A 144,179-nucleotide genomic window follows, 5' to 3' on the forward strand; every position below is an offset into this window, starting at 1 on the left:
GCTTTCTGGTTGAAGAATGAACAATTTGTTACCCAAATACCTTTGGGTTATAGATTAAAAATGAGGTTTGGCTAAGTATCAGTGGATGGTTTCTAAATGCTGGGGAACTGAAAGGTGACAACCAGAGGGAAGAGAACAAATCTCACGATTCTGAATCTGTTCAGAAACAAAGACAGAGAAAAAAGAAAACCCTTAAAAGGGGAAAATTAGGAGTTACAGCAACTACTTATTAGAGCTAATTGCCCGGACACTTTACGAAATTTGATTTCAGTGTGGGGGAACTTAATTTGCTCTTGGCAACAGGGTAGAATGCTTAATTCAATTTAACAAAAATACGTTTTTTGAAAGAGGAAACAAGACTGACAGAGTTTTGGCATGTCAACAAAAGGCAAGAATACAAAAAGAAAAGGATTAGTGAAAATGAAGATCAAGAAAGGATCAAAAATAAATTGGCTGGAGTCCAGGAAACATTTGTTACATTTTATAAGCAAAGCTATTCTTCCGAAGTGTGTAGAACAGAGGAACTAGCTGATCTTTACCTAAAGCGATATTGGCCACCCTGCGTGCTAATGAACAGATGTCCCCATAGGAATCAGAAAAGCGTTGATCTCCGTACTGTAACTGAAATGGCGTAAACTGCCAGGTCTACATGCATTAAAAACAAATGGAAAATTCAGTAAAGACTTGCAAATTTATACTGATCTATAACTAAACAATAAGGCCTTATAGATTAAATATGATACAATAAACTGATTTCACATTTAGTAAAAGCTTTCTTGTCTTTTGCTTCTATTTCTTGCTACATAAGGACTTGAGTCACTCCATAAAACGATCAGACAGCAGGTTTAAGAAAAGGGGAATATTTTTTTCATGTGATGCCCAAGCATATTGTGGCAAAAACAGTGACATAGGATAGCAAGAAAGCCAGAATGTAGATTAATTAAAAGAGATCAGTCGAATCAGCACAGGATGGATCCCTCAAGAGGTTTCAAACTGAGAGACCTCCAAACTTCTGATTGTTGACTGCTGATGCATATCAGCATCACTAAGTACTTGGCCTTGTTCCTTATATGTTCCCTCAGCAGTTTTGCTAGTGGTCAATGCAGATATTGAACACTGTTAGGTCTCACCCAGAATGAGTATTTTTACAGTCTACTCCTGCACTCCTAAGGCCTGATTTTATTTCTGCCATATTTTTCTAACAAAGAACTTCAGAGAAATTTGCTCTTAGCTGCTATTCACGGTGAGGCTTGGTAACTAAATATGTCAGCATTCTTTTACAAAGTGAAACAGACTAGCTCAAGTCAGGCTCAGATTGGTTTAGTAAGTAGTTAACCTCTTCAATATTGCACTGAAATGGATTAGGAGTGTTCACAGGATCAGCAATGATAAGAGCAACAAATAACCCCAAACCAGTTGGGTTTTTTTCATGGAGTTGAAGTCATTGATGTATGCCTTGGAGGAGAATTATTGGAAGAATTACTTGACTTTCCCATCCAAAATTTTCATATTACCTGTATGCAATGAACAGGCTGAAGAAATTCTTTCTGTGGTCTAAACTAGGAAGGCTATAATTTATTCTATTCAAATAATTTATCTGCAAAGCAGTCTAAACTTAAATGAATTTCCAAAGCTATTCCAAAACTGTTTTGTGTCAGTTTTCAAAACTGTTGCCTGAAAAATTTGTCTAAATACCTTGATATTGCTAGGAAACATTTTTACCTTACCTAAATTTAGATCAGCTGGGGATAAAGCCTTTAGGACAGAAGACTGTGGGAATGGTCAAGAGGATTAGTAATTATAGACCGGAGTCTTTCACTACTAAACTCCTTCCACATGGACACTGCTGAATGTGTCAAGTTACTTTGATTTAGCTGAACTCAAACAACCCATAACTGTCTCTTTCTGATACAGAAAAACTTTTTTTTTTTTTTTTCAGTTTATATTACATCATTTGGAAAGGGATTCATGCTTGACTGGGAGAAACCTTCTCATTCCTCACAGAAAGTTCAAGCTATTTTTATTTGAGCAATGATACCGGTGTAAGCAAGCAATTAAACTTTCCTGCACAAGTAAGGCAGAAGCCACTACTCAAAGGCCACGTTAGTAGCCAGGAGACATAATCTGGTGGCATTCCAATGGTTTGCTATCATGAGGTCTGTTCCCTTGGTTCTGGGAGATGGCCATCACCACCAGAATTACAAGTAATTTCCAGTCTGAGATACAGCAGTCAAGATCTTGATTCTCTGTACTAGAAATGGCCTTTCATGATACAAGGAGCAAGAAATGTAAGCAAACTTAGCTACTACAACCCACTAGTAGTGCTGTTTAGAGGTTTAAAAAGAAGAAAACTAAATCATAGGCTTTGGATATGAAAACTGCCCAAAATCATTTATTTTTAATTAAAAAAAATGTTTTGAAACAACCGGAGATTGTTGTCAGAGTTTTAAAAGATGGTAGTGAATCATCAGAAGTCACTTGCAGTGACTCATACTGTGGTCAGAGTTTTCATATGTCAGACAGGTATTTTTCTCAAAGAATACCTTCTGATGTTTCTTTGTTTATTTTCAGTTATTCAGGATATTTCTTCGCACCGAGTCTTCTACATGAGTCCATACTACGAACACAAACACTTCAGTCTGTCAGACTAGCTAATTGTGCAACATTATGTTCTGTACCTCTTTTGGTTCAGCCACTGCAGGCTTTGAATAGTCAAAGACATCTCAACTCACCTTTGGATCACAGTGTTTTGAGTCATAAATCTAAGTATAAGTACCCAAGAAGAACTCTCTTGCTGAGTGCTATGGGATGGGATGTGTGGGCTTCCTCTCTTCCCGGGCACTGAGGGCAGATTCTCTGCCTCATGTAATCTGGCCCTATTTCAGGGCCCACTGAAGCCCTCTTGCATTTGACTTCACTGAGCTTTGGACCTGGATACTCATGTAGAGCGTAGCAGGCATATTGTTGTTTGACATTGCCCTCTATAACATTGCCAGGATGATTTTAGTTGTCTGCTGGAGCAATGCCAAAACACTTTTAAGAAGAAGGATGTAGTTGTGCTCCAGAACTTCCTTCTTAGCTCCTGCCTTACTAACCACCTGTGCAATGGCAGTTCTTAGAGGTTCAACAGCAGCTAGGTGGGTAGAATTTCATTTTCCTGTAATGCACTATTTAGTATGGTACCCTGCTCATGCTACTTCCTTCAGGATATACGCCTAAAACCACTTCACCCCGTTTTCAATAACACCTGTTAATTATTCAGTAGAATTTTTTATTTTGACTGTACTCAGTCTCTGGGGAAGGGTCTTGCTTTGATTTAAAAGACAACTTTCCATTCAACTTGTTTTTTAGTATTTTTTTCTGTGTTGTACATGGCATGCCTATCTTTGGAATTTTTCATTATTTTTACAGTTAGTGAAGAATTGGACCTAATAAATGTGATCTATCAATGTTATTCCTTATACCTGCAGTCACATTTAGAAAATTTGAATGTATATATAATAAGGGCCAGAGAATTTATCTGAATATTTCCTTAGAAATGAAAATATTTTTTAAAAAGTATTTTTAAAAGTTTTTGTAGATATTTTCAAAGAAATTAATAATTGGTTAATTTTAAGGTAATTACTTAATTCTGGAGTAATTAATTGCTGGTTTGTTGGTCTAGGGAGGAATAATCTTGACCAGTATAACAGAGTCTTTTACATAGAGGTCCTGATCCTTTATACAGGTTCAATTTTAAATCAATAAAATTAAAGCTGTAATGTAGTTTTGGCAGTACTTGCCCCTACACTTCCCTCTCCTGGTATTTTTGGTGTGAAATCAAGGGTTTGCCATAGCTGGAATAAGCATATCTTTGGAACAGCTACTGAGGCACCCCAGTGTTTGTGCTGGGCAGAGGGGTCAGGAGCACAGGGTAATCTACAGCAGTGACCAAGCTGACCACCATAGCTCTCGGTAATGTTAATGTTGTTTACAGACAGTTTTGTTCTTTGTTCAACTCACCAAAGCTTGCACAGAGTAGCACTTGAAGAAGTGTCTGGACTTGAAGAAGAAGTCATTTTGAATCTTCTCTTCTGGCATATTAGAATAAAGTTGTGGAGACACGTATGAAACAGTGCGGTCTATGGATATGTTATCACTGTTCTGTTGTTTGACAGACTTTTGATCCTGTGATGACTCATAAAAAAGAAGAGTTGGCAGAGAAGCCACGATGGACCATGTGCCCCACTGGTGATAGCAATGAAAAAACAATGTCTTGAACTAAAAGTTTGTCTCAACTTTTGTTTCGGAAGATACTTTTTCTTATCAGTCTTCACTTTGAAACATATTCTTACAATTAATTATGCTCAATTTTGGTCTGGTATTAGTTTTGAAAGTCTTTGGTAAATATATAAATACACAATATACTAAAATGCTTCTGGGATAGTTATTATTTTTCAATTGGACTTGAGATTTTGTCAGGAGTCTGGAGAAACTAGATAATGCTAATCCAACTGCAATGATAATCAAATTTGCTTTGTGCTTATATTGCAAGTGCTGTCATTGTATTTGTATTGTACTGTATTTGTATTCGTTTATGCAAGTCAACATCTGAATGTTTATAATTGATGCATAAACATATCAACATATTCCTTAGATATTTTTTACACATATGCATTTGGGGTACTTCTTCATGCATATGCTTCTTGGATAGTATAGTGCATTCTTAATATTTCTGATTGCAGGAAGGTTTTGCATGTGTAATTAATAGGTGGTTCTAGAAGCAAAAGAACTGATGGCTTCCTACAGACTTGAATCCTTTGTTCTTTAACCATTTCAACCACGATAGCCCCTTTCAGTAATAATTCCTTCAACAGCTCCAGCGTGAAGGAGATGTTGATATCGTGGCTGACCTGGAGAGGCTGATGTGCTTTGTGGCCAGCAACTATGAGGAGCTTCATTGGCCAACAAGGTAAATATTTTTTGTAGCTGCTGAGTTCTTCTTCCTGTTTCTCTACTGCAGTATTAATGTAGGATGCTTGAAGGAATGGAATTCCAAGAAACACTTAGGACCATAATTATCTTTGAGATACTTGCCACATTTTGAAAGTTCTAGAAACTGGCCGGTGAAATCAGAAGGTATGGGGCAGGAGATGTACAAAAGAGATAGACCTCTGGACATACAGCACAACCAAATGCTCATTTCCTTAGGAATTAAAATTTTAAAAAGAAGAGGTAAATTTATTATGTTTGACTTACAGTATCTCCTGTAACTTTTCAACAGCTCTAAGACTGAGTTTGCCCCAGATCCTATGGTTGCCCTGGAATCCATGTCCTGAAACTAAGTTCACTGAAAAAGCAACAACTAAACCAACAGACAGTGTTGTATGGCTTTACCATTGCCAGCAAAACCTTCAAAATAAAGAGCAGTAATCAATTTTTTTTCTATTTACTCCTAGAGAAAGACTGATGTAATAGAGCATGGAAATCTTACAATCACATGACAATATGGGCTATAAATACATTGTTCTCACACAGTGTTTCCTCTGATCCAGCCAGAATGACCTATAATTCTCTTGACTTGCCTTATTTTTACCTTGAAAAAAAATTTCATAATTTTTGGTGCTTTTGTATCTCCTTAGCCTAACTTTAGTCTTTTTTTTTCTTTTTTTTTCTTGCTTCTAGTATTCAAGGTCTGTTAGCACCTGTTGACTGTCTCATTTCCCACACTTTGTGTCATCATGTGATAACACCAGCTGAAGGGCTGCTTCTGAAACAACAACCACAAAGGCAGACTGTGGTTTTGAGAAAGGCACATCTTGCAGAGGGTGACATCCAACACTACCATGATGCCACCTGCATCTGTATTTGAAGTAGTCTCAAAAGTAATATGAATCATGTCTGACTTTGTATAAAGTGTCAGAGGTCCACTGTTGAACCTTGAAAAGAAAATTAGCTGTATTCATAAAGAAGTTAGATACTAGCTAGCAAAAAGGAACACGTTTTCAGCACGGAAGCCAATTATCTCCATTAGGGTAATTTGAGGCCCTAGCCATATCAACACATGCCATGACCCTTACTCCTTGGCTCTTTCCCAAATGCTACGGTCACTGTGTACCACATTCCCATCCTACCTTGTGATCCCAGTATCAGCTGGATGCTCAGAAGGCCTTTTTCTCAGATCTTCCTCTTATTCAAGTACTGTGAACATCTTCTTTCCTAAGACCTCATTACCTGCCTGCAGACATTGAGTGAATAAGGAAGTGGTACCTCCTGCCTACCTGAGGACAAAACTCACCCCATTAATGACAGAATTATGATTGGGCAACAACAGTCAAAAACTCCCTCTTTCCTGATATCACCCCAGCCCTAACAGTCCAGAAATAAGCCTGATTTTAGGACAGCTTCAGAAGACAACTGTAGAGAGTTGTGACCAGATTTTCTCATTCAGAAAAATTAATCTTCCTGTAAATGTTCAGGCTTTTCAATTCTGAAAATGCTACTTTGTCACATCATTACAACTACCATGATCTCACAACCAATTGCAACAATTGCAACTGTTTGCTCACATGTTGCTTTCATTGCAATGGACAACATCTGCCCATTTCCTCAGCACCTACGGTCAGCCCACCTAGCTGTTAGCCTGCTTTCAGGGATAGCTACCACACTACATATTTACTTGGGAGAATAAACAAGAAACAAAATACACAAGAACTGTGATGCAGGTTGAAACTGTAGGAGCACACATCTTGGAGATCCTGAGGCCCCCAGATTGTGGTAGGGTGTGTGATACACAGTAGTCAAGACAAATAGACAGAGTAGTGGAGTATGTAAAGAGGGAGTGTTACATAAACGACAGAGAAGTAAGTTGTAGATGGAGAAACCTAAGAGACTGGCTGCAAGCTTAGATAAAGGTCACTGAGTTTTTCTTACATGTGCAAGTAAAACAGGGTCATAGCTCATACATATGTACCCTTCTGCAGTTTCTGATACTTCTACAGTTTTAGCATACTTCCAAGCATAAATTTTGGCCCTCGACAACTAGCAAGCACTACTGTACTTGAAAACGTGTAGGTTTTGCTAAATAGACAACATGTTACACAAACGCTTCCCATTAGGAGGTCTGAATAAAGTGAATCGAGTTGGGATGGGGTGGTGCGGATTTTCAGATCTGGATTCAAGCCATGTCATATGGTTTCTGGGTCAGTGTGCAGCCTCCAGTCTGGTTTACTTAGAAGTATAAATGTAGTCCAAAAGGCCTATTGTAGAAAGGGAGGCAGAACAGAGTGGTCAGGGGTTGTTGGATGCAGGCCTCAATTTTTTTTTTTTTCTCTCTTTGAAGCATTTACTCAAGAGATAAGGATAAAAAACCAAAATACATCTAAAAGCCATGCATCAATTCAAATAAGACCTGCTTTAAATAGTTTATGCAGGACACCAGATTAAGGGATAACATTAGACAACTTCTTGATTTATAATCTGTAAAATGATCAGTATTCCAGGACAAGACCAAAATGAATGTTTACCTGAAAAGAATAAAAAGCTTGCACGGAAAAAGGTAAGTAATATGTGTGAAGATGATAGCTGTCTCAAGGATAAAGGCAGTTCCACTATTACTGAATGTGGGAGCTAAGCAGCAAATCAGGAACCTGTGTGTGGGTTATAAGTGAACACTGTCTTCCAGCTCTTACTGCTGATAGCAGGAAAACTCTTACTGTTTTCACTGCAGTATTTCTAGTTAAACAAATCACACATATTATTCCTCATAGATTACTCACTGTCTTTTGCACACAGACCAGAGGTTTCATTCACTTTTTTGTAAATTTTTTCTTGCTTTTGTGGAAATCATTGTTTCATTTTGTGAACTTTTTTTTTGAAGGGAGACATTTTGATTTTTCAGGATCAGGTTGGTTTTGAGAGCAGAGATGGAAATACTGAAATCAATGCACTTTTGTTTCTTAGTGGGAGGCCCACAGGAAGGAGCAAAAACAAGTTTCCTCAGCCCAGACAAGTTTAGCAAGACAGTGTGAGCTGAGAGCTGCAACATAGTCTCTGATCATCAGTAGGCCATGTATTTGATAAGCACAGAGCCCTTATTGTTGGTGATGTACAAATCCCCCAGGAACTGCCACACTAAAATTGCGTAACCAATCACTCAGTGTTCAGTAGAACAAAGTTACAGTAGCGAACGGGGACACTCTTTGGGAAATATTGTTATATGAATTCTCATGTCCATGAATCAAACAATGAAAAACAAAAGTTTATTGCATATAGTGCTTTTTAAATTTTATTTATTGATGGTGGCTTAGCTAAAATCCTTCACCAGAAGGGGCTGTCAAAAGTCATGATTGCACCACTAAGATGATGGTCCTACACAGCTGCCTGCAGATCACCCACATCTGTGTGGGTGTGTGTGTCCCAGACAGATACCTGAAGGCCACACTTGCTTCTTTCCACAATCCCATCTGACTCTCCTGTCACTGAGACATGGCAACATTGTCATTCTACCTCCAACCATCTTGCCGCTTGAAAGGCTGGGTGCTGGCTTCACTTCTGGCTTTTCTGGGCTAAATTTAGTTCATGTGAGGGTGCTGAACTACAAACAGTTAACACAGAGATGGAGCTCACTGCATTCGTTGAGGGTGAAGCCAAGGTCACTGACAAATGGCAGGAAATTGACAGCTGAAGGCACAAACACCATTAATAGAAGAGCTTCACAACATATGGGAATATGGTTATAGCTGGTTATACTCACAGAAGATGATGGATGGATGGATGGAAGGATGGTCGGATGGACAGAGGGATGAATAAATGTATAACACAATCCCCCAGAATAAGCATGGCACTCTGGCTTTCCTTGCCACTCATGACTTCCCAGTTCAGGCCTTTCCTAGTTTCTACCATCAGGAAGCCCAATAAAGAGTAGTTATAACCTAGTATTTGCATGCTCTGACAACTGAGATCTACATTTTTAAGCACAAGCCTACTTTTCTTCACTGATCTGCTGAGCTGTGGTCATACAAGTCTCTCCAGACTTTGTTTCTACTAGACATTTATCCCTCAACTAAAGAAAGGAAACAGTAAATAGTAAACAACTATATATGTACTGCACAGAACTGTAGAAATTACTGATTTTTTAAAGTAATGAATGAATAAGTTGGCTTTTAAAAGATTCTTGCAGATTTGGAATTTTTATTATTACAATTGCCCCTTTTCCTTGAAGTTTTGGTCATGGGGAAAATGGGTATAGAATAATCCATTATTCCCTTCTTGCCTGGGGCTGTAATTATGTTAGGCCAGATAGTACCTATTACCTGCCTGCTTCCTGTTATTTTTGGAATGATCTTAAACTACATGAAAGTGCTTATTCAGGGTATGGGAATAGGAAGGTTTTATTTCACTTCTCCAAATATAAACTTTGTTTTTAGCCAGTATTTTACATGACAAGATAAGGACGAAAAAAATTTCAATTTTATGTGAATCTTACAATAATGTCAAATAAATTGGATGAGATCCTGAAATAACATGAATTACACATCCTGTGGGAATCTGGAGGAGATGTTTCATTGTCATTCTCAGCAAATGCTGTATATCATGTGGCAGTGCCTACAACAGCTCTTTTTTCACTTTTAGCCCTCACAAAATATTTACTATTCACTCAGTTAAGTGATCAATTAAGTACTATTCACTAAGTTAAGTGTATTATGGTTGTATTAGACTATAAATAGTCACACTGTTTATAACTTGAACAGATTGTTTGAGCATTCTTATGAAATGAAACTAATTTCATCAAAGCAACATGTTCACTCATTTACTATGAAAACTTTCTCCTCAATAAAGCACTGTAAGAGACAAATTTGGCTTCCCAGTCAGAGAGATGGGATAGCACAGAGACTAGCAACTTGGGTAAACCTGAATCTAGACTCAGTTTTACAGATTTTACCCTTACTGATGGAAAGATATGCAACCATGTTGACTTCCCTCAATTATTATCTTCCTTGTATAAATATTTCTTATGGTTATATGTTTGCCCTCCCTTTTAAATTGATTGATTTCTCCCTGTTATTTACAATAGAAAAACATCCCAACAAGATTTCAACAGCTCATTTTGTGCCTTGGAAGCTCAGAACCAGCGTTATGGATTCTTTAACTTACATTGGTAAGTAATACAGTTTTCTACAATTTCACACATAGCTTAGGATCTTTTACAGAATGAGTGTATGATGTAAAAGTCAGGAAAATCAGTTCCTCTGTCTCTATACCTGAATAGAAATTTCTTTAAAGTCATGGTAGTTTCATCCAGGTTATGAAGTGAAAGTTTTAAATCCTGCAAATTTAATGTGCAGTGACAATAAAGGTGTCTGCAGACCCTAGGAATGATGCTCATTTGAACAACAGTAACTTGTACAAATGCAACTCTGCTGTAAGACTTACAAGTGGACTTCAAATATATTGGCAGTCTGGTCATAAATACATATGTGTTCATATCCATCTGTGAGATACCAATATTTTACTGCTCTTACTCTTGTGTGCCAGTCCTGGAGAAGAATTGTGCTGTACTCAGCAGGTTAAAAATACAGAAAAAAATACAGATGATCCCTTTTCCAAAGAGCTTACAACCTGAGACAAGCTGCTTTTTTTTTTTTTTTCCTGATTGAAAAATAGTTAATTTTCAACAATCAAGAAGTTTTTTGAAAAATTTCAAATCAATGGATCACAAAACATCTCTTTTTCCTCTTCTTTTTGGGAGGCGACAATTTTTCTTGATACATACTCAAAGATAATGTGTCAAGTCTGCTTTAAAATACTGGAAAGTGTCATGTCTTTGTTGCAAGGTGAAGGAAGTCTCATATAAGCACACAGTTCTTGCTAAGGCCCTGTATTTTGTAAACTGGAAGGCTGCCTCACCAGCAGACAATGGACCCAGCTGAATTTCTTGGTTCTTAGCAGGACTCACTTCATGCCTTTCTTTTTGGTCAAATAATGGCTCAGGACTGGCTCCTGCCAGTGCTTCTCTCCCAGCTCCTCAGGTTTAAAGGGGCCCTTGGTTATTTGCGTTCACTATATTTCACTTTTTTTTCCTCTTGATCTTGTGTTTCCACAGATAACATCCATTGACATTTTCTCACTGCCTGAGAACACAGATAAGAAATTTGCTATACCTATTATTATCTTTTGTTCCTCAGCTAATGGTTTCTCTAGCAGTAATAGGGTGTCTCTTTAAAACAACTTACTCCACTGGAATCCAATGTACAATTTTGTAGTTTTGCTCTACCAAAATCCTCTTCTTTATATATTTTATTGGTCTGATTAGTGTCAAATTGATTCATGAAAGCAAATGCAATTTGCATATTGACTTTCACAAGGTTTGGAGCAGGCTCCAAATGCATTTCTATAAAAAGATGAACAGAAGCTTTTGGTTGGACAGTACTATTAGAATTCTACTGTAGATTTTATTGGGAATGAAATGTGGATTTTCTCATGAGCATAATGGAATTCAATGAAGTAGGAATATTTTTTGTTTCTACTGCAAATAATGCCCTTACTCATCCTGCTTGTAACATTTCCAATCATTCTAAACTCTCCTTTAACAGAGTTACATGACCAATACAGAGTACTGGTATTGCATCATAGTTGCAAATTATGACCTTAAATTTATGAAATCCAGCAAGCTACTGATGCACCTATCTAATGGTTTGCCAAAATAAGGTTTGTGAATAGCAGCTAAACGTTTTATTATTAGATTTTATTATTAGATGCTATGGAGTTAAATTAATTTCTGATTAAATTTCACTGAACACACTTTTATGTGCCTTGCCAAATAGATTATTCTGACTTAATTCACCCACTCTAAATCCCGCAGTGTCTATTATTAAACACTGAATAGAAGTAATTTTGTTAAGTCCTGAATGTCCTACCATTGACTGAAATAGCGTGGATAGTGTGTGACAAATTCTATTAAATACTTCAGACTCCAGTAATAGTTTATGTCAAATAAAACAAGCTATTCCCAGAGCAGTGAAGGGATGAAACACAGATTCTTCTGCACTGTATCTGCACTGTATCTGCACTGTATCTGCGCTGCACTGTTGTCCCCCAGCTACCCTTCACAGCAGTAACCAGAGTTGTCTCTATATCTCTATGACACCGTCACTGGGCCCATACTATGACTAATGTGAAACTACAATTACACAGCCTGTAACAGCTAGTTTTTACATGTTTTTCCATCTGAGGGAGTACTAATTTGAGTGACTCTCTTGCATCTTGCTACTGAATTTTATGAAGCTCCTGTTTCATAAACTTTGTTTCTATAAAAGTTTGCAAAAAGCCTACCACACAGATTACTAATGTAGAAGGAAAAGTAGGTTAATTCTTGATTTTCATAAGTGTAGAGCAAAGAGAGACTTTGTTGCTGCAGAAATCTGATCCATTCAGAGACAGTGTAGGTGTTATTTTAAGTCAGATATATTAGCCTCTAAAGAGGTTATCTGCAGGAATCCTTGGTTCAAGGTGCACCTGATTTGGTATGAAGTATTGTGGGAAATTATTTTATCCAAACCAGAGGGACAGAAAGGACAATTTCTTACCATTGTGTCTGTGCATTATATGGGGAAAAAAAAAGACTTTATGTTAACTGTATTTGGCTTACACTGCAAAGCTGTTGTGTCTTTCAGGCAATTCATTGCATGGATACAAACATAAAACACATGTGGACTTCAAGACAAAGTTTAAAGCTCACCACACTTGCAATCAACAATACTGAAAAATCACATAAAAATTATAATTTTAAACACATAAAGAAAAATTTTATGTAGTTAACCTGTCTAGAAAGTGAGACAATAATCTTTTCAAAACTGGATATTTTGGAGGTAGCATGATGTTTAAATAGAACAGTCACATCTGTTCAGCTTTTGATACCAGTATTAAAATATTGATTCATAAGGCCTAAGCCATGTTTGTTTTTATAAAAAGTGCAGATATGAAAATTGGGGAGATGAGTAAGATATCTCCAGTTAAACTGAAATGATGCCATCACCCACAAGGTAGCCACTGCAGCACCCTAAGATCGAAAGCTTACACGTTCCTTTTCGTAATATGTGGTGTACAAACTCGGGAATTCAGACTGGTTTTTTTTTTTTTTTTTTTAATTGGTGTTTCTCCTTTACACTTTGTGGCTAATGTTTTCCTATTATCGAGGTCTTGCATATTTTCAGCACCCACCCAACTCTGTGGTATTATTTTTTAAAGGTCTGAGTGACAAGTACATTGATATAAGTGAATCATCATTTTGCAGGCATAAAATTTTATCAGATTGGTTTTCTCATAGATTTATACATTTAAGACAGTGCATCTGCCATACAAGATTAGCTTTTGGAAGATAGGACATTTGTTCTAGTAGCAAGTGATAGAATTTTATACTTTAAACATGTGAAGCAAACTAGATAGTAAATAAGCATCTTGTTAAGTAGTTTCTGGTTATCAGATAAAGAGAAAAAAACAAATTAAGGATATTATTGTGCAAGATTGGGCCAAGTTTCCATTCCCTGATAGTGTTACTGTTTTATGCTGCAGGACTACATTTGACTCTAGGATACACAAAATATAACCAGATGACAAAGAAAGAAAAGCAAAATAAGAGTATTTGAAGTGCATTATATCCTGTGATTGCAATATCTGCTATGGGATTCTTAAGTCTGCAGTACATCAGAATTGATTTTAAGAGGGGCTTGATAATTTCATGAAGAATCACCCCTTAAAGGGAATTGTTTATGAGGGAGAGAAACAAAGACTTTAGTCAAAGACCAAAGTACAGTATCAGTCCTAACAAAGCCCCACGTTTTATTCATCTAATGATGCTCCCTGACACACTTAATAATACCATGTGAAACTTTTCAGCCTGATGTATTCCAGTTTTACAGATCCAGTTTTGAGTCTTATGTGCAAAGGAACGTGATTCAGGAAAACCACAGAGGTAGTGGATTTCTGAGAGACATGAGTACAGAGGGTTTCCTTGACTCAGTGGCCATGCCATCCCTGCCATTAGGATGCCTGTAGTTTGCCTCTTCTGCATCCCATGAAGGTGACCAGTTCTCAGTTTGCCTACAGACTACAGACAGCTGTACAGCCTTGCAACACAGAGGCATGGCAATGCTCCATGGTACATATGGAGGGCTGCAGCTTGTGGACATCACCACTCAGGCTGTACTCAAAGTGGGCCTAATGAACACTGTGTAGTTGAGATTTTTCTTTCAGGATACCCCATGGCTTGTCCAAACCCCATGTATGAGTCTGCATTTCAAATAAAACTGGTACATATTCACCGAGTTTGCCACAGCCCCAATTAAAATATGAATATGTAATGATAATTCTTCTGTATGTCTTCTGGAAGTCTGAACGCATGCTGGAAGTTTGTGCTGAATTTTCCACATGTTTGGCAATTCTCCTCTGCATCCCTCTAAGGCACCTTTTTTTCAGGCAACAAATAACTCTGAGGGAGTAGCACATGCAGTTTTCTTGACAGCATATTCACTCTGTTTGGGTTTGCCAAAGGCAGGTACCAAAAATGTAGAAGTGCAGAATACAGAAAACAAAATCAGAGTAATACTAAGATAATGCTTAGAATTTAACAAGCTGCCTTCCCAACAACACAAATATAATTATGGCTCCCACAACCATACATGTGTCAGTATTTGTTTTTAATTTAAGCCCTAAATGAAGAGATAAGTAATGGAAGGTCCCAGTCAGACTTGTATCATGAATTACTTTATCCAGAAAAGTGAGGGACTTTTCAAACTATATTCACCCTGCTTTGATTTGCAGCTGTGGATGCTTGTGTAATGTTTCTTAAAAGATATTTTCCAGAATCTGAGTTTCTTTTTTTTTTTTTCCCCCTACAGAGGCAGTAGAAAAAAGTCTCACTGGTGTTACCGGAAGCTTGACTACATCCCTAGGTTCAACAAATATACGTCATCATAGGCGTATTGTGAAGTAACAAGCCAGGAGCCATGACAAAAATTTTAAAGTGCTTGATAAATTGATGTGTATAATCACACACAACAGAATACTGCCAGTACATATGTATGTGTCATTATAATTTGCTTTAGCACAGACACATGAATCATATTATTCAAGCCAGTCATAATGACAGCCTTCTGTTTTGCCTCTTCCTTAGGTCTGTAGCTCCCTTAATTTATCCTGTCACCTGTAACAACAAAAGTAGGTTGAATCACTAACATGAAGATTTTCATACCTTGCAGAACTTTTATATAAACTTTGAATATTTAGTGATCTTGTGTAAGTATTCTTGTCATTTACACAATGATCTAAACTGTTTGACTCCTGCTAGTTTTTTGGCAATGACCACTTCTTTTGACCATGAATTTTATAGTCTAATTCAATGCTGAATGAAAATTGATTACTTTTACCAGTTTTAAATTCACCTTCTTTCAATCTCAAGGAAATTGAGAAATGGCTTTTACTATGGGAAAAAACCCTAAAGGTTATTTCTGAGTATATGCCAAAGTATATACTTTGGTCATGTTTCATTTTATATATCTTCTCTGTAAGACAAATTCATAATACTTTTAATTTTCTTTGTATAAGAAATTTCCCATGCCCATGATGATTCTCATTACTTATCTCTCCTTGTATCAACAAGATACTTTGTAGACCAACTAGAAGTAAATGCCACTCTTTTGTAGGAATATATTTTTTGCATTCAGAGGTAAACATAATTGATCATAGATTTGCAGTGAGTGCTTCACAGTTGCTCTTGGTGACCATGCTTGAACTCCTTCTTTCCCAGATGTGTGGTTCAAGGTGATTTCCCTCCTTGCAGAGACTGAACTTCCCCTTCTGGGCTGATATTTGTGTCACTACAGATGAGAAGCAGTCTGGTAGCCAGATGGGGGACAGCAGGGGAATTTGGGATGGAGACCAAAGTATTTCAGGAAGTACAGACATAGCTAAAGTAATTGAAATATTTTATTCCTTATTAACAGAAAGTTTACATACTTACGAGGAACAAAAATGTGGTGGACTTGGCAGTGTTAGGTTTATGATTGGACTTGATAATCTTAAAGGTCTTTTCCAATCTAAATGAATCTCTGATTATATATTAAACTATCCAAACAGGCCACTTTTCCAGATCAAATTGTCAGTACATTACCATTTGCCATCAGTTGCCATCTGACTTAGCTAGATTCTGTTGAAATTTTGTAAGGTCTTGACTTAACATAAATCACTAACTCACATGTGAAACTTGTTGTTCTGCACTGATCCATTATCAAATAAATAATAAATATATTTAACAAGCTCATTCATACTGTGGAAAATTGGAGACGCTGTTTACCATATGTACAAAATAATAATTTATTAATACTCTTTGTTTTTTGACTTCTAAATCATCTTCTGACTACATGGCATCATTTTAGACAAAAACAGACATGTTCTTATTGGCTGCAGTTCTTTTGAGCTAGTCAGATCATTTATCAGCTGGAAAAGTGTTTAGTGACATTGCTAATATCTATATTTTAGAACTTAACACCCACACCTGGTAGTGTGGTAAAACATCTGGAATTATGCTGTTTTTTTCCCAGACAAGGCCTTGCTTGACTTTGGTTTAAAAGGACAAAATATTGAAATAGACTGAATAATTGGTGACTAAGAAAACTACTAAAAATCTCGGTACCTTCACTTTAAGAAGAAATAATATCATTTGAAAGACCTTCCCTTTATCTAAAAAGACATTATTAAATATTTTATTAATTGATTCTTACTCTTAAGAAAAAAAACCAGTGGTGCTGGGATTGGGGATGTCCAAGAGACTGCTGAATAAAAGAGGATTACCACCTGGATTGAGACTGGTGATCTTAGTTGACTTCTTAATGCACATACCTTAAAGCAACATATAATCCCAGTGGGCAGGAAGGAAATGAATGCCAACAATGTTTACTGGAACTAACCTAAATAGTTTTTCCTCAGTCAGAGCTGCTGGAACCAGACGAGGTTCTCTGATGGTGCTTTAATTGCTGCTGAAGAAATAATATTTAGTTATAGATTGCTTTGCTATCAGATGAATACCTTTCATGAACCTTGTATTCACATACAAGTATCACTAACTGAGATATATCTAGGGCTTGAGGACTAAAGCTTATTATTCTTGAACACCTTCCATAAAACATTTATAGGTCTCATAATTAAGGAAAGGCAAGGAGCGATCACGGTGAATTTATGACTCTTTGAAGATACTACTGTAATATGAAATAATTGTGCTTCTGTATGAAATTGTTGTCCTTGGAGTTTCTTTCCTTAGGTCTCGTATGATATAACCTACTACACTTGAAATGAAGAAAAAGAGTAACCTTTCAAGTTCACTGTTAATGCTGTGGAAAGACTACATAGTGATGATGTTTATATTTTTACAACTATTATTTGTTTTCCAGTTTTGAATACATTCTGGAACCAGGGTTTGAATTTAGAAGTGTGCTACACTGGCTGTGTAATATTAAATCGTGATGTCTGATAGCAATTCTTCACTTTTGTACTTTTGACTCATATAAACATATTGGGACTGATAAGGATCAGCACTGTCAAATCTCTGCTGTAGAGAATATTTGGGTCACTAAAGGTCAACAGGACTCTGGTATTAAATAGAAATCTTTGGTTCTGTTTTAATCTTAGCATCATATGAAAGATACTATATAGAACCTAAGCCTGTGCAGCTGCATGTGCTGCTCTGTACAAATTAGTTAGAAATATGCAAATAACATAAGGAAATGATCTGCAGCTTTGCATACAATTTGTATATGAACACAAACTTTGGCTTATGGTTAACACACCCTGCCTCTAATGGTGACCAGGAAGGATGTGGAGTAAAAGATAGTGACAGTTTTGGTATGTGGGCCAGGATGAGACAATAGTTAGGTGGCAGTTACAAAACCAGGGTATGTGTATTTGTAGGGATGTGTGGCTGTGTGGTGGGGTATCAGAGGACACCTGGGGCATGCAGGTGGCTGGAGGAGGCTGGATTTCTGGTATTGTCAAGACTGGATAAAAGATGGTAAATAAATTATTAAAGGTCTCAAAGATGAAGACATGTGACTTGAGAAATATCAATGGGATTGTCTGCATAACAGCTCCTGAGCATGTAGGTGAATGCAGGTACCTGGGGAACAACTTGGCTGGCAGATATAGAAGCAGATTCTGACAGAATTGGAGGTTATGTGAACCGGGATCTCTCTTCCAAGTCTCTCTCTGGCCAAGGCTTAAAGTCTTGTCTGCTTGCTCTTCTCTCTCTAACCCAACAAGAGGAGTAGCTGCAGGGACATTCCTTGATTATCTAATCCCTTGGCACTGCAAGTGAACTTGCAGCAGGATGAAACTTGGCATTAGATCGTGCCACAGTAATATACCAATGAAGTCAGATCAAGGCCTCCATGGAGCCTAATGTTTTGACATTTTGCTGCTTAACACTACCAAAGGTAATGCCAATTATTACAGCTTGCATTTACCTACAGCAGTTTATTTAATCCAGGCCACTAGTCAGTCACTGGATTGTAATAGCTACTTGTCACCAACAAGCCAGGTCAATTTGAGATGATTCTGTTTCAGAACTGAAAACACCCTGTAGTTAATTTCAAAGCCTTTCAAACTCCACTCCTGTGGTGGTGCACACATACAGACACATTATTTTGAGTGTATATAAATGAGCATACCCTTAGTGAACTTAGGCCAATCCAGAATGTTCCCATGACTTCAGTGATGCAACTGTTTTGAATAAGCTTAAAAACACTTCCTTGCATAGATGCACATGTACACTTCCCATTTCTTGCTTGAATCAAACTTGCAATTGATAGAGAGTGGTCATCTTATGTCTAGTTTTTCCTTGTAATTCACTTAAGTTACCACACAGACAGCTACCACAGATAGACTCTGTGTTACTAGTTTCCTTGGAGAGACCAGAGACTGCTGAGAAAACTTGAAATCATCCTTGTTATTAGGGATGAATTTTCAGCCTCTTGCTTTTAGCATATAGCTTGGCACATCTTGCAATGCTGCTTGCTATTGTATATTAGTTTATTTTGGGTTCTTGGTCATCAGTTCTTGGTGCAGTTATTCAGGTGCTGGAGTGTGTCTAGCGAAGGGCAGGAAGGCTCATGAAAGGACTAGAGAACATGTTTTATGAGGAATGGCTGAAGGAGCTGAGTTTGTTCACTCTCAAGGCTCGGGGGGGACCTCATCACTCTGTACAACTATCTGAAAGGAGCTTGTAGTGATATAAGGGCTGGTTTCTTCTATTGTGCATGCAGTGAGCGAACAAGAGGAAATGGCTTTGAGCTGAGACACAGAAGGTTCAGATTAGGTATTAGAAGAAACTTCTTCACAGTTAGAGTGGTCAGGCATTGGAATAGGTTGGTGGAGTCACCACCCCTGGAGGTGTTTAAGAGGCATCTGCATCTGGCTCTGGGTGATATGGTTTAGTGGTTACAGTGTAGTGCTGGGTTGACAGTTGGACTGGGTGATTTTGAAGGCCTCTTCCAGCCCTGATGATTCTATGCTTGTCAGAAAGAGATCAGTTCTGGCAAGGCCATTTATCTCGTATGGAGTTTGAGGTGTGAAAAACAATGTGGTGGTGAGATGCACCTGGCTGCGGGCAGCCTCATCTCCTCCAGGGTGGGAGGCTGGATTCCAGCATTCCGTGTCGGCTACGGCACCCTGAGGGCTGGGATGCACTTTTTTCAGAAAGTGCAGGTGAGATAAAGAATTTAGCATAGTGCTGACCAACAAGTGGGTTTTTCTGTACAACACATCTTTCCGAAGCCAGACATAGTATCTGGTTTTGTACAGCTATACCAGTCAGAGGGAAAGTAACAAGCAGAATGATAGACTAGCCTGGCAACCTCTTACTGAGCTCAGGGCTAGTGTCTTTACATGGCACTGTGCCGTGCCATTAGAGAGCATTTGTCTTTAGCCCACAAACCGAACCTGCACCCCGACGAACAACGCAACCCGCAGCCTCGGGAAACACCCCAGCAAAATCACCGCATCGTTTATTTGGGCTGGAAAAGATCTCCGAGCTCACGGAGCCCAAACTTTGACCGCTCTCCACCTCGAAAACCGGACCGCGGCACCACACGCCGCTCCAGCCGCGCCCCGAGCTCCCCCGGCACCGGCGACCAAAACCGGACCCTCACAACCCCCGCGCGAGGGCGGAGCGCGAGCCGCGCCCCGGCCCCGCCCCGCCGGCCCGAGGAAGCTCCCGAGCCACGAGAGACGCGCCGTGCGCATGCGCGGCGGCGAACGCTGGCGGAAAGGTGCCCGGCGCGCCTGCGCGGGGGGGGATCCCGCCGGGCCTCGCCGGACACCAACATGGCGCCCTAGGCCTGCCGCGCCGGCGCCACTGCGGGCGGGATAGGGAGGCCGCCGCCGCCGTCATGTCGCGGCACAGGAACGTCCGCGGCTACAACTACGACGAAGGTAGCGGTTATAGCGAGCAGGTGCTGGCGGCAGAGCTGTGGGGCCGCCCTGGCTGCCGGTCCCTCCTTGCTCCTTTCCCCCGGCCCGAGCCCCTGCTCCCGGCCGGGCCGCCCGCCCCGGTGGCCGCGGGCAGGAGGGTGTGGCGGGGACGGCGCGGGGGTAGGGGAGGGCCTGGGGGGGCTGTCAGGGGCGGTCGGAGGGGAAAAGCCGCCCCCTCATCTTCGCTCGGTGGGGGTTGGACGGTGCTCCGTGCGAAGCCTCTCCCCGCCCCGGCCCCGGCCCGCTGCCCGCCCCAGCGGAGGGTCGCGCACACGTGGCCGTGCTGCCGCTGACAGTCAGGGCCTCCTCCCGCCGCCCGGGCCTGCCGGGAGCTTCCACACGGCACCCAAGCTGCAGCTGGGTGCCCCTGGGCTGCCTTGAGATGCCCGGGTTGACTCTGTTTCTGAGGAGCAGCAGCGGCTTGAAAATAAGCCGCGATACAATTTAACCCACCCACCTTTAGTCTTGTAAAACTTAAAAAGTTGTGTTCACTGCCCAATGCAAGCAAATTATTGCTGATGGGTCAGCCATAATAACAGATAATAAGCAACAGCTGTTAGCTGCGAAAGAAATGTAATTTTTAAAGATGAAATTTTGCATTTAAGACACCTGTCCTGCTTTATTTAAGCTTGCATGGAATGAACGAGTTCTTCTGTAAGAACTTGGCTCCTACTTACACTCTTGCAGCTTTCTTTGTGCCCCGGCCCATTAACTTAGGCAAACTGTCAATCACGCTTTTTTTTTCCTCAAAGGTGGTTTGTTTTTTTTTTCCTGTTGAATTGGGCTGTGGAAAAATGGACAGGTTTCCAGTTGATACTGGTATTTTATAGAATCCTTGGTTAAGAGAGCAGCAATTTTGTTGCCTTACTTTGTCAGATTATTAAAAAAATTGTAGAAGTGCCTTTGCCTGCCTCTAGTCTTTTGCTGTTGAGTGAACAGATGCACAATGTGTATGTATTATAGGTGCACAAATTACATTTAATATGTTGATCTTGGAATTTTTGCACAAGTCATGTAAATTTATAAGAGCTGTGGCATCTTTGTGTCCCACCTTGCAGACTTTGTTAGTGTAAATTTAGATAATACAGGAAAACTCTTGGGCTGCATTGGGAATTTTACTGTTTGATTTTTCATCCTTTAGAGATTTTTTTTCATCACAGGTTGGTTGAAATGTTGATTTCAGCTGAGACTGTGGCATCTGTGAAGTTGAGTCCCAGTTCATAGAATTCATTTCCTTGTTCACACACGTATTAGAATCTCTTTGAATGAGGTTGTTGAGATGGACAGTAGTTTGCTGTAGCCATTAAGTTGCAGTTGCTGTTGGAAACATTACTGTTGGGTTACATGTCAGGTCTCATCCTTGCACCGTATACTGCTTCTGTAGTCACATACAATCGTTTATGGCCTGAATGAAGTAGATTTTGTGTCTTCTTGGTTGCTTTATTTTAATGCCATATGTTCTTTTTATACCACTTATGATTCTGTTATGCTTTATCTGGCCGAATTAAGTGCCTCATTCCTAAAGCAAATATTTATAGTATTTTTTGGTTTCCTTTCATAGGAAGACTTCTGAGGCCTTAGATTTTGTGGCCTTTACTTGACCATGTTCTGTTTTTTTTCCTCTCATTTTTGAGATTTTGTGATCATAACTGAATGTGGTATCTGTGAGTATGTTGGTGATACAGCTGGAATGCTTCAGTGGCTTCTACTCTGCTCTCTGATTTCTGTCATTTTTAAATAATTATTTTTATGGTCAGTGCATGCTGTGGTCTGTAAGTCTTTTAAAACAGTAAACAATATGTATCACTTGTGAAACTGCCAAATGTATGCAAAAAAATGCACTACTTTAACAGTAGTTTATTACTTTTTTTGTGTATTTCATTATTACTTGGTGAAAATTACAAATTTATTTTCAAGATTTACATAATAGTAGGATTATTTTATTGGAGGACAGGGCATAATTTACTTTCTCTTTGTGCTTCTTGATGCCTTTTTTTAATGAGGAAAGTATATGGTTATGTTGAAGTAACTATGAGATTCATACTTTTTGCTTGAAAAAATTTTGCATATTCAAAGGGAATTGTGAATTGGGTTTTTTGCCTTGCTGAACCTCATTTGGAAGGTGGATGAGCGTGAGGATAAAAGGAGAGGAAAGGTGAGAAGTACATAGGAATGGAGTAGAAATACTGATTCTGAGTTTTTGGAGTAAAGATTGTAATTGAACTGTCTGTGGTTAAGACTGAGAGGTGAAGCAGAATTATCAAGAGAAGTGCCACGGGTAAAGATTTGTGTAGCTGTGGAAAGTTGGATTTGGTCTGAGAGGGCAGCTTTCCAAAGGGGATGCTGAAGGAGGTGGTGTGAAGCATGGTAGCTCTTGAGAATTTTCAACTTTTCTAATGAGTATTAACTGTTACATTCTATTACTGTAACAAAATTCTATTATTGTAACTTAGAAAATCTTACCTAGGTAAATAAGAAGAACTTAACTGCGCTTCTGAAATACTGGAGATGCATAATTTCATAAAACCTTGTGCAAAAGCTACACTTTGAGTTATAGTATTATTTAGAAATTGTGCACATGAATCTTGCTGGTTTTTGCCTTATAGATTTTGAAGATGATGATGTGTATGGCCAGTCTGTAGAAGATGATTATTGCATTTCTCCTTCAACAGGTTAGTTCATATAATTATATTTAAGTATCACCAATTGATTCCTACTCCCATATTTATAGATTAAAACAATATCTAAAAGCTAGTGATGCTTTTGAAAACTGCGTAGTAGCTACAATCCTGTTAAAGTCAGTTATGTAGTGTTGTTCTTTTGAAAATCACATTAGACAACTGGCTACATCTTGACTCTTACAAGCATGTTATATTATCTTAGATGGTCAGAATATACTTGGTAGTGGAGAAAAGAATGTGTTGATAATCATGAAACATTTGCCATCTGTTCAAATTGTTAGTATAATCTATGTGGGGTTAACAGTTGTGATTCTGCACCTGGTAGCTGATGTCTTTTACACAACTTTGAATAAATGTGGGGCAAGGAGTCTTATTGTGGGATGTAGTTCTGATCCTCAGTGGCTTCTCCTCTCATGCAAGGTCACATGGAGATAACCAGCCTCCCAATATTTATAATGTTGCAAAGTAGGTTTAAAAATAGTGATGCTGTGTGCTCAGGTGAGACCTAATTGAAGCAGCTCAGCCCAGAGGAATTTAACCCCACTGTAGAACCATTAGAGGGTGGGCTCAGTTCCACGCACACTGTGTCTCACCTAAAAAAATCCAATGCGCAGGCTGGAAGGTGTAAAGACCTTCCCCGGATCTTCGCTCGCGAAGACTGGCCATTATTATATTATTATTAGAACCATTAGATTGTGTTCTCCAGTCAAGTCTCTTGCAAGTTATCAGTTCAGGGTTTGCCCAGATTGGGTGGCAGTGTTTCTAGGGCTGAGTAGGCCCTGGAAATAGTACAGCTAGTGTTGATATGACGCTGTGCTACTGCAGGTAACTAGTTGGATCTGAATCCGTTGTGACTGTGATGTAGTGTGTGACCTCTGGCCACAGGAACTTGAAATAATTGTCTTTAAAAGTCTTATTCTCTCTTATGCCGTGAATTTTAGATAAGGGAATCTAGGTGTGTAATTTTTGTATTTGTAGACACATTTTCCAACATCCTGTCTTGTATTCAATTTCTAAGTTTAATTGCTAGCTTTTTTTCAGTCATTCTCTAAGAATAGTCTTGTTTATTTTGTGGTGAAAATGTTGAACATATATACATTTTGCTCAAGTATAGACTAATTCCTGCCTGTGCGCAGTAATTTTCCTAAAAACTCTTTGTGTGTAAGCTTCATTTATAAAATAATTGGATCTGGAATGTCTAATGATGTTTTAATAGTTACTTCAGTTATGGTGACTGAATATGGAACAGTATGTGTGCATTTGGGAAACAGTTTCTAAGGCTGTACTGCTTAACTTCAGGATATATGTATTCTTTCAGTATGTATTTCAGAGCTGGGGGAATATTACGTAATGTAGGGCAATTTGTTTACATTATACTTTGCACATTTTTGAGAGAATGTAGTGACTGAGGCTCTTATTCAGCAAGTTTTATATATATATGCCTTAATGTGTTCCTAAATGAGAGCGAAACTGTACACTTGTTTAAAGTTTTGTGTGATTATACGTTTTAACTCATGAGCTGTATTTCTAATGAAATTCTGGGAAGGGAAGTATGTGTTCAACTCTATTAAAGTCTTATCAGTAGTTTGACAGTGACATACTGTAAAAGCAATGTTAATTTCATGATGACTTTTTTTAACTTGAAACTGAGGTAAAAAAAATTCTGGAGTAAGGTTCTTAGGACATTAGGCCAGAGATGGTGATTTGCATAAAAAATACTGGTTTTCAAACCATGAGTATATTCTTTTCTTTGAATACTGAACTTTGCAGAATTGTTGCATTACATGGATAAAAGGATATTGGCCAGCCTGTACTTTCACTGTGATGACAACTTACTTATATTCTGGTATGATCTGTTGTATGCTCTGTGTAGTTCTCAGGTAGTAGTGATTATACAGTAGTGTCCCAGCATCCCCTTGAAACTGCTGCAACAATTCTGTCTCCTAATTTATTTTACGTTTACATATGTTTTGTTTTTAAAGGAAAAAAAAATTTGACTTTTTTTAATACTTCCATTTTTTACCTAATGCAGCAGCTCAATTTATCTACTCCAGACGTGACAAACCAGCCGCATTTGCTGAGCCTTTAGAAGAAGAATATGGCTATGAAGGTACCGATGATACTGCTGATTATTTTACATCCAGTCATCAGTTGACTGAAGTTGATAGAGGTAATTATAGAAGATAAATAACTATTAGAATAATCTTATATATGAATTAAGGATTTACTAGAATAGTCTTAAATGAATGTTTCTTGATCAACATTGCTTACAGTTTTGTAACCTTATGGTAGAAGAACACCTTTCACAAAAATAGTCTCAGTGGTGACTTCAAATTTTTAACTGCCTTTTGTGAATTACTTGTAACTTGGTTGCATACACTGAAATGTGTTCTTACTTTCTTACTAGATATAATGAAATTTCATGTGAAATTCAGACATAAGAACAGCTGTACTGACAGCTCAAGTCTTGACTCTTGAATACTGAGTATTTGTAGAATGATTTTTTGCTTGTTTTGCATTCCAAAGTATAGCAATTAGCAGCATTTGAGGGGTTTTCAAAGTATCTCATTTCCTTGAAACAGTAGCCAATATTCTCTATAATCTTTTCTTACTCTGTTTTGAATTCATAAGACTTTTGTTTCCATTCAGTCTTCCAGCCATGATCAAGCTGAGTTCTGAGCTAAGTGGTGAGGGAAAAAATACTTGCTTTTGTTTTTTAAACCTGCTACCTGATTGCTTAATTACTTGCTTTGTGAAAAAGATTCACAAGTCTCTTTTGTAAGTATTAATGGTTAATATAGTTTTTAATGTTTTGGAAATAATTATAGTTATTTTTAATATGTTGATAAGCTCAGAGTAAAGTGCGTTGAAATGTGTTACTTAAAAAAAGTTGCAGAAAATTCAGAGCAATAGATAGAATAGAAAAGTTTCGATTCCATGTCAATTACATTGGTAGAAGTGTTGCTAATGCTTAGCGATATGGTTAAATATGGTACATTAGGGAGTATCCTGGGTTCACAGCAGGAAATAATGCTGTAGGGGGCAATTTGAAAGAACAAGCCAGTGCAGTGGTGTAGATGATCTAGACCATATGGTCTTCCGGCTTTTCACAATGCTTTTGACAGACTCAATCGGTTAAGAACTGTATTGGAACAAGAAGGAAACTAACATTCTGGACTGAAAAAGAGGAGGAAAGGAAACTTCAGAATAACTATTTCTACTGTGAAAACAGCGGTGGTCTCAGAAGACTTGTTATCTTTGATTCAGCGTCCAGTGTTGACCATTAATACAAAATTATTGATGCAGTCAATGGCTGCAAAGAGTTTGGCAAGATTGTCCTTGTTCAGTATTAGTTAGTAAAATGGTAACCAGACATTGCATAGGGCTCTGCCCATACTTGTTTTGCATGGCGAATGTGTGGGCAACATTGACTTACTATTTGAATTACAGGTAGAAGGTGCTAATTTAAGTAATCAGGAGGAGGTTGGAATTCTGTGGTGTGGAATTCCTGTAGCACAGTTTTTTAAAAGTCTTTCAGGTGTTCTAGATTAAAAATATGTAGTTGTCTTCCTGTTCTTCAGTTCCTGCTTTCTAAAACCTGAACTGGCAGAAACTGGGATATTCAGGAAGATTTTCTTGTATGTTTGTATGGCTGATCAGCACCCTACTTCCAGTGAATGGCAGACTGGTGAATTTTCAGTCTTTTGATGTGCAGCAGATGTCTTAGTCAAGGCTTATACTAGTTGCAAAGGTATGCTCCAAAGAAAATTGATTTTATCAGCCAAAAAATATATTACTTTGCATTTTAGAAAAGGTGAAGATTGCAGGTGGTTTGAAACCTGGCATGTTGATCAAGAGTTTTCAGTTGTTAGGGCCTGAGGACTTCAAAAATGCTGTTTTACTTCAGGTGTTAATTGAAACATCTGTAAATACTTAAAATATGCTGTTCACTGGGGTTCCATGTTGACTTACTAAATTAATTTGGATAATTTTAAGGTGATTATTTGTATTTCTTCTCTGCAGTTAAGGTAGTTATTTTACAACATCAAAATATTCCAATATTGAGACTTTCTAGATTAATAAATAGTAGTCAGTTCCTTATAGCAATGTCTGAAATAGGTCAGATATTCTGCGGGGTGTGGAAACAAAGTTTATCAGGGCAGTGAGATTGAAATTAATTTCTGAAGGTTTTAACTTACTGTAATATTTTTCTCTTCTGTTTTTTTGTTAGAGGTGTGGTACTAGTGGTTAGGCCATCTAAGACACATTTTTGTGCAGCTTATAACAGTATTATATTTCTTTCAGCCCGTCTTAATTCATGCCTTGATCAAATGAGAGAAGTTTTGGCAGAGTCCATACCGGAACAAGCGATGGTGCAAGCAATACTGGATAGTAACTTTGATGTACAGAAGGCTTTGGATCTTGTGCTTTCACAAGGCAGTAAGCAAAGTGTGAAGACCAAGAATAAGGATGCTGTGAATTTAGCAAAGACTACAAAAGGTATACTTATATTTAATTGTTTACGTTCAAGGTGATTAATTTCTATCTGCAGTTTAATTCTGGCTTTACAAACTGAAAATGGTTATTATTGCAATAGTAATTTCTTAGAAAATTAAAGAAGATCAACTTACTATATCTGTGTTCTAAAACGTTTACAGGAAACTGTAGCTGTTCTTGAGCTAGAAGTCAAAATAACACCTTAGTGTCAGTTCAAATGCAAGCTGCAAACAGGTGCAGTTCATGATAGATTTCTGATTTATAATATATGATGACTGAATTAATGCATGTCCCTTTAAGATGGACAACGTCTTTAAATTTTATGTGCTTCCATTATTTGTTAGGTGAACTGACATCTCCCATCCCCACTTTTTTGGTAGTGTCTATACAGTAACTTTTCTTATTTTGATTTGTGTTTAGATATTTTCAGTCTTTACTGGCATTCTTTGCTTAAAGTTTCTTAGATATTTCAGTAGATGCATGTAATTTAATTGTAGAACATTCCTTACCTTTGGATAACACTTAGTAATTAAATGCCTTTTCATGTTTCTTGATTTTTTTTTTTTTTGCTGCTGTCAACTCTAAAAAAATCGGATATTTCATTGTGATTGCACTTCCATCTGAAAATTATTGGCTATTGTAAGGTAAGGAGACTTACATTGTTGTCCAGAAATGTGTATTGATACAGACAGTTTCTCTTGTGCAGTAGAAAATTCTGCTGACAACACCAACACACCTGGGTTTGGAAACTTGACAGCAAAAAGTGACTCAGCTCTTTATTCTTTAAAGAATATTACAAATGACAAAGTACTCCTTAATGCTGAAAAATCCAATATACCTTCATGTGAAAGGAAAGGATTGAAATCCTCTTCACTTGTTCTGTCATCTTCGTTCAGTGATGATTTGTGTAAAGGATCATCACTTTGTGAACTTGTGAATAAACAGGCAGAGAAACAACTACCAGAAAGTGCTAATGCAGTAAGTCTGGTTCCTGGCAGTGACGATGTTTACTTTAGCATAGGAAGTAACCCCTCGAAATGCAAGGAAACACAGGACTTGAAATCCTTGCTGATGCAGAATGTGATTTGTGATTCTCTGAGTCCTGAAGACAACATTCCTCTTGTTTCCTCAAATACTTCTGATTGTAGTAGTAATGCAAATTTTTACAGTCCTCCGTGTTTAACAAGTGCTTTAGGAAAATTGGCTCTTGATAATGAAGTCAGTCATACTGTAAATAAAAAGAATGAACTTCTTGAAAATTTTTCTTCACTTGCGCAAAGTAGGAAACAAGAAAACCCCTCTTCAGACATGGCTGCTTTGCCAGTGTTAAGACTTGGAAGTACATCACTGGCTGACTTACTTCAGGAGCACCAGGAAAGCAGTGATAGCCACTGTTACTCTTTGGCTGATCTTTATACCCAGTCAACAGCAAGTCTCACTGATAGGAAATTGGGAACCTCGTCATTATTACAACTAGTAAGTCAACCCCAAACTTCAGTTGGGATGCCAGAGCTGACAGGATCTTTGTCTTCTCTAGCCCTCTCTAAAGTTTCTCCCATAAAGGAGGTTGAGAATTTATCACTCTCGGATTTAATAGCAGAGACTATTGAAATAGATAAAACTCAGCAAAGGATGGACTTGCCCATGAACAGTGTAATGGAATTCAAGCCTTCCCAAGGAACCAGCATTGATTTAAGTGTCCTTGTAAAAGGTGCAGATGTATCTACAGACCAAAATGTGGTAGGACAGTCAAGTATCTTAAGCCCTGAAACTAAACCTCTAAAAGAAAAACAAGGAAGATGTTCTGGTTTTGCCAAAACAAGCAAAAAATCCAAAAAAGGGCATGGTCTTAAGAGGCAGGATTTGTCCCTTTCATGGATGAAGGCGCTGCGTGCAAGACCTTCATCTTTTGCTTTAACCTTGTGCCTCCGTTATCCTCCAAAAGGATATAAGCGGCACACCGTTGGTGTACATAAAACTTTCCTATACAGTAGACAAATACAGGATGTAAAACCCAAGGAAACTGGTCCCATAATAGCCATAACACCATTTGATTTCAAATCAGCATCTCCTGATGATATTGTGAAAGCTAACCAAAAAAAAGCTTTTACAAGACAGTAATGAGGAAAAAAACCAAGTCTCACTGTTTATACCACCTTATATTAAAAAAAAAAATCATATAGGATGTATTTATAATTCAGAATTGATTTTTTAAAAATTTTTTAAAAACGTGTTACAGTTCTTAATGATTGGTAGCAAATTTGTATGTGAACTTTTAAATTGTTGCACTGAATGTCTTAATTTTTGTGTAATTTTCACTGACAGTTTAACATTTTTAACTTTCGCAGAGTCTTGATCTTCAGTATATAGATATTGCATGTACAAAATTCTGTGAATACCATTAGACTTCTTGAAATATCTCTTTAGGTGTTGAAGATACAGTTCATTGGGAAGAACACTGAATTATTATTTTGTAAAATAATATACTTTTGCTATATGGTGTATAGTTTGGGGAGCAGGAACCTCAGTTTATATTACAAGTGTTTTATTAAATGTTCTTAAAGTTAGATTTTTCTGATAAAGATATGTTATTAAACTGCCAGTCTTGTAATTGATGTTTCCAATCACTGTCATTCTCTTTCTATCTTTATACTGATGACACTATTACAGCAGAAATACCTTTAGTTTTTAAAAACCTCAGTGACCTCAGGTTTTACAGTTCTGGTTGTGGTAGGACAAGTATAGTTTTTGATAGGACCAAATTTGTAGGGGAGCAAGCAGTGAAAATTGTTATGCCTCCCCTCCAATCAGCTGTCAAAATATGATATTCAGAATGTTAAAATAGCAATTTTATAGGTATATACATGCTGCATATATTTTGTGAGAAGTTTCCCCAGGATTCTATGGTTTATTCTCAAGTCTTTCAGAGAAGTATTGGAGTAACAGTTCTTTCAACTGTAGCATGAGAGTCTTTGCTCAGTGGAAAAAAAATTGGGCAAAGCGTAAGTGCTATTTGTGTCTGCCTCTTGTCTGTTTTGAAGAAAACTTTCTTTAGAAATGGAAAGACATTCTATTCTACTGTTTGCACCCATTACTGTTACTTTGAATCTTCAGGTGAAAGATCCATATCAGAACATTCTGGACTTTTTCAAGTACCCTGTTGGTCAGATTAGCAACTGTATATATGTTTTAACTTGCCTCTTAATGCACATTATGACTTCTAATATATTTCCAATGTCATTGTCAGTATTTTAAATTCTGAACAGCAATAAGTTCAATAAAGATACTGCTGCAACTAGAAAAATACATTTGTTCATATATTGCCATACACATATCAATGCTAAACTTGGCAGCTAGTATGAAACAGTAGATATAACTTTGTTAGTTTTAATATTAATTTTTATTGAGCATATTACATCAAAAAGAAGACAAAAACTTAAGGTTTATTCTTGACTTCAGGTTGCACTACAATTTTGTTTCTGAATAAAAATAAAACACGTTCCAGTTCTCTCAGGTACAAATTTAATGGTCTGTATATTTTGCTTGTTTGCTTAGTTGATGAAATTGTCATTTAGGACTATGAGCAGTGTGACCTTTGACCTCATGAATGAAATGAATGTTTCTTACCCTTATTAATAAAAGTTTTATATAATGACAGTGCTGCAGTGTTTATGTTCTAGTTGATGTGTTAATCTAGCTGTCTGTATCTTAACCTATTTTGAGTGCCTTAGAGGATTAAATAATACAATATGTTGTACATACTATGATCTGATAAGTTCATTAGCGGGAACATGATTGATTTCCTCAGAAGACTTTCTATAGAAGTCTGGTTGATACTGGTTGTAATACTGGAAGTTTTATTATATCAAATACTTCTGTGTGAAAAATATGAAATGTTTTCCAGTGATCTGTTTCTCTGTAGTTAGTCCAAACATTAACTTTCTCCTGCTTAAAAATCCAAGTCTCTTATTCCTACTGAGGCAAAAGGCCCTATTTGGAGAGTTTATAAAGTTCAGCTTTCCCACTGTATGTTTTCTAGAATAGAAATTCCAATTTTCAAACATAGGACATCAGGGCAAAGTTTTGGCATTGTCATGCCTGGTGTGTTTTTAGGTGGTTTTACTTTCTTGTGTTCCAAGTACTCTTGAGACCCTAATTAATGTTGGTAGAGATTTCTAATGCATGTGAGGTTTTAAAATTTTCATTGCTTTGCTTTTCCATCTAAATAATTTCTTATTCTTGTCTAGCTTCTCTCTGGTTTTGATCTGTTCTCTCATTCCCCTGGCTACCCTTATTTGCATAAAACTTCTTAGCATTTTAATAATTTTAGAGCCTGATCCGGACAACTAAATGTATATTATATGAATCCCATTGGAAAGTATATGCAAGTAGTAGGGGGCAATGTGTAGTGCTTGGAGCTCAGTTTTGCCATACTTTTCATGCAGATTAAAGTTTGAACAAGTGACTGAAACATTACATGTTTATCACAGATCTTACTGTGGGTTTACTACCTTAGTAAACAACTTTTAATCTTGTTAGGTAGCTCGATTTTCATATATAATTACTTTCTCATTTGCATTTGACTGTGGTGTTAGTGGTCATGAAGGAGCCATATGTGCTGTTCAGTGCATGAGTGGTAGGGGAGGGATTTTTCTTTAGTTTGCAATCCTGAATCCTGAAGTGAACGTTGAATGAGTAAAAACCTGCAGGCTGAACACCACAGAAGGTGCCTAAGTGGTGGATAAACCTTAATTCAAATTAATATTTAGCAGAAATTACTTATTTTCATGCTTGGACAGTTTTATGGTTTTGTTTTTCTAAACAAAAGGTATTGTGTCCCTATATTTGCTTTTTAAATGAAACAGGTATTTTATTAATTTCCCTAATTATTCTTTAATTTCTTTACTGAGAACCAGATTTATGGTATCAGGGAGAGGTTTGTCTTAGAATACTGCATGATACTGTAGTATGTGGCATTTTTGTATAACAAGTCTGTGTTTGGCCTTTGCACTGAAGGATTTGTGCCTGATGAATGTTAGAATTCTTGTTAACTAGATCTGCCTGTTTAATGCTTGACACCGGGAGCTTATTTTCTTGATATATGTATATAATTTTCCCCTCCTTGTTTTGCAACTACTGTGTATCTTTGCTTAATATGAGTTAATTGTGTTAGTTGTTTTGGAATTCACATATTAACATTGCAAGATACTTGTCTGTGTTTGCATATAAACAGAAAAAGATAATACTAAACTACATAGACATACTACTTCCAATATTCAGACTGAATACTCCTAAGGCTTTTTGTACATTAGATTTATTTTGTGCATAATTTTTAAGTGGCTGCTGAATATTTTTAATACAAAATTGATGTTGCTTTATGTATGTAAATAAAATGCGTATTCCTGAAGGACTGATTTAATTACAATTTCTTATTAACTTACCTGATAAAAATAGAGTTGTGACTGAATGGGCATTCTTCTTTGCATGGAAGATTCCTGTGGAGAAAGTAAGGCAAAATCTATTTGGTCAGTTCTCAAGATCTTAAGTTTCAGATGCAGCAAGCTACTTAAATTTCTGGAACTATTGCACAATAATATTTCAAAATCATATTTCTTAGAGACTAGTTGGTGCAGTGAGGTAGTCTTTGCAATCTTGTGTTTTGCCCTATTTCATCTTAACATGTCGTTCAAATAACAGTTTTCAGTAATCAGCAATTTCTGAAAATCCACACTTAAGGAAGAAATTTAAACAGCAGCTACTACTACTGCAAGAATAAATAGCTGTACAAAAGAGTGGCATGAAGATACAACTTGTCACTGTGAAGGGTATATAGTTTATTGCAATTCCTTTTTACAAGTAGTAGTAGTCATTTAGGGTTATATACATAATTATTTACATCTTTTTCAAATCTAAAGTACTCAACTTCTCTAATGTTTAAAATGTTTTTGTATCAAATACTGATTATGAATCAATATTTCAAGCAAACGTTTTATCACATTGTAATTCATGCAGTAAAAGTAAACTTCCTAAAGTGCTGACAGGGAATGCTTCACTATTTTTTTTCTTTTTTTGTGTTGTGTGTTTTTGTTTGTTGTTTTGTTGTGGTTTTTGTTTGGGTTTTGTTTGTTTTGTGATTTTTGTTTGTTTTGTTTTGTTTTTTTTTAAATTGAGTCGAATTTTTATGGATAACTTACATGTTGGTTTTTTTGTTTCTGTGAAGTGTGGATAGCTGATAAACTCTTAAGTATATTTGATGTTCAATTCACTGTGTCTAGACTACTAATTAGATTATAAGGAAATTCCATTATCTGTACTTCTGTGTGTGGTTTTAATGCATTTTGACTGTGGATTTTCTTTGGAGAAGTAGGAGAAGTTTTTGTTGTTTTTTTTTTTGTGGAACTGGTATGTTTATTCTGCACTAGAAAACAATGTGATGAAATAAGTCAGAGCCAGTGGCAGCCAGGAGGGCCAACCGTGTCTGGGGGGGCATCAGGTGAAGCATCAAAGCATTGAGAGAGGAGGGGATCGTCCCACTTTGCTCTGCCCTGATGTGGCCTCACCTGAAATATTGTGTGCAGTTTTGGGCACTGCAATTTAAAAAAAGATGTTCAGCTCTTAGAGAGTGTCTAAAGGAGGGCAATGGAGATGGTGAAGGGCCTTTAGGGTAAGCTGTATGAGGAGCAGCTGAGGTCACTTGGTCTGTTCAGCCTGGAGGAGACTGAGGGTAGACCTCATTGTAGTCTACAACTTCCTCATGAGGGGAAGAGGAGGGGCAGGCACGCTGTGATCTCATGTCTTCTCTGTGGTGACCTGAGGGAATGGCCTGAAGTTGTGTCAGGGGAGGTTTAGGTTAGATACTAAAAAAATGTTCTTCACCCAGAGTGTGGTTGGGCACTGGAACAGGCTCACTAGGGAAGTGGTCACAACAAGCCTGACAGAGTTCAAGATGCATTTGGACAATACTCTTGGGTGCATGTTGTGACTCGTAGGGATGGTCCTGTGCAGGGCTAAGGGTTGGACTTGGTGAACCTTGTTGGTTCCTTTCAACTCAGCATAATCTGTGATTCTGTGATCTTGTTAATGTTTGGAGGTAATAGCTAGATAAAGATGGACATTATTTTAATATTTTGATTGACTATTTTGAATATTTTTGTCCATAACATGAAAGAATGAAGTCGTAATATAGACTTCTCTTTTTTATCTTGTGGCATATATTCTTGACATGTAACATTTCTCAGGTGTCCTTTACTAAGGTATAATTAGTGATATTCAGAGATTGTAATTTGAAACACACTGTTGTAATAACCTTGCTTTCACTATGGTCAAGATAAGCAAAGATTTTTGTTCTGTGATATTGATGCCTTAGGGTTTTTGATTTTTAGGCAACATATGTAGCTGATATTTTTGGGTTCTCTGAGAAACCTTTCTTAAAATTCAAATTTCTACAAAATATTTATGTAAAAATGGTATCCTCTTAGTCAAAAAGATCTGCATTCTCTGCGTTTTCATTTCATTTCTGCTTGATTTTTTCTGGCTAAACTGCATTTTCATTTGGTTTTGCCTATGTTAGTGTTGCAGAACAGATAGATACTGGTGACTGAGCAAGGTTCTATTCCATTTCAGGCACCATTAACGGAATTGTTAACCACTTTATGACACTAAGATTTTTGATTTTAGTGATGCTTGAGCAAGAAGGAGGTCAGATGTCTGTAAATGTGCAGTTCTTGCAGGAAATAAAAACTACTGTGAACTGAGTAAGTTAAGTTTTATTGTTGTTGGGGTGGCAAGGAATCTAGAGTTGAGCTGTCTTTGTGGTAACACTGGCTATTTTGTTTTATGGTAATTTCTCAGGAATAACACTGTGAACAAGGGCTTTTAGAAGGCTATTTTTATGAATATTTAATAAGAAACTTCACACTAAAGAGTCAGAATTGAAAGTAAGGCACAGGAAACTGAAAAGCCTTACTCATGATAATGCCAGATAATCTCATATCTAAGTCTAGTTTTCTAGATATTGGGCTTTACTAATTTGTTAATGGAGAAGCAGTTAATAGATGTTAATAGAGAAGCGGGTTTTTTTTCCACTGGCATGTATTTTTGATTTATATTTATATTTGATTTATATTTTTATTAATTCTGCATGTATTCAGGTTTTTTGATGTAACTATTAATACAGTGTTGACAATTTCTAGAAGAAAAGGCACAAATAAAATTGAGAGGTGCTTAGCTTACATTTTGTTAATGTTTCTTTTTGCTTTCTGAAATTCTTTTTCTTCTTCTGTATAAGTATCTTCTTTCATTTTTGTTTTACACCAGTAGCAGATAAAAAAAGGAAAAAATCATGCAAACATCACCACAATGTGACGTTGTAATTAGCTTTTTTTTTTTTACTCAGTTGAATGCAGCAAGGTTAGGTTTTGCTTCAGAATGGTGGGTGTTTCTATTTTCATGGACAAATACTTATTTGTCTTCTGTCTTTTTATGCTGCAGATGGACACTGATAGCGGTTGCTTCCTAGTGCAGTGTCAGAATGCAGATTATTGTACTTTAACATATAACTTCTGTCACTTCTGCTTTATGGTTAATGGAAAAGTGAAGTTTGGAATCTTAAATGAAAAAATCAAAACCAAGCAAACTGATACTTTTGGGTTTTATTTATAGGCAGAATTCCAAAGAAACCCTGGAGGAGCGAATATTCTGAAGTTTAACGGTGATGTACGATATATTTTCATTAGCTTTAGAATCCCTCAGGTTTTACTTCCATTTATCATACTAGGTTTTGATGGTTTGATTTTTTGCTCATTTGAAAATCCACCATTTATAAACAGGTAGCTCAAAATAATTTTTTTACCCAACTTCACTTGGCTGTGCTAACTTTTCTGTAACATGACAGTTCTCAAATGCCTGCTACAGGGATGAGGACCTATTGTACTTAATTATACTCAGAGATGGGATGTATTCAGTCTGTGACAAAGAAAATATGTTCTTTTCTCAATGGAAATGTTTGAATCTGTCATGATATATCTTAAATCATGGAAAATAAATCAGAATTTAAGACTTCCGTGTTTTGGGTAAGAAAAATATATACACAGACTTTGAGAAGTTACTGAATCTTGAGACTGAGGTACTGTGTGGGTTTTAGAAAGGAAGTGGCTTATTTCAGGGAAAAATGTGTCACCAGCAATGAAAAGCTTTTCAAAATCCTTTGAGATGTCTTTTTGAGATTCTCCTCATACATACTGTACACCTACACTGGAAAAAGTGACACTCCAGGCTTTTTCTGAGTTATCCTTTATACTCTTCTAACACTAGTTTGGTTTACTTTTGTTAGGATGAAGTGTAAATAATACAAAGTCAATCATTTTGGTAGTTGACTCTATCAGGTATGAAAATTGGGTGTTTTGCATAGAAACTAAGAGAGCTTAGATAAAACTAAAAATGATTGTGTCCTTTTAAGAACTTTGGCATTCCAGAAGAAACAGAGATCCTGGGGAAACTGTAGCTCTGCTAGTTCCTACAGTGGCCTTCTCTCTCAGTCACTTCAGGTCACGGTCAAAATCAGTTGGTTTTCTCAGTGTCTCTAGAAGGTAAAGTGAAGAATTTACTAAGTTCTTGGACAGGATTGCTGGAATATCAGGAAAGTTGGAGTCACATTTTTTAAAAATCCTGTCAAGTCTTAAGGGTGAATGAGTCACTGCTATTATAGTACCATAGTATATCAGTTTAAACATTGTAAGTCCCACCTGAAGTTTGCACTTGAGTACTTAAAGCAAGGTTGCTGAGAAGGCTGACACAGGAGTGTTTTGCAGTTGAAAACTAATGCATTTCAGCTCTAGAAACTAGTAAGACATCTAAATGTTAGAAGTATAGGCATATCAAATCCAAAATAGGGTGAGGAAAAGGAACAGTTTAAAATACATTACTTACTGATAAAAAGGAGTTTGAATGTTAACAGGAAATGTGTGAAAATTCAGAAATTAAATTAAAGAGTAAAAGCCAGGAAGGTGGTATAAAAATTCAAGCTTAAAATACAAAATTACTTCACAATGTCTGTTTATGCTTGGTGTCTTTCACTAGAAATACTTCCTTCCCTAGAAAATTCGTGTTATCAATACATACTTTGTGCTGTCTTCTGCATGTGTTTCTGCAGTTTTCTGTATGATTCAGTATTGTTATAAAGCATATTAGTGGCATAGTCTAGTGTATTATGGCATAGTCTAGTGCTGCATAGTTTAGTGTACATGAATATCAACAGAAATGCCACCCACCTACTACTTGTGTGGCTAATTACAGCTGAACTGTTTTGTTCTTGGGTGACAAAACATTACCCACTTTTCATCTCAGCTTCTGTGTTCGTTCATAAAACTAGTGTTTTGGTCTTCAGAGTGGACAGTTACAAATGCATGAAGTACCAGGCCTCTCGCTTCTGTTATACCTGTGATTGAAATGGCCATTAAAATTAAAACTCCTGAGTCTACTGTCAGAATCTCTATAAGAAAGTAGAAATTCATGCTTAAAATGCCAAAAGCTTGGAAAACTAGGTAACTTTTTTATGGAAAATACCTGCATCTGCAGAAGTTGTAATGCCCTATTAGCAAAGACATGGAAGGGCTTTGACTGGTTGCTGCTTCAGTTCTTTTTCCATATTTTTACTGCATTTAGAAGCTTACCCTAAGTGGAAATTTTATATCTAATTAATTCCAAAATATGAGTTGATGTTATTTTGGGTACTCCTTGTTCAAACCCTTGTTAGCCCTTTTTGTGGTTTTAGAATCACATTTTCCTATTTTTCATGTTTTTCTCTTCCCTATAGCTGACCCACATAAACAGGAAAATGACTAACTTTGCTTGTCCACTAGGTAAGATGGTGTAACTGTGTATACACCAAGTGCTCTGCTTAAGTTGAAAAAAGGAAGAGAAGTGCTACTCAAAGCTATTTTTCTGATAACGTATGGAAACAAACTATTACAGGGTTGTGGATGCAATCTGTGTGCTTAAGGGTGTTACTGTAAACGTGTAAAAGTGTAGAGAAAAACATTAAGCAATGAACTTAAGTCCATGCAAGTTCCCTTCTAAAGTCATAGTAGGGTGAAATGCACTGCTTCAGACTGGCAAATCAAATTGTTCTGGCGTTCTGCATCTGATAAATCGTGCAAAGCTTATTTAAAACTACAGGTTATATTTTATTGTATTCAATTTTGATTCTAAACTCAGGTGTGCAGCTTCTTATAAATCAGTTTGTGTCTTTGAATTTGGCAATGAGGAATAGAGCCCCTAGTGTTATGTTTCATATCACGTCTATATATAGGTTGTTATTTTCCAAAATAAAGGTCTCCTTTATTCAGATTATGGTAATGTTTGGTCTCCATTTTTTCTAGACTTAATTAAACAAGTTCATCTTTGATAACGCTGGAATTAGATAACTTTTGGCTGTTGCCAGATGAATTAATAGGAAAATTTGGAATACATTTTTCAGAATGATAATATATATAAATATTTCAAGTGTAGATAAATAATGCAGATAACATAAATCATGCTGCAATTAAAAAGGGAAAACTGAACTATGTATGTGAATACACTTCTTGTGCTGAAGGATGGTGCAATTTTTATCAACTTTTCCTATTCAGTCCAGAACAGTTAATTTTTTAAAATGCATTTTGTGCTTCTCAAATGTGTGCTGTTGTGTATGTCAAGTGGCTTACTTGTACCTTGCTTACTTCAGCTTGGCCACTATCTCTACTCTTCCTTGCAGTGGTTTCCTTGCTAAATACAGTTAGAGCTTAATTCTAGGATTTTGTATCAATTAGCTATGGAAAGCCCTACTGTCAGCTTAATCATCAAATTAATGGTAGATTCACTAAATCCCTAGTAATATCCATTGTTGGTGGTAGCATTCATAATGTGTTCCTTAGGGAATTATGTCTTTCTGGTATGTAATCCATTGTAACTAAGTGTTCGCACAAACAGCGTGGTGCACAGGAAAACTGTCTTTGTAGCTTTTCAGATACCTTAAAAATTGTCTCTAAAATTATAGTAATAGTTGTGTGAACTTGTTTTCAGGGGTTTTATTTGGTGGGTTTGTTTGTTTTTTCTGCTAGTACGTTGTTTTTAATACTGTGGAAGTTCTGGACTGCAGATAAACTAAAGTAGGTACCACATTGATGCAGCTTGAGTTTGTTTTGCAAGTCAGATTCAGAGATCTTTTAACAGTTTCGCACCTAACACTCAAATATTCTTTGTCTCTAAATGTGTTGCCACTAGGATATTTAAATAAGAAAGAATGCTAAAGCTTTTCTTTATCTTTGCATTTTTAGTAACTGTTACTTCTTCCTAATTTTTGCCCTTCCTCAAATGTACTGTATTTATGAACAGGACAAGATGACAGAGTGGCAAACTAATTCTGTTTATTTAGGAAATGGACCTTCCATTAGAATTAAAGGAGGCACTAAAAGTAGATGTTGAATGAAGCCTGTTGCTATTACAGTAAAGAAAAACAGAAGATTTCACAAGAATGAACTAGAAGAAAATGTGACAGTAAAGTATACTTTAGTAGTCTCAAACTGCTTCATCTACCAGTTTCCATCTCAAGCTGTGCTTTGAGAATATGGTCACCCTGTCCTACGGATGTATTTACTTATTGCTTTGTCTTTTTGTTAAAGATAGCTGATGATGAGTAGGTTTGTGTGTAATTTATTGAACTTTCATCTTTGTAGCTCTGAGGACAAAACTGAGATTGCGGCTTTTCCTTTCAAATGGCAGAAGTTGCTTGCCTTTAGGAGGTGCATGCAGAAAAAGGTCCTTTACAGCACAAGAATATCTGGAAAGTCTGCCAGCAAGAGCTGCTAGTGGGAATGTATCTAGTTATATTGGAAAAACTGAGCTTCGAATGCCAGCATTAAGGTAGAATAAAGTGCTGGTTCACTAGAATGATTATGACCAGTCAAGGTCTCTTCCCATAGAGAGCAGTCATGTGTGGATAATACATCTTCATGTACCCCGTTGTTAAGCACGTAGTACCAAAAACTAGTAGATAAGAATGTGACTGGACTTGAAGCCTCATCTCCCTTTGTTTCTCTTCTGATGTTCCACTGTGAGTGCAAAATAGCATTAAGGAGAGGAATAAGACTGGATGATGATGGGAAGATGTTCTAATTTTAAGTGGTATCTATTATTAAAAATAGGGAGAGCACCCTACTAAATAATAGCACATTGTAAAGTTTAATCCTTAGATTGAATTGTAGGTAGTGAGCATGTTGTAGAAACACTTGATGGTGCACCTACAACCTTTGGTTTCATGCTGTAAGAACACTGAAAACATGAGAACGAGGAAATCATAGAATGAGGAAATCTTAACTCTTTTCTCCTGGTGTTATATTTTTAAAATTGAATGCCTCCAGAGTAGTTTAACTGTCCCATCTACATAGAAATAATTTATAAATCTAATTTTTTTAAAATTATCTTAGACTCATGTAAGAAAAAGTATTAAAACTTTAATTAGCATTTTTGAAATTTCTGTTGAAGAACTGTGATGCTGCAATTACTTTTTTTTTTTTTTTAAATACCAACTTCATTTTTTGTCGTTGAGTAATAATGCAAAATTGAACTAATAGTGTAAAACATCGCCCCTTAATCTGAAATCTTGGAACAATTAAGGAGGGGAAGAGCAGGTTTATCAGTATTAGTCTCTAATTTGGAGAAAAAAACACAAAGGAAAAATGTCACCTTGTTAATTATTTTGCTTGGTTTTGTTTAGCATGTATGTTTTGCTTCATTATTTTACATTCAGTCCTAGTAAAACAAGTACTATAAAAGGTGTATATTCACTCAGCATATTTCCTTTGAACAGATTGTGTGAAATGTTTAACTTGACCTAATTTATATGTGCAGAGAACAATGTATATTTAATTCCTTTTGTTTCCAGTTTGTCCTTTTAACATTTATTCTTTCTGATTGGTAAAAATCTGAACCTTCAACATTTTTCTCTTCAAAGTAATTTGTCAGGTGGCTCTTAAATGCATGTATTTAACTATTAAAGATTCACAGTTTTTTTAAAATAAACTCAGTTACGTATCATTTAACTTTTTACAAGGTTATATGTTTTCAGTAGCTGCTTAAGTTTTGGTTATTAAGAGACTAGTTGGAACAGCAAAGGAGGTAGGATTTTCAAGTTGCAGTTCCTTTGAGCTATTCTGTGTTGCAAAACTGTAAACACCATCTCTCCTACTCTATCCTCCATCTTTGATTACAAGGCTGGTAATTAGGGGGTTACCATCTCCTAGGTCTGGGAGTTCTTCTGAACTGGGACTTGACACCTATCTGAGGTACCTTTTCCATCATTCAACTGTATTGTTAGTTCATGTGAGCTTTTTTCTTTACAAATTTTATTTATAATGGTTAGCTACTTATCTTACATAAAGTCTTTGTGTGCATAGCTACAAATCCTTGCTCTGAAAAAAATTCCCATTGTCTTGGGGGCATGTGGGCAGACCCTGTCCTGATTGATTGCCTTAAAAAGTGAGAGCATCTATTAGGTGTAACATGTTAGTTCCTGTTTCACTTCTTATTCTTGTTCCCTTTGAAGTTGTTTTTTTTTTCTTCCAGAGTAAAAGATGTTGCTTATTCACTGAGCTGGAGGCCTTGCAAAAAACACAGTTGTTTCTGCAAAGCAGGCAAGCGTGTTAGCATGTTAGTCTTATGTTTTACTGGTTTCATCCTCATTGGAACCTGCCTTCCGGCATCATTTCCATTCTGGTTAATGGTCTTTTTCCTTGTCAGTTTCCTCAATTTATTAAAATTACTCAAGTTCAAGAAACACAAACACGAAACATTGTTCTGTAATGTTTTGGGAAATGACTGTGTCTAATTTATTTCGTCAAAATAATATCTTTTAATGATTTTTATTTTGGGATTTGATATAGCACACTTGTTGGCACCATATTAGAGAGTGGTTTTTTTGTCAGCAATGTTTTTTTGTGTGTGTTCATTTATGTAATTGTAGTTTTCAATATGGAGAGTTATAATACTCTTTGGTATGTTACCTTTAAACTATGAATATTTAGAGTCTTTTTAAGTTTCAGAAGAAAAAGTTCTGTAGCTTTATTCATCTTTGTACCTTAGTATCTTTTTCTTCAGTAGCAGTTTTCTGTCTTAATGAAAGCAGCGCAATGTCCTGAAGTGATGCGTTTTGAGTTCCAATCTCCACTGTGGCTGTGGACTGTAGAATTTAACTGGCATTGAAGTATTTATAGCAAAAACGCCTGCTAGATCTTTGAGTTCTGTATATGAGCAAATACTGAACACAAAGATAGTTGATTTTGAACTGAGGCTCACACCCAAAGCTGATTAGTAGTCTATAGTGAAGTGCTTTTTAATTGGAAGGTTGTGGCTTGTCTAAGTGCAAAGAAAAAAAAAGCACTCAAAAAATCACAAGAGTTTGAACATTTACTGTGGTGTGAATCATATACATATCATCCGCAATTTCTGTCAGTTATAGTGAGGACTTTGTACTTAGTTTTACCAGATCCCAGAGAAGTGCCCTAACTTGTTGAGTAGGAGATGGTGAGCATGGCAAGGATGATCAAGAAGTCAGTTTTATAACAACCAGAGTAAAACCCCTTGAAATATGAACTATTCCACATCATGCATTTCCATCTTTCTGGTTCCGTTTCTGTTAGCAGTCCCATACCACCACTCCTACCGTTTTTACCTTTAATGAAATTCTAATAAATACTGTCATTTCCTTTCATCTTCATTATAGGTAAGGCTTTCAAAATGGGAGTATTTGGCAAAATTTGACTTTTTGTAAAATATGCAAGTAGAGTACATCTATTTTTTTGTGTTTTTAAGGGAAAACCCCACAAACTAAAAGGGGACATCTCTGAAGATTTGCTATTTAATTACCATAACCTTGCAAGCAGAAATGCAAAAGTCAATTCAGTTAGTGAGTTTCTCCCTTGTACTCATGAATTCAATTTACAGTAAGGGGTGTTTGTGTATATCTGATATTATTAGTAGCTGCTGTACTACTGGACCTTCTTTTTTTGTTTTTGTTTTCAACAGCTGATAAATTTTCGATATATGATTAGGTTTTTGGTGCTCTGAAGCCACAAATCTTCCACTCTGAAATGTGGCTTATGCTGTGGCATTGCAATTTCCACTGAAATGCCCCTGAAGTCATGGAAGGCCATTGAGTAGATCTACTTTTCTTATACAGGACTAGCTTTGCAGGGAACCAAAAAAAGTGGATAAGCGGAGACTTTCAAATTTGACTGGATTTTAAGACAAAAACTGATTAATTATCCTGCAGATATGTCAGCTCTCTGGCCTAATAATAATCTAGTATGATTGTAATGTCACCAGCAGAGTGGGAGGGTTGAGAATTCAGAGAACCTAAATTCGAATAAAATAAAGTTTTAGCTAGTCTTACCTACAAGTTCTCACTACACTAAAATTTTGCAAAATACACTTTTATGGAACTTAAAAATGCAAAAAATATTTGTAGCTTCAACATTCTTAATCATGTGTGATTAATAAATACATATTTTTCTATCAGTTTGGTATGTTTTTCATGTTCACAGTTCTTATATTTAAACTTCTGTTTCATACTGATGTAATTTTGGTGCATAAATAGAAGTTCTGGATCAGGAAAGCCTGTACAATGCCTTGCACTCCTCAATGCAGTCAATAGGAATATAATTGCATAGATACTGTTAATATGTAAAGGGCATGATGTTGTTTCTGAATTACTTGGATGATGGGCAGGCAAATAGCACCATCCTCTGGCATTATAGCATTAGTTAAGAATTCAGCCTGAAATTGCTGTCTGGTATTTTTGGAAATTCGATATAATTGTAATAGAATGTACATATTGTACTTTCAGTTTTACATACTCATTTTGGGCCAAGTTTTTAACAGAAATTCTGGTAATTTGCATGGACTCTGTTTTCTGTTTAATTAAGGGGATATCTTTTTAGGGTTATCCTGCCCGTTGTGCTGACTCTGCTCTTTACGTGACCATTTATGGAAGGAAGTTGCACTTCAGAAATATCAGACCGAGCTTTTTCTAAATCTCAGTGAAAGAGAATTTACAGTCATTTAAGAAAAATCGTTGAGTTAGAAAACACCACCAACGACTTATGGTTGTTTATGTGGGGGAGAGTAAAGGTGCTGTAACAGAACAACTGCAGAAGTGTAATTAAATTTTTACAGGAGGTTTTACCTTCAGTTATGGATTTAGATGGGGTATTGTTGGCCTTGCTAGAGTGCAAAGCAATACGCCTCCCACAATAAGGTTTCAGTAGTTACAGGATGAGTTGTGCTGAGTTACAGTTGTGTGAGGGACTGGATTTTAGTCCATTTAACTATTAGCAGTAGCGTGGGAAATACCACGTGGACATTTTTGAAAAACTTGTTGGATGAGAAAGTCACTGTTTTGATTGTTGTGAATTCCTATTGGACCTCTAAGCATTTACGTATTAGAAACATCAGAAGGAGACAGCTGATGTTTGGGTAATCTCTAGAAGAAAACAGTCACCACCTCTCCAGTCCGTCTTTCTGTACTGCAGGTCTCCGATCTTTTACATGGGAGGTGGTGGTTTAGTGAAACTGGAAATCTTGAGAGTTCTACTATAGTGACAGTGCCTTTTTTTCCTCTAATAGATTAACTGTGAATGTAAACCAGACCAATTATCTCTGTTTCTGGAAAGACCCTACCAATGGTCTACATGCAGAACTGGTCTGTGCATCCCTTTATTGACATGTATTGCTTAAACGTAATTTCATAAAGACATACATGTCCTATTAAGCATACAAATATTGAGACATACAAGTTTAAGTCATGAAAACACTGAAGGCTCACAATTGCAACAGGGATCAGCAAAATCTTTTTATATAAAAATTTATATTATATATATACACTGTCCTATGAGACACTGAGTTTCTGTGGCAGCACTAGGTATTCTAAATTACATGTACACCATGCAATGGAATGATTGCAGTAAGGAGTTACAGAAAAAAATAGCTTTTGATAGGTGAAATTAATTTTGTGCTACTTGCAGGTTTGACTCTGTGTAATTTGAATAAGTCCTAATGGCCAGAAAATGCCTATAGGAAGGGGTTTGTTTCAGGTAAGACCAAGAGCACAGAGCAGTAACTGAGTGCTGTATTCTGTATCATTTGGCTTCAGCTGGGGATGTAGTATTGATGGCAAGAGACGTGGTGAAGCTCCAGAAATATTGTTTCAGGCAGGAAGAAAATGTGTTGCCTTGTTATAACACATTCCACTCCGTCCACTTCAGCCTGATCTAATGTCAGTACCCGTGTCCTCCTTACCCTACAACTTAATAAGTCATGTTCAATTTTTTTTTGTTGAATTCCTGTTTGTGTCCTAAACACAATATTTCATCATATCATTCCAATTTTTTTATTGCAATTCCATTTTCTTTACTTTGTAATTTTAAACTCCTTATCTAACCATTCCCAATTTCCTACCTATTTTCCAGTCATTGGCCATTATTATTTTCCATGTTTACTCTTTTCCACTCATAATTTGCATTCACTTTCAGTTCCGATCCTCTTTTGCTTCCTTTGTTCATGGTTAGCTCTGCATGTAATTTGTCACTGAGTATATGACCTCTTACTTTCCCTCTGTCTTTACATGCTTTTTTTTCCCAGGTTAGGTTGTTCACTAATATTGTCTTTTTTTTTAATTATTATTTTCATGATAGCTCTCATTTCAACTTCTCTGCTTTATTGATTTTCATTCGTGTAGTCCTTGTGTGTCCTTGCTAATCTGCGTCTCTTGCTGTTTGCCAGTGCTCACCATATGGTTGTTTTTCTTCTCTTGCTCCCCAGTTTTGTTTATTTTTGTGATTTATCCAAGGCAAATTTACACCTCCAGTTTGCTGATGGGGTAGGAAACTATGGAGACCACATGAGTGGCAGAATTTTCACTCAGGTGATGCAGTTGTGTCCAGTTGTGACAAAATTAGTCACAGCAGCTACACATTGAATGTTGATGAAGTACTTCTGGGATTTAGACTTTCAAACTATAAGAGCATGTGCAAACTTATCTAAGGCCAAATGGAGTGCGTTTTCAGAATGTAGAAAGATCACTTGAAGGATTTCATTTATGCAAATAATACTTTCTTTAGGTGACATTTTTGAAAATTTGCTCTCTTTTGTCTTCCAGTTTCCTTGTTCTCCCTGTCTGGAAGGATAATAAGGCTCCAGGCAGGAACCTCACTTGAGCAAATTAATGTTTGGACTAGAGATTTCAACTTGCTGAAAGTTGCAAGCATTGAAAGTAAAGTCAGAGAAGTGAGAAGTGCAAGCTGGGTATAACAGGCGAGGCTGCCAGGCCCTTCTGACTGTGCCTACCACACATCCAGTTGTTGCAGCTGCATGTAGTGAAGCGAACTGTTTCTGGAACTTCCGTCTTGGGGTAACAAGTTGGTGCTGTTGTTGTGTTGTGGGTCACAGGAAACTGGCTCATGATGGAGATACTCAGGAGTGTCACCACTCAAGAGCCTGCAGCGTCCTTCTTCCCTCCTGCTGTATCAAATCTTAGGAGCAAAACAAAAAATTCTTTTAGTTAGGTGCAAGTAGACATTTATTTTTTTTCAACATTTTTCAGTGAAAATGCCTACTCCCAGTTTCGTGGAAAAAAAAAAGTCATATTCATCATCTGAAACTTTGCAGAGAAGGTAATAGTTATAACAACAGGACAAAGGTACCTGGAAAGCCCCTGACTGTGGTTTCTATTAGGAAATAACCTTTCTTTTAAAAAGAAAAAGTTCAGTGTTCTTGTTTGGAGAATTGTTTTCAGTAGTATCTTTATAATGGTTGTGGCTCATCACTGGGGGGTGACTTAGCAAGTTGCCTTTTCTGTTATTTTGGACTGTTGCATTATTTTCATAAGGTCTGTGGATATTCAGTTGCATCCATTTGTATATTGTGGTTCATAGTAGTATAATGTCATACATTTTCCTAAAAATAGATATTTTGAACCAGTATATTTTAAATACTAAAGGTTACATATGGAAGGAATTCTCTATGTTGAAGTTCTCACACATGCAGCAGACTTTGTCTCTGCTGTTACATCCAAAGAAATTTAATTGATGGTCTACAGGGATGATGTACAACAAGTTATGTGCAGGCAGAATGTTTTAAACATTAGCAAACTGTAAATTTAGAAAATCTGGAATGTTCTAAGTTCCATAGTCTCTTATGTACTGGTAGTACATAGTTGAGAGTCCTGGACTTCTGATATTCTTGGCACTGTGATGTGATGATAATACTAATACCCAGTACCGCTGCCACTGATGATCCAGTGTGCTGCATACCAGTGCAAACTTAACTAAACTGCAAGTTGCCACTTTATTTTGTATAATTTGTAGAATTCATGAGTGTCAAATAATTCATTTGAATTATAAAACCAAAATAAATTCTTTTCAGTAGCATATCTCTCTAATTGGACAAATTTCAGTATTTCCTTATGTTATTTTTTTCCTATGTGCTGTGAAATTTAAAGAGAAAAAAATAAATTCTACTGTTTTTAAGGCATATTAAAGGTTTTAATTAAAGGCTAGAAACTTATGAGTTTTATGACAGTTTGAAATTTTTCAGGTGGATTATGTTGTATGATGGATGTATTAGATGTTAATATGAACCCCGATGTATGTAGGCAAACAGGTGATACATGCTTCTGAGTGTGAAATTGTGTGTTATCAGGCAGGCATCTACATCTGGTTGACTCACTCATGTGAGTTCATATTTGAAATATTTTCACAATTGTAGGGCCTTAAAATTAGTTTAAAATAATACTGCAGCATATAGGAAGGGAAGTGTGATCTTGTGAGGCACCTCAGTTATTAACTCTGCTTTTCAGACAGAACTGTGTCTTCTGTTGTTCCACTCAGTAGTTGGACTGCCAGTACTGCATGCAAAAAATATTTTTTTTTTAAACAGTGACTCATTAAACATACTTGGAACAAACTCATGACATGGTGCACAAAACCAGTACAAAACAAGTGCACTGTCTGTTTTATGCAGTTGGTGGCTGTTGCTTTATAATCAGTAGACAGAGGTGTTAAGTGGCTTGCTTGTGGTTATATAGAAAGTCTGTAGCAGAGGAAGGGATGCAAACCATATCTTCTAGATTAGAAAGCATGGTATTGCATGTATTTTTTTTTCAATGCAGTGCTGGTTTAGACAGCATTAGGAGAACCTGCTTAAGTAAGTTGATTCTGTCTATTCAGAGTCAATAGAATCTAGGATCCTCAGCTCCATTCAAAATATGCCTTCAGGTATGCATGCCACTTTTGAGAACAGAAGAACAACATAAACCAAGTAAAAATGTCAAAAGCATGTAAGGGACTTCAGACTCTAAAGAGAAACTAACTGCCATCTGGCCACAGCTAATTAGAACATAATTCCTTTGAAGGTTTGATCCTTTGCCATTGCTGATACACCATTAGTAGTTGTTTTATGAGTAGGCATGGATTTATTTAAATGGGAGTGCCATCTGAAAAAGCAGGGACTTGAGACATACCTGACTTGTTGACATTCGTCCTTGCTTTTCAAGCTGAATTCAGGCACATGAAAAATTCTGATTCATGTTAGCAGAAACAGGCTTCTCTGTGCAGCAGAGCTGAATTTCAAGTTTCAGTGCCAATTTACAATTTGATGAAGGGAAGACAAGTTGGGAGCAGAAGCCTCTGTGTATAGGAATTGAAAACTGTGGCATTTTGATTCTGTTGTGGAAAGGTATAGTCATCTGAACAAAACCAGCGTGGATTTAAATACCCAGTGTTAGCATGCATTTCTCCAGGGATATGCTAATATCCATGTTTCATCTGGTATCAACATGTCTTTCTTGAGAGAGTGGCTTATTCATCTTTAAACTACATGGAAACAGACTAGACCATCAGACAACTCTTTCAGGTACTGAAACCTTCCGTACCTCCAACAGAATTAGAGAAAAGATCAATTTTTATCTTCCAGTTACTTCCAATGTTAAGTATATATATGCACAAAACTGAAAAAAAAAATGTATCAAACCTGTTATGTTTGATAAAGTAGCCATAATAATTTTTGGTTTGTTTGTATAGATTTTTTACAGGTACTCCTCATGACTGACTTTACAAAAGAAATCCAAAAGTAGTTGCTTACAATAAAGGAAGATGGCTGACTATATCTAGATACTTTACTCTTAGGACTTGAACATCCAGGGAGACTCTTAAACATAGAGACAGTCTTTAAAAATTTACTTCCTTCCTGCATGTGTCTGTGTCCTGTTTATCAGTCTGCAGATACTTTATTATGCCATCAGATTTCAGGGTTGTACTTTTAATAATTTTGAAGATACAGCAAGTGGCATTAGTAATACTTTTTGACTAAGTCAAAAGGCTATTAAGTCAGAAGACCCAGCTGGCAGTCACAGGAGAGGTAAAAGCAAAGAGAAAAATAATAAAGAGAAGAGAACTTTGTTAAGGTACTGCACTCCAGTTGTATTGGAGTAATGGCATTGCAGGTCTTGTCTGTTCCTTTTGATGTTAGGCTTTTCCTAATTTAAAACTGAGGCAAAGTTCATCAGTGTATATTTTGTTTTGTAATAGTGTTTAACTTGTAGCTGCAGTACGCTTTAGTCTAGGTACTCTGATGTCAGTGCAGCTAAATATCAAATACCTGTCTGAAAGCTGCTTTGCTTGAAATAGGCTAGAAGTTTGGGGTTTTAAACATTCTGAATTGTGAGAACTATTATGCTGACAAGCCTTTAAGTTTTTACATTTCTATAATTTATAAATATATCCAATGTGTTTTCATGAAAGGAAACTTTTTAAATTTTCATAATGTTAAGTTAGGGAATTGCCAGGGTTTTTATGGTGTATCCTCCTCAGTTAAGTCTCTTGCTCTGCAATTTGACACCAGTGGTCATTCCATGCATTTACTTGTGGGGTCTACACATATATTTACTTTTTGCAATACTAGAGTAATGAAATGTACCAAGGAGGCACTGGGGCTTCTTTTGGAGTTTATGAAGATGTATCTGTCTTTGTTTTAATTTTATGTGTACTTTTGATTTACGTAATGTATTGCCATTGAATTACTTAGGTATGTGTTTGAGAATGTCCAAATGGCAGTAGGTATGAAGGACTTCATAAAGTCCTTCTTGGCAAAAGTTTAACCCATGTTATCCTTTCCCTTCAAAGGTTAATTTTCCTCAGAGTTGCTCTTGTGCTAATCAGATTGGGATTACTCCGTCTACACTTTTTCTAGGCTTGTAGTGCACTTCACTTGCCATAGGATACCCTACTTGTTGATTAAGAAGTGTTTTAAGAATTATATCAGCTTTGTGCATTGACTTCCTTTTAGTTCCTAGGTGCAGTTTAAGGATTTGCATGCAGTCTGTTAAGTGCCGAATGGCTTTTGCTTTGCCTGCTAAAGCAGATAAGAATTTATCATACAGTTTTCTCCGGTTCCCTATAGATTAGATAGTAAAATATATTCCTTTCTCAGCCTCCTGTCCTTTGTAATGAAGCCTGTAATTACTAATCTTTAATGGCGCCTGTAGTGCATAAAATACAGACTTGGTTGTTATCTCTAATGTGCTGCTTGATTTTACTGTGCTTGGTTATAAAATCATCTAAGTCAGAAAATTGTATTTGACGCTTATATCAGCAGTGTTGCTAATAATTCTTGCTTTGTCTTTGCATCTGTTTGAATGTCCATTGTAGGATTATCTTATTATGGTTTGGTTTGTCTTTGTATGATCCCAGTCTGTTTCCTCATTCCACCTATGCTTTAGTATTTAATTACTTGATTAATTACCATTGCTATTGTTACTTATAAAACTAAATAAAACACCCACCCATATTGTCAGTGTCAATGGACAATTATTTTACTTTCTCTTACTCTTTTTAACTTTAGTTTTGTATCTTCTTTCAACTTGTAGTGTTTCCTAAATTATAGTTTTAAATTTATTTTCTATGTCAAATACTCCATTAGTAGAATGTATTTTGTCTCCATGTACAATTTAGCTTTGAGTCAGTATCAAACACTCCGACATTATTTGTACAGAGTGAAGCTTAATTTTGAAATTGATTATTTTGTAAAACTTTTGGTATTTGGATCAACAGATTACAGGTTATTTTGAGGTAATATAATATGAATTGTTATTTTGGTTTCTTTTAACTGATCTCATTTCAGTTTAGTTGTGTTTTTTGTAATCATTATTTTCTTGCAAGCCAGATCTCAAACATGGTATTTTTTGAGAAGTAACTGTAATTCAACTTTCAAATGAAAAGTAAAGCTTTCATGTATACCTGTTAGTTGAAAGTAATTTGCTTGAAAATTGTTAGAATTGAAGTGGGAAAAAACCATACCAAATTGGCAACAAGAGTAATGTAATTTTTACTGTAACTGAAGTGTTTAACTACTTATTAAAAAAATGCCGTAGGTGAACTGTTTAGCAGCTTGAAGATGAAACAAAATCTTTGTGCTTAACTAGCAGTCCCTGTCCAGTGAAAATTTTGTATTCTGAATATTTATATTTGTTTGTCAGTTACATAATTTGTGATTCTTGTAAGTTGTGCTTTGTGCTGTTGCCTTTATTTCTCTTGTTCCTTATTTATAGTGTAATTTGTATGGACCTGTTAATAAAACACATAATTACTTCTTTCAGAGATCTACAGATGGCATATAAATATCAGCAGATAAGAGAAATGAGGCAGATGAAGACCAAGTCATCAGATAAATAAAAATGTCTTCTCCATCTGTAGTGTGATTGTTTTGAAAAGTTGCACAAGATCTTTTTTGGTTTGGTGTTGTAGACATGTCTGTGGTATTCTGTTTCCTTACCTGAAATCTCCAGCAACTTTGACCGCAACTTTCTATGTAACCTGCAAACCAGTATGATTTTGTGGTTTAAAGGTGTAGCTGTCATACTTTAAGAATGCAGTACCTAACTGAGTAGGACCAAATAACTCTGAGCAGTTCATCCTAATATAGTATATCTTAAAATATAGTATCAAAAGTAACTTGATATTCACTTGGTTCTTGAGTATCTGAACTGGTCTACTACTGGAAGAGTAGTGGCATCTTCCTAGTTCTCAGATACATCTGTAGTTGAAACTTGTTTAAAACTTGCTTCTGAATTCAGGTTATTGTTTTGCTTTCTCATGTGTGTAACATCCTTCAGACAAGGTGCAGCTGCTGGCGCTCACACTGAAATCTGAAAGTCTTTTTCCTTGAAGGGGAAGGGATCCTAATACTAAAGAGGGAATTGTGGAAAGAAAAGACCTAGTTTACTTCTTTTACATAAACAACTCCTTTACAGAGTAAATAATTTATTGTTTTTTTTACAGCTTGATAAGAAACTAATGGCACTGTAGTGCTATTAGTTGTGAAACTGTAGTTTCATAAAATTAAGAATGAACCTTACTGTAATTGTGTTTTCATTTAAGTTATGGTAAAAGTTAATACCTTTAAAGTAATTAAGTTACTCAATTCTTGTAATTATTTCTAAATAACTTATAAATTACCTAGCTTTGGAGTATTGCTTGGTTTCTTCAGTGTAATTTAGTACAAGACAAGTCTGTTTCTAGGTTTCAGGGAAGGTCTTGTAGCCCACACATAGCTGAGATAGACATATTTTTTTGTTTTGCAATAGCCTTGAGGCTTAACAATGTTAAGGCAAAAGAAAAACTATAAATAAAAATTAACCTAATCATCTAGTGAGCAACTGCAAAGTATTTTTTCATCCTCATGTTGCATGAAATGCTTCTGGCACCCTGCAGAACTGCTGCAGGTAAAGCTCTTGAATGGTGTAGGTGTTATGTGAATCCCTAGAGATAGAGATGAGATTTTCACAATGGATATAACTGTAGATAATTTTGAATAATTATGTGATATATGTAAGTAAGACACTGAAATGTGAGAGTTGATAATGAAAGACTGGTATCTTTGGGTTGGAGAGAAGTAATGTGAGTTGTTTGACTTACTTATTAACACCTGTTAGTCACAACCTTAAGGTCAAACTTACTTTTTGTCTATTACTAGGGAAAACGAGGGATTCCGAGTCAGCCAGAATGGAATCTGAAATTGTGCCAAAAATTACCAAAATGACAGTGTCTGGAAAGAAACAATCTATGGGATTTGAAGTTCCATGGTAAGCCAAGCCCTCGTACATCAAGGTACATCAGCAACTCTTCTTTCAGACTGATGCACCTGTAGCAAGTTTTCTTCTTTTTTTTTTTTTTTTTTTTTCTATTTTCACAGCAGTTTTAGTGTCACTCTCTGGAACTAACCATCTCAGCTTCTTGTTTGACTCAGAATTACTTTCAGAAGATGGTACCTCACGTTTTGAGTTTAACAAATCCTTTCACTATGAATAGTGCATAGAGATATCAGGTAGTCAGATTATTTAAACATCCGCTTCATAGAATACTGAACTTTCTTGGGGCTCGTTTATTTTAAATTTAGTTCTCTAAGTGGAATTATGAAATCAATAAATCTTAACTGTAATTGCTTGTTCTTCAAAGGAAGTTGTACATTTAAGAATAGTTACTGGGGAAAACAATCACTTATGGCTAAACTATGCCTTCCTCTGCAGCTTTTATTAACTTTAACAGGTGTCCAGGGTACAACTGTTGTAGCAATCGGTCCTACTTGTGCTATAGCTAAATCAGAGTGGTTGAGCAGTAGTTCTAATTTTATCCTGAGTTGGAACTGTCGGGGAGGATGTCTCGTGAGAGCATGAAGACAGACATCTGGATCTACAACAGTAGCCAGCAGTGAATAGTTAAAGAAATATATAAGGACAGGGTGTGTGTGTTGGGAATACAGTCCATGAAATATCATCATGTGTAGCGTTCTGTGGCTCCCCACAATTTTTATTTAGTTTTTGGTTTAGTCTGTTTCTATTAAGAATGGTTCCTTACTTTGGTGTCATTATTCTGTTTTTGAACCCAGTCTAACCACCCAGTCTGTGGCAAGAAATTCTGTAGTTCCTCCTGGGGTCAAAAAATTCTCAAATGTAAGTGCCAACATCCCAGCCTCATCCCACAGTGTTTGTAGTTCTGATCTGGAAAGCATTTTTTAGAGTAAGAGGGCAGCATGGTCTTTATATTTTTATATTGTGCATGTTTGATAACTGAGTGGAAAGCAAGCAGTTTCATCTACACTTAATGTAAGGTGTGAAAATGCTGTCGTTATTCCCTTTGTGCTGCTAAATGTCACTGCTAAAAGACATCATTTTCATTCAGCTCCTTAGAAGGAATAAGCTCCAAATGAAAAATTTCTGGGACATCAAAATCTTTCTATACTGTTTGAGCTTTGCAGTATATTAAAGAGAGAATATTTTTCCCCCTTGCTGTCTACTAATCAGTGCTCTGGGTTTGACAGCTGGACTTGATAATGAAATTCCTATTAATTTCATGGCACCTTCATCTCATGTGTTCTTACTAAACTTCTTGGAAGTTGGAGTTTTTCATGGGGACTTCAGTAAATTAATTTGAATAAAAGTTTATAAAAAGAAAGGAATATTAAGTGAGTGAAAAGATCTTCCAGCTAGTCTTTAGTAGTGATTATTTTTTTTTTTTAGCTATAATAATGACTATATAAAATGTTGGTTTATAAAAAAGAGCAAATGTAGAATTTTGTGTCTCTGGTGCTTATTAAGCACATGTGCATGCTCCACAGGGAAGGAGGAGATAAGAAGAATGCTTCCTTACCTATAGACTGAAGTAATTCATGGATAAGCTAGTAATGACTTGGTCTCTGAGGAAAGATGATTGGCTCCAGCATGCTTCTCAGTCACTCAGCTTCTCTTCAGGACCTCTAAAATAGTTTGTATCATACTTGCTTCCAGTTTAGTAGAATACTATTTTTTGTGACAGAGAAGAATTAAACCTTTAGGACCTGTGGGTAAATCCTTTAGATAAATCCTTAATATTGCTGTTGTGAGACCCCCACCTGGAGTACTGCATCCAGCTCTGGGGTTTTCAGCCCAGGAAAGACATGGAGCTGTTGAAGCGGGCCCAGAAGAGGACCACCTCTTATTAGATTAGAGGGATGGAGCACCTCTCCTATCAAGACAGGCTGAAAGAGATGGGTTTGTTCAACCTGTAGAAGAGAAGGCTTCAGGGTGACATTATTGCAGCCTTTCAGTACCTGAAGGGGGTCTAAAAGATGGGGACAGACTTTAGGAGGGCCTGTTGAGGTAGGACAAGGGGAATGGCTTTAAACTAAAGGAGGATCGGTTTAGATTAGATAATTAAGGATTTTACAATGAGGGTGTTAAAGTGCTGGAACAGGTTGCCCGAAGAGGTGGTGGATGTGTGACTCGGAAACATTCAAATTCATACTGGACCAGGCACTGAGCAACTTGATCTAGTTGAAAATGTCCCTGTTCAGTGCAGGGGGCTTGGACTAGATGACCTTTAAAGACCCCTTCCAAACCAAATTATTCTGTCATTCTATGATTGTAAGGAGCCCCTGGTGGTCTAGTGGTAAAGGCGCGGCACTATCACCGCTGAGACACAGGTTCGATTCCCGGTCAGGGCCACTCCCGGGCAGGTGGAGCTCGTTAGCCCTTAAAGGCAACCCACCTACGTCCTAAGGACCTCACTGCCACCGTCCAAGCTCGCTTGGCCCCGGCAGATGAACCTTAGGATTAAAGGGTGGGCTCAGTTCCGTGCACACTGTGTCTCATCTAAAAAATCCAATGCGCAGGCTGGAAGGTGTAAAGACCTTCCCCGGATCTTCACTCGTGAAGACTGGCCATTATATGATTGTAAAGAAGTTTTTTAATTCACCTCACTTATTCAGTGGTACTGCTGAAATACTAATCAAAACAAAACCTTTTTACTGTAGAAATTGGATATACATTCAGCATTTAGACACATTTTAAATAGTAAAGTTACCTGCATGTCTAAAGACCTCTTCTTCAAGGCGTCTGTGATGGTCCCCTTTTTCTTTGTCCTATAGGCCACTGTGGAGGCTCTGCCAAGGCACTAGAACCTTGACTTTGTATTTTTAAACTTGAAAAACAAAGCAAAACATGAACCCCCACCTCGATTCAATGAGTTTCAGTGTTGGGTTTTTTCTTCTGCAGTTATCTTCTGGATTATTGGCAGCATAAGGACAGCCTGTCAGGGAACAGAATGAATCTCTGTTTAACACCTAAGAGCTTTTTCACTCCTCTTATACCTTTTTTTTGTTACTGTTTCATTGATGAATTTACTGCAGAGTGTTTATAATTATGTGGACTTTTAAGTACATAGTTTATATCACTGACCAAAAGCACAGGTATAGATTACTCATAGCAGTTTGGATTCTAAAACATCTCTAACTGTGCCCCTTACTTTCATCCCAGATACTTTTACGGTGCTGGTGCAGACACTATTCGAAGGTGATTGTATAGTATGTACAAACCAGGGGTTTTTGTCACCTTTTATGGAGTCTTAAAGGTATTCTATGGATCATGCTGTTAAAACCAGTGGCCTTGCATTAGAGGGAGTGTTATTTGTCTACTCAGTCTTTATGATTCAGTCTTGTTATGAGATATATGACCTTACAATAATAAATAAATCCTATTTTAAATGCATGGATTATTAGAGGTCATGAATTGCTTTGAGCATTGATTGCCTTTATTGCTTGGTATTCTTAGTGAAGATGTCTACAAAAAATGGAGTTAACTGACACACTGATGCATTAGCAAAACTGTTTACTGGGCTTTTTCTTCCTGTTAAGTTATGAAGGAAGCCAGGAGAAGTTGTGACCAAAAAAGGGTAACTGTTTTAACTAGCCTGACCAATATTTTCTAATTAATAATTTTGAAAGGGGAAATAAATATAGACATTTCTGTAATGACTGTAAGTACTCCGAAAGAGTCGGTTGTGTAAAAATAATTCACCGAACGTCCAGACTAAAAGATTGAAAATAATGTTTAAAAGCTAAATTCTGAAGAGTTAATCTTCAGCAAATAAGCTTTCAGATTCTTCTTTGAATGCATGGTAGTGTGAATCTTTCAACACTTGTGTGAATGTCTTCTAGCATATCTTATAACAATATAGGTTGTATTATTTAATTTTCCTCAGAAAACAGTGATGTACCCATAACATTGTACTCAGTTTACTCCTATGGTCCTTGTTAGCAAGACAGTATAGGAAGTTTCTGGATGGTGGTTTTAATTTTGATGAAAAGTTGGTCTTTGCCAGGCTTCTGTGTGTCTGCTGATTTCCAAAAGAGGTATGGTAATCTCGTGACATTTATGCCTGAATTGCTGGTGGTCAAGCTTTCTTGAGTACATGACCTCAGTGCATATACAAGGTTCATAATCTGTCCTTTCAAAGAAACTGAGTTGCATAATCAGTGGCTCCATGTTATCAGCTAGCAGTGGTGTGGCAGACAGGAACAGATGTTGGCAAACTAGGACTGCTTTTGATAGTTCCATCAAGTTCTCATACAAAGATGCAAGCAATTGGTTAGGAAGTGGTCTTCCTCCAATAAAAATTTTTCTTGATATGGTAGTTCATGGTGTCTCAGACCAAGTTGGAACTTTCCAGTGCAATCAACTTGTTTTTACCCTCAGTTGCCTGTTCTAGTGTCACACTAGGTTCTGTCTTCTGACAAAAGTTTTCAATTCAATATTTTATAAAAAAACTCAGGGGAAAAGGTTTACTGGAAAGCATTTTCAATATAATTCATTTTTGTTCCACTGACTATCAGAGATAAAGCTCCTTAACATTTTTCCGAGCTGTTGTCAAGTTTTCAGTAAACTACTCATCTGGTTGCCATGGGTCATAACTAACTGTCAGGGTCCCACTGTTGCATTTCTCTTCATGTACTTCCATGAGACTGGAATTGTACATTTCATCTGCCTACCTGCATGTTTGGCTACCTAGCAATAAACTTGCTATCCCTTTCCCTGACACCAGTCAGCAAAAAGCTGAATTATCTTGTTAGAGGTGTTCTGTAAGTAGATCATCTGTCCATTCTGATGTTTCTTTTCTGAAATGGCAGGTCTTGATTTATCATGGCACAAGATGTTTGCAGGTTTCCAAAACATGGTAATATCTGAAACCTGTAAAACTCTAAATGGAGCAGTGTACTGACTTCAAATACTGCACCCTTGAAAAAGTGTTAGGCCTAATGATGGCTGGAGTCACATTGCACTCGTTATTTCATTTGTATCTAGCACTTTTTCTTTGTACCACCCAAAATAAAAGCTATTTGGCAGTCTTAAGCAGCGTTAGTTGCCATGAAAGCTACTTAGAAGTGAAAGAGTACTGTCTGTATCTGGCAGTAATGATGATTCTTTCAGGTCCTATAATTAGTTTGAATTCTATCACTCAAAATCCATCCTGTTTTTGGGAATGCTTACTGACATAAGCTTTGTCCTGCAAGAAGATCTTAGCATCTGGGAATAGACAGAGTCATTATCTATCTTAACAAAATAAAATTTAGAAGCTTACAAATAACCTGTGTCTATATGAAAATACATTCTTGTCTCTTAATAGACTGATGTGACAATCTTTGAATATATTTTGGAAAGCTGTAGAAAAACATGAGAGTTATGTTTTTGGGTCACATTACTTACAGCTTCATCTAAGTAAGTGCCTTTTAAATTTTTTTCACTTTTGAAAATTTCATTTGGGAAGAAATGCAGACATTGAAAAGAAAAAATTATTGCCAACTGTAAAGGCAGCTTTGATGTGATTTCTTATGCAAATACTTTTCTCCAGAACTTCAAATATTAGACTTTCAAGGAAGAAAACTTGATACCAATGTAAAGCACCATATTTGCATTACGGTGTGACCTTTGCATATTGGCACTAGTCCTAGTACGTCAATGTGAACATGCTGGATGTTATGCTGAGACTGAAGTTTACCTGAAAAAAAGAGAAGATGGAAGAGAGTCTTAACCTTGATGAAAGTCATCTAATGCAAATTAATTGTAAATATATTAGACTCTCCTAAATGATTCAAATAAAAATTATTTGGTGTGCTTTACATTACTCAGATGATTTTAAATACCTTGTTAAATTATATAGAAAACTTTGTTACCACAATTCTCTGCACAATTACCCTCTATCAGCTTGATTGTTTCCAGTCCATTTTTATAAAGTAACATTTCCATGAAGAGTCATTGGAGAAAATAATTGTTTTGCCATTCCAAAGTAGATTTTCAGCTAGAACTTACTCTACTATTTAAGGACTTTTAAAAAACAGAGCCTTCTGTTAAGCCTTATAGAAATGCACTTATCTTTTCCAGTAAAAGAAAGCATGAATAATTGTAGTGACTTTTTTTTCTGTGGAATAATTCCTGTGTAATCAGCATTCTTCATATGCACATCTAAAACAACGATGACCAACTAGTTTTTTGGTTTAGAGAATCAATTGTATCTTCTTATGAAGGATATTCAGCTTGCCAAGATGCAGGGTTACCTGCTGGAGCTATACTTGGTGATACAGAACAGCCAGCTTTGTAGTGTAAATTCTAGAATGTCATGCTTCTATGACCTAAGGCAGTAGTTTGATATAAACATGTCCTTCTCCTTTAAGTAGTTTAGAGTATTTTGATAGGGTAAATTCTTTTGAATAAACCTTATACAGGATTGTCTATCCATGATGCAGAAGCATCAGGGGAGTACCTTTGGTACCCCTTCAACCAACAGGGCTGGTACAAACCAGGCTGTTTGCTTAGACAATTTAAGAAGCATGCTTCTGTATCTAACCTCGAGACAAGACCCTGACCTTGGGTTTTGGAACTGTAGCCAAAAAAATGAGTTCTCACATTTCTGCTTTGGTGTCTCACAATCAAGAGAAAAACTTGGCTTAGGGCCTTTTGAAAAAAGGTGTCAAAATCAATCAGTCTACTGTTATACTGATAACATAGGTGGGTTCTGAAACTGAGGGGAAAAGGGAGACCCAGAAAATGTCCCATGTTACTTAGTAACCACCTTTGGAAGCCACGTTTGCATTCAATCTGAACATTAACAATGTTTAATTTTTTAGATCAAACTGTTTGAATGGCTTTGTTCAGTAGATTAACATTCTTAGATTGTATTATTCCATGAGATATATGCAATGGAAAGGGACTAATACAATGCAAATACACAGGCAGAAAATGAGAAGTAATGTCAAGTAAAAGCAGAGATGTCACAATGTGCCATTCTAAAGCACCAAAAGAAAAACTGGTTTATAGAAGTTGAAAAGATTAAAACTGGGAAGTCAAGTATGGTATGTAAACAGAAAGCAGAGAGTTAAAATGTCACTGTGGATGTGGAAATACCTGAGTCTGAACATGAACCCATTCAGAGAAAGCAGCCTGCAGCATGGTGGTACTGAATTGGAAGGGATTTCCAGTTTTCCAGGGGAGGAAGCCTCTTTCCCTTGGGTAAGGTTTTAAAAACAGTATTTTGTAGGGATTTTTGTTATACTGTAATTATCATTGGTTTGTATATTAAAGTTTGCTGTCAGACAGTAAGAAAGCTTTTGATCTCTGAAAGATGCCTTTTAGTGTTTGTTTTTAGTGGTCATCTTTGCCATAATAGGTGAAGAATAATATTGTATATTCTCAGAAAGTTTGTGTAAATTAGGAAAATATACTAATTTACAAAATGGAGAGAAAAAGAGTGTAAGAAAATAATATATTTAGGATTATTTGCTGTTAAGATTAGTATTAGTATGGTTAGTATGGGGACCTGTGGGAGAACAGGGTGTTAGAAAAAGGGAGTTGAAGAATCCAAATCTTGGTCCTATATCTCTTGCATTATGCATAAAACAAATTTTCTCAGTATTGATAAGTCTTAACTTGCCTGTTATGGTTCTATATAATCATTGCATCTTAAATTGCAGCTCACATATGCTTACTGTGAATTCTTTATGCTATATTACTGTTCTCACAGTAGAACATCACTATGTTCAGCTGCAGTAATTGTAGTGTATGTGGAAGCTGTTTTAGTATCTGTGCTTCAAACTTGACTTGGGCTCTTAGATCAGAAACAACCATCTCTCTCTTCTACACAATTGTCTTTTCCCTTCCTGTTAAAGGAAGAGGCTATGGGAAGCTTTTGTTTATCTGTTTCATGTATTTTACAAGACTACTTCTTATCTTGCTTTTGTAAATAGTGCTTTTCAGACAAGATGTTGATATCTATGAAGTTTGTATCCAGGTGCTTATCGCTTCCACTTTAATGGGCTTATCACATACTCTTTGTGTGGGGTTTATATGATAGTGAAGGGAAAACTCAATTTCTTTTCTGTATTTCTGTGTTGTCTTTATCATTTGCATTCTTTGTGTTTTCTTTTTTTCCCTAGTGCGATTGCTGAAGAAAATGGCCATACTAACACACCTCAGAAAGGACTGTTACCTGAAGATGCCAATGTAGCTTCTGGGGTACCTGAGACTGTCTCAAAATCTACTCTTTCACCCCAAGTAGTACGGGTTTCAGAAGAGCAGAATACAGTACCTACTCCAGCAAAAAAGTCAAGCAAGGCAAAACCACAAATAGATGTGAAAGCAGAGTTGGAGAAGAGACAAGGAGGAAAGCAACTGCTTAATTTGGTGGTAATAGGTAAATCTGTTAAATTACATTTTTGACAAACATGAAGTTTAAAAAGTGTGTTGGTTGAATCTGGATGTGATACAGAAGCAAAACTCTCTCTAGGGAAGGCAAATCTTGTACTGTTTTCTGTTACATCTTCTTGATAGTTACTCTTTGGAGGGAGTACATTCAGATGTCTTTGACTGGGTCAGTGAGGTTGACCTGGCTTCCTTTTGACCACAGAGAATGTGATTTGGTTTGGTTTCATTGTTGCATCATGTTCTTTTTGGTAGGAATTTGGAGGTGCTCTGTGGCTGTCATGTTAACTGACTTACAATAAACTGTCTTTCTGTGTCTCTGTCTTACAGAATTATGAAGTTCTATGGGTTGTAGTGTGTGTGATGTTCATATATTTCTTCTTGTGCTATACCAAAATTACCTAAATGAATAAAATTGATGCAGTATCTGTTTCCCTCCATAGGACATGTTGATGCAGGTAAAAGTACTTTAATGGGTCATTTGCTCTACCTTTTGGGAAATGTGAACAAAAGAACTATGCACAAATATGAACAGGAATCCAAGAAGGCCGGTAAAGCTTCGTTTGCCTATGCATGGGTGTTGGATGAAACTGGTGAAGAGAGAGAAAGGTAGAAATATATTTTAATTGAAATTACCTTTTTTCCCTGAAAGGACAGCATTTGTTGGAAAATATTATTCTAGTAAACCGAGCATTGAAATGGCAGTTCATCACATGTGACTTACATTACTTTTAAAATAAAATCTCCAAATTAATTAAATTAACAATTTTATTTATATTCGTTATAAACTGCCTTCATTAATTTTAAATAAGAAATTTTAGATTACATTTTTTCGTATCAAAGAAGTGTGTAATGGGGAAGCAGTGAAGCAATTTACAAAAAATTTATGTGTAAGTTCTTTTAAGAACACTATATGGGAAGCTGGACATGATATTCTGTGTTCACAAAGTAATAAAGGCATTTTCATATGTGTTTGTTTTTGCAATCACTTGTCACCCATGGTTTCATAGCATATAAACTCTTCTGGTTGGGAAGATAACCTTCACAGTGTAAACTGATGCTGAGGAACATGAAGTAAGGCAGTCTCTATCAAGTGTGTAGGTGTTGTTTTCAAAGGCAGATGCATTTTTGCAGTGTCCCTGTATATAGCTAAACTTACCTATGAGAGTCCTTTCATTTACAAAGGCCTTTCATTACAAGCCTGAGGGGGTGTGTGTGCGTGTTGGTGCAGGTGCAGATATGGGGGAGAAGGGGACGATCCCAAAGTGACCAAACACAAATTTTAAAAGTAGCTTTCTGTCAGTAAAGCCTGATGATATTGCAGTGGTATTGTTGTCATGACATTAAAGTCTAAGGTTGTAATGGAGGAAAAGCTAATAGGGGAAAGGTCTTAACCCCCATAGATGTAGATGGGTGTAAACCAACCAAACTTTAAAGATAATTCCTTTCACAGAACTGTAACAGAATAATTAAACACTATATTAGGTCTGTTATTTTATTAATACAAGCTACCTTTGGTAGGATGTAATTAACGTGAGAAACCAGAAATAGAGGCAAGTGTTTTTTGCCTGCAAAGAGTAAAATATTAATACTGAGTGAAGTTGGGAGAATAATTACCATGAGCCTCAAAAGTGATGTTTCTTGGTCTATGATTTTTTATTTAGTATCTTAACACTTGTGCATTTAGGTACCAGATTTCTCTTCAGAAGAAAAATTCTAGTTATTAAGGGAAAAGTTTTCTGAATTGTATTTTTGATTGATTCTCTTTTCTCTATACTTCAAATTTTGTATTTTTAAAGAGAAACTTTCTGGAGTCATGTGTAAATGTTGGGGGTTTTGGGGTACTTATTTTGTTGTTGGAGCGTTTTGGTCATTTGAAGTAGCATACTAAAGGTGTCTGCTATTGTGAGAAGTTTTGTCCCTTGGAAGTGCCTGTCTGTCTTGGTCATCTGTAAAGAGAGATGCAGGTGACTAACTCAGATACAGACACATATGATAGGTGTTTGCATTTGATCAGATGAATCCTGTCCTACGTGCCATGCAGAACGTGGTGGTTAGTGAGATGTGAAGCTGAGTCAAAGTGTGTTGTGATCCCTTCTTGCTAATCAGTAGTTCTGCCTATGGATTTCTGCAAATGTATAACTATATTCCTATAGTCCCGTATCACCTATTTTTTTTTTAAACTTGGCTGTGTTTCTCTTACTCTGATACCTTTTGCTGAAGAGCTAAGTTTTAAAAGTAGAATTAGTAATTATTTAAATATGCAGTACAATTTCCATGTTCTCGCTGTGCTTGTTGGAACACAGTCTATGGGTGCATAGAGTTAGTACTGTGAATTATGGGTGCTTTTCTGCTTATGACTGGAGTTACTGAAAGGCAGATCTAGAGGTCTGCTCTTCCAAGAAGCAGGTATCTCTATTTTTGCATGCAGGCTAAATCCATGAAAACTATGAAGTGTATAATTTCATGATTGTTTTTTTAATAGCTTACTTTATATCTCTGTGAAGCTTTCAAAGCAGTTTTAATTGTGCATTGCATGTATGCTTTGTTTAAGGGGAGTTACAATGGATGTGGGTATGACCAAATTTGAGACAAAGACTAAAGTAATTACACTGATGGATGCTCCAGGCCACAAAGACTTCATTCCAAATATGATCACGGGAGCTGCGCAGGTAGAGATGGTCTAAAATGCTTTTTCCAATATCAGTATTATTTGTGACTTTTTCTTAAATTGGTTTTCTTCTTTTAAAATCTAAGATGAAATAGAATAAATGAAGATGCTAACATATCTTTGAGGTTTTAATGAGTTTTCTAAGCTTAAAAAGAATGTGTTTGTTAAACATTAAAGTTAGTTGCTTTTTTTGAATGTTAACATTGGGGAGGAAAGTTTTATTATGGGAGTAATTTGAATACTAAGTTGCAGTTTGATAAAATCACAGCTGAGCTTTGAAAGCTATTCACATGTGGTGTATGTACTCAAAAAAGTTCTGTGAAAGTGGTCTTGTAGGTAAAGATTTCAAGTAATTTTGAGCTTAAAGGAAAAAGATTTGGAGAGACCAAACAGAACACATTCTTCTGTTTAACAGTGTGTTCTATATAGGATGAGAAAAACATAACAAGTTTATACAGAGTATGTCTGTCTGGTCAAGAGGACATCTGCAGAGACTATGTACCACTTGCTTTAGGAACAGTAGGTGAAGTCAAAAGTATTGGCCACTACCCATTGCATTCAATATAGCACTTACCCTTCTCATATAGGTTAGTTATTTAATTTGTGGAACTAATAAATTAGAGGTGAGGGAAAAATAATGTGGTTACATGACATAAAATGTGTGAGACTTTTTTCCATTTAAAGGCACTTTTTAAATAGTAAAATTGATTCTTCAAAGTAGAGCTTTAATCAAATATTCTTTTTTTTCCAAAACTAAGCTACTGTGTATAGGTTTTTGCTCTGCACATGTCATAACAGTCTGAAACATGAGTTTTATCAAATGATCTTGCTTAAATGCTTGGATGAGTACTGTTAGTATGATTTTACAGATTAAGAACTACAGTGTAGGGAGCCTGGTTTGCCCCAAGTTCTGCTTTAAGCAGAGCCTGGATAAGAATTCATACCTTATGACCCAGTGGTTAGGCTGCAGAATAGTCAGAAGTTTGCAAATTATGGTGTAGTTGTTACACAGTCATCTGTATGTTTTAGCAATTTTATGAGTTTTAAAATTAGAGGTGGATCTTTAGTTTCAGAGCAGTGGAATATATCAACTGAGACATGTTAATTTCTTTACTATTGTAGTTTAAACTGGTTTGTCTTTTGGGGTAAAAGTAATACAGGCAGAAGTATTAAGAGAAGACTTGCAGATCTACCAGCAGTTGTATCAGTTCAGCAGAAGATGGGTCTGACCAAATAAAGCTTGTATCTCTCTGTTCCCTCAGCTATCAGGATGGGGAAAGGCTGGTCTATTCTGAAGCCTATTAAGGAATTACTGAAACTTTGCAACTTTCCATTGCCTGTTAGAGTAGGCTCAGTGCTGAAGCAATGTCTGGAAATGGCTGTAATGCCTTTTTATTGTGGAGAATGCTGTTAGAAGGTGAATCCCCAGATGCTGTTATGCAGAATTCAAATCAGCCTTATCAGGGCCAGCATCTGACCTTTGATACACATTCATGTATGTCCTGGGGTACCTTTTTTATTATTTATAATTTAGAAAATACAGGATGTCTTTTTTTTTTTTTTTTTTTTGAAGGAGAAGTTCACTGCAATGCACTTCTGAGGCTGAGAGCTGTGGGGAAATTAATCAGTCATCCTTTTCACGTTCTCATACTCATGCTGTCTCTGAATGAGCTGTGGGATTTCATGCCTAGGAGAAGGCGAGGGGAGTTCAGAGTCAGGGCTCTGTTTGTTTTCCTGGCATCCTGAAGCATAAACATGTAAGGAAAGGGAGAAAGTACCACTTTTTCTTCTCTCTTTCCATTATGCCCATCTCTTCAGTCCTATGGAATTGTTTTATACCTGCCTCTTGACAGCAGTACCTTTATTGTTCGTGTCTGTTGCCATCACTTCGTACATGATGATGGTCTAATGGACAGTTACTTACCAAAGCAGGAAAAGTAGAAGAAATATTAACAGCATTTAATGCTAACAGCAAGATCTGTGGCTTTTTCCTAGAGTTTACATGCTGACTTTTGTGCAGTGCTATAGACTATTTGCTTTTAATACTGTGGCAGAGAGTTTGTCTAGGTGATTAGATAGGCTACTTTGTCTTTTCCACCTTGTGATTTTGGCACGGTCCAGTGTGTTGAGTGGACATCCAGCATACAGTCTAGAACTATATAACTGGTTGTCCCAGTTATATAGTGAGGTGATTTATCTGTAATTTTTGCAGCTTCTCCCTGTAAAAGGTGTCCAGACCGAGGCAGGGTGAACTGGGTATTGTGCTTATACCCCTGCTAAAGCTTCTGAGCATAGGCTGCTTTTGTTTAGTTGAGATCTGTGCAGCACATCCATAGTAGGTAGATTGAAAGGGACAAGTTCCCAAAACCAAGAGTTGACTTGTGTTTAACCAGAATATGCTGGTTTATGACATGGGATGACATAACACCATAGTGTCTCGTCAAAGTGGGCACGATACAGATAGGACTGAGCAGTTTCAATTACATTTGGAGCACATCCTGTGTAAAATATATTTTACCTGAAATGTTGCTGATTTATGTATTTAACCAGATTATTTCCACCTCTTAACCACTTTGATTGTTTTTTATTGCTTTTTTTTCCTTTTAATCTAGGCTGACGTGGCAATTTTGGTTGTGGATGCTAGCAGAGGAGAGTTTGAAGCAGGGTTTGAGACAGGTGGACAAACTCGAGAACATGGATTATTAGTGCGCTCTCTTGGAGTGACACAGCTAGCTGTTGCAGTCAATAAAATGGACCAGGTACAGGTTTAATTTCCTCATCTAAGTGAAGGTCTTCTGTCTAGATTTGTGGATACTAAGTTTAAGGATTGATATTGTGAAACTAATAATAAAATATTGTTTCTTTCTTTGCTTTTCAGCTCTGTCCTTGTGTTTAGACCTCACAATACTATTCTTTTTATTTATGGGTGTGTTTTCAAAATACACAGAATTATGGTTTTGATGCTAAAATGGGCAGGGGTCCTTTTGTACTTGTGAAAATCTCACATAAGCAGTTAACCCAGTGGCATCTGCAAAAGTATCTTGATGGTTATTCAGGTCAAGACCCCAGTAGTTTTACTTAAACCTGTAAGGTGTATTAAATATTACTATTTATGTTTTAGGTTACTACTGTGTTGAATATATCTTGCTGAATCTGAATTTTGTGTGAACTTTTTTTTTTAAAGTTGCTGTTCAAACTAAAATTACAGTGGTGCGTTGTTTCCTATCAGTAATGGTTAATGTGTATGCTCTTATATTTTCAAGTATGAATGCACCTGGCAATCTCATATTTATAAATGCACACCTGTTTCTACTACAGAATTGATGACATGCACCTGTATGTTCAACTCATGATTAAAAATCTATTTTATTACCTTTATTACTATCATAATCTCTTCTTTATTTTAGGTCAATTGGCAACAGGAAAGATTTCAGGAAATTACGAGTAAGCTTGGCCAATTTCTTAAGCAAGCTGGCTTTAAGGTAATGTAAATTTGTGAGGCCTTTGTTAACTTTTTTCAAGCGTTTGGGTGAGATGAGTTTTTCCTACATTCAGGTTATTTTGTGTCACTTTCCTGCTACTACTGTCTGCCCATAGTATAGCAGATTCCTTTTCTTGCTGGTAGAGCATACATTGAGCCCTGGATAAGGTCAGTCAGTTATTTAATACTCTATGTCATCATCTTTGTTTAGGTCTGTTGAATCTTTGGGGCATTCACCTCATTTGTAGTTTTCTTGGGATTGTTGTCCAAAGCAGAAGAGAGCAAGAATTGTCTGTGTTAATGTTCAGGATTACATGAATGACAATAGAGAGAGTTTTATACTGGAGCAGTTGTTAGTGTGGATTGTGGCCTTCCTGCAATCCCTATGGAGAATGAAGCAATTCAAACCGAAGTTTTGCCTGTCAGATAGGAAATTGGAGTTTGTTACCTGAACTCAGTTTCTAGTTGTTAGTGTTGCTATCATTATGTTTAAATATCTCCAACTCTTTGGAGCATTGTGATCAGGCAAGAGGGAAACAGAAAGGAAATGGATCCACTAAGCAACCTGCCTTCTCCAGGGGAAATATGAATGTGGCAACTGTTCTTTTAAAGTTTAAATGTGTAATATTGAAAAAATGCACCTCTTGCTTCTGCTACAAGATCCTGTTATTAATGTACACTTAACATCGGTTTATTTTCTTGATTAGGAATCAGATGTGGCTTATATCCCAACAAGTGGCCTTGGTGGTGAAAATCTAGTCACAAGGGGTCAGTCAAGTGACCTCACACAGTGGTATAAAGGAAAGTGTTTGTTAGAGCAAATTGGTGAGTGCAGTTTTCCTCTTAAAAAAGTAAAATATCTTAGTTCTATGTATGTCAAAGCTTTTATTTTGGGAAAAATGTGGGACAAAGCCATTGAAATGCACCATAATTGATTTATCTCTAACTGAAAAGTTGTAGAGATAGTTGTTGAATACAGAAATTCTAAAAGCTCTTATCAATTTATTTGCAGATTCTTTCAAGCCGCCACAGAGATCAGTGGATAAACCATTTAGGTTGTGTGTTGCTGATGTTTTTAAAGGTTGGTTGTTTTATTTTCACAATAATTTCACCAATATTTAACACAAGTGTTGCAAAATGCTGTCAAAATAAGACTTTAACTAGGAACTTGAAATGTGTCAGTAGTATTGAACCTGAATAGTAAACTTTCAAGGACTATTCCTTATGAAATTTTAAATAGTACTGCTGAAGGTGAAGCACACTGTGAAAGAAATTGAGGAAGATGATCTGGATGACCACTTAGTTGTCGGTATAATGAGTTCATGGTTCTGTGAGACAGAATGTGAGACTTTCTTTTTCCCAAACTGGTTCTGCTGACCTAAATCAGTGTTTCTCAAACTTTTTATGAGTGTGGCTTTGGGCTCTTTTACCTTCCAGTCCTATATTTTAAACAAGTTTGTCTTGTACCTTTTATTTTCATTGTCATAGCTATAAACAATGGTACATTCCTTAATTTTGGTATAAAAATTAGAGCAGGTGAGGTAGAAGAAAATGCTGGTAGTGGTGAGACTGTTATAAGCAGCCAAGGTTTAATGAAAGGCAATTGACTGTTCCCTAGCATTAATAGAGACAGGGACAGCAAGTAACTATCATCAGTACTTATTTCAGTTGCCTGTAGAAAATTGCCTTGAACCCATAAGGTTTTCATGGTAAATTTGATTTTTTTTTCTCATTTAGTCATTTACATTTAAAGGTATTTTACAAGAAGTAAGATTTGTAGACAAATCCCATATGAAACATTCTGTAGGTCCCTTGAGGAATGCTTCAAACTAAATGACTTGATTTGAAATGTTGTAAATATTAGTAATCAAATATTATTACTGAAGTTCATATATTAAGAAATTTTGCTTTATGTGTAGGGGGTTTATAGGGGAAGTAGAAAAAATCAGATGAAAATTCTGATTGTAATTGGAAATACTAGATTTGTGCAATTTTCATGTGTACCTTTGAGAAAACACTAGGTATTGTACATGCCCTTGGTTAGCTGATTGAAGGTACTAAAACCATATTGTTAAATACTTTGAAACTTGCATGGGAATTTACCCTAGTGTGTTACCACTAGTTTTTGTCATCTATGTCATCACTGTATTTATTTTTTCTTTCTTAATTTTGTGACCTATGGGAAAGCGTGTTTGGATTATTGATTGAGATCTTTCAAATTATTATTATAGCCTTTCTGTTGCAATAATAATTTTTGTGTTGAGCTTAAGTTTCACAAAATGAGCAGTTTTGACTAGATCTGTCTTGCTTAGGTATGCAAAAAAATAATGGCTTTGAAAGGGACTCAATTTACATATACAGAGTTTATTACTAAATGCAGCATTTTAGGTGTCTTTCAGGCTAATTTTTCTTTCCTTATGATCTCAAAACTTAATTAAGTTGGATGGCACCAGAGGAAGTAGCTCCAGATACAAGTACATGAAGCAACAGTTGTTCTCAGCTTTATTCTAGTATCTGTGCATGCTCAGCAGGAGCTGTCCATAGAAGTGTGTAAAAATGCAAGTGCTGCTGAGTGTACTTTTAGGTAGTTTGGAAAACCCCTTTCTTTATATTTCATGGAGATCTGAAGGAACTTGACACTTTGCAGGAAGCAATCAACATGGGAGAGGGTGAAGCTTCAAAGACCACATTGGTTTGCCAAGCCAGAGCTGGTGATGATGTGAACAAAAGATAAATCATTCTTGATTGTACTTGGGAGTGGTTGAGAACCTGGAACCAGTTCATGTTTCTGGTTGCCTGCAAGTGCTTGCAAAGGCAGCTTCAGGTTCTTTTGTGTACCATATTGAGGTAGTATTTATACCATGACTTGGGTATTCTTTTTCTAGCAAGTATCTGCTTCTCCAGTTTTCTGTTTTTTTGGAATCTGATGTTATCTGTTAATTGACTGTGTTCATCTCATTTGCTGGATTGAATAGAGGAAAATTACCATGCAGGCATACTGGTAACATTTTTCTAGCCAGATAGATGGAAGCATTCATCCATATTGGTGATGAACACAAAAGAGCAAGTTGGTAATAGGTGACCTCAAGATTTGAGGTCAACTTACTCTTTTGAATTCAGCTTTAAATTCAGCGTTGTGAGACACAAAATACTAAGATGCATGCTTATCACTGAATTATGATGTTCAGCAAAAGATGTATTTGCTGTTTGTATGGATACTGAAAATGTAATTGTAGAATCAGTTGAGAGGATTCTTTTTAAACACATCTGCAAACACATGTGAAGAAGATGAGGCATTTCTTAAGGTGTATGTGCATAAATGTGCATGTGTAGGATATCTGTGGAAAATAACTGACATATCATTCAAATGATGAACAGAATGTTAGGACATCCAAGAAGAAAAACTTAGCAGATTTTTTATTCAGAAGTACTTAAGTCATCCTCAATAATAATAGTTTCTTATATTAAATAGGACTGAATCAATCTTTGATTTTTCCAGTAGTAAAATATGCAGACAGAGCATGTAGGATTCTGACTCAGTTAAAAAGTAAATGGCATAGGAATTTGCACTTCGGTGCAAGAGAATTATGAGAGGTCTGTTGTATGCTTTTTATCTGCTTATAGTGAGAAAGTGCTGAATTAAATAATATTGCTAGAAATTAAATGGCTTAATCGAATACTGAAAAAACTAAAAAAATATTTCTTCCTTAGTTCTGAAAAATATCAGATCTAGAGGTTTTGAATTTAATGTTTCATTTTCATTATGATGTGCAGCTGGCTAACTTGCAAGTACTGAACACTCTACTGGGAGGGGGAAAAAAATCTTCATTGCATTGCTGAGAGACTCACTTGTGATGGGAAATTGACCAAATTATGAAGTTTTTTGAAATTGTTGCTGTGTTTATTACAGACCAAGGGTCAGGATTTTGTGTGACTGGTAAAATAGAAGCAGGCTATATTCAAGTTGGAGAACGACTTTTGGCAATGCCTCCCAATGAAACTTGCACTGCAAAAGGTACAGTCTTCAGAAGCATGTTTACTTTCAGGTCAATGCTGGGCTAGAAACAGTTACTGAAATGGTAACAGACTGTCAAACTGATACTAACTGTCAAACATAAATTGTGAAAGCATAAAACGAATTTCTTTAGATGTGACTGTGTCTGTATAAATATGTCTATGAAGAGTATGTGAAATCTTGCATGCTTTTTTTACCATATCAGATAATCCAAATGTAATAACCTTGTGACTTTTGACATTGCTTTATGAAGACTCTATAAAAACATCTGAGTTCTAGCAATGTCTATAAAGATCTGCATTACAGGAATCATTAGTACTCAGCTTTATTGTGAAGTGTTACTGCTGTTAGGAAGTGTGAAGATGTTGAACAACCTTGAGAAATTAATCTTAAGAATTGGATGTGAAAAAACTTGAGAATTAAGTAGTCTCTCCTGTTTGATCTTCCTAGGATTTGTCACTGATCCTTTTATAATGTCAAACTTTCAGGATATAATTGCCCTGAGCAACTAGAAAAGAGAAGAAAATTGGATTTAAATTTCAATACATTTGATTTCTGAAGAGAGGAGTAGCTAGACATTAAATGCTTATCTATTTTCTGATGAAGCTTGCTGTCTTTGTACTGCAGAGTTGTTTGTTTCATATGCAAACAGAAAGATAAAATTGCGATTTTCCTATACTGACCAGTGAATAAAAAATTGAGTCCTCAATCTAAATGATTCTATAGGTTTCTATATCTAAGTATTTAGACTGAATTTAGCAATGTGCTGGTTTGACTGTCCTGTTCTGTTCCCAAACTACCTTGTTCAATGCTAGTTTGGGAAGCTTTTCAGTGTGCCAGCTTATACTGTTCTAGCGCATTGTTTGCATGCACAGGAATGTTACAGTAACATGGGTGAAATGGGTGTTACACCAATGCACTCACTCCCCTGTTCTATGAGTGGAGGAAGTAACATGGAAAAAGATGTCTTTTGTCTGACTATCACCAGTGGGGTGATCATGGTTTTTCTTTTGTACTGCCTCTCATATCACTGAAATGCAAGTGAAGATTGGGGATATTAGTTCATTAAGTGTGTATTATTTACATGTAATGTAAGGAAGAAATAATTTATTGCACAGTGCTAACTAAAGGTAGTGTGCACATTAGAATTCAAGTTTTTAATTTCAAGAGGCTGAATTTCACTTATTCTGTGAGATTGACATATATGTGAAATAATTATCAACAGTGCCTAAAAAAATGGTACTTAACATGCTTATAGTTGAATGATGCTTTCTGGCATATTTTTGGCAAGTGGTTTTGGGAACAGATTTGGAAATCAATAGATACAATCTGTAGCAAAATAGAACTAGGTCCTATAAATATATGCAGTATTTCTGAAAACCAGTTTTTTCCCTTCTCTCTTGGTATCTACCAGAAACCTCAAAATGTTAAATCAGAGCGAATTAGTCTCATCTACCAGCCAGGTTGTCTTTTAAAGAAATTAAAATATACCAAAATCAGAATAAAACTTACTTTTAAAGATCCTTTATAATAGACATGGTGTCGTGAATGAAAGGCTTCAGTTATGCTTTTTTATGAAAGAGTCAGCAAACCCACGTAAGGTAAATGAAAGTTGACATAGTACCATTAAAGTATACGAAAGATGCGGTCTAGGGTGTGCATGTGCCTCAGAGGATGGGTGGGGCAGATTCGGAGATATTAGTACTGCGGCATTTTCAGGATTGCGTCATCTGGGCTGATAACAAGTGCCAGGTCCCCTCCTCTGGTTTAAATAAGGCCATGTTATGGTGCAGGGTGGGGTGAGAGAGAATAGTGAATCCTCACTGAGGGGAAGAAAAGAGCTTCCTCTGTCTTCTCTGTTAAAAAGCTTTTACTCTCAACCCATTCATACTGAAAATTGATGAGTAATGGTTGATGAAGCACAAAGGGCCCAAACAGAGCTGTTTGTTTGTAGGTCAGAACCTAGGTACTTCACTGTGAGGTTCTGTTCTTACTCATTTCCAGGAATCACACTGCATGATGAACCAGTTGATTGGGCTGCAGCAGGAGATCACGTTAGTCTCACTTTGACCGGCATGGATATCATCAAAATCAAGTGAGCAAAACTGGGTTTCAGTCTAAGTAACGGTTTGTTTTTAATGAAAAGCTATATAACTATTACACTTGACTATTGGCGGTTTACTTGAAGAATGATGTGGCTACCAGGATATTTAAAACCAAAATGATGCATATCACCTGGCTTGCATGTACAAACGTTGGAAACATCTGCTACATGTGCAACGGCAACCTCAGAAGAATACTGTTAGTTCTCATACTTTGCCTAGTGTGACACTGAGAACGCTCAGAGCTTTCTTCCTTTAGACTAGTCCTTGGACTTTTTAATTGCTAAATTAAGTAAAGGCTTGTTGCTAAGTGTAACAAAAGATTTTTTAAGAGCTTACCAAATAATAAATCTTTCTAACAAAACACATCCGAACAACTGCCATTTTGTAGCAGTAAGTAAAGCTGGGCAATTGGAATTGATGGAAAATGTTTATTCAACACAGCTGCTTGTAAGATTTGTTTCTCTAAATGTTTTGCTGACCCTGTTTTTTGGGTGGGGTGGTCAGATAGTGAGACACAGCAAATCTCTTTGTGTGTATTCCAGTCCACAGGTCTCATGTTAAGCGTTAGCCTCAAGGTTTTAGGTAAGTGTCAGTTGTTGTTCAGGCCAGAAAATCAGACCCATAATTTCTTCAGCTTTTTTACATTCCAGTTGGGCTTCAGGCAGCAAACTTTCAAACTACTCTTTGAAAACTGCCTTGCATTGGTAGTTTTTCAAGTTTATGTTCTGCTTTTAAGGGAGAAGTACGGGTTTTTCTGTATTGCCGTTTCCGAATGGGGTGTGATTTTCTGTGGTAAATGGGAGGGGAAAAAGTCTTGATCTACTTGTTGAATGAAGGCTTGAGTCAATTCGTTACCTTAGTGTCATTCATCTTTTGGAGATACCTTAGATTTGTCAAGAAAACTTACGAATTTTTAAGTTCTCTTGACATCGATGAAATTTGACGACATCTATCGTATATGTTTAGTCATGGCATTTGTTCTCTTCAGTCGTGTTTTCTGATGTGGGATTAATTTTGTTTTCATTTTAGATGGCTAAAACTACCTCCTCTGAATAAGCTATGTCTAGTCTACTTCTCAACTTACAGCGAGCAGCAGCTATTTTGTGACTCTACATAGAATTTTTTGGAAATGAATGCTGCTCAAAGCTCAAGTTTTGAGCCCTGATCACGATGTTCCTTTATCCAGAAGACAGTTGAGTTACAGGCAGCAGCGCTGAAATTTTGGGCACCCTGCACTATTTTGTGCTATTGATCTGAAACACTGAATCTCTGAATGAAAGTCTAATTCTTAAAAATACCTACGCACAGGAAACAGTGACATTTTTAGAAACTGATCAGAAATGGACGTAATTGTTCACTGAACTAGATAGACCTCTTCATGCATACACACAAAATAAGGTAGACATTGTCTAGGAATTAATTTTGTTACAAGCTTCTATACAGTTTTCCTGGATATATCCATGCATCCACCCCCCCACTGCCCTGTTTATATTAAAGTGGTGTTGTCTTTCCTTTGCTTGTTTTAAATAATTATCTTATTCCAGTGCAGTGATTAACATTTGTATGTCAAGACATGTATATGGGTTTTTTTTGTTCTCTCTTGTAGTGTGGGCTGTGTATTTTGTGATCCCAAAGAACCCATTAAAGTTTGCACTCGGTTCAGAGCTCGGATTCTCATCTTCAATATTGAGATTCCAATCACTAAAGGATTTCCTGTAAGTCTCTGTGAAAGCTCCTGTGTTTATTACATGTTCCTCTCCATGTTTGACCCCTTGAATACAAGATACATTTAAAATCCAGAAGTGGTTCTGTCTCTCTAGAGGAAACAGGTTCTTCTATAATTTGAAGCAGATGTAAGGGGCTGCTCTGTCTGCTTATGCATATTGTTATTGGCTTTTAATACATAGCTGAGCCATTTCAGAGGACGTGAGTTTTACCACAGCTAGGGTGTCCTTTAGAGGCTCACACCTTGTAGAAGTATAATGATGCACTTAGGTGTAAGATCCCTTTTACAATAAATAAAATATTGGTTCATGCTGCACTGAGGTGGCATAAGCAAAACACTTAAGAATGAAAAATGTATTTGTGATGACATAAAACATGGCCTTTATGTTACATCTGTAGAGATCACTAAGTTTAGGAGCTAGAAACAGTTAACTGAATGTGATGCAGACACTCCTACAAGGAAGTTCTATAAGCATTAAAAAAAAAAGTCTTAAAACAAGCTGATGTTTTCAGGTATTAACACCTAGGATTGCTAATTATCACAGAATGTTTAATAACTGAAAAAAATATTTCTAGGTGCTTTTACACTATCAAACAGTAAGCGAACCTGCTACTATTACAAGACTGTTGAGTGTCCTGCACAAAAGCACTGGTGAAGTGACAAAGAAAAAACCTAAGTAAGTGGTTTGAATAGTTAATGATTACTCAAGAAATGGGTTGACTTTTAATATCAAGCGGTTTCTACAATGAATCGATAATATGTTTATAAGAATATGCTTTCATTGTTTTAGTTGGTTTCATGTTTGGATTTCAGCGTGTTTTACAAAGTGAAAAACCTCCTGCCCACTTGATAAATGCGGAGCACCTGAGAAGTCAAATGACTTGCTTAAGGTCGCTTGCAGAATTGGGAGTGAATCCTAGATCGACAACCCTACAATTAAAGGGTTTTTGTCCTTTTATTTTTTTATCATAATATTTCTTTTTTTCCTGTTAGAGCATGGGGTCTCATTATGGAGCTGGTTTACTGTCTAAACTACACTTGACTAGGCAGTGGTCCAGGTAATAGGGAGTCTTCCCATACAACTACAGTAACCTCCCTCTAGTTATTTAAAGCTGTATTTGGCTAGAAATGCAGTTTGATACATACAGTGTTATCAAAATAATCCTTTTCCAGAAACTGCATGTCTGAAAACTATTACAGATTTCTACACAGCAATGAATTGACTCTTTAGTTGTGGGGCTTGAAACAAGGCTTCATTTCTACTTGGCATGAAAAAACAGGTGTTAATGAGATAATAAACTTCAAAACAATTTGCTAAATGTTGTGATGAGTACCCTTCTCTAGAAGTTTTTGAAGAAACCTCAGATGCCTTTTTTAAATGTGTACTCCAGGCAAATGAGTGTTCAGTCTCATGGCTTGGGTTACACTTGAAATCAAGCTTGATAGTTATACTTTTGGCCTTTTAACTTGATTATCCCCCATTTATTCAGTGTTCTTTTCTTCATTTATGCATGCATATATATTTCTAATAGAATTTTTTGCTTATTTGCCTGCAGGTTCTTGACTAAAGGACAGAATGCTCTAATAGAACTACAGACTCAAAGACCTGTTGCTCTAGAGTTGTACAAAGATTTCAAAGAGCTGGGGAGATTTATGTTACGCTACAGTGGTTCCACTATTGCTGCAGGAGTTGTTACAGAGGTATGGCATTTTTGTAACAGACTTTCTATTCTGCAGAGGAATAATATTATGGTTAAGATCTGTTTTACATCCTCTAGCCTGAAAAGTGAAATTTTTCCACTAAAAAAGAAGCAGTGCTTCAGCAAGATATGAGGAAAACTTGCCACGGTTCTGTTCAATTTATTAAGAGTAAAAATTACTCTATTTAGAATTTTTTTCCACCTCTCTTGAGTTAAAAAATAGCACTTCACTATTTTAACATACATCAGTGTTTTTGAAATCTGCTTGTATAAATATATTGGAAATAACTTGCAAATAAAAAGTATGGGCCATTACTACTGTGTCTAGTTAGGGTCCCAGACCTTTTTCTGTTAACATTAAAGACAACTGTACATTTCATTCTTACTGATGCCTATAAATATTTTCTGATTCTTTGTAAGAGGAATCAAAAACTGTGGGGCTAAACATAAATGTTTTGCCTTCTAGAAGCCAGAAATATGAATGTCCCTCTATCTGTCCCTTTGAAAAGATGTTGCTGTTATTTTCGGATTAGAGTTTGAGTTTTAATTTTAGGCCTGAAGGAGTGCAATTTAGTCACATTAACCTAGTTCTGGTACCAAGACTTAAAGAGTCATTTAATATCAAAACTTGGATGAAAACTTGTGGTTTCTCCTTGTATGTGTAGGAATGATGTGCTAGGTCTGTCAGAGGCCTTTGGAGCTTTAATGCTCTTACCAATCTCTCTGGTCTTAAATAGGATCCAGAATTAGGTCTTTCATCTTGCACCCATTTTTCATAAATTTAACTTGAAGTGAGTGGGGTTCTATTTAGATCTATGATGACCAGTGTTTCTAGAATTGGGACTAAATAACATCTCTGATTGTTATTTGGGAATTGCTGTTTTAGTACCTGTGATCTTGTTCCAGAGAACTTCAGAGCAAAAGGAATTATTTTTCCACAGCTAACTGCATCACGTTAAAAAATACTGTGATTGTTTTACATTCAGTACTTCATTTTTCACCATAGGGTTTTTTCCATTTGCTTATATTTTTAGATTAAGGAATGACCATGGTGACAGAATTTCCACCGTCCAACCAAAACACAATCAGATATCCAAACTTCTGTCTAAGAATCCAGTTATTTCAGTTGAAGGAACAAGTGCAATTAATTGGAGAGAAGATGACGATGGCAAAAGCTGAATTATGTGAGACATCTGGGGATCCCTTCATCCGTCTCTCCCTCTGCAGAACAAGATACCAACTGCAAGTGTTGCACTTCTCGATCTCAAGACTCCCATGTGTTTCTCCGTGTGGAATTTAGGCCTTAGAGAAGTTGATGGAAAAATCTTAGAAAGTTGAATTGGAGAAAAAGATGATGAATTATCATGAAAAAAGCTCCTTACTTCCAGACATAAATTGTTTACATATTTTCTTTGATTGCTTTTTTGCTGCACATTAATTCAGTAAAGTAACTTTATTGGTCTAATATATTTTTAGGTTTGAGTTGACTTCATATTCAGGGAAAAAAGAACTATTTAGTTTGTTTTCAAGAGAATGGCATGTAGTATTATCCTGGGATTATTTTCCCTGTCCCAAAATTTATTTAAAAAAAAATTTCTTTTGCTGTGTAGTGGAAGCTGTGCCAACTCTGGCTAATTTTATTTTTTAAGAATAGGAATATTCTTAAGAATAAGAATAATAAAATAAATTTGTCCAAGCATTTTTGTCTCCTTCATCTTTTACTATTTAAACAGTTCTAAGTTGGGTTGAATAATTTTTTACTTTCCATAACCGAGAGGTTTCAGAGTAAACTTGCAAGCAAAAATGCAAAACTGGCATCCAGCTTGTCTTTCTGAATAAATAATTTCAGTTTTTCTCATGTTACTCAGTGCAGCTACTGTGCATACACTTCTCTTTCATTCAGACTTAGTGCTCTTTTGAACAAAGACTGACAGTTTATTCTTATGATATCTGCTAAAGCCAGTTATTGTGCTTACTTATGCCTGTAATTCCTTCCCGCTTTTCAATAATGGGCAGATGAAACCTCCCAACTAAAAAGAAGGTCCTTTTGCTACCTCCAGCGTAGGCTCAGGACAGACACACTTGACTACAACTTGTCTTTTTTTCAATAGGATGTGTGAAAAGACCTCAGGTATTTCAAGACTTGTATGAGTGCAGAGTGGAGACAACTCAACTTTGCCTGTGATTGTTACTTGGTTCAAAGTCATGTATGGTCCATACCGACACTTTGCACATGCTTTTTTTGATAGGTAACTTTTTTGTGCTTATGTGCTTTAGCCCCAGTTCAGCAGTTGACCACACAGATAAATTGTACTCTTGACTGCACAAATGTTTTTAGAAGTATCAGCAATGCTTTATGTGCATGCAAAATCCTATGAGTCTGAATTACCTGAAAACTGTTATTGCCAAAACTGAAGCTTATGAATTATCACTGTTTGTTATGTCATTTTGTAGTCCAGAAATTGCACTTAAGTTCTTACCAGTTTCACCATCAGCTGTGAATGTTTCGGTACCCTTCTGTATTCCAGAGATTCATACTGCCTAGCTCCTGCATTGAACCTGTCCTACTTGAACTTGCCTTCAGACCTTGAAAATATTTAGGTTGCTTTTAAGCCAGCAGGCAGTTACAGGCACAAGAATGTGTCTTCAGTTTTAAAACTTGCATAAATTCCTTACTGTTCATGGACAAGGAAGTGTGATACGGGGTGAACCTCTGATAACTCTTCTCACACATTATTGCAATAAATTTTGAGGCTCACTATTCTGTGATGGCAGAAAAGCTACTGCATGCTTTCCCAGTTTGTAGCTTGGGAGAAGCAGAGGTATTACCTAATCCAGTTTCAATGTGACTGCACTATCTTTCAGCACAGATTTGAACTCTGCCCGGAGGTGCCAATTGGTTGAAGCTTAAATGATCTGTTATTGTGCAATAGAAACATATCACCTTTATTCAATCAAAATATTCTTGCATGTTGATCCACAAGAAATTTGATGGCTTGGCAGCGGCTTAGGGTGCAAAACCTTTCTAGACTGCTAATTGAAACATTCACAATCTCCCAGTGACAACATACTACTCTGGATGTAGTGCTTTGAATATCTCTGGAGTCTTAGAGCAATTTGATAATCTGAATCTTCCTTTTTTTCGTTTGGTACTTTATTTCCTAGAGAGAAAGAAGAGCTGTTTTCCAGCAGCTATGCTGGTTTTACCTCCTTGCTTCTTCACAGAAATAGTAATTTTTCCCCGTTCCCCCTTTCCTGCTGTTGTAACCAGGATTTGTTCCCACATGCAAGCAAGCAAGCGGTGGCAGGGAGAGAGAGGGGGAGGAGTTCAGACTCGCTCTGCAAATACATACAGACATATTAATCTAAACTGATGCCTCAGAAGAAAAGTCACAGATGAAGCAAGCAGCTAATGATGGCTCAGTCAAAGGCTCTCTTAGTGCTGGAAAACTTTATAGGTGGGAAATTTATTCCTTGTTCCTCCTACATAGACTCCTATAATCCGTCCACCGGAGAGGTCTATTGCAAGGTGCCAGACAGTGGCAAAGAAGAGGTGAGTACTATCCAGATGTACAAAGAAGTGAAAAATGTTAAATGCACATAACAATAATCTTTTGAGTAAGAGAGGCTGACAGTAAGAGAACAGTAAAATAAGTAAAGTAAGACTTCAACACTTAAATGAGCGAGTTGTAGTTAATGTTGTAGCGCTGTGTAATGCTGATAATGTTGCAGTGCTGTGTAATCCCCTCCTGTGTCAGCAAATGCTGTTATTTTTCACATTTTGCTACTAGAAAGTTGCAGTCTGAATCCTAAGGTGATATGAATTAACAAAACTTCAGTAGCTTGCATGGAGCTCCGTTAGCTCACATGGGAAATGTCGTGTGCATAAGTTAACAATAATGCTCAGATTGGCTGGAAGTATAAACAGTCTGTAAGGGAGAAAAGTGCTTATTCATCTCTTCTGTAAATAAACTTAGAGGCACCATATGTAACTAAATGTGTTCTCCCTTAGTGTCTTGATTATTTTCAGTTTTCATTTAAAAGGATTTTTGACTTGTTGTCTCTTCTCTGAAGATGGTAAAAAGCTTCCTTCTGGATCTCTTTGGTTTTGGTTTAGCAGTTGGATATTCAGTGGAGGTGATGGAGTGGCTGTAGTGAGTGCGTTTCTTTATAACATACCCTGTTTTCTGCGTGAAAAGGTTTCCTGATCCCATACTCTCTAGCGGGATCAATGTTTTCACGGTACCTTGTATGTGTGCAGGTGTGGATGGGCAATGACATTCATCAGAGGAGCTGCAGTTTCATTGATGCTACTTTATAAGGGACCTACAAGTCTGTGTCCAAAATAGTGCTTCAGATTTAGTTGAAGAGAGAAGCTGCTGGTGGATAAGCTTGGATAGCACAAAGGACTTGGAAAATATTGACAAGTAGTAGCGGACAGTATTTTCAAAATTATATTTAAAACAAACTAGTACTGTCTGTAGCCCTTCACTTGCACTTCAGCCTTAGTAACATCTTTTCTCTTTGCTTCTCTCAGCAGAAACCTTTGCACTGTGATTTCAACTGGGTAAATATTTGTTAGATGCTGATGACCAAGGGTTAAAGAGTAACAGAATAAATACGTATAAGTTCATTATAACCCTAATTATATCTGAACAGACTTCTCTTTTATGTGCAGGTCCAAATCTTCCTGTCCATTCATTTGCAAAATCATTAAAAGATATTTGAGAATACCAGAACAGCCTAACAAAGTAGGCCTCGGGCCACTCTGGAGATACAGTTGAAATTGCCAAGAGCAATGGCTTTTCTCTTTCAGTTTCTGAGTTAGTGGTTGTATGCAGCAATGGGAACCCAATTTAAAGACCTGTAAATTTGGTGAGTGCTTTAGTCCTACCTTTAGACTGCTCACAAGAAGGTTAGGCTCTGCAGAGCTGGTGTCCACTGATGACTGATGGAATATGCTGAAGAAAATGCAATCACATATCACTTGATGTTATCTAGAGATACCAAAATAAGCATATAGGCCTGAGTTCAACAAAGAACTCAGGATGCTGGTTTCCAGCAAGGTGTAATGCCCAGCTAGATATTTTCTTGGTTAATATTAGTGGAAGATTAGAAGGTGAAAGCAAATCTGTTGCTAACTCTGGAGTTTAACACCACTTCAGCTGCAGTAGCCATTTCAACCCCTTTCTGCCAAAAACACTGAATGCAATTTTTCAGGGGTTAGTTTGTTCCCCTGCCTAGATGTCTTAAATTCTGAATAGCAGTGCAACAGCAGGCTAAGCAGGTGCCCTGTATCTCCAAAAGACAGGCTGGTGAGGACTAATTAGTACTGGCAAATATCGACTTTCAAAAAGCCTCTCTTTAAAGAACCTTTCTCCTCTCCATCATCCCCTGCGAAAGCAAAATCATGTCTTGAGAGCAATATAGTTTGGGGTATTTTGATATCAACCTTTTACCATCGGTCTGGATTGTGTGTTGTTTCTGTGTCTGTCTTGTGCAGAAGAGGAAAGCAGAAGGAAGTGTTTCAGACACACAAGTTCATAGTTGAATTCTTACATGTGTTTTCTTTGTGGCTTGACTGTCTTTGCTGCTTTTTGCTAGTCAAACTAAGTAACTTTAACTTTTGTATGCTTTCTTACATCTGTACCAATCTCTCCCCTTTTTTCCTCTTGCCTTTTTTAGATGAATCTACTGGCACTTAATTCCTTCCTTTACTAGTTTTCCCTTCTACTGCCTTTGAAAAAGCAGCATTTTTGTCCTTCTTCTAAACCCACTGAAGGGTTAAAAATGCAGATAGTCTTAGTTATTATCTCCTGTCCTGGCAGCACCTGGTGGAAAAGGCCACAGAGGAAAGGACAGATGAGCAACAGCATCACAAGATGGGAGGGTGGAAGAATAAGTTAATTAGTGAAGGTGGTGTGGTTTCACAGAGGGTGAACCTTTTCAGGGTAGCATGGCATCTGCACCGGACTCGCTCAGGAAGCTGCAGTTCCCCTTTCCCAGGCCTGCTTTGGTCCTGCTTCAGCTGTTCAGTGACTGACAGCCTGCTATCATCAGCACTTGAGCAGTAGGCTGTTGAACTAAAGTTGAAAGACTAGAGTCTAGGTTTCTGGGCTTGGCAATGATCCATGTGACCTTGTGCATGTTGGTTTATTTCCTTCCTTGGCCTCTGTACTGGTGTTGCTCTGGCTCTCAAACTCTGGGTCTTACTTTTATGAGGACCGTAAATTCTCATGTGCGTGGGAGGGGGAAGAAGAAGGGGTAGGTAGATTTTTTCCCTGCTTGAAATTTTGTGCCCTCATTAGTAAAACATCATTGGAGTGTCTGTAAAATATTTTGTGATGGTTTTTATAACACCCATCACAATCTGAAGCGTTGCCTAAAAAGACCATGGAGAAAAAGACTCCAGGCCAATTTAATGTGTAAGATAAGATAAAGAGAGCAGTAGGCCTAGAGGAATACACACTGCGTGCACGCACCCAGACAGTGGTTCTATGATTTTATAATAAGGTCCATCCAATCCCAGGTCTGTCCACCCCTGGTTCTGCCCCGTTCTGCCCCAAGACACTCCTTTGGGAATTGGGTCTGGGGGCGTTTGGGATACCTTCTTTCTCATCTTCATCTTCTACCAAAGCACTTACAGTCCTTGGAGTTCCTCCAAAGCTCTGGGCTTGAAGATTGCTTCGTCTGTGTGATATTTCCTGGTCCAGGCCTAGAGTGAGATGTTCTTAAACAGGGGTGTTTTTCTATAATTCTACCTTGGAAAAAGACTAAATACTCTAATGGAATTTAGAGACATTGATAAAGGGTAAGGGATATAATACAGCTACATTAAAATCTACATTTACTACACAATTAGTTTTAAAATCTACAAAATCTAAAAAAATCAAAAAAAGCTCTGAGGCATCAGAAGGAACAAATTTGGAACTCAGTTTTGCAGAACTGGTGGAAAGGAGCCTTTAGTGACTGCATGGGAATCAGCAATGTGGCAACATTTGGAGAGGTCATAATGGTCTGATTAATATTACATCAACATCTTCCTAGTTACTGATTTTGGCAGATTTCCAAAATCTAAAGGAATTTCATGGCAAAAATTTTGGGAAACCGGCTAAGAAAGCTTTGACTAAAAACCCATCTTGATAAGACATTGGGAACAATGAAGAAGTGATACATAGGAAGAAAAATTGGAAAATAGGACACTTAATTAAAACGTGGAAGGATATTGATGACCATCTTAGTCTGAGACTGGTAAACATCAAGAAGGAACTGCTTATAAATCAATAGATGCAGGTAACTTCCACTCAAGAGTCTGGAGGAAATGATTGATGGGAGAGAAAGCTTTTGCTTTTTCTTTCTGAAAGAAATTTCAATCCTTTGAAGCCTAGTCTGCTTCAGAAAAGTGCTGGTTATCTGCCACTGTTCAGAAGAAAGGTCAGGCTGAAGGACCATGCAGCACTCATGTACATCTCAAGTGAAATACTGATAAGACCGGTATGCATTTATATAAATGCATATAATGATCCTTACCTGTAGGTTTCAATAGGTGTCTGATGAGAGAACTGATTAAACTCCAAGAGTTTAGAAAGGACTTTTTTTTCTTGTGAGGGAATTAATGAATTTCTAGCTGTGATCTGGTAAAATAAAATTTTTCTGAGTGTCCATTCCCTAAATATATTCTTTGTCCTTGCTTAAACCAAACGGTGCAAAGAGGAGGAAATCAAGGGCTAGCAGGGCATATAGTCTGTTCTTTCCGCAGCCCCTTACTTTCATCATTGTCTGGTACAGTTGAAGTCCTGTATTGCAAGGGCTGTGGATGTTTAGACTGAAACAGCATTTGCTCCAGGGGAAATTCTTCCTATATTCTTCATGAGAGACAAGATTCTGCTTCGGTTTGGTCAGTTGCACTTGCTGGTACCAGTTGACCAGTCCAGCATTTCCTCCAGGCCTGAAGGGTTGCCTGCAAGTTGCTGGAATTTGGAGAAAAGCAAGAGTTCCCGTGGAGTTTTCTTTTCTAGATACTCTATTCCAATAACACTTCTTGAGTTATAGGATAGTGTCTTGATGACAAAGGAGAAGCTCTAAGGAGATGTCATCTTCCCAGCAGTGTGATCTGGATTACTAACCTCTGAAATATAGATTCATCTGCTGAGTGTTTGATACTTTCTTATGCCTTTCATAAACATTCACCAACCCTCTTTTACTTTTTAAGGTGGAAGCTGCTGTCAAAGCTGCCAAAGATGCCTTCCCAATTTGGTCCTCAAAAAGTCCATTGGAAAGATCTCAGATCCTGAACAAATTGGCAGACCTGATTGAACATGACCTGGAAGCATTTGCTCAAGCAGAGTCAAAGGATCAGGGTAAAAGTTGGAACTGTTCATCTCAAGTGTGTCTTGTTGATTATTGAAATGGAGGATTTGGAGGAAATTTTTAATATGGTATAAACTGTTGGAGCAAACTGGAGTTGATGTGCATGAACTTTGAAGAAATTTTGGATTTTGGATTCCTGGGGCATTCTTGCTTTTCAAAATTGCTGATATTGATTTCAGTTATTAGGTATTTGGAATGCATTACTGGTGGGGGGCTGTTGTCATTGACTAAGGGTTGCACTGTGCTGGGGGTTACTTGGGCGCAGGACGAAAGACATTTCCCAAAAAACACGCGAATCAACTTTCAGAGCAGAGTATAAAGCACTGTTTCTATCCATGATAACAGCACTGTGCTTGCTTGGTTTTGTTTCAGGAAAAACTATTACATTTGCCAGAACAGTGGACATCCCTCGAGCTGCATACAACTTCCGATTCTTTGCCTCTTCCATCCTTCACCACGTCACAGAGTGCACTGAGATGGCAACCATGGGCTGTGTGCATTACACCTCAAGGGCACCTGTTGGAGTTGGTATGATGATCTTGACATGCTGAATAGCTTGGCAAAATGTCTACCTCAAATGCGTCTCAGCAAAGAGAGAGCATTTTTTCAACAGCATTTATTGTCTCTGAGTCATGTGCGAAACATGGCTTGTCCGCTAAAGCATCAGCAACTTCACATAAAATCACTTATGCTACTTCATGGCAAAAAAAAATTATTGCACACCATAAAAAGCCAAACCTGCCAGCTCTCACCCTCAAAATCTCTCCTGTGTTTTGTTCATGTGAGTCTTTGTAAGTAAGCATTATGGCTGTTGGTCAGTGAGGCCTGCAGAGCATTTAACAGCTAATCCTGCAGAGAGAGCAGGATACTCCTCACCTTTGGGAAAGCAGTAGTTGTTTACAATGAGTCTGTGACCTGAGTGCACATGGGTGGATAAACCAGTTCTAGCTGGGGAACTGCTGAACTCAGCCACTAGATGCTGCTGCTGCTTCAGAAATGAAGCAGCTATGCCGAGCTGACAAAGTAATGGTGTTATATTGATTTCATTATTAGGTTATATTATATATATATAGTATAAATAAACATATAGCATTAAATATATATGAGTGCACCACATTTACACTTGAATTATTTAAAACATAAATTTGGCTAAGCTAGTGGACCCATTTGAAAGTTTTCTTGAGCAGTGGAGAACATGACTACTTCTGGTAAAATCACTCTCATAAGGAAAAGTCCCTCATTGTATCTACTCCATCAAACAGCAAGAAATCCTGTGGCTTTTGTGAGGAGTCACACCTAACAATCACAGATTTTTTTTCGTAATTTCTTATAAATATGTAAAGCGAAAATATTCCTACAGGCAATTACTGAAAATAATTCTAGTAATTGAGCAATTTGTGGGAACAAAAGTTTTGTACAGTGATAAATTTTGGCACTGATGAGTTAGACTAAAATTTATCTGTAAAATATGTACTATATGTTATACACACTTTTGTAATATTAATACTGAAAAATAAGAAAAGCTTTGAAGAGTAAAAGAAAGCAAGAATGATCTGAGCTAACACATTCAGCCTGGAAAAGAGAAAGCTCTTGGGAGACCTAAAAGAGGGCTGAAGAGAGACTTTTTATAAGGACATGTAGTGATAGAGCAAGGGGTAATGGCTTCAAATTGATGGAGGGTAGGTTTAGATTAGATATTAGGAAAAAGTTCTTTCCTGTGAGGGTGGTGAGTCAGTGGAACAGGTTCCCAGAGAACTGGTCAATGCCCCATCCCTGGAGTTGTTCAAGGCCAGGTTGGATGGGGCTTTGAGCAACCTGGTCTAGTGAAAAGTGTCCCAGTCCACGGCAGGGGAACTTGAACTAGGTGATCTTTAAGGACCCTCACAATCCCTATAATTACCTTCACCTGCTGTTTGCTAATAGAAAGTATTACCACAGAGCAGTTGATGTAAATGATTGTTATGGCTAATCTTGCATTAACGTTCCTAGGAAACACTGAAAAACTTTCTGTGAATATCAGATTCTGTCCTGAAGAAGCAGCAAAACTTTGATTCAGAAAGTTCAGCTGATCACTTTTAGAATCATTTGCACAGTTCTTTTAGAAAGTTATTTGTCTGAAAGAAGTGCTGCAAATTTATCATACAATTGTCTGGAATTAACAGCCACAGCCAAATTCCCTTCATAAATCTTAATTGGTGTATAACTTCTTCAGGTTAGAGAAACGAGTTTTGTATCCCAGCAGGTTGAACTTCGGTCTTTGATTTGCTTTGTAGCTGGTTTAATCAGTCCTTGGAATTTGCCGCTATATTTGTTGACCTGGAAAATAGCTCCTGCCATTGCATGTGGAAATACTGTGGTTGCCAAGCCAAGTGAGATGACATCTGTCACAGCTTGGATGATGTGCAAGCTCTTGGAGAAAGCAGGTAAGTCCTGTAGCATGCTAAGGAGGGTGAATGGGGTGGAAACGCTTGTCTGTGCACCATTTTCTTGGTTTTTTTGTTGTTGTTGTAGAAATCAGAAGGTGCTCAAAGGCTTTGGGAAAGACTGCTGTAGCTGAATGTTGCACTGGAGAAAAAAAGCTCTCCCAATCCTCACACTATCCCATCCCTCCAACTCCAACTATTGCCCATTTTTGTCCGCTATCTTCTGATGAAAAGTTTTTGTGGGTCTCCTTTGCCCCTCCTGCACTCTGCTTAAGGATGTCCTTAAGTCTGTGGTGCCAGCAGACGAACCATGAGACATACAAGAGTGAGAATCAACTCTTGGTGTCTGTGTCATGGCTGTATTTGGTGCCCTGTGAACTAAAACTGGAAGGATGATTGTTTCTTCCCTGAATGACTGAAAACTGGATCTCTGATGCATATCAGATGAGATTGACTGATCAGTGGAACTGGTTTTATCATTTAACCCATGATCTCCAGAGCTATTTAATACCATGCATTTCAGCTTCTACCTACGTTAAGGGGTCAGTATTTGACACCCTGGAGTTATGGGTGATTTTCTAACTTCTGGGACAAAACACAGTGAAGTGAAACCTGCTGAGCAATGGGAAAGGTACAATGACTGTGTGCCTTTCTTCCTACCAGGGGTTCCTCATGGGGTGGTGAATATAGTGTTCGGAACGGGCGCCAAGGCAGGAGAAGCCCTTGTCTGCCACCCCGATGTGCCTCTGATCTCCTTCACGGGAAGCACACTGACAGCCCAGCGGATCACGGAGAAAAGTGCTCCACACTGCAAGCGGCTTTCGCTGGAACTGGGAGGCAAAAACCCCGCCATCATCTTCGATGATGCCGACTTGAGCCAATGCATCCCCACCACCCTGAGGTCCAGCTTTGCCAACCAGGTTCCTTTCACCTCCATAGCATATAAACCCTGTTTGCAGCAAGGAGGGGAGTGTGTCCAAGAGTTTGTGTGCATCTGCCTATACCTTTTGATCTGTAAATTGTCAAGGTCTGTTTTGAAATTGTGTTGTGAGAAAAGCCAAAGTAGAAAAAGGAACAAGGTTTCATTATTGCATAAGCAAGGATCAGAGTAATAAAGGGCTCGTCTTTGTGCTCTCTATCAGAAGGTAACAAGGTGTCATTACTCCTCTCAAAAGAGATACACTGCTTATCTCTCCAGGAAGGAGCTGCTGTTAAGTCCGATCGTGCAAGTAAGTGAGAAGCTGGAATTAAATTAGGAGACTTCCCCCAAATTTTACCAACATTGTTCTTCCCTCATCACCACCCTCAGGAGAGATTACCAAAGCCAGGAAACCGTATCAGGGCAAAGACTCAGAAAAATAGCTTGGTATCAGAAATGGATTATCAGGAAATGAAGACAGAGATCATTCGGAATTGGAAATCACATTTCCTATGAAAAATGTTGAAAAAGAAGGCATGGAATCAATGAAAAATCAAATCTACTTATGGTAGTGACTACATTATCCTGATATTTTTTCTTCTTTTCCTTCCCTTTTCCTTTTTTTATCTGGAAAAAAATCCCACTTTACAGTGCTTGATTTATGGAGTTTGCACTTCTGAGGGTGTGGGGACACAAGTCTCATTGTGTGAAATGTCTCCTAGGATGCATCAGTAGTACAGTGTAATATGAACCAATATTGTTGATTTTGTATTTGTTTCTTTCTTTTTGGTAGGGTGAGATCTGTCTCTGCACCTCCAGGATCTTTGTTCAGAGGGGCATATACAGTGAGTTTTTGAAGAGGTTTGTAGCAGAGGCCAAGAAGTGGAAGACCGGGAATCCCTCAGATCCTACAGTCGATGTGGGAGCACTGATAAGCAAAGAACATCTAGAAAAGGTGATATTACACAGAGTTTGTAATTTCATCTCATCTTCTAGAGGGCTGCGTAAGGTGATTTCAGAGGTATATGGAAAGGATCATGTCCTCTCCAAGATCAGCTCTGAGGGATGATGATTCAAAGCTCTTATAAGGCATCTTTTTTATGAGGTTTCTGTTGCTTCTGGCTTGGGATCACACGATTACTCTGAAGAAAATAATTTAAAATTACAAAAAAAAGTATTTCTTCCTGTTTGAATGAAATAGAGCTCAGTAACATTTTCATGGATTTTAATAGTGCATTTGCCTAATGAGTTAGTTGACAAGCTAAAAGTCTTATTTTTGTATTGCTCTGGCAAATTCTGGGGAGTACAAAACACATTTTCCTAGAACTGCTTGCAGTAATTTGGAATTGCCTATGTGTGGACAGTGGCTGAGATGATGCACAGTTAAACATAGTCGGCTTTAGTGGCTTATATGAAATGAATATTGTGGTGTCAGAGAGAGTTCAGGGAGAGCAGCTGCTCATATCCCAAAACTATCCAACACAACCAGCATAAGCAAGAAAAAAAAACCAACAGACTGAGAGAAAGCCAGACCTTTGTCATGCTTTCTGATGCCTCAGCAGGTTCTCTTGTTCTGAAGTAGAGCGGTAGAAACACCTGCTTCCCGAGGTCCTCTGTCTGTGGCTCCATAAAGGACTTCCAAGTTTAACCTACCAAGGTGCCTAAAAGAAGAACAAGAAAAGGAAGCCCTGTGGTATCTCTCTGGGCTTTCTATAAGGAGAGAAACCAGGCAACAATTGCGGAAAGGCAGAAGCAGATCAACAGCATGTCTGATGTGTTCAAGGTAGCAAGCATATGGTGGCAGCAGCCATGGAAACATCTTTAATAATTTATTGATGAGATTTTCTGTGGCATTCATGGCTTCATCATCCTAATGGCATGTAAACATTTAATAAGCCTGCCTGTGAGCCAGGAAAATATTACTGATCCCTTGGAGTAAAGGAGTGAACCATGGCATGGAATATGTGGCAGACTGCCCTAGAAGAAGGGAGGGAGGCTCTGGGAGCACACGTGTTTTCACCAAGGGCCCTACCCTTTTGACAGTACTTATCCAGAAGGATCAGCAGTGTTGCCTGCTAGGCTAGTAAGTTAGGAAAGAGCAAACAATTATTTTTTCAGCAAGAAATACAGAGCTTTTCTTTAAAGAAACATAAGAACAAAGGAAAGCTGCCCTCTGTTGTAGGAGGGCAGTATGTTCTAGCTGGAGTTATTCAGGGGCTCCTGCTGATGTGTGGACCCTCAGGATTTGATGTCCTTTAGCACTGATGTTTTCCTGTTGCTTCCCCAGGTAAGAAACTATGTGAAGAAAGCCCAGGCTGAAGGAGCCAGAGTCCTTTGTGGAGAGGGAGTGGATGCTTTGGATCTCCCACCTGGCAACCAGAAAGGCTATTTCATGTTGCCCACAGTTATTACTGAAGTTAAGGATGAATCTTGTTGCATGCAAGAAGAGATCTTTGGTCCTGTGACATGCGTGGTAGCATTTGACACAGAAGAAGAAGTGATCAAAAGAGCCAATGGTGTGAAATACGGCTTGTCGGCCACTGTGTGGTCCAGCAATGTAGGACGGGTTCACCGGGTGGCACGCAGGCTACAGGCTGGATTGGTGTGGACCAACTGCTGGCTTGTGAGAGATCTGAACTTGCCATTTGGTGGGATGAAAGCCTCAGGCATTGGAAGGGAGGGAGCAAAGGATTCCTACGAGTTCTTCACTGAAGTCAAAACCATCACAATAAAGCACTGACATAGGTAAAAGGAAGTATTTTAGAGTAAAATAACTGACTGTAATTTGAGTTACAAAAAATAAATTACAGTAATTTGAGTTACCAAAAATGGCTCTCTAGAACACAGGCTGCTATTGTGGCTATCTTTTTCTTGAACAAATAATATCAATGACAACTGAAAACAACCATCTCGAAATGCTAATGTTGAAGGCAGCTTTTCATGTTGAATGAGAAGATCACTGTGGACTCCACAGTCAATCCATCCCCAGCCAGATGACTTGCCTATTTTATGGATCCTAAAGCTTATTGAGTATTCGGGTCTCAAAAACCTGTCTCTCTAAGGCAGATTGGAGAAAGAGGGATATGTGACTGTACCTCTGGTTGATGAATTACCCTGAGGGACAAAGCGACAAGCACATGGTAAGGCTGATATTGTAATGGGAAACAGTCCATTTTCACTCTAAACAGTATGGTCCAATATCAATCCATATTGCACTTCACTGATATCAGATAAGGACTAATGCTCTTCAACACTGAAAGCCTGAGGAACTACCTTTAATTTACTAAGTGGTTTTAAACCATGGGATCATGAAATTCTCATTATATTCATGGAGACAATAAATATTTTAGTTATAACCTGCTTTATAGTGTGCAGCTGAATCATCCTAATGCCTGATCTCTGACTATTTTGAAATTAAAGCCTTCTTTCACTTCTAGGCCTCAGTGATGGTGGTTTTTAACATCCCTTCACAAAAGTATGGCTGCATCCCAGACAACATCATTCTTCATTAATAAAAACTAGGAATGACTCCTAAGAGAACTAACTGTTGGAAATGTTTGTCACCAAAATGTAAAATCACTTTCAACTTTTCCTTGTCTGTTTGCAGAGACTTTTTTTTTTAAATTGGGTGTATCATAAAATTGCTTGCATTCAACAAAAAGATGTATAGAGCTGGATACACATTTATACCCATTCCCTCTTTCCCCCTCCCCCCGAAAAGGTTAGCTTGCTACTGAATTTTTAAAGCAACCCTTCATGATTTGTTTTTCAAGTTTTGAGCTGCATTTCACAGTAAACAAAGTTGCATGGAGTTTCATAAGTGCCTGTATTCTGAGAAGAGCTAACAAATCATTTGGATATTTTTACAGGGCTGTTGGGGGGGGGAAAAAAGGGCCACATAAAAAATAAAAAAAATAGATGAAAAATTATGACTGAAGAGAAGTGAAAGAATGGAGTAGCAAATAGCTCTCTGCTGCTTCTTTGCACACAAAAAAGAAAATACAGAGAGATTTGGGGTTAATAAAAAATGCAATTATATTTGTGGTTTATAAATTTTCTAAAGTTATGGAACTATGATGTGCAGGGCTTATTATTACCTTATAAAACTGATGCAGACCATCTAGAGGAGTCTCTAGGCCAATATATGAATACCAAACCATACCTTTGTTTTGATATTTCTATTTAAGGTAAGTTTTTTGCATGGTTTACTTTTCGAGAGTATGTTTTCTAGATAGGATTAATATTTTCTTTCCAGAGTTTGGTGAAGCTCATGCTGGATTTGCACTTTTCTCAGCAAAATAAAATGCCTACAGGCTGTTTCAAATTACGTCTGCATAAAGGCAGTCTTTTCTCTCTCTTTGAGTAGTTTTTGTTGAGAGAAGTCTCTATAGTAATTGTGATATTGTCCTCACTTTCCACAAATTGTGCCAGGTCCTCTAAAGGTTTTAGAATAGGGGATGGATCCTTTCAGGAGTATTTTCTGCATGTGTCCTGAACTGACTTAAAAGCTGATTTTCAGAAGTCTATTAGAAAATACGTTTTATCACAGAGCTGAGGCCCAAGTCTGTGATGAACTTTGACATCTCTGAATCCCACCTGGTTGCAGGGCAGACCTACCAGGCAGGCTGGGGCTCTGGGCTTCTGATGGATTTGGTGCAAGTACACCCAGCTGAAGACAAGTAAAGGAAAATAAAAGGATATAAAAATTATAGGCTTAGTGAATTGATGCATTCTGAAGAAGCACATTTTATTTAAAAACTCTGTCTAGGTCTATCCATGACCAGGTGGTGGCAGCAGAACACTGCTGTGTGTGCTTTGTTGTTTTTACCTCCCCCAGTCACACGTTTTGCCGAGAGGGGAATGAACAACTATATCAGTGCATGCTCCATTCTGCCTAATTTTTTTTTTTTTCTATTTACAAATCCTGTTTGGAAGAGCAGAAGAACCCAAAAGCTGTAAAACACTTCATTAGCTGGGGGTGGGAGGGCAGACATTTTCAGCAACAGCAGATGGGATATTGCACAATTAGGAGACATGGATGGATTCCTTCCACCACCTGGATCTGTTCTAGGTTCAGTCTTATTGAGATGAATTTGCTTTCAGGTGCTGATTTTATCTTTGCATTAGATACCATGGAAGACTTCTATATTTCACATACTGGAGGCAAAGGCCTGTGTGTCATCTATATGTTTCTGGCCCAAGACATCAGAGGTATTTTATAGAGAGGTGGAGTAGTAGGAGGGGTGGGGATGGAGCTCTGTAGGACTCCCAGGTGCCCCCATGGCAACTCCAGGTCCAGCATGGCTCTGAAGGTTTCCCAGAGGTGAACTCCTGGCATACCCATTTCCATCACCCTATGTCCAGCACCTTAGAGAGGTAAGGGATGTCCACTGGCACTAATGATGCTGCTTACTTTTGGGCAGGAGGGAGAGCCCATGTGAAGGTACAAAATACTGTCCCTTCCTGTGTTTTCCATCTGTATTGACGGACTCCTTCCTTTTCCAGTTAAGGTGCAGTTCAAGTGCCTTGCTTATTCTGCTGTTTCTTGCCCTTTTAGGTGAACGGAGATCCACACATGTATATGTACAGACGTGTGGGTGTTACCTGGTGGGGAGATTTATTTTCCTGCCTGAAGTAATGGGTAGTTCTTGCATTTCCCACGCCCACCTCCAGCCTCATTCCCAGCACAAGAGAGCTGCTGGTGCTTGTCGTAGTGAAACAGGTGACATGTAAGAGGTTACCTGCTTGTACCAGGGCACACAGAATTCTCCTATATACCAAATGCTATGAACTTCCCCATGTTTTTTATTCAGACTGACTTCCAATATAGCAATGTACATGGATGACTGTCTCATCTTACAGATGAAGCAGTTCAAGAACTTACTGCAGATGAGGAAGGTGTCTGTTGCAGCTGTTTTATTTCTGAGTTTCTTCTCTCCCTCTGAGTGCACAGTGAAGAGGATATCCTGGAGGATGAGGCAGGCTGATCCAAGCCATCAGGCTGATGGCCCTTGCAGAGCTATTTGAGCTACACATCCTGGAATTTTCCAACATGACAGCAAAGCTTTTTTCTGTGGACTGCCCTGGCTTGTGCATGAAATCATGTGGCTGTTGTGAGGATTTGTTTAATTACTGTTATGTAAAGCTCAAAGAGTTGCTCCATCTGTTAATTCTTCCTGATGGAGCAAGTACAGTTCTGTTTAACACTAGAAGATTATCTCACTGGTGTGAGATGATTACTTTGCATAGGGAAGTATTAATACATTTGCCATACTTTTAGAGCTCTCGATTAGCATAAGGTTATTTTTGTTCTATTTCAGATCTTTTCTCAGCCTGTTTATATCTGTATCCAGTTATTGTATAAGGCTTGAAAGCAGCTTTGCTTAGGGAGTCTCTGGACATACTTTGGAGGGGGGGACACAACAGCTCTAATGTTTATATTCAAGTAAAGCTATGTTCCTGTTCCCACAGTGTTTGTAACTTAGGCAAAGCAAGACATAAAACTCTCAGGGACAAAAACAGACCTGACTTTTTGGGTCAAAGAAAGTTTCATGCCTAACTTCAACGTGCAGAACTAGAATGTAAGCTAGGCTAGTTTTAAGACCTTAGCTTTGAATTTCCAAGCTTCAGAAAGCTATACCTTAAGATTCCGCCTTACAAGTGGAGTCAGCTCCCTAGTATTTTCCTCTTAATAACAAGAAAAAAAAAAAAAAAGAAGAAAAAAGACAAAAGACTAGTGGAATCCTGAGGGAACTGTGAGGACTTTCTCGTCAGGCTTGTCTTCAGGACTGAGGTATATAAGGTTTTGATCAGGCTTGAAGCATGTTTGTTCAACACCTGTCTCAGCTGTAGAAGGAACGCTGTCTGAAGTGTCTAAGTACTTGACCTCAAACTTCTTATTAAATTTATGGATTTTCTTTGTGATGACAGAGTGAAAAATGAATATGGAATGACGTTTTTCTAGGCTTAGAGTAAGACTAGGTCTCACTTTCCACCCTAGTTAGTAATTAAATATGCTGTAGAAAGATGAATAAAGGAGACCTACAACAGTTAGAGGAAATCCTGGTGACTGGGACATTTTCTTCATTGAATTCTGTTCCTCTACTTTTGAAGCATTTTTTTTTGCACTTGGAGGGTGATGCTTGTACTTAGGGGGCGACAATGCATGAGCTTTGTTCTAGAACGTATCGAATCCCTATTGGTAATACCTGTACTTGAGGTGAAGAGCAGGGTGTAATGAAAAAAGAGGGAAGTCTTGCAATATTAGAACTGGGTAACCTGGATGCATTTAAATGCAGCTGAAAGCTAGTTATGTGTCCAGAAACTATGGGTATGGTGGTGCCCCCTGAAAAGGAGCAGTTGAAAAGGATTTGCAGATTATGAGGGAAAGCATAATCAGTGTGAGAATGCCAAACCAGCCCAACAGTGTGGAACTCAGCATGAGCTCTGCTGCGTCATAGCAGCCAGCATGGGTTTAGGAAGGGATCTCCTTTTATGATCAGGTGACCCGCCTGGTGGATTAGGGGAAGGCTGTGGATGTGGTCTATCTGGACTTCAGTAAAGCCTTTAAAATCGTTTCCCACAGCACACTCCTGAGAAAGCTGGCAGCCCACTGCTTGGACAAGGGCACTCCGTGATGGGTTAAGAACTGGCTGGAGGGCCGGGCCCAGAGAGTGCTGGTGAACGGGGCTGCATCCAGCTGGCGGCCGGTCACCAGTGGTGTCCCCAGGGATCAGTGCTGGGCCCAGTCCTGTTTAACATCTTTATTGATGATCTGGATGAGGGGATTGAGTCCACCATTAGTAAATTTGCAGATGACACCAAGCTGGGGGAGAGTGCTGGAAGGCAGGAGGGCTCTGCAGAGGGACCTGGACAGACTGGAGAGTTGGGCTGATTCCAACGGGATGAGGTTCAACAAGGCCAAGTGCTGGGTCCTGCACTTTGGCCACAACAACCCCTGCAGTGCTACAGGCTGGGTACAGAGTGGCTGGAGAGCAGCCAGGTGGAAAGGGACCTGGGACTTTGGATTGACAGGAAGCTGAACATGAGCCAGCAGCGTGCCCAGGTGGCCAAAGGCATCCTGGCCTGGATCAGGAACAGTGTGACCAGCAGGAGCAGGGAAGTGATTCTTCCCCTGCGCTGTGATTCCTCAGCGCTGGTGAGGCCACACCTGGAGTGCTGTGTCCATTTCTGAACCCCTCAGTTCAGAAGGATATGGAGATGCTGGAGCAGGTTGGTTATTAGGAAGCAATTTTTTTTTGGAGAGTATAATCAGACATTGGAATGGGCTGCCAGGGAGGTGGTGGATTCACTGTCCCTGGAGGTTTTTGAGATGAGACTGGATGTGGCACTATGTGCTATGGTCTAGTAACTATGGTGGTGTTGGATTAAGGGTTAGACTTGATGATCTCAGAGGCCTTTCCCAACCCAGTTGTTTCTATGATTTTAATTAACAGGAGAGCCAGCATGATCCCAGAGGGAATAAGCAAATTGTGCTGAAACTGCAAATAATATTTACCTTTGTATGTAATATTACTGTCACACAGTGCATCTATTTCTGTTCTCTTTCAAAGGATATGGAGGGAGGCAAGTTATTCCAAATTTTGAAAAAAGTCATTCTAGTGTAGGAGCTGACAACATGTTGCAACACCTTTTGGCTTCAGAAACACTTACTGTACTGAGAAAACTGGTGTGTGTGTGTATGTGTGTGTGTGTTCATATGCAGGGAAGAAATTACAGGGGTCAGTGAGGAGTTCAGTGGGGCAGATGCACACTGCTGGGCTGTTACGTCAAAGAGCAAGTCTTGTGGTGTTTCCCTCTGGCATCAAATGTCCTTAATGATTTCCTAGAAAGTGCAGATGCTCCTACGGAAGGGAGGGTACTGAATGGGCAGTGGTTTAAGATAAGGGGAAGATGGGAAGTCATGACATGTCAGGTGGATCAGGCCAAGGTTTTTCACCTGGTTGCAGCCACTCAGTCTTTGTCCTGTACTTTGGGAAGATGTGCTGGACCCTGGAGATTGGCTCAAGTGAAGACAGGAATGCCTGGTCCAAGGAGCCTGCTGAGATATCTGTCCAAGGTGACAGGCAGATGCTAAGCTGCAACTGAGGTTGAGGAATAAGCACTGGTTCTACTTCACCGTAGGCACGTGGGGCCTTTGCGCAGTTACGTGCAAGATGAAATAAGAACTTTTTACTGCGTTCAAGAGCTGCTGGGGAGTGCTCAGATATGATAAAGATGGGGTTTGTATTAAGTACCTAGAAGCACAAAAGGCTTCTTTCAGAGCACTGCTGGTGAGAACCATCTCCTGGTTTCAGAGAAATGGAAGAAATTATAGAGTATTTATGTTGAAATGAGGACACATATTCATTCACAGGGTGCTAAAGTTGTCCAATTAACTCTGAGTTCCTGAAATAATAATGAAAAGATTATGCTATCATTTTAGTAATTGAATTTTCTCCCTCACTGGGAAGAGTGCATATTAAAGTAAGGATTTATCCTTGGTTACAGAGAGATTTCTTGTTTTTCTTCAAGTGTGGCTGACCCAATGAAAAAGTCAGGCAAAAGTCATATTTTCTGCAGCTGTAGAATGGCATTTTCAAGGGTTGACTTAAAAAAAAAAAAAAAAGAAAAAAAAAGTGAGAGAGAAATGGAACATTTCTTAATCTTCCCTTAATTTTTTAAAATTGATTTGTTTACACTTACTTGGCTTCAGTGAATTAACCATGTTTAACTGCTGAAAATACAAGCTTTTGTCCTCAGGATGAAAGCCAGAATGTTTGTTGGTAGAAACAACAGAATGTTAGTCTGGGAATCTGTTTGGGATTCTTGTGCTGAAATATCCGTGTTTCCATATGAATATCTGTTAGCTGAAAATAGGTAATTTCAGCCCTGCTGAATGGCTGTATTTCAGTCACCCTTTTCCAAGGAGACACCGGAGCCAATTTTCCAAGTAGAGGACATTGAGTAGGTATGATAAGATAGTCTTAGAAGTTTGATTAGGAAATTACCTCCTTCCTGGGCTGGTTTGCTTCCAGAACTGCACTAAGCTTTTTGAGGATGGAAATTATACTTCTGTAGTGCATAATTGGATTCCTATGCTTAATCATTTTTTTTAGAGCTGTCAGTTTTGCCTATTCAAATGCACAGTGTGGAGGGTCTTTTTGATCATAAAGTGTGTCTCTGGCCTTTGTGGCTTTGAGTCGTATGGGACAGACGTAAAAATCAGCATCCTGCAAGAGCCACGTGCACAAGTGTTCGTTGGTGATTGGAAGATGAATTTGCTGTTACAGCACTGGTAGATTCTTCTAATCAGTTGACCCCTGCAAGGAGCTTCAGGCTGCTTCCTCTGTCGGTGAAATGTTTTGAAACCTTTGCTTTATGTTCAAAAAATAAGTATGTGCATGACTATTCAGATACGTACTTTCCATAATGTGGTGCCCCAGTATGAAGGACAAGCTGAGCTATTGATCCATGTGCTTCCAAAGAAAATCTTACTCTGGTCTGAGACCTTACCTTCTTGTTCGGTTTCTTTCCATGAGCAGCCTAAAAGAAAAACAGTTTTTCAGATTCCTGAGCTCTTCATCGCATAGCCTGTTGAGTATTTGTAGTGCTTAACACCATCCACTCCTCTAAATAATAAAACTACCTTATTTTAAGGACATGGGTTCATGGGAGGTCACATTCCTCTCAGCTGATACCAATCAACATCTACTTTTGCTCATCAGCCGATGGCTCAGTTATGTTTTTGTTGTTGTCTTGCCTAGGTCTCACTTTTCTTCCCAGGGTCTGACCAATACCTCTCTTTCCCCAGTGGAGTTAGAACATTGTTTACCAAAGTGTCTGTCTGACAGATGTAGCTGTTCACCACTGGGGGTGGAAAGTCATCTCCCCAGTCATTCTTCCTAAGGTTTGGTGAAGTTATTGCAGGTCATGAAGTTTGGATGTCGAGATGATAATGTTCTGTCCAAGGACAAAACACAGCAAGAGGTGCATCTCTGTTTGATTTTTAAATGTGCTCAATTTTTCTTTCCTTCCTGATTAATAATTAGAAATGTGCTTTCATGCACTCAGATTCACTTGTTGTTGTTTCACTCCTACTTACCCTTTCTCACTAGTGTTAGTCAGTGATATGAATTATTTAATGGGCATACTATGCTGCAGAAGCAGCATTTTTAGGTGGATTGCTATATACTTGAACAGACACACCAAAAAGATCACTTTTTGAGGAAGCTGTCAGAAATCTCCTGCATTTTAAATGTGAAGACTGTGAGCCCTGAATACTGAAGAAAATGTTGTAGTGTTCCAGCAATATTTACTCTAATGTCCCATTTGCATTACCTGTCAAAAATAGGCAGTGAAATCCCAGCTCTGAGATACAGCTGGGAAACACCAGTTTCTGAGCAACCCCTGAGGCTCCAAGTAAACCATAGATGAATAATCCTACTACAGCTGGAAAATTTTTCTGTTGTGCATTTTCTGTGCAACATCAATCTGCTTTTTATGAGGTTGGTTTTTTTTATGCCAGAAAAGATGGATTCTGGTTATCTGTTCTTAGCACTTCTTTCCGAGGTCTTTCCATCTTCAAAGCAGTATAGGAACTTTGGCTAATTAGCCTTACATCTGGAAGTGTGAAGCATTTTTCATTTTGCTGCTGAGGCAATTTATAACTCTAATACCTGCAAGATATTTCTTCAAAATGAGTTGAAGGTGTTTTTTACCTCGTGCAGTCATGTTCTGAAAGGTTTGAATAATCTCACCGGAGAAGAAAAATGCTTCAGAGAGGAGAGGCAGAATGTTCCTGGCTGAAATTTTCTTGCTTCTTCCTTTCTTTGGTTGTAACGAGGTTTATGTTGTCTTCAGGCATCCTGGAAAACACTAACTGTTGAAACTCAAGGAAAAAGGTGTCAGCTGGTTGTATTTTGGCAGCTGATTATCTGGTACGGATGAGCAGAGCTGAGGCAGGAAAAGTAAGAGCGAAAGTTTTCAGTGTGCATCACTGGGACATCAGACTGTTTAATTCAGGAAGTCTGGTAAGATCTTATTTCACTGTAGATTAATATTTTAAATCCATTTATATACCTCTCAATCATAAAAATAGCAGCAGATATAAAGAAGCAGAATATCAGTGAGGACTAGGCTTGGGTGAAGCTCATAAAAAATGAAATAGGTTTTACAGATGGTGTTGGCTTTTGCCTTTGAGGTCATTCAAATCATGTATACAGACAAAAAGCAACTGCTGACAACTCATCTATGCATGCTACAGGAAAATAACAAATCTGGAATAATCTGAGCAATACTAAATTTTCATCTGGATTTCACTGCTATGAAGTAGTATAGGAACATCTTTTTTTGGTTTTAGGGAACACCCATTAAGGACTGGAGTTGTACTTCATGGAGCTGCCCTTGGGATGCTGTCAGATTTTGATAGCTCTTGAAGCTAAGTCAGATAATTTTTATGACTGATTCACAGCACTATTTCTCTTTCCATGTGCAGCTACTTAGTTATCCTCTGAGTTAAATTTAAGAAATGTGAACACTCAAAACAGTGATTTTACATGGATTAAGCCCTGCATGATCAGAGCTGCAGGTGCATTGTGCATTCCAAATCAGGGTTATTTTGTCTTAACTAAACTGGAAGTTGCCTAGGGTTTCACAAACCTCATGTGAAATCTCTTTTCTATTTCTGTTGGCCCTGAACAATTTGCCATGCTTTGAATAGGTATGATTTCTGGGCCTGCAGATCTCCATGCAGAACACTTGTATCTGAAACATCAGGAATGGTAAAAATCTTATTTCTCTGTAGGGGAGACAGATACCTACTTTATTAATGGAAAAATGTGAATGAGAAAAGGGCTCTTTGGTCCTAGGGAAGATGCTGAATGTAGAACTTTGTTCTTCTGACACCAGCGGATGCCTTTTTATTGTCAGGGACAGCTTTGCTCTGGATGGGTGAATGTGGTGGTGAGCTCAGATCAGGTCTGCAGAGCTGGAAGGTCTCAACCCATCCTCATTACTTTGCTTCAGGTCATTGCAATAGGAAGTTTGGCCAAGAACAGCCCCAGCTCTTAACTTTACACTTAGAGCTGCAATTGTCCCCCTGGAATGGGATGAGGCAAAGGTAAAGAGACAGTCATTGGACTGTGCGACTAAAGTATTGTTTAAAGGTGACTGTATATCCCAGATTAGGGGCAGTATCATTTTCCCCCTTTCCCTCCACAAGCCTTCCAGAAGGTTAATACAGTTCATAATCTTAGACAGTGGTCACGCAAAGTGGCACTGCACCCTTTCCTCAGGATGTGTCCCATGCAGTCTAATCTTTATAAAGACCACATCCTGCACTGAGAGGTGAGGGTCACATTGCCGCACATGGAAATGAGAGACCTTTTCTTACAGTTCTCGTAAACGTCAACACTAAGTGATGAGCCCTGTGAAAGGGTGAGGGGAATCTCCCCACCTTTCCATGGATCTTTTGGCACCACGTTGTGCAGCGTGAAACACTGGGTGATAAAAGGAGTGCTGCTATTTCTGTCTTTTGGCACTGCTGACTCCCTGCTGCAGGTTCACAGTGATAAACAGGCTGTGAGCCGCTTGTACAGAGCAGTTGCAGTGGCTGTGCCTGTGCTTTGTCTCTTGGTGGCAAGGCAGAACTTGCCATGCGGGAACAAGGAGCGGCTCGGGTTGGTAACAGCTGTTCATGACACATCCCCACCTATTTGGAGAAGAAATATGGGCAGGTGTCACACACTCCTTCCTCAGTATCCTCGTTACCTTGAAATTACACTTTCCAAAGGGGCATTGCTCTCGCCCTGTGTAATTTAAAATGATGGCTCTGTGCCACTTTTAGGGTGGTGCTTTCTTTCCACTGTAAAATGTTTGCTTTGGGTTATTTAGACTTATTTCCTCCACCACCCCTAATTCTGAGAAAACCATAAGTAAGTTAAGAAGAAATGCTGGTAGAATTCACAGCCCAAGAGACCTACATTCACTTCTCCCCAAACAGAGGCAGATCAAGCAATATTTTCTGCAGGAGTGCCTCAGATCTGCCCTACTAGGACTGGAAAGAAGAAAGTCATTCTGTGTGCCCAGAAACTGCCAGGAAAAGTGCTGGCAGCCATATTAATGCTAAGGGTTGGATCAAACTCCTTCACTTTGTGCTGCTCGTCAGAGGCAACACAAGCTTTTGAGCTCTAGTGCTAACTTGATTCAGAACTGCAGTGCTAACCCAGCTAACAAAAAAGGCCCTGCAGTTTATAGCTGCTCCAAGGTCCCTGGAAATGTTTAAGGCCAGGCTGGATGGGGTTCTGAGCAATGTGATCTAGTTGCAGGTGTCTCTCCACATGGTAGAGGGGTTGGACTAGATGACCTTTAAAGGTCCCTTCCAACCCAAACTGTGCTATGATTCTTTGATTCTGTGGTCTGGGAAAGTGAACAAAAATATTGTTGCTACAAGGAGAAGCAGGTGTGTGTACACACTCAACACCCACCTCCTTGTCCTGCACAGTGGGTTTGCATCTGGGTCTTTGTAGTCTCCCTTCTGATAATCAATCTCTTTTAACCCTTAAAGTGACAGCATAAATTTTGCTTGATACAGTGTTTAGCTGCTGAGGGATGTATATAAACGTGTACTCTTCCATAAATGCCATTATCTGGCAATTCTCCACAGTAGCTGGGACCTCATTTCATGCTGCTCTTGCTCTTACTAGAGTTCAGAGAGAGAAACTGAGCATGTAAATAAACTCCCCACTTTTTTTCCAACCCGCTGAGGAGCTCTCTGAGAGCACAAGCTTGCCATCCGATCACTCTTTCTTGTAAGCCAGCTGGAAAGCGGCAAACATCTCAGTTCCTTCCCTATAAACAATAACACTTTTTTGCTCTTCTGTCTCTGTAAACCTCCAGGCCCGTGTCTGCAAGTACTTGTGAATATGAGTAGACTTACAGAGCCAGGTTCACCAAAGGCTTTAGATGGACAAGGCAAGGCACTGACTGCTATTTATAGAGTGACTTCTTACGCTGCAATTTCCCAGGCCCCTACTTAGGCACCAAGTAAACTTGACATCCTCTCTACATCTACACATCTAAATATTCCAGGTTTCTTGATCTTTTCACATGTGTGTCTAAGAAGCATTACAACTTCTTCCTCATGCCAACCTTGCAGCTGGCAGGGAGGGGGCGTGAAAGTCCCTGATAAAGGTTATTTTTCATACATTCCCAGAAGGTAAATTGTTTCAGAGTAGGTAAGCTAGATACACCAAACTCTTGTTTTCTTGCTTCCAAGGCGGCTTATCTAATTTATCTAATGGAACATAAAAGCAGTTTTTAGTAGAAATGCCAGCACTTGGTGGAATAGGAGCACAGAATGGCTCTTCTATGGAGCTGTTGGTCACATTCACCTTTTCTGGCCTACTATTTATGCCCAGCACCATGGATTTTGTATTGCATCTAGACATTTGGAGTTACTATGCCTCAATTGCATGAGGCTCTGAGTTTTCACATGGCTTCTTGAATGTTTTTGAAAGGTTAAAGCTGAGGGAGAAAATGGTGTCACTACTGAGGGAAAGGAAGGTCACACTTTTTCTATCGCTTTGTATCTGATTGCCTGCTCTCTCCTTCCTCTGCCCTTCCCAGACTATGAATAGGGAGTTCAGGAGTGTTTCCTGCAGGCCAGCTGTGGTATCATTGCTGGAAGGTCTCAGTTACAAGTGAAGAGCGTGGGCTGGATGAGAAGTGATGAGTTACTGGTGACTGATCTCAGCTGATGGGGGGAAAAAATGACTCCTCAGTGAACTGGGTTATTTCCCAAAAAAGGAATCCATCACTTCGGAAAAGAGATTAATGAAGTACATCCAGCAGCTCTGCCGGCCTCTGGACAGCAGCTTGCACTGAAGCCACCGGATAAGGCGTTTCGTTGTGTCATCATGCGATTATTTATATCTTCCGTTGACTAGCACATTTATTTCCCCCAAAGCAGAGTGGGTGTATAATTTGCTATTTTTTATTCTTTATTAAGTTCTAAATATAAACCAGCCCTGAAGGGTGTGTAAAGCTGTACTGCTGATTGATTGGGATGGGATGGGAGGAGGCTGAGGAACTCCCCTTGCCTGCAGAGGTCTTCTCTCCCTCACAGCATTCATGAACTTCTGAGCCAAGCAAAGAATTTTCCTTTCTGCTTGGTTACTGTTTATTTGAGGAATGGTTTGACTTAATCTGCAGAATTAAGACTGGTTTATACCTCTTATCTTGAGCACCGCAAAGAATTTTACTAGTAAAATAATTTGCAGGTAGTGGTGGTGGTGTGTGTGTGTTTTCATGACTTTTGCTAGAGCAAGCCTATATTCTGACAGTTCTAAGCTTCTGTGGCAATATGTGGCAAGGAGGACTAAGTTTAGGGGGTGTTTTAGTAGTGCTGAACTGCAAGTGAAATCTCTGATAGTTTTTTTCCAGTTTTATACGAAATCATATTTCAATTTTGTAGTAATTTATATTGTAGGAGTGCAAAATTATTTTAATGTATTTATTTAATGTAATCTTTTTATGAATTAAAAACACAATGTATGAAACAGTTCTGCTACTTCTGCAAAAGCTACTTCATGTTAAAACAAAGAGGAACATCAAGTTCTCATACTGGGTCCCATATAACCATTTAATATTGTGGAAGGTGTACGGCTGGAGTACTCCCCATTTTTGAGTAGGAGACTCAGGGTTTGTGTCAAACATTTTCATGAGGCTTTCCTATGTGTCTGTCAAAGATGATTTCCCAGCAAGTCGTTTTCTGGCATTTCTCTGGCCAAGGAGGTGATACTGGTTTTCATCTCAGATCCTAGTGATCTGTATCACTGCCTGTCAGCGTGCAGTGTTAAAGACAGTTAAAGACTTCAAAAATGTTTTTAAAATCGTAAGTAAGAATTTTTTTAAAAAGTAGTTACTGAAGCTCACCTACTTCTTGAAGTGAACTTTCATTCTAATTTTTTTAAAAAAACCCTTCTCAGTTTTTTACCATGATGTTTTTCTTGTGTGCCCTACCTTTGCTTCTGCAAGTTTGAAATGCTAAACAGTAAAATGACAAAGCACTGAAAACTAGCAGGAAAGTTGTTCCTGTGAGGGACTCCTGTGCTAAGGTTTTCATATTGGTACTAGACCAGAGCCGGATGTGATATACTTTGAAACATCAAATCATTGGATATTTGCCTGAAATTGGTGCAAATCTGTGCCTGTCAAAATGTCCAGACACTTCTAGTAGCAGATTACAATTCTGTTTATTTTTTTTTCAGCTTCCACTGGCTACGCTGAAACTTTAACTAGTGTGTATTAAATAGAAGGTTAAAGTTGTATAAGACCAGACTCTAATGTTATGAATTGGACCATAGACATCAGGCTTTATAAAATACGGTTTGACTGGTCTAAGGCAAACTCAGTTACTTTGCATAAAGAAGCATAGCAGTATGGAAGTATGTAGGGAAAAGCAACAAGTGTTTTATCAGCTGAAAAATCTAGGTGATATGCTTTTGACAAGTCCAAAAATATGTGGCAGAGGCAAAAGAAATTTCCACTGGTGTGTTCCCATTTCAGAGACAACTTATTTAAACAGAGTTAAAGTAGCTTTTTGTATCCACTGAGAAGTAGCCCTTATTAACACTGTTCATTCTTTTTACTTATTTAATTTTTTTTTTTTTTTTATTAAAGTGTGATCATTCTTTTACATGAAAACTGTCAGAACAGGTACAGGACCTTTAGGAATATGCTATGAAAAGTACCTACCTTATTTTTTCCAGCTATAATCTCGAAGACTTAGTTTATGGTTCTTGCTATCAGAGATGTATTTAGATAGAATTTCAGGGATGTTGTCTGTTCTTTACTTTTAAAGCAGAGCATCAGATCCTACTGAATCTCAAGACCTCATTGTTTCTGAGGATGTTGTTTTTTTGTAGCAGCTTGTATTCAGATTTCATATAAATCCCATACGCCTTTGTGGTAGGTGATAAGACACTGGGTCCTTGATTATCCTGGTGTGACACCAAGGAAAGACATCTGACATTTTTCTACTAGGCATGGTCATGGAAAGGGCAGAGGGGATACCTGGAAGTTGAAAAATCCCAGCTATGCTTCAGCTGATTCGAGGGGACACTGTTGGGGAACTGAGTTTTCCCCCTAAAATTCCTGAAAAGTAGTTCAGGACAAGCCTTGAGAGCATCATCTAAAGCAGACAGTTTAGGAGGTCTGAGGTTTTTTAGCATAGAAAATAGTTTCAGAAATCTTATATTTATGCTTTGATTGTTATTAGCATTTGCGTATTTTAGTCCCTTAGGTGTAATTTTTAGAGGAGGTGAATTAAAAGATTTCCTTACCAAGGGAAAGATAGTTTCTTCATAGATTAAACACCTGTTCTACAGTGCCATCTTTGGGGTATTGTACAGGGAGTCAATGCCTTGTTAATTCTGCAATGCAAAATGGTCTTTTAGAGCATGCTGTATAATTGTTATCTTTATGCTGCTTATCAGAGCTAATAAAAACTCACTGTGCTCTGTTGAGCCAACAGGAGGAACATTACCTGATAGTAAAACAATTTAATTCTAAAGGTTTGAATCTTTATATAATAATCAAAATATTCTACCTTTCACCACAATTGCTACGCTACAGATTGTTGCCTTAGCAGCTATATTTTAGTGAGAAAAAAAGTCTGTAATAGCGATGTAACCACAGTATTATTTTTAAACAAAATTCTGACTGACCTCAAAGGACAACTTGCATGCTTAAATTTAGGTGTATGTTAAATATCTTATTAGAGTTGAACAACTCTCAGAGACATTATTATGCTCGAAGACAAAATCTTGAATTTATCTAGAGGAAGTACCTCTTTAGTAGTCTGTTGTGGCAATAAACAATCAAAACCATAATCTGGAATTCAAAGTTAACTACCCAAATTTAAGACTTGCTTATTTCAGAATTATATTTAGAAAATCAGAAGCTTTGCTAGAGTAAAAATAACTACAGCACAATTGTCAAATAATGTGAGAAACAGCAAAGTTATTGCAGCGCTCAAGCAAGAGCACTACTGTAAGGTTCTGTGACAGTTGTCTTTGCTTGGTATCCTCTCAGGTCTGGGGAAGTGAATAGCTTCGCGTATGACAAGTCAAGCTGCCCTGAGTCAAAAATGTTAACAGTTGAAAGCGATGACACTTTGTCCCTGATACCTTTGGTGAGTTGGTGGCCATTGCCCCACACTTCCAGATACCTGTTTCCTAGTACTCAGGCTACTCATGTGTGGTTAGATGTTTAAAGGTGATTTTTTTTCCTGCCTCCAACCTGGGCTTTTGATATCCATAGCTTCAGGCATGTCTTGTTTTTTTCTTCATGCTGAGCCTGATAAACTTTCCTTTATCACCTCCGGGCATATGAGGGTCTTCTTCCTTCTATTTTTTTCACATTCAACAGTTATCTTCAGAAGTGAATTAAACATGAAAATGCTCTTGTTACTCCTAGGGTAAGAGTGTCCACACATGGGCAGTTAAATATAATCACAACTACACGGGGTGCTCTGTGGCATTTGTGCAGCCAGGCAGACTGTGCATCCCCTTTACCCAGAAGAGAACTTATTTCCACTCAGCAATAGACAATGCTAGGCTGGTCCTTGTCAATAAGTAAAGTACCTTAAACCAGTGTTGTACTGACTACCTTGCCCCTCATGCTAAATGGAAAGGACATATAAGTACTCCTATATGCAATGAAAGCTGTCTACCTGTGCATGAAGGGGCAGTCCAGCTTTTTGAGAGGTGATAGTAAGGGAGTTCCTCTGTAAGAGGATTCAAATACAGAAGTAGAGGTACCTCTTGGAGGGTGCTTGCTGTGTCAGTAGGAGTTGGCCATCCTGGAGACAAAGTGGGAAAGTGTCAACTGATCCTGTTCCCACTGAGGTTGCTGGGAGACTTGATCACTGATCTCAGCAAGGGCAGCCTCCCTGGCTGACAGCATGTATCTTTGAAGAAAAAATGCAGATCTCCCAGCAAATTTCAGAATTCTGTCAAAAGTCTAGTAAAGGGGAATTAATTTCTAATATGGTGGTTGGAATGTCTACTATGATCTAGTTTAATAACCTGGAAATATCAAAACACCCTACAAATCTAAATGAATCATCCAGCAGACGTCTGGGGTGAGAAAAATAAAATATCTGTGTTACAGCTGGGAAACTGGGGCACAGAGAAGATCAAAGATTCAGCTAGGCCCTTTGGTTCCATTTTTAATTAATACTTACCATGTAGAAAATTAGCCAATTAAAAAAAGAAAGTTGCGTGAAACTGTTAGTTACAGAAGGCAGAGAAACTGGTTTGTTAAGTGGAGTTTAATATAAAGAATGTACTCAGCTCCAAACCTTCCACCAGTGGGTTTCAAACATGGTGCAGGGGCATCAAATCAACGAATTTTCCCCTGGCTAATATTTTTTTCTGCCTGTTACACTCCTTAGGTACCAGGGTAATGAAGTGAGGATATCGTTAGTGCTGTAAAACCCAGAACAGAACAGAACAAAGAGACTAGTAGGGGAACAAAAGCTATCTTGAAATTGCCTTCTGTTACATTAAAATTCACTACGTTAATGATCTTAAAGGCCACCTTTTTGGGCTTTACAGCAGCATAATTCCACTGCTCTTAGCTTAGTGCCTCCTGATTTACACCACTGTGTGTGAAATCAGGCTGTACTTGTATTTTGACTCTGTGTTGGCAGTTGGAAGGAAGCTCACTTTTTTCTAGGCTGAAATTTTAATATCAGGCACTCATGGAGCAATAGGGTTTGAAGAACCTCATGAACTTGTCTAGGCTTTGCTTCAGGCTGGAGCTTTTATACCCATGTGTTTATTAAATTTTTCTATAAGGACCTCTGATAGAAGGGAGCCCACAGCTTCTCAGGCACCCTACTTCCATATCACTACCTCTACTGCTAAAGAGCTTTTACCTAGCACCCAACCTGAATTCTCCTAAATGCAAATGAAGGTCATTACATCTTCCTCCAATCCATGATGGGCAGGAAGATCTTACTACTCCTCTTTTCAGTAGCTTTTCATATACTTTTAGATGATATTACCTCATGCAAGTCTTCCTGGTATGCCATGCTTTCTGGATATCTCTTGCTCTTCATTGCTTTCCACTGGATTTCTTTACACACGTCATGAAGATGACTCACAATCCTGGCTGTGGTATCCGAGTGGAAGCTTGCCAGGACAGAATAAGGCAAAGGACTACTTCCTGTATGTCATGTAAGTTAAGAATTACGTATTAGTGCTGAGCAAAGATCAGCTTTGAACTACTGAAGCCCTCAAGATTGGCTCCTCTACTGTTCTAGAAGCCTGTTCCCCATTGTTTTCAGTATACCTTCTCAGGCTCTGTATGACCAAAATGTTGTTATGGCCCAATATGCAAGCTATAGTTTTCGGGAAAGTATTTCCAGTTCCTAAGGAGTCCTGCCTTCTTCCTTTACTCTGGTGCTGTATTAACAAGTCCTAATAATACTTGAGTTCAGTACTATTGATTTTCAATGTGAAACACGTTGTCTATTGAGGTGATATTGAATGGCACTGCTTGTTTTCTTGAATATTCTTAATGGTTTTGAAAGCAAATATATTTTTCAATGTTCAGCATTTTAGTGCTATCCCATTAATTTTTTGTCTCCAAACATAAAATGAATATTTTTATTTGTATGAGTCTTGAAATTGTTGACACAATGCTCCTCTAAACATGTTTTCACTTTGTCTTCAGTTCTCAAGAAGTTTCTGTTACCCATTTTTGGGTTTGTAGTGGTCTTAGACAGAGTGTGCTAGAGGTGGTACCGTTTGGAACAGTGTGTGAAGCAAAACTTAGCAAAAATGAAGCAGACAATCCTGAGCTGATCTTGATTGCCTCCTACTATGTTGCAGACTCTGACTCCTGAGGAATGGCGGGCATCCTTTCACATGCAGCTTGCATGCCGAACACATCATTATCATGGGATGCAGTGACTGGCAGAACCAGTTCTCCTCTGTTATTTAGAAACAGACCCATATAATCTCGACCCATAAGGAAAGTCTGGTTTGCTATTTCTTGAATTCTAAGTAGGCAAGAACTCTCTGGTTAAAGGTACGTTCTTTGCCTCATGCTTTTATTTTATATATATATATAAGATATATCTAATATATAAGGTTTTCTATTTATATGTAAAAGATGTATCAGGTATCTTACTCTGGATTTGCCACTGGAACTACTTGTTTGTGATGGAACAGCTGTCTACAAGCCTTTGAAATGGCTTAGGACCTCAAGGTTATTTTATTATTTGCTTATTTTATTCCCTTGGGTGTCTGGCTTTTAATTCTGGTCTTTTGTTTCCTCATTTGCAAAAGAAGAAAATATCATTAACTTCCCGCTTCTTAAAGGCCCTGTAGTTGGGTCCCTCCTGGTTGCCTTGTGCTTGCTTTGTGGGATATGGGGATCAGGGGAAGAAGCAGGCAGGAGAAGTGAAAGAGAATGATGTAACTTCTGGGTCATACCTCAAAGTAAGGACTGGACATGGCCAGAGAGTGCATTTGCATGTGTAAGCCAGTGAGCATCCCTAATGCCTCACATGCCCAGGGAATCATAGGGTCCCCAACATCTATGGTATGCAGTGAGCTATATTTGGCACTTCTAAATTCCAGGCTTGTTGGCTGGTCTTCCCCACACTCATTTTCCTCTCAGTTACTAATAAAGAAGGTAAAACTGGTGAGGGAAAGGTAGCAATTCCATATCAGCAGCTGCTGATGCAGTGGACGCACATAGTGGTCACATGCCAAAGCTGAGACCATGCAACTTCACCCTGTTCCCCACCTGTATGTGCAGCCTGCTGCTATGTCCTGGCCAAGGGCAGCAATACAAGGAGATGGGTTTCTTCAGGCCAAATGGAAGCAGAAACAAACTATGTGGGATTTCCCAGCATGCAGCCCAGCAATCAGCAAATGGGAATGTGTAGGCTCTGGAAGACACTCACACCTACACCTGAACCTCAATTCAGAGGACAGGGATAAATCAGCTTTTGAGTAACTGCCAGGATCCGGAAATGACTGTGTGTTCTTGAAGTCTTCTGAGGTGAAAGATTTTGCTTTTACTTTTCTCAAAAAAAAAAAAAAAAAAAAAAGAAAAAAAAAGGAAAAAAAATGTTTCCTTCTCATTTTTGTGGGTTTTTTTTTCACACCTGTGAAGTAAGTATTTTGGGTTTAGCTGCTTTTTAACTATAAGTAGTCAAGACAGGTAAGCTCCAGTGTTGCAAAGCTCATAGCAAAAATCAGAGTAAGCTGGCAGCCTGGGGGCAGAGGGTGGAGGAGAGGGCAGAGGCTCCTCTAAACAGCTTTGAAGTGTGCCTGGTGCTCCCGACACTGAGCTGTAGCTTTCTCTAGGCATCAGCTCAGAAGGGCGCCGACGTGCCGCTGCCTCTGGGGAGCTGTCAATTAGCGCCGCAGCCGCTAATTACATCCTGGGAAACCAAATGCTGGCTAAGGGAACCCCAGCGCCGTCTGCCCGGGCTGCGCTGACTGCCACACGGCCCCTGGGGACCCGTAAAACCGGTCCTGTCCTCTCCTCTCCTCTCCTCTCCTCTCCTCTTTTATTCCTTGAAGAAAGGAATCACTAGATGGCACTACATCACCGCGGGACAAATCATCGTCCTCCTGAAAGACATTGCCTACATCTGGATTTTCAGCTGCTTACTTTAATCTTTACCAGGAAAGAAAACGAAGAGAAAAACAAACCCAAAGAAAACCCCAAACAGCCCCCCCCCCCCTCCCCTCCCCCAATTCACCACCCCCCCCCAAGAACCAGAAACCCACAGAAACCACCCAACTCAGGTCTGTGTTACTCAAATGTGCTTTAACGCAGTTTCCCCTTCTCCAGGTTCAGGATTGCTAGCCCTGAATCATTTCCCTGTGGAACCTCCTGGTTAGAATAACAGACAATATGGCGTGATTTTTGTACTCTGTTCTTTTAGCCTATTTCTCTCTCCCTGCTATCACAGATGTAAAGTACTCAGACAGCTCATTAGAAAAAAGTGGGATTAGATCTTTAGTTTAAGACTAAACTCCTCCAAATGCAGGTATGTTTGGGAATGTTGGTCCTGTGCTAGGTTTCTAAGTTCTTTAAACAAATGAAAATAAAAACAAATTAATGTTCTTAGCTACATGGACATAAAAGGCTACTCAGGGGCCATCCACTGACACACCAGTGTAGATAGCAGTATTCAACCGAGCTGTAGTTTCAATAAATTATTGCTATCATATGCTGCAATTATCCTCAATCAGAGGCTTGACCAAAATTATCTTCAGCTTGCAAAATTGGGCTGTCACGTGACTACAGAGTTGAATTCATTAGTTTAACATTTTTATACATAGTTAAGATCCATAAATTCATGGTTTAGAAAAAAAGGAGAATAAACTCATGAAAAAAATCATTAAAATGCATAAAATGTTTACTTTGGACTGAAAACTAAATGAAAAGGTTTGGGTCATTTCCTATCAACTCAGTGAACCTTAGTATACCAGTGTTTCTTTCTTTAGGAAACCTTGCCAAGTAGTAACACTTGGAAGGAGCGGGTATTCTAGCTCTTCTTTGCAATCTCAGAGAATCAGTCTCACTGTGCTGTCCTATTTAGTGGATGCTGTAGCTGCAACACAATTACAGGGAAGAAATCTAATTGTTGGGAGGGAGACCAACCTATTTACAGAATTTGTGAGAAACTGCACTGCACACAAAAATGTGAGTCTTGGCTTAATGCTGATTTAATCCATTTTTGTGTTTCAAGACCATTAAGATGAAAAGTATTTGAGTTTTGAATGTGAAAGTCTTAAAAGGAATGGTGCCACTACTCTGCCCAATTTCCTTTCTTTTCTTGTGAGAGGGGTTGATTAGGCTCGACCTGCAGGCTGCTGATAACAAAGGACTATAGATTAGCTTTGTTAAATAATGCATGTTTGTTAGCAGTCACTGGACATAGATTTACATAATTATTTTATTGTATTTCCCCTTTAAATTCAGAAGGAGATATTTATTTCTGTGAGATCTCAGTGCAATTGGGGGAGTGATAATTCTATATGCTTCATTCTCTCCATGGCAACTGTAAATGGGTCAAGCATGGGTGCAGCCTGGCACATGGCAGCTGTGGGAAGTCAGCTGCAGTAGTCTGCCCTTGCAGTGCCCTATGTTATCCTCACCTGAAGCTCCCATGAATGATACTTCCTAAGGCTGCAGCCAAGGTTATCATGGAAGAGCTTTTTTTTTGGTGGTCACTAAACCTTAATTATCCCCTGGATCTGCTGCAGGTTGTGTTAGAGAACATGTGCTTGGATACCTGGTGTTGCAGAGACCTGTGCTTCACATCTCTGGGATTGTTGCAGGTACCTTATGGTGCTTTCCCATTCAGGTGCAGAGCTTGTCTCAAACTGTGCTTCAGACCCAAAACCGAGACAGCCTAGGCGAAGACAGTCTGAGGGACTGGGAAAGAAAGCATGATGATGAGACCATTGTGTGCAACAGAGGAAGGAGAGTTATGCGCACAAGGATTGTAGTATTTGCTCAGTTACAAAGTATAGTCATATTCAGCATACTGGGATGCAGCAAGGAGGGTGTCTTTCTACTTTCGTGCAGGTTTACCTTGGCATTAGGCAACCCTGTTTGCTTTTCATGTTATATGGTTTGTGAGGCTACTTACCTTTGATGTGGATAAGCAATTACATGTTCTGAAGTTAACATGATTCAGTGCTGCAACTAAAATGGACGAGATGAAACAAGAATTAGAAATAACCTGACTTCGCAATATTGTGAGGGCAATTCTCGACTGTTTGTCGAGAGAGAAAACCCAGACACAGAATCATAGATTTAGCCAGGTTGGGAAGGACCTCTGAGATCATCAAGTCTAACCCTATCCTCTAACCACCACTGTGGTTACTAGACCATGGCACTAAGTCCAATGTCCAGTCTCACCTTAGAAACCTCCAGGGACAGTGAATCCACCACCTCCCTGGGCAGCCCATTTCAGTGCCTGATTACCTCCTGTAAATAATTTCTTCCTAATGTCCAATCTAAACCTCCCCTGGCACAGCTTAAGACCATGCCCTCTTGTCTTACTGCTGATTGCCTGGGAGAAGAGACCAACCCTCACCTGGCTATGACCTCCTTTCAGGGAGTTGTAGAGAGGGATGAGGTTTCCCTTGAGCCTTCTCTTCTCCAGACTAAACAAACCCAGCTCCCTCAGCCTCTCCTCACAGGACTTGTGCTCGAGTCCCTTCACCAGCCTGGTTGCTCTTCTCTGGACCTGCTCCAGCATCTCCATATCCTTCCTGAACTGAGGGCCCCAGAGATGGACACAGCACTCCAGGTGTGGCCTCACCAGTGCTGAGTACAGGGGAAGGATCACTTCCCTGCTCCTGCTGGCCACACTGTTCCTCATCCAGGCCAGGATGCCATTGGCCTTCTTGGCCACCTGGGCACACTGCTGGCTCATGTTCAGCTTCCTGTCAATCCAAACTCCCAGGTCCCTTTCTGCCTGGCTGCTCTCCAGCCACTCTGTGCCCAGCCTGTAGCACTGCAGGGGTTGTTGTGGCCAAAGTGCAGGACCCAGCACTTGGCCTTGTTGAACCTCATCCCGTTGGAATCAGCCCAACTCTCCAGCCTATCCAGGTCCCTCTGCAGAGCCCTCCTGCCTTCCAGCTGATCGACACCCCCCCAGCTTGGTGTCATCTGCAAATTTGCTAATTGTGGACTCAATCCCTCATCTAAATCATTGATAAAGATATTAAACAGAACTGGACCCAGCACTGATCCCTGGGGGACACTGCTGGTGACCGGCTGCCAACTGGATGCAGCACGTTTAGCCATAAAATTACAGTAGTGCTAAAGAGAAGAAATGGAGACATGCATTAGAATTTTGTAATAGGGATACTGAGGACTATTCCCTGGGCCAAATGCAGTTTACATTTCTAAATATCTGCCTGTGAAAACTGGTGTAGAGAACTCAAACCTAATCTCTGGTACCTGAAAGTTTTGCTATGTTATTTTTTAATTCTCACAACAGCCTTGATCATTCTCTGCTGATCTGTGACATGAGCTGTTATGTTTTGTGAATAGTATCTACCATGTGATAGGATCATAAAATGCAAAGAAATCCTTCTGAACAAGCATTTTAATTGTTTCAGTAAGAAGTGGCCTCATCATTATGCTCTCTGTTAGTACTGGTGTCTGCTAAGGAAACTGATGTCTAGTCAGTAGTCCACATTATTGAATCTTGGTCAAATACACATCTGAAGATCTGATGAGACACTGCTTATTACTTCACTGAGGTACAAGTGAGTTTTTATTCACCATTGGGGAAAAAAAGCCCAAACCAATGGCAATCACAAGACATGATAGAGCTATTAACACACAATCTTCACCTGGAGAGATAATGATTTTATGTCTGTAGGCATGTTTACATAAGGAAGTAATTTTGTGCAAAAGAAGCAGGTAGTGAAATGGGACAGGTGAATCACCATCTAACATAGCAAAATTGTTAATAGCCTGTGTATTTTACTCTGGGCTAGGTTTAATCTTGCCCCCTGATATCCCCATCTCACATGTGTTTTGAGGCTATCTGAAGGACAGGACACTGATTTAGCTACTTACTGTCTCCATTACAGACTGGGGTAAGTTTGGTGCATAGGTGGATGGAGAAGATCTATTAGATGTGATTCCTCCTCAGAGAATCTAGTTCAAACGTGCTAAAACCACTCTGAAAACCCAACTGACAGATGGCAAATTGGGACAGTTGGGGTTTCACTTCAACACTGAACCAGAAGGGCAGTATGGGCACAACCTACTGAACACAGCAATAGCGGGTTGTGGGAGTTAAATGCTTCTGGTGTCTAAATGGAGATGCTTTTGTTCTCAAGTCATTAAAAACTCAGCAGGGCAGCAGTTCCTTTGCCTGCAAAAGTCTAAATGATCACTTAGCTCACCATGGCAATTAATCTTTTTTCTTTCTAAAATATGCAATTGTTAGATCATTTGCCCTCAGGACATTCTTCATAATGTTTTTCTAACCTGTTAACACAAAACCCCTCTCTTTTGAGTCTCAAAACACATGTGTGAACTTACCTGAATCATACATCCTCTCTTCTTTTTCAGCATCATGTTAGAATTATTCATTAATTTAAGGACAGCTAACAACCATTATTTCAAATGTTTACATTCCCTTCAGGTGAAAAACTTCAGATACATGGAAGCTGGTTTTGGAGGGGAGTAGAGCAGTAGCAAGTGGATCTACACCAACGCACACAGTATGGGTAAGCAAACAGGAGGAACCTGATGCCATCATGCATCAGGAAAGCTCTGACATAGTCGCCATCCTGGAAACATGGTGGGATGATTTGCATGACTGGAATGCTGCACTGGGTGGTTATAAGCTCTTCAGAAGGGACAGGCGAGACAGAAGAGGCAGTGGGATGGCTCTGCACATTAGGGAGTGGCTCTGTACAGTGGGATGGCTCTGTACTGTATAGGGCTCAAGAACAGTGACAATAAGGTTGAGTGCCTGTGGGTAAGAATCAGGAGGAAGGCTAACAAAGCAGACTTCCTGGTGGGAGTCTGTTATAGATGACCCAATCAGGATGAAAAGGCAGATGGAGTATCCTAAAACTGGCTGGCTGATGTTTCACAATCACCAGCTCTTGTTCTTGTGGGAGACTTTAACCCACCAGATGTCTGCTGGAAACAACACAGCGGAGAGGAGGCACTGTAGGTGGTTCCTGGAGTGTGTAGAAGAAAACTTCCTGACACAGCTGATAAGCAAGCCTGCCAGGGGTGGGGCCCCACTAGACCTGCTGTTTACAAGCAGAGAAGGGCTGGTGGGAGATGTGGTCATAAGAGGTCGTCTGGGGCAGAGAGACCACAAAGTGGTAAAAGTTTTTGGTTCTTGATGAACTAAGAAAGGGGGTCAACAAAACCTCTGCCCTGGACTTCTGGAGGGTAGACTTTGGCCTGTTCAGGACGCTGGTTCAAAGAGTTCCTTGGGAAAAAGCTTCTAATAACAAAGGAGTCCAGGAAGGCTGAACATACTTTAAGAAGGAAATCTTGAAGGTGAAGGAGCAAGCCATCCCCATGGGCTGAAAGAAGATCTAGGGTCAAAGATCTGCCTGGTTGAACAGGGAGCTTTCATGGGAACTTAAGGGGAAAAAAAGAGAGTTTCTGACCTCTGGAAGAAAGGGCAGGCATCTCAGGAAGAGTACAAGGATGTTGTTAGGTCACGTAGAGAGAAAATTAGAAAGGCAAAATCTCAGCTAGAACTCAATCTGGCCACTCTGTGAAAGACCATAAAAAGTGTTTCTGTAAATACATATAAATACAACAAAAGGAGGGCCAAGGAAAAGCTCCATCATTTATTGGATGTGGGTGGGGAACATCATCACCAAGAACGAGGAAAAGGTAGAAGTTCTTAATGCCTTCTTTGCCTCAGTCTTTAACAGAAAGACCAGTTATCCTGAGAGCAACCAACCCCCTGAGTGGGTAGACAGGGACTGGGAGCAGAATAGACATCTGGATGGTGTGTATTCTGGAGGCAGTTAGTGACCTGCTGGGCCACTTACTTAAACACTCAAAAGTCTATGGGGCTTTGTGGGATTCACCTGAGGGTACTGAGGGAGCTCTTGAAAGAGCTTGATAAAATATTTTTCATCATTTATCATCAGTCCTGGTTAACTGGAGAGGTCCCAGATGACTGAAATTTGGCCAGTGTGATGCCAATCTACAAGAAGGGCCAGAAGGAGGGTCCAGGGAGCTACACGCCTGTCAGTGTGACCTTGGTTTTGGGGAAGGTTATGGAACAGATCATCTTGAGTGCTGTCATGCAGCACTTAGAGGACAACCAGGGGCTCAGGCCCAGACAACACAGGTTTAGGAAAGGCAGGTTCTTCCTGATCAACCTGATCTGCTTCTATGACCAGGTGACCCACCTAGTGGGAAAAGGCTGTGGATGTAGTCTAGCTACAGACTTCAGTAGTGTCTCCCACAGCATTCTCCTAGAGAAGCTGGAAGCCCATGGCTTGGACAGGTACATTCTTTGCTGGGTTAAAAACTGGCTGGATGGCCAAGCCCAGGGAGTGGTAGTGAACGGTGCTGCATCCAGTTGGTGGCTAGTCACTAGTTGGGTTCCCCAAGGCTCTGTATTGGGGCCAATCCTGTTCAATACCTTTACTGATGATCTGGACAAGGGGATTAAGTGCAGCCTTAGTAAGTTCTCAGAGAAAAATTATCAGATTACTCTAGTTTGATGTGTACTTACCAAATGCAAGTTGTATTTCATCCAGGTTTGGTTTCACCTCTCCATCTTTAAGAGATAGATTCCAGGACCTGTACCTTGATAAGACAGATGTGGTGAGGTTTATAGGTGTGTTAGAGAAAGAAATCTGTGCTGGTGGGTAGGAAGGAACTGTAGGATGCATCATATGTGGAGCATGGTTCAGCTGTTATGCTGCAGGGCCTTCCTGGAATTTTTTTTTTTGCCCAGTATCAGCAGTAACAAAATATCAAACTGAAAGTTTTTTAAGCCTGAATCTTAGATTCCTAATCCTTACTTTTGGAAATAGGATTGTTTCTGAGAAGAAAGAGTGTAGCTTTCATTTAGAAGGAATTTGCACTGTAGAATATGTATAGTTGGACTGCATGAAGATAGAAAACCTTCCTTCTAGCTTCTCTACTGTTATTTTCATTTCACATAAAAGGCTTTGCAATAGATATCAAGAAAACATAGTATTTATTGTCTGCTTGGGGAAATTTAACATAAAAGCATCTTTGAGTAGGACATTACATAAAAATGAGATGTCAGAAGTAATGGAGATTTAGATGAAGAGAGATCATTATGAGATAAGAAGATTGCTTATCTGGCTATGTATTAGAATAGAGTTCATCAATGAGATTTCTGTTGGTTAAGCTAGATAATGGAATGAACATCATTTTCTTGCCTTTGGAGATGGCAATTTCTATGTTTAGTGAGTGTACTGCTCTTGTGTTTCCAAACATTATGCATATCACAAATAATGCACATACAGAATTCAGCAAGCATGATTTAAACATAAAGAAAATCAAAGTCCATTTAAATCAGTTTAATGAATCACATGTTGACAAAAAAAGAAAGCAGATTATCAGGACAACTGGGGATCAGAAAAGCAAATCTTCAGCAGTAGTTTGTGGAAATTAGATATCCTGAGATGCAGAACTTAACAGCAAAATAGGTTGGATATACTACAATATAGTCTTAAATATGATTCTCTGACAGTGCTGTGAACTGTATTGGAAGAAGCTGACTATCTGTACAGAGCTTCTGGTCCTACAGATGCTTATGGATGAGTTTAATCAATGATTTCTATTGAAGACAAGGCTAAGATCTACCTGCTTAAATAGCCCAAAATACATTTGTGGGACAGGGGGCCAGTTTTCTACAGTGATATCAAATTCTCATAGTGGTCAGTGAAAAAAAAAAAGAAAAATGTTTGATGACTACCATTCCCTGGCATTATTTCTAGTGTATGCATTTATTGTGGTTTTCAATGTGTTTTGGTTTTTTTACTGCAAATGATAGCTCTGTGTTTATAGACTTGGAAGCTACCCCACAGTACTCTCTCAGTAGTCCAGTCTTAATGTAAAAGCATCATGTTAGTAGGCAACATACCCGAGAGAGAAGGTGGGATAGATACCCTGTTCTCAGAGATGTTCTGACTCCCGGTAGTCCTGGAGCTCATCTCTTCTCTGTGCCATTGTTCTCTTGAAAGATAGGAAATACATCTCTTCCTACTCTTGTTTTTCCTTTTTTATGTTCATTAGCATTGTTTGTTTACTCTGTAGTATCTTGGGACAGAGAGGGTCAGGTCTAACCCATCAAGAGTACCTAAAATCTTAAATGACTTTCAGAGGTACAGTTCTTGTTTTCATCAACTGTATCTTCCTAGACGAAATATAAAGGAATCTAATTTAGATGACAGCGGAGTTTGCTTGATCTGGATAGTCAGTTGCTGTATGTAGGCTCTCCAAGGACATTTGTAACTTACGTGATTGTTATGCCTAGAAGCATCATGGGTTTACTTCCTAGAATATATGCTAGATTTACTTTACTGCTGATTAAATGTCTTAGACAATGTAATTATATTTATTCAAAAACTGTCTGGATGTAGACTTGGGCAACCGGCTCTAGATGACCCTGCTTGAGCAGGGGGTATGGACAAGATAACCTCTGTAGTTCCTATTCAACCTCAACCATCCTGTGATTCTGTGAAATAGAAGAGGAAAACAGAGAAGAGAATGCAGAAGGAGAAAAGAAAACCTGTAGTAGTGTAGTAGGGTAGATAGAATCATTTGATGCTTTCTTATTAAGTGTCTGCTTCCAAACACTTGTGTGAATGCAGAATGTGAATGCAGAAACCTTTTGGGTTTATGCAGACTGAGCTGTGAAATCTGGCAAAGTGGCAAACGGGGATGAATGCAGTCCATTTTGCTTTTGGGTGGAAAAGATGTAGGCAGCAGCTTGGGTCTTTAATAATTGAGTACATGGTCAGAAGTGGAATCCTTTCCTCTCTGCCATATACTTGTTCTTTATGCTCTTTGTGAGCCTGACACTGAAATTCAGACATTATTTTACTTTACTTATACGTGCCTTAATGGTAGTTGTAAGTGAAAAGAAGACTTTTTTTCAAGTTTTAATCTCTGTATTAATTTAGGGTAAAAAATGACGGTACTTAACCACTACCATATAGAATAATTTCCACTCCTTTGGATTAACCTAACTAGTTCATTTCCTTACTCAATTTTTATACCTTCTAAATTATTAAATGCTTACAGTTACCACCATTTTAGAAATTGTTTGGTCAGGTTAACTACACTTAGTGATTTTAATCTTTCTGAATAAATCAGACTCACATAACTGTATACTGTGAGATATCAGGTGGAGGAGGTGAAAGCAGCTAATGTAATGCATTAACATTCCCACCCAGTGTGTGCTCATCTTGTTGCCAGATGGTTGAGAGAAGAGATTTTTAATATATTCTTGGATAAAAACAGTCTTGGTTGGTGAGGGCAGGCATGCTTCTTATCTCGAATGCTTCTTATCTCCTTTCAAAAATTTATATGGCCCAGCAGTGAGGATAGTCCAGGGGCTGGAACACCAGAATTTACAAGCAAATTCAGGAACACCTGGATTTATGTCGTTTCTTCATTTTCAACCAGCTTTTTCCTATTACTGTTGGTAGGCCACTCAGGGTCGTGCCTTCAGAGGTGCTTGTATGCAGGTTTCCTCAGCACTGCAAGACGCAACTGCTTCAGGGCTGCTCCAAGCACTGAGTTGAAAGCGCATGTTTCCTATACCGTGTGCAGGGAGGAACAACCTCCTGCAGAGAAGCAGCCATGAGCAAAATGTGCAGGAAGGTTAGAGGCACCAGCTTAGTGGGCCTCATCAGAGGTGGATGGTTACTTTACAAGATTCCTATCTGTCAGCACTTTTTCTTGAAGCAGGCTCACTGCTCAGATGCGGAGGTAAGATATCAAACAATATGCATGAATAGCTGCTGGACGACACTGAAAATATCCAAAAGGACCAAGAGAGGAATTCAGTTCTTTGTTTAATTGGGAGCAAAGACTCAAGGTCTTCCTCATCTCGTGACATATCCCAGCCATGGATAAAATCTCCTGCCCCTTTGCTGGGAGGATATTGCTCTGCTGTTGGATTTTTGTCTGCTCAGGGCTTAGCTCTGGTGTAATCATCAGGAACTGCCAGGGCAAGAATTGCACTTTAGGAGCATCCCCAGAAACCCATGGTGCCAGTGGTTTGGTGAAACCTTGAATGAACGACAGTGACACCCAGCACACATACAGGGTTAGGTGGCTGCTGAGCAGCAGTCTTCAACCTGTCCCTGTTTCCTGTGCCATGGACTCTGGTGCAAATGCACAAGGGACTGGTTTCCCTCCATCAGCTCACCTAACAGATGGGGATAACAGTGCTTTGCTGTCTCTCAGGGGTACCATAAGGATAAATAGATTAAAAGATTGTGTGATGCTCAGTGGTGTGTGATGGGGACTTTAGAAGGAGTTAAGATCAATAAACTGGCAGCAGTACAACAAAAGGTCTCCTACAGTTTAAGAACTGCTATATTGATGGTGTCTTGAAATGACTATTTATCCCTTCCTAACAGAAAAGATAAAAATGATTTTCATTTTTGGAACAGAAACATTTCTGTCTAGATTAAACTGGTTTTTTCTCTTTTTTTTTTTTTTTTAATAGTAAACTTACGTTCAAATTCTGGAACCTTAAAACTTTAATTTCCCTGGTTTTGGGGTGGGAAGGGGACACACACACCCCAAAAGAAGTAGGAATTATCCATATTTGAAAAAAAAAGGTTCCAATGTGGAGTTTTTTTCCACACTGATATTCATTTAGAATATGGGAAGTTCATTTAAAGTGTTCACTGTTTATTTGATACCACCTGACAAATTAGTAGGAGCCAGCTTAAGACCCTTGGCTTGTGTCTTTCAGCTTCCCATCTTAACAACTGATGTGAGGAGAACTACTAGAATCCTCAGAAGATTTACCAAGAGGCTTGTAGTCACTTTGTTTTATGCAGTGGTGCTATTAACAAGCAAGTGATTTTTACTGTGTCATGGTGCTATTAACAAGCAAGTGATTTTTACTGTGTCATGTAGCAGTCAAGTCATTTTTACTGTGTGATGTGTAATAAAGTGTGGTAACAGTTAAAATCCTTTCATGGTTCTAGGATGATAACTTTGATTTCCTACTCTTTTCTTTCAGTTTATATCAACACCTGAGAACAGGAATTAAAGTAATAATAACATAATGGTAATAGTAGTGCAAAGCACATAGTTGGGTAAAGTTGTCAGTTTTTCCTTAAGATCAAAATTTGGATTTCTCTTTTTCCCTAGTGTAATCTAAAATTTATTAAGAATGCTGAAGCTTTCCTTGTTTTGCCATTTGTACCCTCTATTTATTCTAAATCTCAGGGCCTCAAACCCTTGTTGTTTGTCCTCTGTCACTCACTAGCATGGCTTGGATTAGAATCTGTGGGCTTTTGCTCTTTAAAAACACATTATTTTCTTCCCCAGAGTGTGTGGCTTTCATTTACTGGCCCTTTGCTTCTAGGGCTTTAGGTAGTGTACTTTTCATGGTACAAGTTCTATTCAGTTCAACTTGTTCTTTTAAACCCCGGGGGATGTCTCTAAACACTTCTAATTCTCTTCCGGTTCTTTCAGCAGCATTCCTAACAAGCAGAGCTCATTTGCCTTAAGAGTGCATAACACGACTATGTGGTTTTATTTTGGCCAGCATATTGCCTGTCACATTTGAATGTTCATCTAGAGAAGGAGAAATTGTCTCCCAGATATTTGCAACAAAGATTGCACTGGCGTAAGGGAAAATGAGAAGTGTACTCAATTTTTGTCCTGTGATGTCTTGGGAGGTAAATTGCTCACAAGTAGAAAGCTCCTTGCTTTATACATATTGAAGCATCGTTGTTATTTTTAGCAGCATAAGTTGTTCTTAAAACTAAAATGCAGACCTGAAAAAGTGAAATGTAATGTAAAATAAGTGGAGCTGATCAGCTGGGATGCCTTTGTATAGGACTATGCAAGGAAAATGGACAAAGAAGGAAAAATTGATAGAAAATGGGTATTTGAGGCTCTCCCTTAGGAACCTGAAAGCTTGAGACCTGGTGAGTGAGTCAGTACTGGTTATGGTAAAATGCTCCAGAAGCTGAGATATTGTAATCTTTGATACCTTTAGATGCCCCAAAGGAAAAGTGGGGCAACTTCTGGATGGGACAAATTCTGGACAAGCTCCTGTCTTTCACTACAAATTGCCTAAGATTTCTTGGTTTGACCAGTCAGTAGTCTCCAACAAAAATCTGTTTTGCTGGAAAATTCCCCATCAAGCAGAATAATACCCATACTGAATTGCTGACACAAGACACATGGCAGAGTAACAGCTCATTGCTCAAATAGATAAAAGGACTGAGAACATCTAGAAAAGGCTACACTGAACTTTGCTATTCACTGGATGTATGGGCTGAAGAGTGCCAATGTTATTAAAGATTTGCTGACTCCATCAAATGCAGTCCTGTCAAATGATTTTGCCCAATATCTTCATAATCCTTCCTGTTGCTATCTGTTTGTTTTTATTTACAGAGACATTTGCATGAAGACAGAATAGGTTTTGCCCATGTTCTGGGTTTGGTTGCTGGTTGAACTCTTCATCTCTCGTGATAACATTGTATTCCTCATTTCAATTGTCACTAACTGGCATTAGAGGGTCTTTTATTTGCTCTGTCTGGGTCAGACAGGTGAAAGAGCACTACAGTCCTCTTGCAAAGACTGCTTTCTAACTGCAGTAACATCTCTCCTGACTGCTCTGGAGCTTGTGGAAAGAAATCCCAGCTGGGCTACCAGTCACAGCAGTAGCTGTAATCACTGATGATTTGTAACCTGTCAGTTAATAATGTAAGGGGCTAAAAAAGTCTCACCTGTCTGTGCATAAATATTCTTCACAACACGGTGAGCCAGGTGAGGAGAAACCACACAAGCGCAGGCAGGCAGGCAGGCAGGCAGGCAGGCAGGCTGGATTAACCCTGAAACAACTGCCCTGGAAATTATGATGCTGGGGTATAAAGCCAGTGGGGGATCCTCATGAATGGGAATGAAAGGACAGGATATATTTTTTGCACAAAATTGAAAAGGATTTCATGTGCATGAAATGAACTTTATTTGCATGCCCTACATATAGATATACATGTGTAATAGGGATATGCATCTAGCAAAGGTTCATGTTCAAACATTACAGGTACTGTTAGTAGAGTCTAACTTAAAAAGAGGGAGATTCAAAGGATTTAATATGTAGGTTATTTCTTTCTACTTCCTTCCTTCCCTCATAGGCAGGAAGTAAGAAGTGTCAATTTAAGGAATATTAGAAAGATGATATAAGCTGTCTTTCTCATAATATCTTAATTTTCATAGTAAAACATCTGGGACTTGCAGAGTCCTGTAAGACTTCTTAGAAGTCTTCTTAGTTCCTGCATGGCAGAGACATGGAGCTGCCCAAGGAACTCTCCAGCAAACTAGCTGTGTAAAAACTTCAGAGAATACACGATAAGTCAGCTTATTGCACCTTTTTTTCTTTTTTTTCCCCCTCCTGGTTTCTCCTCTGGGTGCATAAGAAATTGAGAAGGAAGCATGAACTTAAACCCTGACTACATCTACATCTTTCCAAGGAGCATATCGCCACAATGTTACCTCCTCTTTCCTCTGTATCAAATGGAGTTTGGGATTGGGCAGTGTTCAGGGATGCTGTACTTTAGAGTGCAAGACTCTGTTATTTCAGACCTGTAATGTGATTTTTAGTTGTGTACCTCTGAAAGAGGAGAGATTTTAAGGTATTATAGGTGTCAACTGAAATCACTGGAAGGCAGACAACAAGGCAGGACAACAGATAACAAGGTAGAACAACTGGTGACTTGGAAGTCACTAGTATGAAAAAAACTAGAGGTTTTAAAACTCATCTCTTGAATCACATAACATATGGTACTCAGAAGAGCTTAAGAGGTTAAGAGCTAGCCAAATCAAATATTCACTGCCTAGTAGCCCTGCAACTCATTACCTGTAAATACTTTAGGTTTTATAGGCATGCCAAGGAGGCAAAGGGGATGAAATGTACTTCTGCCTTCAGAAGGGGAATTCATGTAATAACATTCATTCCTTTTATAGATAACACCGCTACTTAGGAAGTCCTAAAGTACACAATGTCTCTGCTGATTAAATTTCCTGTGTAACCAAAATGTCCATAAAGTTACATAACCACATTTTTTTTCTTACCTCCTTGCTGGCAGCAGCAGTCCAGGTTTCTGGAGCACTGTGACCCTTGCTTTGCCTCCAGTTCCAGGTGACCTAATCATGAGAAGAATGGAGGGAGAGCAGGGAAACTCAGAGAGAAAGAGTGATGCTGTTGCAATAAATCCTTCATTTCGTCTGTGTAACTCAAATCCTTTATTCTATCTGAGTAACACATATGCACTTCCTGCATCCCTCAACTTATTTAGGCTCCCTGTGACCTGATGCTTCCCATCTGAGGTTATTAATGCAATTCTGATTAAAAAAGTGCCTGAAACAATTTCCATTTTTATCCCTAGTGAGCTAAGCTGAAAAACCAAGAACATATCTCCTATTGGGCTCGAGCCTGCTAGACAGCTCCCACTTATGCCGCAGTCTCTTTTTCCATACTGTGGGACAGCTTTCCCATAATGTAACTTCCATTGAATTGGTGAGTGAAGAGTGTCAAGTTGTGAGACAGATGTTTGCCAGAGGGTGTCAGACAGGCATCCTCTGCATCATCTTCTGCAAGCAGAAACAATTGTGGTAGGGAGCACTGTGGGCATGACCTCTAAGGGAAAAATTAGAGGCGGTAGTTTTGTTGCCTCTGGACCAGCTTATCTGACTTTTGTATCCCTCTGTTGTGGAGTAGGCACTTACCCTGAGTTTTCAGTCAATTTAAAGAGTGAGTCAAGACAAGCAGAGTATATTTCAAAGTTTACATATTAATTAATATGAGTCAAAGTAAAAATGAATTTAAGATTAGTTGTTTTGCCTAAGTAATGCTTTCCAGTGTGAATAATAAACACCCTTCTCTTGACCTCAAAATATGCTGTAAAAGTTTTTAAAGATAAGGACCAAAAAATGTACCAGGACACTTCTGCTGTTCTTATATTTGTTTATTGTACTTCTTCTCTGACTTCCTTTGCTTCCAATAACCTTTGAATGCAAAGGAGCAAACTTGGGCCAAATTAAAGGAAATAAAAAAGATTTTTAAAGAAAATGGTGGGAGTTCAGCAGTGGAGTGTATATGAAATAAAAGTTTTGTTGTCTTTGGTTTTGCAATACAAAGGTTCCCTCTCAACAGATGGATCATTACCCTTCTGTGTACAGAGAGGTGATGTCCTCAGGGCTGAACCCCTTAAGGGATCTAGTGCACTGAGATAGGAAAGCTTAAAACATCCTGTGTAGGGTTTAAAAAGTCAAGACTAAAAACTGTTAGCATCAGAGAATATTCAGTCTGGAAGTTAAGAAAGGGGAAAAAAGATGCATGAGGAGAGGAGACACTTAGGAATACTCTAAAACAACCTTGATTTTTATCAGTATTCTGTAACTAATATATATTTTTGAGTCACATAACTGGGGGTAATGTAAATCTGCTGCACATCTCAAGGAGCAGCTAGGAGTGACAAGCTCAGCACACTCTGCCCTGTCATTCTGAGTGCAAGGTAGTGAGACAAACTGTGCTGCAAGCCCCTTGGCCCAAGAATCAGGAAAAGCTGCTCTTCTGTCCTATTCTGCTGCTTCAGGAATCAGCAGCAGCCCTCTTTCAGATGGAGCATGATGGACGGGTCAATCACCTCCTCTTCAGTCTAAGTCTTTCTCTGTAGTGCCATTTGTCTCATTTTTGACAGCAATCAGCAGTTTTGCTCAGTGTATGTGGGACACTTGCTGCAGACAATTTACAAACATCAGGGGAAAGAAGGGAGTTGGCAGTGGTTTTGAATTCCTATAAGTTCTTTTTTTGTTGTTGTTTCTAGTGAATAGCTGAAAAACAAAACGGGTGTTTTATTTCCTGATGTGCATAAATATTTGTCCAAAGTAACTTAAATTGTTTATTAAAGTGACTCCATTTGAACATTTCTTTTTAAGGCATCATGTGAAAGCTCTTATTTCTTCCATGATGCATATTTGTCATCAACTCATGTGAATGTTCTGGCGAACCAAAGGGTGGATTGTTCTATTTTTCTTACTTGGATTGTGAAATAGAAATATTCATAACATGACAGGGCATGAAAGAGTCTGAAATTAATTAAGGCTGTACTTCAATGAATGGGCTTTTGCTTTAGAGGATTCTTTAGAAACAACTGTGGTAAATCCACTTTCAGTAAATCCAGCGGGTGGTTGACACATATATTTCATATGGGTTTGTACTGGCAGACTAGAACTGATGATGCATCATTCCAGATGGATCCTTTTTCAGCAGATGAGTGTTCTAGCTATTGTATTTCAACTGGAAGAACTGCTCTGGAGCCAGTAAAAGATGTACTGATTATCTCAGCTCAAAACCTGGACAGATGAGAACATTCTCAAGCTAGATACTCCAGAAATCATCCAACCAACATGGATCTCTCAGTCTTCACTGTAAGGGACAGAGGTTTCTGCCTGCTGAATTATTTGTTAAGTTGAGCTGAAGGTAACCGAGACAATGGCTATTCCATGATAAAGGTGGAAGAACTGAGCGGGCATATACAAGTAAAACCTGTGATAATACTTAGTGCTTCATTAAAAGCTGTGTGTTTATTCAGATGCAAGATCCCTCTAGGCAAATGTTGCACCTGACTGTTTTTAAAATTTTAAACCATAAACAAAGATAACACCATCCATTCTTAAGAGAAAATTAGAGATCTGTATCCAAATGTGAGCATGATGGAAATGTTGTGACTGTGCATCTGTTCTAATTACTTAAAACCACTGAATTTTGCCAAGACAACTGTGCCAAAAAAGTGGGTCATTAGAAAGCAAGATCTGTAAGGGAGCACAGGCAATGCGTGGGATCCTTTTGCTTTGCTGATCTTTTCAGGAAGTATGGGATAAATGTACTATTTGTTCCTTAAGGGTTTACTAACCCACTTGAAACAGAACCTGATGTACCTCTAACCATCTAATATCTCATTATGATGCAGTCTTGCATCACTTTTTGCTTTCAAATGCCTCTCAAAGAGCACCACCAGTGTCCACATGCCAGTTCATACGGGAAGAGTTCAAGGTGACTGGCACTCTCTGTGTGCTTCTGTTTACATCACAGAATACTGGAGCTGAGCCCTATAATCACAAACCCAGATAAAAATCTGACATTCCTGATTGCCAACAGGTTCCTCGGAAAGCTGTGTACATCCAGTGCTATTCTGGAGAAATGTTTTTGTGGCATATGTGACAAGAGCACTCTTAATGATATTTGTGCCCTTTGCCTGTGGCCACTTTTTGTTGTTGAAAGTGCTAGCATGAGTTTTATTCCTTGGTGATCCCTTTGTGTTAGATTTTGTATTAACCTGCTGCTAGGCACCTAGTTCCAGCTACAGATGCTGACTCACCACCATAGAAAGATTTCCCACTGCTCAGTTAGGCAATGGGCTGTGAACAACCTTACATCATCAATCAAAATTATTTCACAATCTTGTTCCTGGCTTTTATTGACCCTATGTTTTCAGAGCTGAGAATTAAAATGCAAATTCTGTACCACAGACATGAAAGTTTGGATTGGATGAAAGATACTGTCCCTTTGCACTCAAGTGTAATTACAACCAGGTCGCTGGTGTAACTACTTAATGAGGTAAAAATGTAAAATCCTTGCATGTGTAAGCATAAAGTCTGTCTCTGCGGATGTTTTAACCTAATTTAATCGGTGTTTTAATGTTTCCAGGAAGAGTGCATGAGAAGATGTGAATGCAGTAGAAGACAATTTCTCTTGTCTTTTTTAAAAGATGCTTTACTTTAAAAGTTTTTTCATCCTAGCATTCACACAGATCTTGCTGGCCATAAAACCAGCAATACCTAATGTGACTCTAGGTTTATCGTGTGTTGAAATACTGGCCAGTATGGTGCATACTTTAGAGTGTTAGTGCGTAAGTGACACAATTAGTATGCAGTGAACAGACACCTGGAGCTGGTAATTGCACGATGGAAACATTCCCATCTCATTAACTATGTTAAGTCGGACTCTTTCCATATTTAATAACATGTCATTACAATAGATAAGAGACAGAGGATACAGAATTCAGTAAACAGTTAACATGGAAATTAGATGCTAGAATAGACATGATAAAGCAATTTATCCCATTTAGTAAGACTGTCCATTCTAGTCTGACCATGATGTAGACTGGCACCAAAGTGGAGATTATTGACCTGACCTGGTTTGCATCAGCTGATTTTGAAAGCAAATGAGTTCTGGTGCTGTGAGGTCATAGGGCTGCCGGTTTCTCAGGAGATTAGCGTTGGTTGATCTTCTTTTTCAGACTAGCTTATGCAAACACTCCCCTAATGATTCCCATAGATCACATAACTGGAGTGAAACGGCTGCTGGACTTAGCAAATACTGAAATCTGGCACTGGTCCCCTCGTACGATAAGTACTTGCATGTGCACCAGGCAGGCAAGTGCCTGCTCCTACTCAGCCTAGGAGAGAGGAAGGTTTATGTAGTAGTGTCGTATGGCACAGGGCATTAAGAGGCTAGTGCACACATCTGACTCCCTCCTGACTTAAATTTTAGATGCCTAGATATTAGATTTTAGATGCCTAGATACCTAGAGATTACTTTCCCCTTAAACAGTGGTCTGTAGTGATGCTAAGAACCATGTAAAGACAATCTGCTCTGTAACCCCATGTGGCACTTCCAGCTCTTCTGTCCTGTATCTGTGACTGCTGCAGCCAGTGACAGGCAGTGAACATGAGAACATGGTTTCTTTCTACAACCACTATCAACAGCATTCTGAGCTTTGCTGTTCTGGACAGCTGAACTGCAACGATCTTGAAATATAATATTTTTGCTTAGAGCCGACTGAGCTTTGGTTTTTTCTGAGACCTTGATCTGCTTTAGACCTGATGTAATCAGGGTAAACTTATATAACCAAGGCATCACTGATGGTAGTTGGAAGGCAAACAGTCGTGTTGGAAATGTCTTTCTCATAGTGTTGCGATAATGTGTGGTAGTTTGCTGGGGATCACTATGGACTAGCTACTTTGGCTAAAGCTGACAGGTGATCCTAACCGAAACCAAAACTTGTCAAAGTACTATAATTCTTCTTTGTCTACACATATTTTTTCTGAACTGTTTGGGAAGTGTTACATGTGCCTTGTCTTCCTCTCTTTTTTGATCTTTTTTCCCTACCCCACTCTCTTTCCTCCTTCCTGTCGAAACAATGACAGCTTATGTCTTGCAAAATGGGCTAAATTTTTGCAGAATTTAATATGGTAAAATTTTTTGACTGTCTCTAAATGTGTGCTTTCCCATGCTGCCTACTCCATGTGTAAAAAGTGTCTCCACCTGGACTCTCCTATCTGCCTCTATAACCCATAAGCTATAAATGCAAGACAATATATTCCTGATAGTTAAAACACCTCTTTATTTTTAGACATACAAGCAGTGTCCTTTCCTTACCCTCCATCCTCCCTCTGTACCAAAACAAAGCAAAAACCAATGGGATTGGAGTTTGCAAATTCCACTGCCTCCCTCCTCAGCCACCCACCCCCCTCCCTCCCGCAGGGAGGTGAACACCATCCACACATCACTTGAGACAGGAAGAATATAACACAATCTGTTTTCAAATTTTCTAAATACTTCCCAACTTCCATTGCAGGCTGTTGTCTTCGTGCTGTAAATTCATGCCAAAACCTCCCCAACAGCATTCTTCTTTGCCTTCCCAAATCACTTGGAGAGCAAACAAACCTTTCCCTGAGTCATTGATTTCTTCAGAAAGCATTTGTGTTTATTACATATGAAGGGAAAATGGCTAGACTGCACATTTTACAGCTCGCAGCTCTCCTGTGAAAGCCATAACTAAGATCTTTGTCAGCACAGATCTGCTTTCTCTTCTGTGTATTTTGATCTGCGAGCAGGACTTCTCCCTGCCCACAGCAGTCAGGGTACTGCTGTGCTGGGTAAGAAAGAACTATCTGGCAGTTTTCTACCCCCTCTGAACCCATAAGGCCCTGGGATATGTTGTTCCATCTATAAATGGTTTTTACTGCCTGTATGAAGAGCTTTTGAGGTAATAAACAGTGTACACAGTGCAGTTTCACAGGATGATCTGTATTTCAGTGAGCTATACTAAATGGCTCAGCCTAGATGGCAATGTGTTAAATTTGTACTGAAGGAATTTAGTGGGCACTAGGATTAATTAGGAGAGGATATTTTTCTTCATCTAGAATAAAAAAAATATAAGTTATCTAGCACCTAATAATTAAGTTGAACCATAGAAATTTTCAATACTCATCATCAGAAGTACTTAAAATTATTTCAATATGGGCTAATACTTATCTGTGAGGTCCTATGCTCAAGAGATCCTATACTTGTGACAGTAGCAAAAGTGTGCCTTGCCCTATGTGAGTGCATTTGTGCCTGGCTATGACTACATTTTGAGTGGGTATAATCCTTGATTGCCTTCATTTATTTCCCCACTGTTCTAGAAATGCAGCACGCTTGTATTTCTATTTTTCCCTCTGGCTCAGATGATCATCACTTTCTACTTTTATAAACTGTTATTGGCAGAAGTGTCCTACCATTTGGTATTTGTGTTTTATCTCTCCTGCTCTTCACTGAGCTATTCCAACACAGAAAGCACGATCCAGTGATTAGGCAAAGAAGGAAGCTTAATAGACGGTGGTTCTGTTTCTCAGTAGGACATCCTTAGCTGTCATGTAAAAGAGGCAAACAACTTTTTCAGTTCCTTCAGCCACCCTGTAGAACAACTCTGCGCTGGGATGTGATTCAGTCTGCAGGTGCTCAGCATTAGGCAAATAGAGTGAGTTTCCTTTCCATTTAAAAACTTGTGTACCTGAAAGATTTTCTGATCTTTCATCCCTACCTGTATCACCTGGTTTAAAAAGTAAGGAGGTCAGTATTCTTTCTGAGGTGTGGAGAGCTTGTATTGCCCACATGTCTGAAACCAAGCTATGGCAACCACAGCTTGGTGCTTGGAATCTGAAAATCTGTGTCAAAATGTTCTAATTTTGGCACCCAGATTGTGAGGCATCCTTGTTAAATGGCATCTGATCATTATGTCAGTTGGTACAATTGCCTAATACAAATAGACTACCACAAAGCTTAATTTTTCGTCCTTACAAAAATGTGTCAAGGTACCTATATATAGCTGATATATTGTAATGAAACATCATCCCTATTGCTGTGGAATAGTTGTTTTGCATAATTGTCTTTTACAAAATTTGATGACTGAACTTTGCCTATTTTTTGTTTGCTTGATCCAGCTAGAAACAGAAGAATAGTATTTCTGCCTGTTTTGCACAGAGCTTGGGGAAAAGGTTGACAGAGCCTGCATTTTGATCTGCATTGACAATATTGAGGATGAGCTGGGCATGCCCCTTCATCCTGAAGTTTCCTGTCAACCGTCATGGCACATGTTTCACTCCAATAAGGCCTATTTCTAATGCTCAATAGCAAGAAAATTTTGCTCTGACTGTCTGCACAGGTGTGTGAAGAGTGATAAGAAATTATGTTGTTTTGCTTTAGGGAACTCTGAAGACCACCAAGCAGGTAAATAAGACAAGACATGGCAGGAGAAGCAGAATATGTTCATGCTAATTTATGGATATGTGATCAAGAACTGGATTCAGTCACTGTCTCAGCACACCTTCAAATCTATCTCAGACTCTGGAGATCCAGAGCAACAAGTATATTGAAGATTTGTTGCTGACTTGAGTCTGCTTGTTTGGACAGTCTGAATGGGCCAGAGGCAAGTCCAGGACTCACCACAGGTCTCCCAGAAGGCATGGCAATCATTTCCAAATGCAACTTGCCTTCTTGGAGGTAGGGATGCTGCCATCTCTGAAGTGTTTGAACTCAGGCTTTGAAAGGTAAGTTCCTGACTTGGGGACATTTGAGCCAAACTAAGCCCACAATGTGGGCAAAGGTCCTCATGCTCCTCAGTCATGAGAAGCAGAAAGTTTGTGTTTATCTACTTGAATCTGCTCCCATTTCCACTTAGAAGTGTGCGATGGCCTTTTAGCAGCATTCACTTCAAGGTTCTCCCTCAGTATGAGCTAAAACACGGCTGTGGACACTCTGGGCTGTGAAGACAATTCCTTTTGAGCCACTCTACCGCTTAACCTGCTCAATAGCTCTCTGGAGGAGTATGAAGACTGTTTTTACAGCTGAATATGGTGCAAGAGTGGAAATGCAGGCCTTTCATCTTAGAGAAGGCTCCCTACCTTATGTTTTTGTTATGAAGAGCAAGGTCAAACCTTCCAAAGTTTATTGTTACATAGATAAAAGTTTGCACAGGGCTTTAGAAAAACAAGAGAATCCACATTATTATAAAAACAGAGCTCTTAGTTTTATATAATGAGCTAAAGTAATTGTATTGCAATTTAACAGCTGATTTGGAAAGTCCTTTTCATTGCTTCCGTGGTTTCAAAGCCCAAAGACCAGGAGTATGGAGGGATTTTAAAGAAACTAAACAACTTTAGTTGTGATCGACAATTTCATGCAGACAATGAACTGACTGTTCAGAATGGTTCCTGTGTTGCAGGAGTTACTTGCTTCTCTGTTTTCTGCCTCCTTCAAGCAAACTGCCTGCATGAAGGTGGGGCAGTCCTGTCAGGGAGTGATCAATATGCGCCACATACCATCCCCAGTTCTGGAATTTGCTTCTCCCACCCACACCATGGTGGTTTCACAATGTGCTTTCTTGTACTGCAGTAGGAACAGCCTCCTCAGGACATTGTTTTTCTTAGTCACAAGGATTTGTCGGATCCAGCCTTTTTCCCTAATCAAATGAGCTTTTCAGTGTGTAGTCATCATTGGATAAGTGCAAAGGCTCGCAGAGGACTCTTGAAGGAGACTTTTAATGTCTGTAATTTACTGCCTGTGATTTCTTTCCTAGAAGCTTATCTTACTTCCCCACTTAGACTGAGCAGTACCCTGGCACCTTTTCTGGATAAAAATGGCAGTGTAGTCCTTTATCAGTAGTGAGCAATATTTCATGTGAATGTTTGTGCTCCAAAATCACACTGGTAAAAGTCTGTGCAGGGGTGGAGAGACTGGGAAAAACCTGTGGGACAGCACAAGGAATTAGCATGTGGACAGCATGGCTCACTTATTAGGTGTGGAGACCTGATGGATCTGGCCCTGTCAGACAGAGCCTGAGCTTACATGGACCAGCAGAGCTTTGGTACATTCAGTGACACTACAGCAGTTTATGAATCATGACTTGTTCTTCTTGTTCACTATCCTGCTCTCTGGTGACCACCCTGACTTACCAGTCCTTTTTCTGAGAATGCATTTTCTAGCTGTTAAATGTCAAATTATCCATATTAAAAACATTCTAGTAAGCCTTTAGTTTGCATTGTTGTTGGTAGTTAATGAGCAATGGTATGTGACTACACTATCTTCTGGGGCTTAATTTCCCTGTCATGTTAGTGGTTAGTCATATCACAGAGACCCAATTGAATGGAGACTATTCCCTCTTGAAAAATTGCCCTCTCCTCTAAAGCAGAGGATTTGTGTGAGAAAAGAGGTACCTAGTAAGTCTTGTTTAATTCTTCAAAAGGTCTCGAATTTTGAAAGGACTGTAACACAATATGCTTTGTTAGTTTCATATAGTGACAGGACCCACATCCTGTGGGCTGCCAGACTTGTAGCATCACTGTCGACAGCTTCAGTCTCACATCAGGGAGTCCTACGAGCAACCATCTTGCTGCTGGTATTGTGACCCATTGCTGGTGAACCCGTCCTGTCCAGAGTGGGAATCTGAAGTGCAACATGGTCTGCTCCTTGTGCTGCCTGGGGAAGGTTGTTCAAAGCTGGAGGCATTCACTGCTGCACTGTGCTCTGTAGTCTGGGCATGTGTTAAATAGCTGGAATAGCTGGAAGAACAGGCAGAAGAGGGAACCCAAGGTAACAAGAAGACAATACCGGTCAGATACACTGTTTTTCACCAGTTTCAGTCAGTTTTCCCCACTTCTCCATTAAAATTCTATTTGGAAAAAAACATCCCTTTTTAAATTCTCCTTCTGGTCTTGTGATTACAAATAAAAATAAAGAAGTAAGCCCTCTTGAAACACATTTTCTACATAGCCCTATTGAATTGTGTTCTTCCAAACAAAGTCTTTTCAGAAATACCTTTTTCCACTAATGTTTCCCATAGACTACTGCAGGCATTCAAGGAGTAAGTGTGTAAATAATAGAGACAAATTACAATGCCAAACAATGCTAAATTTCTGGAGGCCATAGGTTAAAAAGAGAAGGGTTTTAGCAGCTAATTGAAATCTAAGTGGTATCTTTCTGGTATGCTCCTTCCCCGTTTTTTCTCTTTTCACTAATATTTAGCTGGCCTTTATTGATTACTGTGGCAGATTTATACTGTAAATGGAATCTGAAGCTTACTTTTTTTCCCATAATTACTGGCTATTTATACTTCATATCTATCTTTCTATCTTACATATTTCATAAATCAATGCCTGGAGAAATCACATTCTGGTGTAGCTGTCTGCAAAGGCAAAATAGCATTATAGACAGACACATAAGGAATAACTTCTTTTGACCTCTCTCAGCACACAGGACCCTGCCTGAACCATGTATGTCAGAGTGTTGTTCAACAATAAAACTCAACCTTTTAGACTCTGATGAAATGGATCTGGGACAGGGTGTGCTTTAGAGCACTAGGAACAATCAGTACAAATAAAAATAAGGAACACAGTACCACATGAGGTGGTGTTTCTCATCTGATATTCTTCAGCTCTTCATTTTACTCCTCATCTTCAAATGTCCTTTTTCCCAGACTCTCAGCCACATCCCTTAGACATATTCCTTCTTGTTTCTTGTACTCCTTCAGTTCCACATGGTACTGGGCTGATGGTGCTCACTTCTGCTCGAAGCACTTGATGTTCAAGTCCATGTGATTCCCTCAAATTCTTGAGAAATGCTGCAATGTCCAGCAGCCCAGAGCCACAAGTAGGCTGCAGTGGGCAACATGAATATTTAACACAGGGCATCAAATGACATCTGCAAGCGGAAAGTGTAAAACATGTTGGTGTTCATTCCTTAGCTATAAATAATAATGAATTCTTTCAAAAACTGAGTATATCCTCTCTGTCATTGTTCTTTATTTCCGTTGCAAATAACTTGCAACAATAAAAATGAAGGGATGCCAAATTCGTGTGGCTCTTCAAAGTAAATTCTTTCCTTGAAATGAAGTTCAGTTGAAAAACCTGACCCTCTTCCCCAGTATTTGTGCAGGCCAGATGGGTTAATGCCATCCTTCAACATGGAGCTGTCCTTAGGGTACAGTGTTTCTCTTTCCTCTTGAATCTGAAAGAAAGGGATGAGAAACTTTATGTCTCCCTCCTGTCTTGCAGAAACTTTCTCTGCTGTCTCCTGTGGGTGGAGTCCCTTAAGACCATATACATAATGATCTACTGTTGGCTAATATCCTACGCTCCAGAGCCATTTAGTCATTGCTGACTTTCCTTAACAGTTCTGTCCTCAGGTTCCTCAGAGTTTTCTTCCTTTCTCACTAATAAGCGTTCATTATTTCTCCCTTAAGCTTCCCAGTATTCCATGGTGAATTTTTGCAACTTTTAATTTCCCAGGAGGGATATGAAGGGTCTACAAGTAAAATGCTTTGCTTGCTCTTATCTGGGAGATTACAGAGGGGAATCGGATAAAAGCAAGGGTTGAATACTCAATGCTTTGCCATTGTCAGCAGCAATGCACTTTTAGTAGAAAATACCATTATCCTTATGCATTAGGCTTTTAAAAACTTTTAAAAGGCATAAAAAATTGAGGAATCAAATTCTTTGGGCATTACTCTCCACTGCCCTGAAGTTCCTTTTCATTGCACTGGAGACACAGAAAGGAAATAGAGTGACTGGATGTCCCAATTGCCATAAAATATTTGACAAAGAGAAACTGTCCTTATTACATACCTGTCTCCCCAAGGTTGTGTGAATTGGAGGGGTATGTGGGGGACATGACTGGCCATCAGCTGCATAATGAGATGAACAGACAGCTGCAGCCTGCCCAGTGATGGTTTGGTCTGCTGTGCTGTTCAGATTTTGGGTAGTAGGAGATGGATTCACACTGGCGTCTCAGTTCCTCTGGCCTTTTTAAAACTGATAATTGTGAACACCATCCACACTAATTATTTTTCAGAAGTTGCAGTGAACATTCTTATGGGAAGGTTGGACTGCATTCACAATTAAGAAGAATTGCCTAAAGGATAAAGATGTCTTTTTCTTTTTCTACAACACTGATTGAAGTCTGATAAAACACGTTTTTCCTTGTTTTTCCTCTACGTACCCTTATGCTATGAGATGAATAAATTACACAGTGGGAAGTAAATGGGAAGATTTCATGCTGATAATATGTGTACTTTAGTTTTCCCTGTTGTTTTGCTTCACCATATTCCCGGCTCTAAAATGAGAATGGACAGTTACACATCTTTGCTCTCTCACAGTATCAAACAGTCCTTCTTTTCCATATGAAATTTTCTTGTCCCATAAAGCTGATCTTCATTCTTCTTTTTGGAAAGACCTTGAGAAATGCAGAATTGTGCTAAGAAATCTAGAGATGGTAGATGAATTAATGTTAAAAGTCTATCTCAAGTCCCTATACTTGTACCTGTAGCTATAAAAGTTGGAACTTAACCTCAGAATTTCACTACCAACCCTTTGACATACTTTTACACTTTGCCCTATTAAATGTTATTGATTTCAGGTTGCATTTCATAATGGCCTGTATGCCAGGGGCTGAATTGGGTGACTGGGGAAACCAGCTCTATGCTCCTGCTGGTAACAAGAATGTGCTGATTGCAGGCCAGATTGCATAAATTGCCATGAGGATTTTGTACATATTCCTCATGAGCTTTGAGGCAGCCAGACTGTGCTCAGTAACAGACTGACTCTGTGCCTAGTGTCCTCCTGCTGCCACCACATAGCCACAGCTGAGCTTTGCCATTTGTTTCCAGCTGGTGAAGGAAGGAAGAAGCCAGACACGTTTTAAAGATCCAGAGGAAGGAGAGAATCACCATTTGAGAGACTAGTATATTAATACAGGGCATAGTCTGAAGCTTTGTGGCATTTTTCATTTTATTTCTGCTCCTGTTACGTGGGGAGAGAAGACTCAGATTGAATCTCTGCATGTAACATGCATGCCAATGAGTCTGGTTACCTTGGTCCTGTTTCTGGCCTGATGATAAGTTTCTCTGCTGCTGATGCAAGGTCCTGTTATCCCTCTGTGCTGGTGTACAGAGCATGACATGTCTTCAGCAATGAAGTGGGACTAATGACTTCATGAGTATGGCAAGGCTTCACTCACTCATTTTTGCAAATGGCTTTGATTATTTCTCCAGGAAAATAATGACATAAAGCCAAATACTTTCAATAGTCCAAACATGTGTTCACCTTATAACCTAATTAATAAGCAAATATTATCTTAATTACTCTATGCTGCATGTTAGAGGCATATATGTCTCACTGATAGTTTAATCATGTTTCCCCCAAACAACCTCCAGTGAGTCCCCCAAAACAACCTTCTGTGAGCATAGTTAATTGTATAAAAATTAAATATTTGAAGAATCAGGTTTTGGAATTGAAATGCAGAACTGCTGCTCATGACTCTGAGGACTGCCTTCTTTCCATAAATGTGACTTGAAGGATTTCAAAAGCTTCTGTTCTTATTTGACTGGTGAACCTAATGGTAATTTTGATTTTTTGACTTATGCTTGATTATTTCTACATTCCCATATGGTTCTAGAAAAGCAAATTTCCTTAAAACAATGTGTCTCAGTAATACTATTTTATCTTAGTAAAGTGTAGAAAGCTTGTGGGTCTGAAGCAGAACTGATTTTCTTTTCAGTCCACTTACAGTCAAACATTATATGTGAAAAATTAATCCATGAAATGTCAGTTGTTCCTGTGGGACTTTAATTTTAACTAAAGGCAAAACATTTCTATAATACCTTCTCCATCACAATAAAATTCAATGACCCACTTATGATCTGGTTAACTATCCTTATGCTTCCTAATCTCTTTCAAGGACAATTTTCTGTGAAAGTCAGCCCTGCACTGAAAGCTGGCAGCTTTCTTGCTCCTGAAAGGAGGAGCCAGGCTCTAACAGCCACTACCTGGCACAGCATCCCACACAATATGTCTACATGCACACACACATATATATACATATAAAATCACATCCCTTCTGTAAGGCTTCTGCTCTGATGCTGCGCCTTTTGGTAGAAATTTGGCTCCTCTTAGTTTGGTTTCAAGTTTTCCAATCAGTGTGACCAGAGCAGAGTGATGCTGTGGGTGACGTCGTTGTGTGAGCATCATTTTGCTTTCTTCATCCTTCCAGTATGCCTTTGATGTGATATATTTGTCAGGCAGGGAGCGTGCAGTGCTCTGGAAGATTCCTGCAATCACAAGTCTGATATGGATGTAGATTCCTTTTCACTGCTGTTTGACATTGAATGGATAAGGTAGTGTAAGAATATGATAAAAAATTAACTCTATCTTTTTCTAAAAAAAAATCAATTATTCTTCTCACTTTGATAAATGTAATTGTCTTCTTGCAAGTGACCAGCAGTTTTATTTATTATCTCATTATAAATTAAATTTATTTTAAATACTTTTTTTTAATTGATGCAATATGAAAAGACAGGAGTATGTCTATAAGAAAGCAAATATCACCCTAGTCTTCAAAAAGGGCAGGAAAGAGGATCCAGGGAATCATTATCCCATCAGCCTCACCTCAGACCCTGGAAGGTGATGGAATGCCTCATCCTGGAGGCCATCTCTATCCACATGGAAGACAAGAAGGTCATCAGGAATAGTCATCATGGCTTCACTAAAGGAAGATTATGCTTGACCAAGCCTTCTACAATGAAAAACTACCTGGATGGATGAGGGAACAGCAGTGAATATTGCCTACCTTGACTTCAGCAAGGCTTTTGACACTCACAGTTTTGTCTCTCACAATATCTTCATGGGCAAACTCTGGAAGTGTGGACTGGATGAGTGGACACTAAGGTGGACTGAGAACGGGCTAAATGGCAGATTCCAGAGGGTTGTAATCAGTGGCTGAGGGTCTAGTTGTAGACCTGTCATTAACAGTGTCCCTCTACGTTCAATACTGGGCCCAGCATTGTTTAACTTATCCATCAGTGACTTGGATGAAGGGGTAGATGCCTCCTCAGTGAGTTTGCTGATGACACAATGCTGGGAGGAGTGGCTGATACCCCAGAGGGCTGCACAGCCCTTCAGAAGGACCTTGACAAGTTGGAAAGACGGGCAGAGAAGAACTGTCTGAAGTTTAATAAAGGCAAATGCAGAGTCCTGCACTTGGGGAAAAATAACCCCATGCACCGGTACTGGCTGAGGGCTGGAAAGCAGCTGTGTGGAGAAGGACCTGGGGGTCCTGTTGGACAACAAGCTGTCCATGAGCCAGCAGTGTGTCCTTGTGGCCAAGAGGTCCAATGGTACCCTGGGGTGCATTCGGAAGAGCATTGTCAGCTGACCCAGGGAGCTGATCCTGCCTCTCTACTCAGGGCTAGTGAGGCAGCATCTGGAGTGCTGTGTCCAGTTCTGGGCTCCTCAGTACAAGAGAGACATGGAGCGTCAGGAGGTGGTTCAGCGGAGGGCAACAAAGATATGAAGAGACTGGAGCATCTCTCTGTTGGGGAAAGGCTGAGGGAGCTGAGACTGTTTAGCCTCGAGAAGAGACATCACAGAGGGGATATCATCAATGTCTGTAAGTATCTGAAGGGAGGTTGTCAAGCAATAGCACAAGAGGCAACAGGCAAAAGTGATGAACAGGAAGTTCCACCTGAGTATGAGGAAGAACTTTTTACTGTGTGGGTGATCGTGCAGTGGAACAGATTGTCCAGAGAGGTTGTGGAGTGTCGTGGTTTTGCCCACCAGCCCATCCCTGGGGCTGAGGATGGTTTTGTCCAGGTGATTTCCGGACAAAAAACCAATCAAAAAGTTCAGTGACGCCTTTGCTAATTACATCTTTAAGAAAACGGAAGAGAAGGTGGTGGCGCAGTTGAAATTAGGAGCAGCAGCCATGTAGAAGGGTAGCGGGCCCGAGGAGGGCCAAGGTCTTCTCCTCCCCGGCTTGGGCCGGGGGGGGCAGGTGCAGTACTGAAGCCTCTCTCTCTCTCTTGTAAGAGAGTGAAGAAAAAAAGGTTTAAAAGACGAACTGCTTAGACGAGAAACCGCTGTAGAAGAATTCCAGCCATGAGATAACAAGACTTTCAAGGTCAAAGCTGCAGTCGCAGGAGAGAGAAGAAAAGTTCGAAGGGGGGAGAACTGCTTTTTCTCCTTTTTGCTCTCCCTCCCTTCAGCAGGGTAAAGACTGAAAAATAAAACCCTGCCACTTGTGAAAGTTTGCTGGGGTGAAGAGACCCCCCGTGCGGCTCACAGAGGAACTTGTGGATGCACCAGAGATTTGTGACTTTAACAAAGAGAAAACCTTATGCTGGAGTAAAAGCGGCTCAGATGAAGCAGAGTCCTGTTAAAGACTTTGTGACTCTCGAAGGGGATGATGCTTATGCTGGAGCGAGACGGCTCAGATAAGCTTGGGATCTCAGTGAGAGATCCATGCTGTTACTGAAGATTTGTGACCCTGAGAGGACCTACGCTGGAACAGAAAACGGTTCGGGTAGGGATATTGGGATCCATGTGTGAAATCCA

General features: G+C 38.7%; 2 protein-coding genes across 4 annotated transcripts; both read left to right on the top strand.

Moving 5' to 3' along the window:
- The first annotated feature begins 20,326 nt into the window (after nt 1-20,326).
- HBS1L (HBS1 like translational GTPase) lies at nt 20,327-79,659 on the top strand. Of its 2 annotated transcripts, XM_050316823.1 has the most exons (18): nt 20,327-20,457; nt 23,103-23,168; nt 25,210-25,347; nt 27,483-27,677; nt 53,733-53,841; nt 61,998-62,254; nt 62,706-62,871; nt 64,817-64,934; nt 67,546-67,692; nt 68,341-68,415; nt 69,122-69,239; nt 69,427-69,495; nt 72,325-72,429; nt 74,434-74,524; nt 76,141-76,249; nt 76,836-76,936; nt 77,817-77,961; nt 78,995-79,659. In XM_050316823.1, the coding sequence occupies exons 1-18, from the start codon at nt 20,415-20,417 to the stop codon at nt 79,004-79,006; spliced, it is 2,064 nt and encodes a 687-aa protein (XP_050172780.1). In that variant the 5' UTR covers nt 20,327-20,414; the 3' UTR covers nt 79,007-79,659. The 2 variants fall into 2 exon arrangements, with proteins under 2 accessions (XP_050172780.1, XP_050172781.1); XM_050316824.1 differs by lacking the exons at nt 20,327-20,457; nt 23,103-23,168; nt 25,210-25,347; nt 27,483-27,677 and adding an exon at nt 29,130-29,150.
- Nucleotides 79,660-79,777: 118 nt separating this feature from the next.
- On the top strand, nt 79,778-93,028 carry ALDH8A1 (aldehyde dehydrogenase 8 family member A1). Of its 2 annotated transcripts, none has more exons than XM_050316825.1 (7): nt 79,778-81,513; nt 86,173-86,320; nt 86,703-86,858; nt 88,604-88,753; nt 89,417-89,673; nt 90,466-90,627; nt 91,960-93,028. In XM_050316825.1, exons 1-7 carry the CDS (start codon nt 81,373-81,375, stop codon nt 92,410-92,412), a joined length of 1,467 nt encoding a protein of 488 aa, XP_050172782.1. In that variant the 5' UTR covers nt 79,778-81,372; the 3' UTR covers nt 92,413-93,028. The 2 variants fall into 2 exon arrangements, with proteins under 2 accessions (XP_050172782.1, XP_050172783.1); XM_050316826.1 differs by having other exon boundaries at nt 81,365-81,513; nt 88,570-88,753.
- The last annotated feature ends 51,151 nt before the right edge of the window (nt 93,029-144,179 follow it).

The sequence above is a fragment of the Myiozetetes cayanensis genome, unplaced genomic scaffold (assembly GCF_022539395.1).
Source record: "Myiozetetes cayanensis isolate MyiCay16 unplaced genomic scaffold, myiCay2020 scf2-11, whole genome shotgun sequence".
In the NCBI taxonomy this organism is placed as follows: domain Eukaryota; kingdom Metazoa; phylum Chordata; class Aves; order Passeriformes; family Tyrannidae; genus Myiozetetes; species Myiozetetes cayanensis.

What these genes read in the sequence shown, in the direction of transcription:
- HBS1L (XM_050316823.1), top strand. Translation starts at nt 20,415, where the DNA reads ATGTCGCGGCACAGGAACGTCCGCGGCTACAACTACGACGAAG. An exon ending in ACTGGTGAAGAGAGAGAAAG is followed by an intron (nt 62,872 to 64,816) that starts GTAGAAATATAT and finishes GCTTTGTTTAAG; the next exon opens with GGGAGTTACAATGGATGTGG. An exon ending in GTGTTTGTTAGAGCAAATTG is followed by an intron (nt 69,240 to 69,426) that starts GTGAGTGCAGTT and finishes ATTTATTTGCAG; the next exon opens with ATTCTTTCAAGCCGCCACAG.
- ALDH8A1 (XM_050316825.1), top strand. Translation starts at nt 81,373, where the DNA reads ATGATGGCTCAGTCAAAGGCTCTCTTAGTGCTGGAAAACTTTATAGGT. An exon ending in GGTCCAGCTTTGCCAACCAG is followed by an intron (nt 89,674 to 90,465) that starts GTTCCTTTCACC and finishes TCTTTTTGGTAG; the next exon opens with GGTGAGATCTGTCTCTGCAC. An exon ending in GCAAAGAACATCTAGAAAAG is followed by an intron (nt 90,628 to 91,959) that starts GTGATATTACAC and finishes TTGCTTCCCCAG; the next exon opens with GTAAGAAACTATGTGAAGAA.